Source organism: Acanthochromis polyacanthus, chromosome 13 (genome assembly GCF_021347895.1).
Source record: "Acanthochromis polyacanthus isolate Apoly-LR-REF ecotype Palm Island chromosome 13, KAUST_Apoly_ChrSc, whole genome shotgun sequence".
Lineage (NCBI taxonomy): Eukaryota > Metazoa > Chordata > Actinopteri > Pomacentridae > Acanthochromis > Acanthochromis polyacanthus.
Genome location: NC_067125.1, coordinates 34153103 through 34297281, shown reverse-complemented (window position 1 = coordinate 34297281; position 144179 = coordinate 34153103). Strand labels below are relative to the sequence as shown.

The following is a 144179-nucleotide window of genomic DNA, read 5'->3' as shown; positions in this document are numbered from 1 at the left end:
AATGAATAATAAAGAAGAGAAATACACAATTATTATTTCAGCTGAAAGGGCAGAGCTCTAACACCGGGCTCGTGTTCAGAGGTCTGATCCAAACCAAAACAAAAAGCATAAACTTATAGATGTATGTCCTTCACACAGCTCAACAGATAACACAGACTCTTCAGCCGAGGAGTTATCACGGGTTGAGAAGCCTTTGTGCTTGACGCTGGTCACAACATGATCACATATCACGGAAAACAGAGAGAAAGCTACTCTGAGCGTGGCCTGTTGTGATCTTGAGTAATAGTCGAGGTCCAGACAAATACAATTCCTATTTACAATTGTATGAATTAATTTTTATACAACAAAGGCTAAGTAGGTGTTGTTGGTCAGATCACCCCCCCCCCTCCCCCCAGTAAATGTACTGTGTTTTTTTGTTTTTGCAGAAGCATCATGAGCAAAGTAAGTAGTCAACACCATGATTGAGTATTTCTACCCTGAAACTGCAGAGACTTGTGATGGTCTCAAAAACTCTGTTTCAGAAAGAATGAGTTTTTTATGTAACAAACCCCCCAAACAACTATTTTGTCAACTTGCAGGATGATGGTGTTTTGTGCATCATTATTCTTCTGCAGTATGTTTTTCTTTTCTTTTTTTTTAGTTCTAGCCTATGACTGAATTACTCCGATGTTACAACATGCCACTGAGAAGTTTTACAGTGTCTGAACACAGTTTGCTGGTGAGCTGATGTGCTGCAAAAAAAAATAATAAAAAGGTGCAACAGATTGTAAAGGAAGCAATATGCTAGAGTTACATCTAAGACATGCTGAGGCATGAAGGGGTTTCCGTGATGACTAAAACTCTTCTAAATATGGAATTTTAATGCATGGAATGGGTTTAATCAGTGGTTATACTTTAACACTTGAGTTTATCAACATTGACTTTACTTTCTTATTTGGTATCCCACAGACCGCAATTTTCTATCTGTAGAAATGACAGCAATGGAAAAATAGACAGTTTTCTGTAAATAATTTTTGTTTCTGGTTATACTTTGACCTAAAAGTAGCTGAGGTAATAACCCTTTAAAACTGGACTTGTGCATTTGATGACAGAATATGCAAAAGGCCATAAACCACTGTTAATACAGCAACTTGGGTAATAGTTTATGTGGAAAAAAGTTTTCACACGTAGAAACATACAGTATGTCATTCTCTAATGGCATTTCCAGTGTTTGGGGGTCAGCACTGTTGAACTTTCTGGAAGACGTTTTATGAACTAGCTGTTGTAAAACTCTAATAATATAATAATCTGTTTCCTGGGAGGAGTAGAACGGGAATTTCCGCAGCAGTTATTGATAAAGAGCAAGTGACAATCTCTTGCAGGAAACCAGGTTAATAGTTAACTGGAACAGATTAAAGTTAAGTCTCCAAAAACACAACACATGCAGACTGATTTTCTTGTGCTGAGTTTCAACGTCTTGTTTACAAGTTGTTCTCATGCATTTGGTATCAAGCTGATTAAACACCAGAGCACCTGTGTTTGCTGGGTGCCAAACAAAACATTTGGCTTAAGAATATTTTGTCAAACTGGTATTTCCAAGGTGAAGAATGTACCTTTGTTATTTTTCACTGATGGAATCTGTAAACACAATATGCAGTTCAGGGATTCACCAGGCTTTTAAAGAGGAACAAATAAAAGGAAGCTCTGACTTTTTGCAACTTTTTACAACCTTTAGTCATTGGTTGTAATGAATGGCATTCGAAACTGGTTAAACACAAGTTTCTCTACAGTTAGGCACTCTGGTTTCTGCTAAAACACCTTTTCCAAAATGGTGTCAATTACAGAAACAGAGAAGTATGTGTGTGCTTAACCTAAAGTTAGGATAACTGTCTCCTGTTTCATTTTTTTTTTTATTCAGGCTTTATGGAGTATCTGTGAAGTTTAATCACAAAATGGCTGTGGAGAGCATTACCCCCTGTGTTCTGATGCTGCTTAGATGATGAATGGCCGCCATCTAAATTCATAAATCAAAACACACACAGGTTACCATAGAGGATGAGCGGAAAAAACTAACTATGAAAATAAAGTCATTAATTCAAGGTCAGGAGGGTGTAAACGTGGCATCAGAACCCAGTAATAGCATTTTTCCCTGAGTCTTTCCTCTCTGAAATTACAGCCTGAAACTTGTTGTTTTAAAGGTCTCAGTGGGACGAATACGTTAGAGGAGACTTCTCTGTCATTAATTAGCTCAATGAGCTCACATTTTTTAATTAGTCTGCTGTCATCTCACAGGACCAGGAGTGAGTATTAAAGACCTGTCACTGTACATCTTATTGTGTTGTTGTAGATGTTCGCCTCCTCCTGAATGGATCGCATGAGGGCAGTCCTCTGGCTATTTCAGGCTACTTCAATTAGAGCGCGCTGTGGATGATATGAGATGAAAGTGGTATGAGGTGAGGGGCAATGAGCCCAGGCCTCTTGGTAGAAGTTATAAGGAGCAGTTACAGGAAAAGCTAAGATCTGTGGATGAGGAAAGTTTCAGCATTGCAAACAAGAGAGTAGTTCTCTGTGTTTTCAGCAGCGTTTTTTGCCATTTCCCACATCCCACCTTCTCTTTACAATGACGGTTATCTGGCTCCATAACAGTTACCTCACTCATTTCTTTGTTCCTTCCGTAATTAACACAGACACAAGAGGGTTTTGTCACTTGAAAGTAAAGATATGTCATCTGCTGAGCTCTGCTAGAGGTTGTTTAACTAAAGTAACTATGGGTTGAATGAACTGCTTGCACAGCAAACATAGAGAGTTGAAGTTCCGTCCAGGCTGCATCACTGCTCCACCAGCCGGAGTAAATCAAGGCTGTTTCTCTGTCAGCATTTCACCTCTGTGAAAATCGTGCCTTTACACTGAGATTTTCTTTACGCAACCCACTACAACACTTGTTATAGAAATCTGAAGCTTTTGTTGTTTAAAAAAACTGCAGGCCCCATGAAAGAAAACTACAAGCATAGCAGTGCAGGTACTTGGTGCATATCCATAACACATCAGTGCTCTCTTCTGAAGTCATTTTGCAACTTTCTTGTTGTAATATCTTCAGTCTAACAACTTTTGCAGTGTTCGTTTGCATGCTTTTCCACACTTGCCTAAACTCACCGCAGCCCTTGGGTTCATGTGTGGACTTCCTTCAGGCGTTGACCTTTAGCCTACAAACACTGGGCCAGTTACATAAATATTGCATGAAGGTTGATTTTAAATGCTATTTCTAAAAGCTAGTTTTCTCAACACGTGAAGCAAGCCACAGACAAACTGTTGAGAAAGGCTCTGTTTAAAAGCTGGACTTTTTTTTTCTTAACATGGTTCTCAATTTCAGTGGAATTTTCTTACTTCTGAAACAGTACGTGGAAGTTTCAGTTTCACTTCAGTCCTCTGTGAGGTTGTTTTTGTTAAGGAGAACAGTGTCTAATACTGGAACGTTTAAGTCATCGGTTTGTCTTTGCTTGACTTTATTGTTTAGATGTCAAGAACCACATTCAAAGAATTTGTACACCCTAGACATGCACTGCTGTTACAGATGCTTCAATCAATAATTGATTTAATGTGTACAAATTTGGCTTGCATTTTTTATGTTTATTTCAGTCTCCTTACCCTCAGAGTTGCTTCTAGACAAGCAAAAAAGCTCTTTAAAACCCACTCTACTTGCCTGTCACTAAATATGAAACAGACAATAAATAAATAAATAGATAAATTCTTAGGAGCTGGTGGAGACCAAAAACAGAGCTAAAAGGGGACTGAAGATTGGACTGACAGGGTGCGTGACTTTTTTTTTAGGCAAGTGATTATTTACATCACTTTTATAGGTTATAATACAAAAATACTCCATATTATCTTATATATCATCAATATCAATGCTGTGTTTACATCTTATTTCCACTGCCCTGAACAGGTCAAAAATTGCTGAACACAAATTTAACAGATGGGTTCAGATTTTAATAGAACACTTAGATAATTTGTGTAACAAAACAACCTATCCATTTGAGATCATTCTTCTTCACGCTGTCTGTAAATTGTAGGAGAGAGAGAGAGCAAAAGCCCCAGTTTTAAAATAAGCTAATGTGAAGAATCAGCAGTCAAAGTTAGCCTTAAAAAGAAGATACTTTTGACGCCACTGTAGCTCAACAGATTGAGAGGGTGACCCATAAACAGGGCTATAGTCCCCGATGCAGCGGTCATGGGTTTGAGTCCGATCTATGACCATTTACTGCATGTCTTCTCCCCACATTTCCCGTCTCTCTCTCCCCTGTGCACTATAATAAAGGCAAAAATAAAAAAAGAAGACATTTTCCAAAATTCTGATCTGAAAGTTGCTTAAAAGTCGTAAAAGTCCCTGTTTGGGTTTCACAAGACACTTTGCAGAGTAACCGTCAAAGATCAGTGATTAAGAGTGACCAGTAACTCTTTCAACATGCTTAACTCTGAACTTTTACTAGCTTTTTTATCACTTCTGTTTGCCTCTCAGGTCACTCGTGCAATGCATATTGTATGAAACAGCTGGATTGCTGTGTCATTGTTCTGTTTCTGCTTTTGAATGAAGTGAGTCAAGAATGGCATAAAAAAACTGATTCTTCCTCACCAGTAGCTTCAAGTATGTGTACCTTGTAGAGGTGTTGTGATCAAAACTCTTGAGTATCAAAGTAAAATGCTGTTTTAAAGCAACTTAACTGAAGTGCCATCAGGTTACTCACAAAGCAGACATATTTCTGTATCATTGTGTCTGAGTTTAAGCATTATAGCAGTGAGAAAGCACTGCAAAGTAAAAATGGAAAATATTATATTACCATTTCAATTTTCATCCTGCATACAGTTGTTTATTTTTTAAAAAGTACATTGCTGCAAATTTTGTCTGCTGGTGACCGATGCACCTTTTATATAAAATCATTTTTGGCATTTTGACACCAGTGCTTTGTTAAAGACAAATAGGTTGAGGAAAACAAGGGAGCTGAGTGTTTAAGTAAATGAATCATACAGGGTGTGCAATTAATCGTAGGCATGCATTTGATAAGATACAACTTGGAATTTATCCATTGCAAGTCTTACACTTCACTCTGTGTTTCTTTTTATTTCAATACTTCCTGGAGCCTTTTTTTTTTTACTATCATTGAGCCTTTTATTCAATGTCAAGTATCTGCCGACAAAATGCTGCTTCTTTGTTCCACTGCATCAAGCCAGAAGCTGTACCACCATGGCAACAGTGAGAAAGGCCACGCATCACCATTATCCAGCTTCTTTGATAGTTTGTTGTTTAGAATTCACCTCGGTGTTTGGCAGACCGTTAACTGTTAAAGTGACCGAGTCCATCTAATTATCAGCAGAGTGTGAAAATAAACTGTGGTCTCCTCCGACAGGACGGTCTGGCCCTCACATTCAGGATGATCACTCTCACAGATGTGACAATCCACATCACAAGGCTTCAGGTCACATTAGCTGCAGCTCCCCCACAGGCCAGAGCCTGATCGTCCTCACACAGGCTTTGCTTTGTTGTTTCTTAATGGATTTGGGGAGGAGTTGGCTTCAGGGCACTTTGAAAGCTAATCCACATGTTTCTCATACTGTCACCCAAAACCAAACCTGTGGCAAGAGCCTCTAATCTAATATCTAATGTGTTTGTGTTTGTGTGTGGACTTTATGACATATTGTTTGGGCTTGAGATGCATACTGACTCATAGATTTACTTTTCCATTCACAAGTCTAACAGCACTGCATGGGCGTGTGTTGTGTTGTTGTTGGTGATTTGTGGATGAATTAAACTCCTATTGATCAGCCGGAGCTTTCCCAGCCGGGGTGATGAAGTCACAATTGTGGTTAATCATCTCCGCTCTGAGCCTTCAGACATTAATTGGAAACATTTTACTGTAATGATGAGCAGACAGACAACCACATGCACACCTTTCAACTAATTCTTGACCGTTATTAACTCATTGTGGACACGGTTGTGCCATTTGAAAGATTTTAAACTAATTTTAGACATGTTTAGTCATGTTCTAACCCACATTATGAGTCTTTTTTCCTCAATTTTTTATTAAACTTGACAGTTTTTGTCATGGTTGGACAATTTTTTTTCATTTTGTGCTCAATATCTGAGTCATTTCTGACTGTGTAGGTGCCTTTCGACATTTTTTGAGTTATGGACAAGTTTTTTTTCTATCGTTTTAGGCAACTTTTAAGTATTTTTTGGACAATTTATAGCTCATTCAGACGCCATTTTTGAACAATAAGTAATTTGGATGACTTTAAATTTATTTTAGACAGATTTTTGTCATTGTCTAACTCAAATTATGAATCCTTTTGGAGAAGTTTTTATCAGTTTGAACTATTTGTTGTGGACAAATTTTTGTCACTATTGACATTTTTGAATTGTTTCGGACAAATCTAAATATTTTCAGACATATGTGGGGTATTTTGGGACATATTTTTGTCAGATTTATACAGGTTTTTGTCATTTTCTAATCCAAATCTGAGTCCTTTTGGACATGTTGAAACAGCTGCCTTTGTTTTTACTCAGATTAAATCTTGCACAACAAATCCATCCGATAGTTTTGTATAACTTCCTGATTTGGACACAACCAAAAGTAAAAGCAACATCTTACCTGTTGTCTCTGATTTTGATTCAACTATTGTCTTTAAAACCAATTAAAAGGTACGAGTAACTAGATCAAGCTGATACTGTGTTGCGTCAGGAAAACAAAAGGACAGAGACAAAAGCCTTTTAATGTGTCACATGTGGGGATCACACTTCACAGGAAATGAGATGAGTCACTTCACTGATCTGTCTTGTCACTCTTCTTGTTATGTCACTCTGGTTTGCTGATAAACCACACGTAGACCTCACCGCAACAGGCTGAATAATTAATTTAATTCAAATTAACATTGCAAATTGAAGTAATGCAATTAACAGATTGCAAAGGTTGTGATTTGGGACATTAAGGTGAGAGACTAATGTTGTATTTTAGCTTTGTTTAGCTCAGACAGACTGAAACTTTAAGTGGTTTATGTTTGTCAGTGTTAAGGCATGTGGTTCAGTGGACATAAGTTTGATCTCACTATGTGTGTGACCCAAAGTTTGAGCAGTGAAATGGTTAACAAACTCAGAATCAGCTTTATTGGCCACGTTTCTGCACACACAAGTAATCTGACTTTGCTTACACATCCATTTAAACATGATTGGTAGGGTTAAATCAAAGAAGAATAAGTAGAAATGTGTAAAAGAATGTGTTTAAAGTCAACCAAAGTTTGTTGTAAACTGTACGGATTCTGATGACAGAAATAAGTAGCGTTATTACCAATAAATTCATTTTATGTGACACTTTATATACATGAGTTAGGAGTAAGATGATGCAATGGCGCAGATAGAAATGTTGCTGGAATTAAATATTAGCAGATTTGTGATTAAGTAATTCAGAGTGAGACATTTAAAGAGTTTTATATCATTTTTGTCTAAATTGCAGTGAAAATCTGCATCTTGTGCTCATTTTTATCATGATTTCATACACTTCCTTGGAAATCCAGCTTCACTTATGGAGTGTCTTAGGAAATACTGAAACTCTAAGAGGTGAAATAACACTCATAAGTGCCTTTGAGAGTTATTAAGCAATAAGCTGAGTGGAGAAGTTTCAATAGAGAGGCCTTTCCAGTAAGTTGTAGAGTGTGAGTCAAGCGCTAGTAAGCCAAAGGATCAGCGATGTCGAAACTAAGGTGTGGCAGCTCTGTGTGGGGACTGGGGCCAGCAGCCGCGCTGACTTTGCGATAACAGCCGCACTGCACCTTTAACTAAACACTGGAGAGTATTTCTGGAGTGACGTGGGACGCAGACTGCGTGCTGAGTGTGGGCAGGAAGCGGAGAGCTCGTGGTGTCAAGTTCACAGCAGTCAGCCAGGACTAGACAGGAAGTCCGATAGCTCGACTACAAATCGTTGCAATTATTACAGTGTTTTCTTAAAGTAGTCATGGCTGCCTTTAACGATTAGTTTTTCAATCTATTAATCTATGGACTATTTTACCTATTAAACAATTAATCAAAAATAATTTTCCTCTGCCAATAAAGTTTTGTTCTGGAAATGCAATAGATATCCTTGAATCTTTTAAAAAAAGCTAAATTTCCATTTCATTTCCATTCATTTCATTTTAATAAACTGTATGAAATATAAACAACTGCTTACACATTAAAGTGCAAAATCTTATTGTTAAAAAGGCAACTTCAATATGCAAATCCTTAATTTAAAAAAGCAAACAATAGAGGGTTCATTATTAAAATAAGTGCAGTAAATAGTAAAACAAAATAAAAATCCAAGTTTCTATTAAATCCTGAAACTAAGTGAAGTTGTTGTTGGTTAGTCGCATTTAATCAATACCTGACAAATCATTTTACTGATGTCAATCCAACGTCCAACATTTGCCCTCATCGGCTTAAGAACAATAACTATAGTCATGGCAAGAACAAATCAGCTGAAGAAACTTTGAATTTAACTTCATAGTAGTTTTAATTATTAGTAGATATATACCTGAAATCACTAATTTCTGTGTGCTGAGTTTTCTAAATGACATCATGATTGTAAATTAGAATTTTAGTGCTGTACAACTGCAGCTTTTTTTTTTTTTTTTTTTTTAACACAGAGTCTTAACGTGCTGTGCTTCCATCACTATTTTGTCTTCTCACAATGGAAACAGAAAATGGTGATAAGGAAAACAGCTTTGTTAGGAATTGGGTTGTATTGACATGCAGAATATTTGAGCACAGAGAGCAGGTGTGAACAAACACATGTAAACACATATGCCTCTGTGCTGCCCGGCAGCTGTGTGTTTCTCTTCAGGCATTGTGCCATGCTGAGTGGTGAGAATTCAAAGTATTCTTCTACTTTTGAAGACTTGGGTAGCTTTTACATTTAACTGAGTTGGAGTCTGTCATTCCCATCCTCTGAAACTGTAGCTGACTGCAGCCAACCTATGACTGGAACTGAAAACAACTAGTGTCATTATGCAACAATTGTGTCGTATAGCAGTAGAATAAAATGTGTTATCATGAACTAAGTTTTTCTTTAAAAAAAAAACTTGTGTCGACTAAAAATACGTATTATACAACAAGACATAAGCATGACATATTACTGAAAATAGCAAAAATTAAGCCAAAGTAAGACTAGAATAGAAAAAAATTGATACTTGCAATAATTCTGAGGTAGTACAGTAGTATCACAAAATACTGTACATGAAAACGGACTGCTAGACATAACATTGATATTGGCCATTATTTACGACTGTTTTTGCTTCCGGTTTTTTAATTATTTTTATTTTGTCCTTCTGGATCATTGCTGTTCTGACAATGTGAAAAATACATCAATCTTGATTCTTGACTGACTTTGCTGGACTCAACAGAACATGTAGCTCTTATTTTGAAAGCCCAAACAGGAACCGATTGTCCTCGTTGCGCTTGCCTTGACGCTGCCACAGAGAGCAACGGACGCACGGTGGCTACTTGAACGAAAACGGGGGAAGCTCGCTCAAGAACCGGCTGGGTTGTCGTCGGGAACTCAGCATGCCACAAAACAAATGCTGAGCGCGCCTCCGGAACAACCGAATTCACCTCCCGAGCGGTGATAGTTGACGGCCACGCCCCGTTTCCACCGACCAGAGTCCGTAGATAAAAAACTGCCGGCGGAGGCGCAGCGGAGAAGCGGTTTGAAAAGCCAGCAGGGCGGCTAGCGGGGCTCACAGCGGAGAGGAAGCAGGAGAGCTGTTTTGGGAACCATGAGAGAGTACAAAGTAGTGGTTCTCGGGTCCGGCGGGGTCGGCAAATCCGCATTAACCGTCCAGTTCGTGACGGGCTCCTTCATAGAGAAATACGACCCCACGATAGAGGATTTCTACCGAAAGGAGATCGAGGTGGACTCCTCTCCGTCCGTCCTGGAGATCCTGGACACGGCGGGCACCGAGCAGTTCGCCTCCATGCGAGACCTGTACATCAAAAACGGGCAGGGCTTCATCCTGGTCTACAGCCTGGTCAACCAGCAGAGCTTCCAGGACATCAAGCCCATGAGGGATCAGATCATCCGGGTGAAGAGGTACGAGAGGGTGCCGATGATCCTGGTCGGCAACAAAGTGGACCTGGAGGGGGAGAGGGAGGTCTCGTCCGGAGAGGGCAAGGCTCTGGCGGACGACTGGAACTGCCCGTTCATGGAAACTTCAGCCAAAAATAAAAGCTCGGTGGACGAACTGTTTGCAGAGATAGTCCGACAGATGAACTATGCCTCAACACCAAATGGCGACGACCAGTGCTGCTCGTCTTGTGTTATTCTTTAAGGAAAATTGACAATCATAAAGTTTTATCCTTTGCTCGGTTTTAAGTTTGCAATGGTAAGTTTCTGACATCACACACTTAAAATGCACATTTGACATTCCTCTGTCTGATGCACTTCTTATAAACTTGTTATTATGATCCTGAAGTAGCATGTGCCCATATCAAGCACAGTAAATTGTCACACGTATGCACATTTGGCTTCATTTTAAGCATAAGTCTGTAATTTTTCTTCATATAAGCTCCACATTAGTGTTAACTGTTAACCTACAGTGGGACACTTGCAGTCTATTGTTTTGCTAAGCAGATTGGGGAAGTGTCTGAGTCATTTGCAGAACTGGTGGGGCAAGCTGTGACTGACTTGATCAGGTTTACAAACTTAGCAGTTGAATCTGCACACCTACAGGCTAAAGTTGTAACACAGCTGCCTTTTTTTTTTAAAAAAAAAGGCATTTTCCACAATGAGGTTAACAGGGAGATTCCAGTTTGTTTTGTTTTTTAAATTTTGGCCTACATTCAGTGGATTCTGTTTTTCTTTTAAAGGCTGTTTCTTCAATGCTCTGTCAGAAGTTGCTGTTAAGTTCATTCACGTCTCTGTTTCTTGTGGCAGTGTGTTGCAGCAAGTCTGTACTGTTGAGCTCTTCTTCGTGTCTCACCCCGGCCTTGGAGGAAAATGAAGGGAAGAATGCTGCAAGGGGGGACGACAGGAGGAGGAGGAGGGGAGCAACTGAGACAGAGGGAGGGGTCCACTCTTCAGGAATTCTGCTGGGTTGGAGTATCATCGCTGCACGATCAGTGTCCACCATTGATGTCAACGCAGCGTCAGCTCCAGCAGCGACCACCTTTCCCCTTCTCACCAACCGTACTCCCACCTGGAACTAAACCCCAATGGGAAAAAAAAATGATATGGAGAGTATCACTTAGAGAAACTCATAAATGGATATTTCTGTATAAGAAGAAGACAGGGAGATAGAGTATATTTTGGTAAATAACTGCACAGTCTGAGGCAGGTGAAGATTTCGACTGCCTAAACCCAGTTTGGGGCAAATAATGCTCCGCGACACTCCAAAATCCTTTTTTTTTTTTCTTCTTTTCCAAAGTCCGAAGAAAATTGTCACCACTCATCTGCTGGTGGAGTAAACGTGACGAGTGCCACTTTTTCTTTCTTCGTCGGCGTGCGAGAGGACCCTAACTGAAGTGACATGGGGACGCTGACCCGATCGCGCTTGTGTCGAGTGCCTTTCCAAAAACAAATCAGCTGTTCAGATTTTAGTGCCAACCTATCACCAAAAGAACCCTTCGACATGGCAATCCACAAACTAGTAAAAACTCTTCTTCTGGATAATCTTGTAAGGGTGGAGGCTGAAAAACAAACGACTACAATAGGCTTTTTGTTAATGGAATGGCGGTTTTCTGTATGTTTTACATTGGCCTTTTTGAAGTCTAAAGGTGTTCATTTCCAATGTCTGCTTGGTCTGGCCAAACCGTATATCTTGAAATGCACAGGTACTGGAACCCTTTAGATGTGTGAGAACAACACACATCGCTTACCCTTTTCCAGACCACTTCAAATCAAAGGAATTCTGTTTGTTCTGTTTATTTTGTTGTTTTTAACAGGAAATGTGATGATGTTGACAAATCTAACCTGATTGTAAGTTTAATTTCAGACCGGCCGTTTAACAGGGGAGGCTGTCTGTTTTAAAGAAAGAAAAAAAAAAAAAGAAGACTTTTAATACAAATTGCATTTTTTTAAAAAGAAACCAGGCTGTGTTTGCTTTTTGTTGGCGTCTAATTGTTTCAGCGTTTTGCCACAGTGACCGCTTTGTTGTCAGAAGCAGTTTGGGCAAAGCGTCTTATCGTTTCTTCATTTGTTTGAACACACAGAAGTAATCGGGTTCCTGCAAATACTGAATGCTTCGTTTGCATAATTTACGGTGGCCTGACTTCCCCTGAAAACACAGATTTACACGTGTTGTCTTTTAGCTGAGGACGTGTGGTAGCCCGCATGCTAGCAGGAAACGGGACTGCAGCAGGGAAATGCTGCAGCTTTGTTGGTGTTTGTTGCTTTTTTGTGTTGACAAATTTACCGGGCACCTTCATGCAAGCTCCGTTACTTGTGGTGTTTGTAGACACATGAAAGGCATTTCTCCATTGCCTTCCAAGTCTACCTTAACCTTTCTTCTGCTGCCATAGCCTCGCTTTCGCTTTTTATTTCCGAAACAACACATCTGTTTGTGTGGTTAACATTGACGCCACTGCGATGCAAAATCAGAAACTGAAAAAAAGACAGAGCAGGGTGAATGAAAAAGAGACGAGTACCTCCCTTCTGTTGGTCTGCTGCAGTGTTTACATGATGCTAGTCATGTAAGCATGGTTGTTTTCAGGCCTTTAGAGTCTATCAGCAGGAATTTATGTAAGAATAAGTGGAAGGTGCCCGATGAGGTTTGGTATTCCTGTCTAGTAGGTAAACGTCGGTTGTTTTCAACCACAGAACAGGATCAAAACACCTCAATCTAGTCCGAATCTTCCAATGTGTTATTAGACGAGGCCAGGCAATGCAGCTCCAGAGAAACGACTCTTTTAACTGTGTGGGCGTTGTAGTGTTTCAGCCCAGAGCTTCAGCCTGGCTGCAGCGTGTGTGGGTGCAGCGGTGTGATGTGGAGAGGCGGCTATGACTGAGCAGGGCCACCGTTCTGCTTCTGTTTACCTACGGGGATTACCTAGCCCCCTGGCCGGCTGGTTGACCGCAGTATGGCTTCAGGGGAAGGGAGTAAACAAACGTAAAGACAGTGCAGCCTTTCTGAGACTCGAATCTGCGCCGGTCTTCGAGCTGCACAGTATGGCTGTTGTGGTATGTTTTGTATGCGTCTTAGAGGTCTGAGCATGTGTGTCTGCCTGTCACTGTCCCACACGGGCTCACGCCACTACAGTATGTGGGACGGAGCAGGCCGTGCTATCTGTGCCTGTTAGCCAGTGTAAGCAATGGTATCATATGTATTCTTTGGCTTTGCTTGTACCATGTGACTGCGGGGAGGTCGGGGTAAAGGGTTGTGTGAGGGGGGCAGTTCAGTGTGAATATGACATCCAACAGGTGCAGTCAAACTGCGCGGTGCATTAGAGTTAAGCTGAGATCAATATTGGGATATTAAAGGGAGTAACTTTGTATTGATTTGTAGCACAGTGTAGCATCTGTTTGCCAAACTATGTAGAGTAATCTTTAAATTACTTTTGATAAATGTCCTTGTATACGTTATGTGCTGTCTTTTGAGTTACAACTTGCTTCAACAATACTGTTTGCTCATTCCTTGCGTGCAAATGGAAGCAGCTTTCCATTATTTGTCTGTCAGAGTAGAAGCAGCATGTGCGCACACGTATTTCCCTCATTCCCTGAAGCCTCACGAGACCGTTTCACAGCTTAATGCTCGGTTTCAGCGTTCTGCGCAGAAGACCTTTGTTTCTGCGCGACTCTTGATAGCAGGTCTCACATCTTCTTTGCATCCACCACAAGACATGGTTGCTCTCCAGCTGCCTTATCTACGTGAAGTCGAGGCGAATAGCGTGTTTCCTCTAAGGCCTCGATACAGATTGCGCGATTAGGCAAGAACAGACCTGAAACTGAACTCTGCGTTGAAATAACGGCGGTAGTGGATGAGAGGGAGAAGTTTTTACAGCTATGCCCCAGTTATTGTAAATGTACACCTCCCCTCCTCCTCCTCCACTTCTGCTGCTGCACAGCTTCAATCTCTTGCTGTGGTATAAACATCTGATAGCAGAAGAATTTGCCCTTTGGAGAGAAAGGGGCCTGTCGAGTTCCTGTTTCTTTTAATCTATCTCTTTCTAAGGAGTGAGAAGGTGAAAGTTTCACTTCCTGCCCCCCCCACCTTTTTTTTTTTTTTTTACTTTTTTTGCACTCGTCAGCAGCACCACGTTTTTGTTTTCCTGAGTTTAATTGCTTTCAGTCTTTAAATCATTAAGTGTCCGCGTGTTGTAGCGACATTTTGTGTACTTGCTGTTATTTACGGTGCCTTTTTTTTTTTTTTTTTTTTTTTATAAAGCTATCGGTTTCACTTGCAGCCAACAGGAAATCAGTGGCGTTCAGGTTTTGCAGATGGCCCAGCTTGTCAGTGGTTGCTGGTCATGGGAGATGGTCATGTGATGTGGTTGCCATGGTTAAGGGGGGTTGGGATGTGGTATGGCTGCTCCGGGTGGCCTCGTGACCTATGGGAGTTCAGTCACTGCTGGAATGGTGACTGTAGGCTGAGGAGAGGAGGCTGTTGGTGTGTTTGATCACTGCCAGTCGCCGCAGACATATATTCTGTTCTCATGACAAGAGTGTGATTTTACTTTTGCAGAGTAAAGAGAAAAACAGAGCTCCGGTTACAGTAAACGGGAGTATTGATCTCTTAATAATTAAGATAAAGGTTCACTGTGTTGCTTGTTGCACCGATGCGAGAGCCGTGTTGTGTGTTTTTTTTTTTTTTTTTTTTGCTGTTGGAGGCAATTGCTCCGACAGGAAGTGTTGCAACAGAGCCAGCGAGAGTGGGTGGTGTGTGTTTGCATTTTTTACATGGGACTTAATCACTATATAGGCTCCTTGCTGAATTACAGGCTTCTCTCTCTCTCCCAGCGTCATCATGCTATTTTTGAGGCTCTGTTGTGTTCAAGAGAGTGGTTTTGCCTCTTTCTTTTTTCTTCCCTTGGCAGATGTGCCTGTTATGTACTGTATCTGTCGAAGGCAGCGTGCTCTCTGAAATCCATTCAACTCCATTAGTCTTTCTTTTTCTACATGTTGCTTATTTTGACGTATCACGTGACACCTACCAAAAGATTCATGTGAGTGCCTGTATTTAGTCTGTATGCAGCGGCATTGTTAGTTTTACAGTGTGTGGCACTGTTATTTCCTTTCGTACGAGGCATTACCATAACAACGCAGGAATATCCATTTGCTCCTTGTTTGTCTTCCCCTTGAAGGCTGAATGAGCTTTGTTTTTTCACTCTTTCACTCACACAAACACACTGCAGTTAACCCACATTGTGCTCATTTAAACACAGTGCAGTTCAGATTCCTGCAGCATTCCAGCACCAGAACTTTGTCCAGACACAGGCAGCAGAGGCATCACTCACCTCCTCTGTCCTAGAAGTTATTTTACAGAAACAGTGTGCTGCTTCAGACCTGAGATTTTTTTTATCCATACAGTTTTGTCGGGTATTTTGACACTGAACTGTGATATGTTGTCATGCTATTGTCAATAGATTATGACAGATGTTCAAACATGTAAAGTTTGCTGGAGAAAGTTCTGTGTATTAGAGTAGTTGTGTAGCCCTGTTGTGTGTTTCTCCATAAGTGTGGACTTGAAACTGTATTTTTCAGTCTGTAGGCCGTCTTGTTATAGCAAAGGTCATTTTGGAGTAAGGAGCATCTTGACTGACACCCTGTTAGTTCCTTCATTCGACTCTCTGTGAATCAGGGAGTGGCCTCCTCACTTAGAGCTGACTGTGCCAAGCTGGGAATGCCCCAGAATTCCTCTCATTCCAGTCATTCCTCCAACTGTAATGTCTGGACATGTCTTTAGCCTGCACTGAAGGCGAGATTGGAGAGAGGAGAGAAAGTTGGCATGTGATAAGAAGTGGTATTTATGTGCTCTGTATGGTTAATTTCAGTGCTCTGGCATTGCAATTGCTTTCCCCGATTACCGCTCTGATAGAAGCCGAGAGAGGAATATCACCAAGTAGCAACAACAAGCACAAAGATCGAGAAAGAATGAGCAGCTGTGATGAAGGATAAGTGCAGGGTTTGTCTAAACAGGCCTCCAGACACCGCCCCACTGTGTCACAAGATTGATCCCACTGGGCACACAGTCAAACTGCTCTTTATACCCATCTTTAGATAATCATAGCACAGTTGCCTGGGTTCACACCAGAGCGCAATCTGAAAAGGAAACTAGGCCAAAGAAGCCAGTTAGACAGGACTAGTTACTCGCATCATCCCTTGTGTGGATTAATAGCTTTTGTTCACTGGTGTCAGTGAGGACAAGTAATGCTTAAGGACCTGATTTGTAATTGAGCTCAGTTTCAATCAGTGTTTTAATTATGATGGGGAAAAAAATCAGGTCATGGAGTGTGTGCTGGCACTTGGCATACTGCAGTTTGATCTTTCTCTTCTAACACCTTCAGATATCACAGTGTTACCTTCAGATGCTATCAGTCACTTGTTGTACAGCAGGCTTCAGATGTCGCTCCTGAGGTCTGGGTGTGGTTTCTCACTTTGAATGACAGGCCGGCTTCGCTGTCGGATGACTTGCGTGAACTGAATGGTCTCGACTGTTTACTTGTTTGTCCGTGTCGCTGTTTGATCGCAGGCTTGCGTCAGATGCAGGAAACAGAATTTTGACCCAGTCATGCTATTTGTGTGATTCCGGAAGGTTTGGGTAAAAACCACAGAGGAGCAAAGTTAAAGGTTTAAACTACTAGTTGTGATAATGCCTGGAGAGATTTTTTTTTTCTGTAATATAATAATACCCACACCCCTAAACCACTGCTGGCATGACCACAGAGATGTCTCAGGGCTCAGTCAGCAACAGAACAGCATTTATGGCTCTGGCTTGGGTTGAAGTCCTTCCTCAGTTCTTAAAACCTGCTTGCTGATTTCACACAAGTGACTTCCTAAATTGGGTTTCACAATTAACATTTAAGAAATGTCTTAAATCAGTGTTTTCCTATTCGCTCCACAGAGCCTTGTAGCGTCATTTGGGTAACTGGTGTGGTTTTCAGATCTTCTCTTTTTGCGTCACTTGTTTGTTATGTCATTTTTGGACTTGACCAGACAGCTGTTTTCAGTAAAATCGCTCAAAAACAAAACCCAAAACAGTGCTCTGTCTCCTCAGCCCCAAAATGGCAGACAGACACATTTAGCAACTGTAGTGAAAATAGTGGAACATTTAACAGATAAAGAGTCAAGTATTTACTTCAGGAGTTGGTGGAGACCAAACACAGAGCAAAAACAAAGTGGAGCGCTATACAGAAACAGAACTCAGTGCTAATGTTCCTTCATAGATGTTTAATGTAGAAAAAGACATCTACACACGTGGACAAAATTGTTGGTACCCCTCAGTTAAAGAAGGAAAAACCCACAATTCTCACTGAAATCACTTGAAACTCACAAAAGTAACAATAAATAAAAATTTATTGAAAATTAAATAATCAAAAACAGCCATTACTTTTGAATTGTTGATTAACATAATTATTTAAAAAAACAAACTAATGAAACAGGCCTGGACAAAAATGATGGTACCTCTATAAAAGATTGAAAACTATTTGACCAGAGTGACATGATTAACTCAGGTGTGTCATTTAATTGACATCACAGGTGTTTCCAAACTCATAATCAGTCAGTCTGCCTATTTAAAGGGAGACAAGTAGTCACCCTGCTGTTTGGTGAAAAGGTGTGTACCACACTGAACATGGACAACAGAAAGCGAAGGAGAGAATTGTCCCAGGACATCCGAAAAAAATTATAGACAAACATCTTAAAGGTAAAGGCTATAAGACCATCTCTAAACAGCTTGAAGTTCCTGTGACAACAGTGGCTCATATTATTCAGAAGTTCAAGACCCACGGGACAGTAGCCAACCTCCCTGGACGTGGCCGCAAGAGGAAAATTGATGACAAATTGAAGAGACGGATCGTTGGAATTGTATCCAAAGAGCCCAGAGCAACCTCCAAAGAAATTAAAGGTGAACTCCAAGGCCAAGGTACATCAGTGTCAGATCGCACCATTCGTCGTTGTTTGAGCCAAAGTGGACTTCATGGGAGACGACCAAGGAGGACACCACTGCTGAAAAAAACTCATAAAAAAGCCAGACTGGAATTTGCAAAAATGCATGTTGACAAGCCACAAAGCTTCTGGGAGAATGTCCTTTGGACAGATGAGACCAAACTGGAGCTTTTTGGTAAGGCACATCAACTCTATGTTCATAGACTCAAAAACCAAGCATACGAAGAAAAGAACACTGTCCCTACGGTGAAACATGGAGGAGGCTCAGTAATGTTTTGGGGCTGCTTTGCTGCATCTGGCACAGGGTGTCTTGAAAGTGTGCAAGGTACGATGAAATCTGAAGACTATCAAGGCATTCTGGAGAGAAATGTGCTGCCTAGTGTCAGAAAGCTTGGTCTCAGTCGCAGGTCATGGGTCTTCCAACAGGACAACGATCCAAAACACACAGCCAAAAACACCCAAGAATGGCTGAGAGAAAAGCGTTGGACTATTCTAAAGTGGCCTTCTATAAGCCCAGATCTGAATCCCATTGAACATATGTGGAAGGAGCTGAAACATGCCATTTGGAGAAGACACCCATCAAACCTGAGACAACTGGAGCTGTTTGCTCATGAGGAGTGGGCCAAAATACCTGTTGACAGCTGCAGAACGCTCATTGACAAATACAGAAATCGTTTAATTGCAGTGATTGCCTCAAAAGGTTGTGCAACAAAATATTAAGTTATGGGTACCATCATTTTTGTCCAGCCCTATTTCATTAGTTTGTTTTTTTTAAATAATTATGTTAATCAACAATTCAAAAGTGATGGCTGATTTTGATTATTTAATTTTCAATAAATTTTTATTTATTGTTACTTTTGTGAGTTTCAAGTGATTTCAGTGAGAATTGTGGGTTTTTCCTTCTTTAACTGAGGGGTACCAACAATTTTGTCCACGTGTGTATTTACAAACAGGTTTAAAATATCAACATATGAAGTGATGCTACGCTATGATGTTGTCATGACATCTTTCAGATTGTACATTAAACGTGCAAAAATAATATGTATTGTTCATACAGGTTTAAATAATGGGTAAATTAATTTCTAAGGAATTATTTGTATGACATTGTTACAGTTTGATGTATATTGCATTCATTTGTAGAATGACGTTCAACATATTTATTGGTCATATCATCACATGGTCTGCCAGGCCAGTGTTCCATATTGTTTTACTCTAGAGTCTAAACAGGCAATATATTGGAACCTGCCACCTACTTACTACTTTATAGGATTCTGTCCGTTTTACATTAGGGATGTTTAAACCTCCACTTAGTAAACACTGTGTATTACAACTCATTTGAACTGGTGCAGCTGACTCCTGTTGGGGGTTCGTGTCTCGCTACGTAAACTTCAGCAGGATAGGATGCCTGATGTCAGCGGGGGGTGAACCTTGACCTTCCAGTGAAAGAAACCTGTCCTCACCCATTATATAATCCCGCATCTCAGCGCTGTAAAGCAAACATGGATTTTCGTTCAGAATCTTCACATAAGGAGAACTTGCTATCAGCTCTCAGCCTCATCTTCCTGCCCTCTTTTTCCTTCCATCCCCCCATGTGGTAGAACCGTGGTCGAGGGAAGAGGGTTAGTGGCGTCCTCCTCCGGGGCTTGACGCCGGGCCACGTGACCGCCTCCTACCACCCTGGTGTTGCCCTCCTGTCATCGCTGCAACCTCAGCATTCTGACTAACATGTCGTGACATCCGTGACCTTCCTCCCCCATTTATAATCCCCCCCCTTTTTTTTCCTTTTTCCATCATCTTTACCCCATTTCTCTACCAAGCTCCTCACTGTTTTTATCGTTACTCTGTTGTGTTTTTTCCTGCCACCTGTTTTCTTTTGTTACTGCCTTTGCAGGAGTTTGTGCTTCTTGAATTCAAGGTGTGCATGTTTACTGCTCCTTCTCTGTCTCTATCCATTTGCCTTGTTTCCTTCTTCACACTGTTAGGAGGCCAGATTTATCATCAAACTTTTCTCCTGAGGCAGGTTTATGCAACATCTCTTTTATAACCTGAGCAACCAGGGGGCAGAAAAAGAACATTGTGGGAGAGAGCAACTACAAAAAGATGCGCTGAAGTTTTCATGTATAGCGAAAAGTATATGTCTACATGGGCGCGGACTGTGAAGACCTTTTCTTCCTTTTCACTCTAAAATGTGGTATTAATGGTGGTGACAGCACAAAAATGTGATTTTTTTTTCCACACATTTTCACAGTAATTTGGCTTCCAGTCAGAACCTGTCCTCTTACCTTTCGGAAACATTTTCCAAATTTGGTTCTGGCAGGAAGTTCGCTCAGGCATATCAGTGTGTGGCACAGCTGACTGTTCATTTAGTTTACACTTCAAAATTACACAGCAGCCGCACCCAGAATGCCAGAGAATCCGTCACACACCAACACAGTGCAGCAGGAAGCGAGCGTGACAGCACAGCAGTGATAAACTGATATTCATACCTCTGCCGCCAAATCACTGTTAACACATAACACCAGGTTATTATCACATGAGTCACACAGGAGTCTCTCTTTCGTTTTCGACAAAACCGCTGTGATAGCTCTGTGCTGGCTGAAGACAGCGTGTACTTGCACAGTCGGACGTGTATGTACACTTACTCATTGTTTCTACACGCAAAGGCAGAGTGGTTACACGTTAAACTGCCGTCAGATGTTATCCTAAAGATGCCCTAGATATGACCTGCCGCATTGAATTGATTCTGAGAATTTTGGAGAGACTAGGCTCAGAGGAAGTTGCTCATATCCTGTGTGGAGCTGGGGAAGAGGAAGTCTCCTGTGACACTGGGAATCTCCAGTCTACTGACCCACATCACTGGACTGTAGATCCTGCTGCTCTGTGGATACAAGCACAGTTGTTTTGCAGCGTTACAGAATGTACTTTAGACAGAATGAAAACTCGAGTAGGAAGTCCTTATTCTGATGTCAGTAACAGACAACTGTTTTGCTGGCACTATCACTCTTAAAGGCGCAGGAGCTTTGTGAACAGCCGTTGTTTACATTCAGTGCTTCTTTACAAATCACGTCCTTTGGATATTTGATGCTCATCACACAGTACATTTCCTTGCAAAGTAATTTGGTTTGTAATATTTTGAAACCTGCATTGTTTACTAGACCTGACCAATACATCGGATGATACAGTCAGCTGATATTTGTTGTGTCACAGATATATCAGTATTGACATACACTACCATTCAAAGTTTGGGGTCACCAAGACAATTTCATGTTTTCCATGAAAACTCACCCCTGCACCTCTATGTAGATATTCCATTAAAGATCAGCCGTTTCCAGCTAGAACAGTCATTTACTGCATTAACAATCAACATTAAGGACATTTCTAAATGACCCCAAACTTTTGAATGGTAGTGTACATATTGTTCAACATGCACCAATATAGAATGTTTTTCTTGTTTTCATAAAACATAATGCAGAAAAGCATTCCTTTGGTGATTTAGAAATGTATAAGTGTCAGGCTGTCTGCAGCACATTTAGTGGAGTACAAACAGTATGACAAACAGCTGAGCTGACACAGGGATGTCTTTCAGGTCTTATCTTAAGTTAAGATTCAGATAAGATTCAGCTTTATTGCCGTTGCATAGAGTACAAGAAAATGCAGTTTTTACATTTCCCACCTTGCTAGGAAGCTAAGAGCACAGGGTCAGCCACACTACTGAGCCACTGCTGCTCTCACATTGTTAGCTGCTAACTAGTTTGTGAAATACACAAAGGCAATGTTAACAGTCATGCCTTATAATAATGCCTTCATCAATTTCATTGTCAATAATATTCCATTGTACCTAGCCTCATAGCAAAGTAACACTGGCCCAAAAAATCTAGTATTATTCAGACTCTGTTGTCTACACTGACTTGGTCTTTTTGTTGTTGTTTTTCCTCTGTTTTGTTTGTGCATTTCGATGTTTCTTTGTATTACATGGCCACCATGGAATAGCATGATTCAGGTGATAGACACAGTGTGCACAAACATGGATCCTTGTGTTCATGCTAGTTGTGCACAAGATACAAACAAAGAACCTGCTCCAGACTATAGTGCCTGTAGCGGTCAGAAACTCTGCAGGGTGTATTTAAGGTGCTTAATACCGAATTAATGTAATGTTGGCCCAACAAAAGGAACCAGCTTACCTATTAGCCTCCAAGCTACACCAGGTAGATATCTTTAATTAGCTTTTTTTCCATGTGGTGTTTTGTAAACTGTGTCAAGAAACAAGTAACATACACTCTGTATGACTTAAGTCAGCTGAAATGATTCTATCAGAGTTACTGTCGGGTTTTATGAAGTTGTCACTGCCAGCCTTGGTGGCTTTACAATCATAATTTTTTGTGTGTGCTTCTGTGCAGCTTTTGTGTTAAGTTTGAATTACAGGTCAGATTTGAAGGCTGATGTAACAGGATAGTGGAGCAATGGTAGTGGTGTTATGTGGTATCTAATTTGAGGCCATTGTTGCCCATTTTTTCTCTCCGTTACAGCACATCACACTCTTAGTGGTGTGATCTAACTTAGCCAGTATCTGCCTGTGAAAACTGCATCCAGGCGTCCTCACTCCTTTTAACGAAGGTGATAAAATGATATTTCACAGTCTGTTCATATGCAAATATCTCGCTGGGCTGCAGGCACAATAAGAAAGCTGAAAAGGATGTAAACAAGTGGGAGGTGCACTTCAACCTAGAGTGAAGACAAATTGGCCTTTTTTTTTTTGGCCTTTCGCACCCTGTGCTTGATTACAAAGTAATTTGCTGATCAGTTTGTGTTCAAGTTCATCATCTGCCTGCTGAGATTTCAGTGCGTCTTAATCCTGATGTCGATGGAAAGCTGTGCAGTCTCCCTGAGAAAACTGCACACTGACTGGCTTCATGTGGAGTCTCAGACTTGAGTTTTAATAAATCGGTTACTACGGGCAACACATGGTAGAGTATCACTCCATATAACCCACACACACACACCACTGTAATACTTGTCATGTGTGTCATGTGATGTGAGACTGAATGGTGTCCAGTGTTGGTGATCAGTGCACTGACAGGAAGGAAGGGTGTCTCCATCTAAGACTTCCTGTCCCGCTGTGTGACTCAGTGTCAGTCCTTGTGCTGCTCTTTTCCTTTTCCCTTCTCCCTTCTCTCTTCCTCCCTCCTCCGGGGCATGTCTGAGCCTATCCTCCCCTGATTCTCTCACTCCCGATTTGTCTTCGCTTGCTTTATTAACTATTGTTGGGCCATCTGTTCATTGTGAAAAATTGACTTGATATCGATTGCTGCAGAAGTCATTTTGGTGTTTTGCAGTTTCAGCCTGTTTTGAATTTGAGGTAAATTCGATGCTACATGCAGACGCTGGAAACGGTTAGCTTGGTGCTGTCTGAAGATATAAATCTGTCTATTTCTTGGCTGGGCACATGGTGACGAGACTCTTTAGAAGTTACTGTCACTTGCCAAGAGATAATCCGCCATGTAACCATGTGTAGAACCGCACATTATTGTTTTCACACTTTGGTTTACATACAGGATAAACAAACAAGTCATGATGTGTTAATAATTGAGCTTTGGGCTGTGGTCATTGTTTAAGTCTTTATAATGAGCTAATATGACCAGCTGCAGGCCATTCTGACTCACTGGATGTAGACTGGGGGTATAAGCTTGTTATTGGCTGTGCATTTCACATGTCTTACTCCCCTTTTGCTATCAATGTGCTACAGTTTTTTAAATCCCCTTCACTACAGGAAACGGCAACAACCTCCAGGCTTACAAACAACCACTCCGAAAATTTCTAATTTAGCTTGTGAAATAAAGCAGTCCTGCTTTTTTCCACTTTTTCAGGGGGTAAATTAACCATTTTAATCACAGCGCTCACCTCCCTGGGTGCAAATGTCCCATCAAAACATTTCCACCCGTCACTATTTTGAGGGGGCACCATCACTGCATCATTGGCTTGGCTCTGCTCAACAGGTTTCTGATTGGTTTAAAGAAATACAAACCAGCCAGAGTGTTTTTTCTACATTAAAATGATAACAAGATGAAGCTATGCAAGACTAGCTGCACAGACAGAAGGTGGCATTCTCATTTAATTCTTGGAAAATGGGAAACAATCATATTTCACAAAATGTAACCATTCCTTTAATTTTAACCCTGACCCTGCATTAAGAAATAGGATTCCATATAAGCTTATCCCCATGCAAGTTAATGAGTGTGACATATGAGCCTTTTGATGGTGCTCAGGGATCACTACAGGCCGACGTAGTCCTTCTCAATATGGACTATGGGTTGTTGCCTTTCTTGGCTTTAAAACACAAATGTATTTTTACCCTTTTGTCACATTTTCACTCATTGTTGACTCATTTTCAGTGCAATATAAACTCCTGTACCTCTGTGGAAACACCACAACCAAGGGTAGAATTAGAAATAACTCAAAAATGTTCCTTATGCAGCATGACACAATATTTTATTTCTTTCATTTTTGATTATTTCAATACTTCTGCATACCCAGTTGAGTTGACTTCTCAGTTATGCCAAGCAATGCAGATTTTCTATTTTATTTTTTTCAGAATTTGGTTACTGTAGATGGTATTTGTTGGGCTTATTTTTTAAATACGATACGCAGAATCGTGATTTGATAAAATATGGGGATTTGAAACTTATATTTGGTCAATTGTCCTGACAAAACTGCACATCGAACAAGATTAGTTCAAGAACGTTTGGAAAGTTAAAAATTCGGACATTCTTTCTCTGATAAATGATGTAAATTTGATATTTTTTTAAAGATTGCACGCATTTTAACCTCATGGGTGTGTTTTGTGGTTTAGAGAGTTAATTAAGTTGCTAGAAACAAAATATTGAGAAGCTGGCTCTTTTTGAATGGGGTCAGTTGGAGCAGGCATGGAGTTACCATTGATGGTGTTGCCCTTTAAGGTGAATCTGCTTTGGCTTCAGCCTCGAGCCATGCTAGCTCCTCTTGGGACTGAAATATCAAAAAACAGCCAAGTCCCTGGGAATTTCGTCGCTGAATGGTTGACTCATACCACATAACTGCAATGTCTGTAATTAGATTCCAGGCCAGCTGGACTTTTGTTGAATATCACCCCCAACCCCCCGCTTATCTCCCCACATTTCAAGTATTTATCACCACTAGTGATATAAATGTCTAAAATGCCAGAAAAGGAAAAAACAAAATCCCAGCAAATTCTCAGGATAATTATACATGCATATCTTATCTTTAATAAATTAATTTCCTCCCTTGATCCTCCTTCAGTCTGGCTGTGAATTGACTCCAGTCTTGATAATACTAATATCTGGCGTGTTTATCGCTGAGTGTGTGAACTGTCTGCTGTAATGAGATGTCATCCAATTACGAAAGTGGATAGGCCAAATCATCACAGTTTGTCTGAAACAAGTCAATAAACACGATGTAGGAGATGAAAAGAGCAAAATGAGAGGGAGAAAGTCTTAGAGACAAGTTGGAGATGACAGAGGGAAGGGAAGAAACACGTAGAAGAGGAGGAGAGGGAGTTATAAAACACAGGGCTGTGAGGGATAGGGGAGGTCTCATTCTAATGCCATTAGTGTCACTGTGCAGCAGGATCATATGACACAAAGTCATTACTGCTCTTTATTTATTTACCCTGACACACGCTCGCACATAAATTCCACCATGTCACCGATCCTGTTGAGTTAGTTTGATCACAGAAACATTGCAGAGCCTTGGAGTCAGGCAAACATCAATCCAAACATACATATGCAAATTACATCTTTCCTGTCGAAGAAAACAAATGCTCGGGCTCAACTAGTAGAATTAATCTGCATTAGTCTTTGTGAGTTATGAGAACTTCTAATAACATTATGCTTAACCAACAAACTATGCTGAACTGAGGGGCATTAGGCTTTTACAATCCAAGCTATTTTTAATAAGTACTTCAAATCTGGAAGAATAAGTACATTTTTTAATGTGATGGCATGATTGATGAAGTAGAGGTTTTTGTTTGGTTGTGTTCTTTTTTTTTTTTTTTTTTTTTTTTTTTTTTGCATCCATGCATTTCAGTTGTGAGAATAGCTACTCTGGATTAGCACATCTCTGAATGCTCGTAACATGCTGCCAGTCCAGTCCATGCAGCAGCCTCTGGGTCTGCCTTCTCATGTCATCTCAGGGTGTGTAAGCCTCCAGACCATATGGGCTCTGAGGGGCTTAGCGTACCTCCAGCCAGCCCCCTCGGAGGGCCTACTGTCTGAGGGGAATTCTGGGAGGACATCTCCGTCATCTAGTCAGCTGCCTCAAACTTCCAGTCCGGAGAATAAAACACTCTGAGGTTGTTATCTTTTCCACTTTCCCTTCCCCTCCTCCTCCTTCTTCTTCCCCCTTCTCTCCCCTGTCTGATTTTATTTAAGCCCTGACATTTTGCATATTTCTCAGCAAACATAATTCATTGCTTGTCTCGACACAGTGCGTGCGAGCTTGTTGTGTAATTATTATTTGCTTTGTGATTTGTGGATCTCAGCAATCCAGGATGGGCAGATGGCTCTATCTCGCTCACCAGTGACTCTTCGTCTCTTCCTTTCTCTTCTTCCTCCTGCATGCGTGTGTGCCTGCAAATGTTCATGTGTGAGCCTACATGCCTTTGTGTCTAAGTGTGAGGGGGTTTGTGTGTGTTGTTTTAGGAATATCTACTCTGTGGACCATATGGTACAACACTGCCTGCTGGGCAAAGATAAATCCCGCATGCAAAGGCAGCAGAGACACCAGTGCACACACACACACACACACACACACACAGATACACACACAGGCTTCACACAATTAGCCCAACCTCAGTATCATGTACTTGTATTGTGCATTGTAATTAGTCTGCACCTTCCCTTCTGTTGTTGTATAACAGTGGTACCCAACAGGGCTGTCTTGTGTTCATCTGTCAGTCTCTCTGCTCTCCTCACTGTCTTCCCTCCTCCTCCTCCTCCTCCTATTCTTCCTCTCTGGCTGACTTGCTTTCTACCTGCCTATACTTGTCTGCATCTCATGCTTTCCATCTTTGCTCCAAAGCAACTTGCCTCCCAGCCGACCTTAGTCATCAGGCCTTTCCTGAGCCACAAAGCACAGGTCCACTTCTACCGTCTTCCCACACATCCATATGGAAGTTTGTTTTTTCAATTTGCCGCTTCAGAAAGTCTTTCTGTCTCCCTCTGTCAGTTTCTCTTCCTCCATCTCCATGATTGTTTGTACTTATAAACAGTCAACTCTTGCAAATGTTGGGTCTTTTTTTTCCTAAGATTTAGCCACCACTAACTAAAATTGTATTCATGGAGTGAATTTATACTCAACATGAGCAGTCAGATGAATGTACAGATTTGAAACAAAGCGTTAACGTAGAAAAGAAAAGAAACATAAAAGATAATATTCATATCACATCTGTAAGATTACACTGACTTCTGTTATCTGGCACAATTAGGCATTATCATTCACATTTAGGGGTATTTTTTCTCCAAATACATTCGACGTGTTGCAGTGATACCATGTTCCATATTACAGTGTCCAAAACTATAAAAATAAGTTCAAGTTAATTTGAAAAAAATGCACTCAAAATGTGAAATGCAGACTTGGTGTTCACTATCACTCAAGTTTTCAAGTATCATTTTCATACAAAATGGACTCTAATAGAAAGCATCAGCTGTCTGAAAGTGTAAAACCAAATGGGAAAAAAGAAGTACAACAGAGAATGCATTTTAAAATTGGCAGAAAATTCCCAAATTATTTCTAGTAAAGGAGTTCACTCTTGCAGGGACACTGGTATAATATTTTAACCTGTTTGGTGGTTGCATGTTCCTGTCTGTCTGTCTGTCTGTCTGTCTGTCTGTCTGTCTGTCTGTCTGTCTGTCTGTCTGTCTGTCTGTGCTTTATACCTGCACAGACTTGCTGCAGAGCCAGACTGCATAATAAATAACAAAGGGAAGGCCACTAAAATCAAAATACTCCAAAGCTCCCACGCTTCTCCTCTGGTCGGGCTTTCTCTGTCAGATTAGGCAGATCACATAAAACCATTTACCTCTGTGTCTCTGAACACCAGGGTAAACAATGAAACATGCTGTTTCCTTTAGAAACGTGGGGGGAGACAGACTCCAAACCCCCTTTGGCACAAATCCTCCACCCCCACCGCATCTTGTGCCTCAATGTCTGCTAACTGTCTAACGTGGTAACATGGATGAGGGCACAGCTGGAAGAGAAATGAAAAGAGACGTACAAAGAGGAGGGCGGTGCAGGAGGCGAGGCAGTTAGAAGCTGGTTAACTGGGACTGTTTTTCTGATGTTTTTTGCAGCCAGTCAAACAGATACATTCAGGGGTGAAGTGAGAAACACTGAAGAGGGAGGTTAAGGATAAATAGACGGGCACAGGAACAAAAGCACCGGCATTCGATATGAAACAGAATTTCAGAGGTAGCCCACTAGCTTAGTCACCATGACAACAACACACTTAAACCAGCATTTAATTGGTGCTGTCTGCACTTGTCTGTTGTATCTCAATCCGCTCCCTCTACGTACAATATATAATTACACTGCGATTTGTGGGTATTATGAACCAGCACAGACCTGCTTATGATATGGTATATATCATTGTGTTTGCTCCGTAATGCAATACAGTGATACAGATCAACTTTCTATTACTGCCACATCAGATTAGGCTTGAATTTTTGGATCACAGTAATAACTAACTGTAAAATGCAAAGGTCAGACATGTGATGCCTGTAGTATTAAATATTTCTTTTACCAGGCAGAATGTAAGGATTGAAATGTGAGGATCTTCTTGAGAAAATTTAAGGTGAAAGGTGACATACTTCAACAATTTTGACAAGTCAAACAGGGCAGGGTAAATGTTCTCTTTAATGACAGTTTATTCATGCAGTGGTAGGTACTTTTCTGTATGAGCATGTCTCATGTTTACTCACATCTGATTTTATTCCTAAAATCTGCTCTTACTGGACATAAGTTTAGCTCTCAGCTAATTTTCTGCAAAATTTGATTTCACTGTCTGAACGCTTGGCCTACAGGCAACCATTACGCTGAATTTCCTATTCCTTCTGTCATGCACATAACATTTGCATGACTAGTTTAACAAGCAATGAAGATCCAAGCAATCAAAGATTTTGTTTTTCTTTTGAAGTTTTCAGGTTGAGACTTGCTGGCAGAGTAGGTGATGTGACCGACAGGTCTGGCTTCAGGTTTGTGCACAAAATTCAAGTTTGGCGAGAGTAAAACAGCAAAGGATGTCTTTGGTTCTGATATTTCTCTTCAGTTACAGCCTCATCTTCATCCTCTGGTCGATCATCTTTTGTTTCTGGGTATATTTTTAAGTGTACGCTCTTCACAACGTGAGAAAATTGAGAAGGAGAATTAAAAGCGAGATCGGGCCATGGTAGCATGTTTGGCGAAAGGCAATTTACTGTTTCTCAAGGTGCAGAGCTCTGAATGTGTCTCTCAGGCTCCCTATGGGTTATTTGTCTATTTTCAGAGAACTGTGGGCGGTAAAGAGTAAGTGTTCAAGCCAGGACAAGATGGAGATGTTCTTCTAAGAATGTAACAGCTGCTGCTATCCAGTCGCTGTGCTTTCTCCTCTGGTCTCTTTCATGTATGAAGCAGATTCATGAGGCTGCAGAATTGAAGATGAAGGGTTTTCAACACACTAACTTCCACAGTAGCAAGAAATTAAAGCTCTCTAACTAACCTCACACATAGATTGCTTTGTGAATGGCATATATTTAGTGCAATAATGTGTTTTTTTCCCACATTTTTATATGTTCTATTTTATCAAATCATTGGCTCCATTTGTGGCAACTTTACTTTTTCCATATAAAGTCAGAGGAGACAAAAGAGAACATTTTTGCATAAAAAGGTTTAATTTTAAGGTGTTTGTTAATTTAAAAATGCAACTTTTAGGACTCAAAACAACAAAGAAGAAAACCGGTGTCGACAAGACACAAATGTGAATAGAAAAATTAGGAGAAGGTAGCGAGGTTTTATCAAAAAACATACAGTAGGTGTTTTGATGTAAAAACACCCAGACTCAGCTGTGCATTCCTGTGAAGTGAATTCATTCCCCATGCCTCCTGGGGAACACACACCGACACACACACACTCTCTCTCCCTCTCCCCCACACACACATTCTGCAGAGTTTTGCGGCTGTGTCTGAGCCTGCAGTTGATAAGATAGGGTTGGGTTACACGGCTCGCAGGCAGATACTATTGTAGCCGTTGACAGGAAACTGAAACAGGGTGGGATGGTGCGGCTCCAAATTTGCGTCTCTGTTTGTGTCAACGTGTATGTGATGCTCGTTTGAACGTTTGCCCTCTCCCCTCCTGTCGAACACTGGCCAAATGCTTTCCCAAATTCACTGTTTTCCCCCTTGATGAATGCTTCCAGTCACTCCTGGACTGAGTGGGCTCTTGTGCTCTGTGTGAATGAGTGTGTCTGCCCCCAAAAAAGAGTAAAGAGAGAGGAGCCATACTGTAGGTCAGTCTGCATTCTGCCATTTGGCCACCAGACGGGACAGTGGGGCGACTGTACTGGCTGGCACTATTGTGTTCTGATGAATGAAGGCCCTGTCATGGACCCACAAACACACTGACCTCGCTCTGTTTTCTATTCATGCCTCTGGCTTCAAGAGCTGTGCTGCTTATTATTCAAAATATCTAATTTTCCACATACTTCATATATGAGAAGTCATAAATTGCATGTGATAATAACATTATATTCAATAGGTGAAATTTGCATACAAATCCAAGACAAATAATGTGAAATTAAATTCAGATGTGCTTTTCTTTGTGGAAAAGTGGTTCACAATTACATTCAGTAACTAGTTTTTAGGTCACTGAATTAGTTATTAGGAACTCATTCAGTAATTTAACGTATTAGTGCCTCAGCATACTTCACAAAAGTTGTAATATTCTGTTTCTGTTGAAACAAAAGAGGTGCTGAATATAATGGTAGTTTGTGATGCTCTTAAATTTTTTTTAATACAGTCTTCATGGGGCAGACAATTTATCAGGCACACTTTTTGCTATTTTTTGCCTAATATGCTGACAACTGATGCTAGAACTGCTATGCACACGTCATCAAACAAGCATGGAAAAAATAACAGGAATGAATTTTTTAAAAAGAGCATGATGTATGACATGGTAGTCAGTTAAGTACTTTATTGATCCCAAGAGAAATTCAAGACACCAGCAGCATATTAAACATATAATACAGAAATAAAAAATAAGAGCAGAGCACACAGAGTATAGAGGGATATAATAACATACAATGAAATACGTTATATAAAAGAGCAAACCGTGTATTAGATAACAAAAGCAATAGAATATAAAAGGTAATCACGGCAAAACTTAAAACGTCAGCTATAAACACTCTCAACTCCAAGCAGTTTCTGGGTGTTTTCTTTGCTCTTGTCACATTTATGCTCACTCTAGGCTCTGTTTTCACAGCAATATAAATTTGTGAACATCTATGAGAACAGCATGATCATAGCTGAACTGAAAAGAGCTCAAAAATGTCTTCTGTTTGTGTGATAAACTTATAATTCCATAGATCATATGAAAAGGAAAAATGAAAGCTGAATTTCTTTGGCGATTTATTTTACAAAAAATGAAAGAACCTGGAAACAACACACATAACATTTTTCCACAACTTCTACGAGTATTGGAAAAAGAATATTATGCATATTAGATATATTTTACTTATATTTTTACAACCTTTACAAACTTTACAACTCAATAACGACGTTTTACCATGCTGAAATGTATCGTCTAACAACTTTCTAACAGTTTGTTCTTCTGTATACAGTTAATGGACCTGCTGCATTTATTTATTGATTAGGTATGTTTTGTTTTGCTCTCAGCCTCTCCAATGTGCTTCCAGACTTTTCTCCTCTCTGTGCAAACACAACCTGTAGTTCAGCTGAATAGTCTGTGTTTTTGTCATGTAATTCATAGGTTCTTAGTTGCACCAATGAATGCAGAATTTTGTTAAAAAAAAATGTTTTTACCAAATCCGCTAAGTGCTAATAGTTTATTTTTTGGCAATTTTTCTGAATGCCACATGGAATAAGGAGACATCAGTGAAATATTATGATTTTAGGCTTAGATATGGTTCATTTTACTGATTAAGCCACACGTCACACATGATTGGTTAAGGGTAAAGTGTAAAATCCAAGTATTTGTTTTTGTTTTTGTTGTTACATTTTTTGATTCTGAAAAGTGGTGTCATTTTTGTGTGTGTGTGTGTGTGTTTTAAAGATAGCATGACTTTCAAATGACTAGGTTGGTCTTGGGGTCCTGAGGGTTAAATATAATTGTAGAAAATTAAATATGTAAGTGGAACCTGTCCTAATTTCTTACTATAGTAGTAGAATTCTGATAAATATTATAGTTATTATCTGTGGCGTTGCATAGATTTGTATTGGATAAAAACACATTTTCATTCCAAGAAGTTTGGGTGAAACCAGGATATAAGAAAGAGAGACTGACAGAAATGACAATGTCAGTCTAAGCCACTGAAAACTGTGTGGTAAATATATCCCAGATAGCAAACTATGGGTGAATCAATGTTGAATCTATGTTGAGACCTAAAGTCGAAATTATACAGAAAGCGCAAGGTTGATAAAATGTTGAGTCAGCGTTTGCTTACATAGATTACATGTTTGCAAACATAGATTCAACATTAATTAAACATTGACCTGTCAAACATTTTAATTAAACCAAAATACAACGTAGATTCAATGGTATCTTTTAAACACAAACTTCAATGTTGACAAAATGTTGTTGAATCAACGTTGATCCAACCATCAGTCTTCAACCGTAACCACAATTCAACCTTCTTAACCCTAATTCAACATTGATTTAACATCTTTTGCTATCTGGGTAAAGTGTGATTTATGGTTGAAAAGCAAACGCTGACTCAACATTTTATCAACCTTGCGCTTTCTGTATAATTTCAACGTTAGGTCTCAACATAGATTCAACATTGATTCACCCATAGTTTGCTATCTGGGTAAGTCTATAAATTCCTCATGTTTGACTCAGAATGTAAGCACATCATGTTAAAATGTTGAAAACTGTATGATTTTGTCAGTGTATTGTCCTCAGATACCCACTGTGAGAGTGAGAAGCGTCCTACAGAGGATACATCTAAGCTATGGAAGAATCCACATGACTCAGTGTCAGGTGTTGCTCTAAATCTCCAATGAACACATTGCAAAACATCAGACCACAATTGTTGTGACTCCAGACATGCAAAGAAGACTAGCTCTATCTTTGACTAGGTGTTATGACTCACTTTCCAAATGCAGACAGAGCAAGCACTGAACATCAGACATCTAGAATCAAAGTTTTATTCTTTCTCTTCACCTCATGTGTAACCTGCGATAAATGGAACATTGGTGGCTGATTTTCATGATGAAAAAAGCTGCTATGACTGATCCACGTCAGACCTAGAACTGAGTGTACGACTACCTGCATTCCAGAGAAAATGAACCCTGTGGCCTGTTTTACATGCAGGTTTCAAATACAGGTTGAGGTGTGAAAGGGTGTCATGGTGAAGGGCTCCATTAGTCTGTGGGGCTCGCAGTCAAACAGCTCGTCTGGGAGTGGAGGCTCTCTTCCAATGTGGCATCCTTAGAGAGAGCTAGATAAAGGAGGGGTTAGCGGAGTGTGGATAGATGACTCAGAGTGTGTAGGAGCAGGAAAAATAGATTAGAGTCTGTGGACCCTCAGGCTTTTTATTTGATCTTGTATTGCGAAAGAGTGAACGAACAACACAAAAATGAAGATAATGTTGCTTAAACAACATATCTATCTATCTATCTATCTATCTATCTATCTATCTATCTATCTGTCTGTCTGTCTGTCTCTCTGTCTCTCTCTCTGTCTCTCTCTCTGTCTGTCTGTACTATATGATTTCTGTTTTCCTTCCTCTCCTTCCCTCTGTGCTGCTGTGTGGGTGTTAAGTGTCAGTCAGCAGAGCTTTTACATTGTTTTGAGATGAAGAGCAGGAAACTGCATTATGGCACAACTCATTATACGACCGACATGAAACAAGAGGAGGCATATATGCAAGTTCTTGGATGCCAGTGATAAAGAATGTGATCATCTTTAATATTTTCTCATAGATATTTTCTTTTCTGACTCAGCTTGGATTTTAAGATTACACATCTCAGACAGAACGCCATTTGACGTGGCTCTACCTTCCATCATAGTATTGGAAATACTCATATTTGGAGCTGAATGCATCTCTTTTGACCATTTTTGTCTCTATTATTTATAAAAATGCAGTTCTAGTGTAATTTCCTGAAATGCTGTATGAATGCAAGCTTTATAGTACCATTGTACCTGTTTCACATTTGAGCATGTGTTAACTTACAGTTTAACCCATACTAGTGACTAAAAATCATAAGCTTTATACCTCTGATGCATCAATTTTCAGATTTTTTTTTTCTCAAACACAGGTTCTCCAACAATTTAATATTGCATCCTCAGAAAGTCATGTGCGTGCTATTAATCAAACTGGTACACTTTTCTTGTAGTGGTAGCAGACGCGGATCCAGATTCATTTTAGTGGGGGGGGGCAGTGTTTTCTAGCCTGAAATGAAAACATCGAGTTGTTTCTTCAAACATTTCCTCTTTCTGTGTTCTTGGTTTGACTGTGCACAGATTTACTAAGAGCTCATTTCAGAAAACTGCTTTCCAGATAAAGTCTACCAGTAGTTGAAGGCATCGATCAAACTAATGTTACCTTCTGATCTCCACAAACTTTACTGTTCAGTGAAGAGAATCAAAGTTAGTTCAGGATTTCTAAAGAAGCCACAGGTGATGGTCTGAGAAGAACTCAGATGGATGGTCTAAATGTGAAATCAAGACTCATGGTCACAAGTTTTAAGGCTTCTGTTAACTAGAAAGTTCAAACTAACAGAGGAGTACTGAGAAACTTTTAAAATTTCAGTCCTCAGACTGTCTGAAGGTTAAAAATAACAGAACACTACTCAGGAACTTAGAAGATTTCAGTCCTTGGACTGTCTCAAAGTTCAAACTAACAGGGATCTCCTGTGGGACTTAGAAAATTTCAGCCCTCAGACTGTGTGAAAGCTCAGGTCCTGAGGACTCGGGAGGTCTGGAGGCTTTGGAAAGTCTTGGAACTGAGGGTTCAACCCTCCAGCACAAAGGCTGAAGTCCAACCTCCTGAGAAAAACGGTTGAGTCGAGACTCGAGCTAAAAATAAAAAACTCGAAAATGGCAAAAAATAGATGATAAATGCGCAAAAAAAAGAAGAATAGTATCTGAGTGAGTAGCTCAGGGGGTAAGAAGAGAGACCACCAAGTGGAAGGTAGCAGGTTCAAGATTCACCACTGGCAGTTTTCTTTCTTTGTCTAAGTTTTTCAAAAAATTTAAGAAGGGTCTGGTCTGGAACCTGGAACCAGCAACCTGCAGCTCCATAGGCATATCCTTAACTCACTGAGCTACAGATCAGATATAAAAAAATATATAATTTCGTCGTCCCTTTGACATTGTAGTTTCTGTTCCTAATAAAGTGACCACATGGGTGGAGCCAAGGCAGAGTCTGGGAGGATGGTTCCTCAGCTTCCACTGCACAGACTGACACAGTGAGATGGATGTTCAGGAAACACCAGAGCTTCATTCTGTGGAATTCATGTGCAACTGTATAATTTAATGTCCTCTATGTATTCCCAGTTATCAGTAAAACAGATTTACAAACTGCATTTGCTGAGAAAAATCCAAAAAAACAGATTAGGAGGTCAGATCTGGAAATTGAAATACTGGAGCACAAGTTAGAGGTGGTGATGGTCACAGGTGAATTATGTTAACTACTGGAACATTAACTGAACTATCTCTTTATTTGTAGGAAATAAAGAAGAGCAAATGAAATGTGTATCATGTCTTTATTTGCTGTGGTGGTGATGATGGTGACTTAAACTCTAAAGTGATTATTGCATACGGTGTCTCTGACTGCTCTGCTGTCCTGGATAGCTGCAGGTGGATGGACTCATCATCTGGGTCTTCAGTTTGTAGCGCAGGGTGTTGCTCTCCTCTAATAGTAATATTATAAATAACAACACATGCCACAGTAATATCACAGGCCCTCTCAGGGGTCACCCTGAGGTGATGTAGGCTCTGGAAACGGGCTTTCAGCAGGCCTATGGTCATCTCCTCCCGGGCTCTGGTCCTGCAGTGAGTCCGGTTGAAGTTCTGTTGGGGGCCTGGTTCAGGGTCAGGGTATGAGGTCACCAGCCTGGGTTGGCATGGTAACCCCTGTCACTCAGCAGAAGGCCATCAAACTCTCCTGTAAAGTATAGTGGATACATCAGAGCATATTAAAGGAGAGAGACAAGAGAATTCTATTGTGAAAATCTTTATGCTGCTGACCACGCTGCAGTCTGTTGCTCAGGTTAGACTCTCCATAAATCCTGGAGTCATGAACAGACCCAGACCACTTGGCCTCCACATTAGAAATGATGTATGCAGCATCACATATGATCTGGACAGAGAATGACAGATGTTGAACTATGATGCAGTCTTTAACATTTAGAAACAGTAGTCAGTCTACCTGTAGCCTACCTGCACATTTATGCTGTGAATGGACTTCCTATTCATGATGTGAGGGAGCTGTGATGGGGATGTGTGTGCATCTATGCAGCCAATCACAGCGGGAAATCCTAAAAGAAATTAAAATGACTATTCCCAGTCTGAGGCTGCAGCACAATGTCATTAACAGAATATGATTTAAAATGAATTTAACAGATCTCTACATCATTCACCTGCAATCCTGTGGAACTCCTCCTTGATGTTCTGACAGGTTTATGTCCAGGAAAACAACAATGATGGTAAAAGTCGTTTCAGGGCCAGGAACACTTTTCTGAATGTCCTCCAAACAGTTGCCTTACTCTGCATCTCCAACATTATATAAAAACTTCCATTTGCAAAGAACCGCAGCGCAACACACAATACCTGCTGGATGTGAGAGTATGACTGTGGTTGGTAATGTAAATGTAAGGACGGATTAGGTTGTTTATGTAGATTATGGACTTCAAACGATTACGAAACGGTACCGCTCACGCTCAGTCAAGTTAGTGGAATTACGGATAAACAACGTTTCCAGGTTTCTCTGACAAAATAAAAGCCGTGATTTGTTTTACGGAAAAATTACATGATTTCAAAAATGTGACTTTGAACATGTAAATCAAACTGCAATAAGCATTAGCTAGGTGCTCCACTTGCTCTGAATATTTTTGTTCTTGTCTTTACCAAACCCAAACAAAAAATTAATCCATATTCTGGCTACATGATGGACAACAGCATCCATGGAGTGACCAGAAGTTAGATGACCTAGCGGAAGTGCTAATGAGGTCTGCTCTGGCACGGATTATTACCGTCACACATGTAGCTTTTAAAATAAATTCTGTCCAAGACACAGACCTGTAGTTCCGTTTCAGTGTGCGGTGTAGTGTTTCTCTGTGTGACTGTGTCTGACTTCCTCTAATAAAATCCTTCTATTTACATATCTATGGACACTAGTCTACTCCATACAGTCTATGGTCTGGTCCGATGCAGTCTGAATGATGAAGTTTCACGAGTACATGAGAACGCAAGTACGGACAGTTACATACTGAGAAATGGCCATAGCCTTCTTACCGCAAAGGTAAAAAGCTGCTCTCTTTTCCTCTGGCATCAGGAAACGTCCTCAAAGCTTCTTCAAATCCAAACGAACTACAATCAAATCAAAAGATCAAACTAGCGTCATCAGTGCATTCAGGTGCAGTCGGACAACGAAGTTGCGTTCAGGAGCGTCGGAAATCGGAGCTTCAGTAATGTAAATTTCCGACGAATTTTTATTTAAATTTTTTTTTTTTTTTTGGGGGGGGCACACGGGTTGGCCAATCAGATCACAGGGGGGGCCACTGCCCCTCGTGCCTCCACGGAAGATCCCTCACTGATTGGTAGCCTCTGCAACCCCAAAACAATTCCACAACTAAAACCACACAATGGATTACCTTCGAAAGCTAGTAACTTGCTCAAAATCCTTAGTTTATCTCCAAAAAGCTAGCATCAAGGAACATTTTGGTACAATCACAATGACAGGTCTTTGTGTTATTGTGTACAAAGCATGATGTCAGTTTATTATTGTATTTTCTGATGTAAACAATGGCTAAGGTTTTGATGCCAATGACTGAAAATGCGCAAGGCTGCACTATTTATGTATAGAATATTTTAGTTTCAGCAGTGCAAAGTTACGCATCACTTTATGTGTCAGATTAATGGCGAGAGACAGGATGGGATTCACATTTTTCCCTTTACTGTTTGTACTGCAATTTGTTGACAAGCCATGTCATTGCAATACAGACAAGAAAAAGACAAGACTGTGACAGCACAAAGAGAAAAACATACATCACAGCAGACACCTGCAGGGGCTGAATAAGACATTCCAAAAGATTCTTGCTGTGTTGAGATATCCACTGTGATGTGGATGAGAATCTGTGACCCAAAAGACAGAAACATCAGGAGTTGTAGAAACACAGCCCCACAATTTACCGTACAGCGCTGCATGTACAGCTACGCCTTAGGGGTCTTTCCTATGTCTAGATTATAATTTTGTATTTGTTTTTCTTTGTGCTGTGCAGTGCTGTAAAACCGTCTTTTATTTTTTCTGCATTGCAAAGACCTGGCCATTGCAGGACGCTTTTACAAAATAAAATCTAATTAAATATATGTGCAGAAAATATGCTTGACAGAATACGAAAACTGGTTCCTCTATTATGCATGTAAAGACTTATGCAATAGATTAATGCCTAGATGTTTTGGAGGGTAAGACTGTTCCACAGAGAACCAGTATAATGTATTTTGATCAGCATGACATGAGCAATTGATAATGCAGGAAGCTTGCATGAAAGTGCCCAAGCATTTGCAGAATGTTCAAAAGAATGAGAAACTGGTTTCACGATGCATAATGTGCCAAAATGACTTCATTATGTAGAGCTTGAATAAGTAGTTAGGATCATTTCAATTCTGATCTAAGAAATGTACCAAAATGACTGAGAAAAAAAACAACAACTTCTCTCATTTTTCAGACTTTACACCCCCAGGTGAGAACATTGGGTTTCTGTCTGAAGTCTGGAGCCTAACTCAAGATAACCCTGATGATATCAATAGGATTATTCTCCCAGACTTGAGAGAACTACTCCAGAGCCACAAAAGACATTATGCAATCATTTTCACAGGATCAGTGTAGTAGCATCTCCGTGACGAGTACACTGATCCTCGCTTCTCTTCTCACCCAGTGTTATGTAACAACAAAGTGCTGGAGTAGGCTAATAACAGCACTAGCAGGTGGATCTTCCCAATGAAAATTCATGATCATTCATGTCCATATGATCTGAGAATTTTTTGTAGTACATTTCATGCCTTTCTTTTTAAACAAATAGTGAAAGACTCACTAGCTTACATGTAAGATGATACCCATGTTAAGTGAAGTGTCACAGAAGGAAAATACTATACAATAGCACTGGATGTATGCATATTTTTGGCCATTTTATGGTGTGAAGCACTAAGCCATGGGTCCAAAAACAGCTTTTACTGTCTATGGTAGACTTTATTTTTACTCGACCATTTCTGTGCCCAAAATCTCTGTGTGGATTTTATGCATTATGCTGCTCTTTCTGAAAGAACTACAATGAGACAGACCTGGAGGGCCATTTTTGACCATAGCTGTTCAGCTAGTGTGCAAAAACATAGGCATCTTTCTTGTCCAGGGTGTACCTATTCCATGTTTTTACACAAATAAAGCTACAATATTTTAGGTGCAAAAGAATAAAAGCACTCAGTGAGCCAATCTGTATTACCAGTAAAGGAGAAATTTTCAAGGCAGTGTTGCTACTCCTATAGAGACATATTGTTTTACATTACAATGATTCAGCTTTGATAGATGTAAAACTACACATGTGTGATTCTGCTCTGCTCAGCAATGATGCAAGAATTCATAAGCGCCTGAAATCTTAATCTACTCTTCACTATCGCTCTATCGAGTGTTGATTATTCAGGACTACCGCTTTAATAGTTGAGGCATGAGCTCACTTCTTTCGGTGATGAGCTCATGCTGCAGGGTCTTTTGTTCCGTCATGGCCAAGATTGCTTCTTTTAGAAACCCATCTACCTGTTCCTCACTGGGCTGACTTACGATTTCAACCTCACAGATCCCCCCTCAATCGTTTTAGTCATGCTGCAGTGGAGGGCGTAAATTTGTCAGTGATGTCAGGCTGCGTGGCCCTGATGATATCATTGTTTTCGTGGCGCTTAAACCGTCTTAACTCATCAATTGTAAATGTCTACAGCACCCTGCAGATTTTTGATTATGTGACAGTGACTTCATGCTACTGCCTCAGTCTCAGAGTGTGCACTGTGTCAATATGTCCTGCGGTTTATTTCCAGAAAATCACATTTGGAGAAGGACAGAGAAAATTTCCACTCCGCTGCTTTCATAATGTGTCACGAGAGCTGGAAAGAATTGACAGGGTGGTGAGTGTCGTGTCTCTCCTCAAGCTGTTGATTGTATCCAGTTTTTTGTGTCACAAGGTATGTGACAAAAGATGCGTGGGCTTTTGACCAAGGAAACATGGACCCAAAAAAAGCAGACAACAGTGCCTTTATATTGGAAAATCATACAACTCTGGGGGTTGAAAACTAGTTGAAACACAAGGAATTTAGCCCTGAGAGGAAGATGACGTGAGCAGATGATAGAGAATGGGATGCTGCCAAGTTTGTCAGTGGCAGACGTGGCATGTTGGGCAGAACTGTCATTCAGCGGTATTCTGGGCCGCTCAGGAACAGTGGATCTATGGCAAGCTGAGAGGTGTGGGAGGGAAGGCTGACAAGAGATGGAGAGGAGGGATCTATTCAGAGAGATTCTCTGTGTTATGACTGAGTGACAGCAGAGTGAGGTGCGCGAGATGGCTGTATATTCAAGCGATTTATAAGGATAGTCATGTTGAGCGTGTTGTGTGCTCACGTCAAGCAGATGAGAGTTGTCAAAACTGGATGATTTCTTTTTTGCTTTTTCATGACAATGTGTGTGTGTGTGTGTGTGTGTGTGTGTGTGTGTGTGTGTATAGTATCTGTGTGTGTGTGTGTGTGTGTGTGTGTGTGTGTGTGTGTGTGTGTGTGTGTGTGTGTGCGTGTGTGTGTGTGTGTGTGTGTGTGTGCGTGTTGTGGTTGGAATGAAAAGAGGAATTTTGTCTGACACACAAACTCACAGCTTCTTTAACTGCAGCGAGTTTGTGAGCTCAGATTGGCCCACAGTAACCTCAATAATAATCAGCATCAATGGACTTTGACTCACAACCTTGTCACCAAGAAAAAGAGAGAAAAAAGAGGGTAAAAGAAGAAATGTGGAAGAAGGGAAAAGAACATGCAATGAAGATGCCTGAGGAAACTGGGCTGGAAGAGGCCTGAAATAGCCTTTGGCGCAGTATGACTAAGACTTTAATTGCAGAGGGACTGAGATGTGGCCCTCTTGTGTGTGTGTGTTTGCTTGTCTGCAACGTGTTGCTGCTTCCTTGTTTATTTCTAGTACAAAGATCTCACTTGTTTGGGGGAAAATTAGCGTCATGACTGTGTCCTCCCTCATTTACCTGTCAGCTGGTTCTGAGCTTGTGTGTCTGCATGGTGTCTGCTGTGTGAGAAAACTAAACAAAGATTGTTTGTATGCTATGAGAAGCAAATTGCTGCCGTCGTTTGTTGACCTCCTGCCTGAACACACACAAACACAACCGTTTTACAATACACCGGCATTCCTGCCCCTCTTTCATGCCTTTTATTCCACATGCAGCACTATTTCTGATGCACTGAGCTCCACAAGAGCATCCTATTCTTTCTCCATCCATCTCAGCATCTGACTTTCTGCCACCAGATGAAGCTGCAGGGTAAATGATATGTCTGTTGTTGCTTTATGAGTGTGTGTTTTGTAAAGGTGTGAACCCTGGGAGTTGCGTCTTGGCTCTAGGAAATCCCAAAGGTAAGCAATTATCTCTAATTACCGCCAACATATTGCTAATGAGTCTCAGTTGCTCCAGCAATTTACCCAAAATACAATTATGTATCAGTAGCTGCTGGTAAAGTTCCATTGAAGAGGTATTGCAGAGATATTTGGAATCACAGTTCATCAGTGTTTTCAATGAGCCAATAATAGAGTTTCATTTTGCAGTTTGGTGAAGTTCTGTCGTCCCTCCGGCAGTGCGAGGAAACTTGAGTGGAAAAATGATTCAGACATTTACATTTTCTTTCCCACAGTCACCAGTCCATTATCATGAGGAAGTGATGCTATCGTGCTCCTGATGGCTTTGTTGGTGCCCCTGTTGTGTGCATGTTGAGCATGTGTTTATGCATGCATGCTTATATGGGTGTGTCGCAGTAAATGACATCTGAGTGAAATCCTCTTTATTATAATCTTTGTCAACACGGGAATACTTGTGAACTGATGCATGACAGAGCACAGAATAACAACTTTCTTCATCTTCTCAGTGTGTTTTAGCTCTTTTAACCTATGAATAAGTCAACAGAGTAACTTATTTGACCAAAAAAGAGCCCCAGCACTCTAACCAACATCGCCATCTGTGCAGGCATTCCCAAGACAGACTGAATCTCCGATTACCAGTGGCCCATAAACACACCTGGCGGCAGAGCTTAGCTGAAACAATACCTGATTCAACTGCTCTTACCCTCATTTCTCACAATAGCCTCGTCCTCCTGCAAACTTTGTTCAGACTAGCCCCAGACAGTGTGCTTCTTTCATCTAAAAGGTGTGGGCTGCTGCGCCAATGCAAGGACAGATTTTATTTAATTAAAGGCTTCGTTAAGCAGCTTTTGAGAAGAGTAATTAGTTGACTTGATGGGTTCATTGAAGCAGAGGCAGGGAGTTGGGGGTCGCATGGGGTCATGAGGAGTGGACTGGACGGGGTTGGCGGGGAGGGGGGTCAGGATAAGTCAGGGGGTGTAGGAGGAGGAGGAGGTGAGGTTGCGTGATAAGAAGACAACCAAAGGCCTTTGAATTAAGAAGCTGGGTAAGATGCACAGAAAAACTCATACAGAAGCCAAATCTTTACGTAGATTTGAGAAACCTTTTTGTTTATTATGGTGGGTTGTCATTAGCTTCATTTATCAGCTGAAATATACAGTACAGACCAAATATTTAGTAAGTGTATACATGTTTTTACAATGTGTGTGTGTGTGTGTGTGTGTGTGTGTGTGTGTGTGTGTGTGTGTGTGTGTGTGTGTTCTAGCTTTTGCTACATTGTGGGGGACCAAATGTCCCCACAACTGTAGGAAAACCGAAAACTATGTCACTTGTGGGGACCTCATTTCGGGCCCCACAAGTTTAAACAGTGTTTTCTTGGCCATGTTGTTGTTACTGAAAAAAGTAAAAGTGCAAAAACGTTTCTTTAGGGTTAGCCATTGTTTTGGTTACGGTTAGGGTTAGGGTTAGGGTTAGGGTTTAGATATGAATGGGAGTCAATGGTAAGTCCCCACAATGATAGAAAAACATAATGTGTGTGTGTGTGTGTGTGTGTGTGTGTGTGTGTGTGTGTGTGTGTGTGTGTGTGTGTGTGTGTGTGTGTGTGTGTGTGTGTGTGTGTACTTGTTTCTGCTATACCGGTGGGGACTTTGACCTGACTATTTGCTATAAAGGTGGGGACTTGTCTTACGGTGGGGACCTAAAATGAGGTCCCCACGGGTGGCAACACCGTTTTCTTGGCCATATTGTTGTTAATAAAAATGTAAAAGTGCAAAAACGTTTGTTTAGGGTTAGGCATTGATTTGGTGATGGTTAAGGTTAGGGTTAGGGTAAGGGTTAGGAGTTAGATATGAATGGGAGTCAATGGTAAGTCCCCACCGGTATAGAAAAACAAACATGTGTGTGTGTGTGTGTGTGTGTGTGTGTGTGTGTGTGTGTGTGTGTGTGTGTGTGTGTGTGTGTGTCCAAGTGTTTGTTTAATACACTGGGCTTCAGTTAAAATGAGCATGCTAACACAACAAGGTGTATCATTACACTGGCTTAGCAAAATCACATTAGCTTTGTCATTGTGGACATGTTAGCATGAGCTGCAAACATGACTATTAACTTATACATAGGCATGCAAAATATTACTTACTTTCATATAACATTATTTCTACACTAAAGCCCTTAGTTTCAAGTTATACAAGCATTAAAATAGCAACAGTTGTGTTTCTATAAAAGAGAAAAAAATATGTCATCTCTGCCCATTCAGCTGCATTAAAAAAAATTGTTTCACTGTGTGCTGATCTTTATGTATGTCTTTTGAGTTGCTGACACATTTTTTCATAAATTCCATTGAGTCACTTTATCTTGTTGCTGTCAAAACCTACTTTGCTTCAGATTGCAAAATCTGTGGCAACTTAATAAGCTCCACTGGGGCCTTTGGTAATACCACCTTCAGACTGCCATTCATAAAACAATGGGCTGTACTTCATTTATATTTCTATCTTGTAGAGCTTTTAAGAAAATGCTTGGTTTCTTCTTGTTGATTACATAAACAAGGACTGATCAGCGAGTACAGCTTATTGACTCTAGCAGTTAAATACACTTTCAGACCAGTGAAGCAGCATAATAGATCGATGTGAACACCGAATAGCACAGTTTGTCTTGTAAACACAGTAATTATTTAACCAGACCAGATGGACCAGATGGGCTGAAAAATATAATTTGCTAAAAAAAAAAGTTTTTAATTTGCTGAATATTTATTTGTCATACATCTGACAGTTTGCAGTGACAGGAATATATATTCATATGGACTTCAGGGAGATCAATCAAAAGGGGGGATATGACACAGATCAAATATTTTAAATTGAAAATTCAAGCATCTGCATGTACATTTCCCTCACTTCAGTCTCTTACTTTCTAAATATGCCTTCTACTGATTATAAATGCCATTATTTGACTAGGCTGGGCAGTACTATAATTCGAAACAATGCTGCTAATCTATCAGGAAACAGATCCAAACAAAAACACCATAACAGGACTGTTAGAGCTGCTGTTTATACTTCTAACATGGACATTCATATAGGTGTCACCCCCAGCTTTGATCTAATTCAGCTTTCTCTATCTGTGTCCAGTAGTGCATGTCTCAATGCCACATCTACTGCAACACGCCAAACTTGATGGCATCATCATCCTGGGGCAAACAGCCAATGAGAACCCACGGGGGAGAGTCAATCACGGGTCATTGCAGTAATGTCAGCCAATCAGCACGAACCAAAAGGCCAGTAACCATGGTGATTAGCCTGGGTTCAAGTACTGCATATGTGGCAGATGCCCCCTGTGTTGGTTCCATATGCACTTATGTACATAGATAGGCCTGCTGCATTAATGCTGTGCTGTGGGTGGGTATATGCATGAAGGGGCACAGAGCTGAGCTGTTATCAGCTGAAGTGAACTCACTCACACTACGCACACTGAGCTTTTGTCCCAGTTTCATAACATATGGTTTATGCATACACAATGCAATCAATGCATGTATTAGACAGGCTTTTTCTCCAGTTTCTAAATGCATTTTTCTATTTTCCACACACTGTTTTTCTTTTTGCAGCCATTCTAACTTATAGCTGTGGTAATTACAGTCGTTAGCTCTCCTCAGTATTGTTCTCCGAGAGGATGGATGAGGAGACATGTGGGTGGCATTGAAGGGTGAGGGGAGGGGAAGCAAGGACAGCAAGCAAACAGCACTGCTGAGTAGGAGAACTACAATGGGCTGTGAGTCAGAGGAAAAACAGGAGCGAGGAAAAAGAGAGAGGTATGCTCAGAAAAGGTCACAGTGTGGAGGGCTTTTTTAAAATGCCAGAAGACTGAGAAAGCTCAGAAATGTTGTGTACAATGTGTCTCTCAGTGTGGTGGCTTTAATATTCATATCTGTGGAGAAAGGACTCGAGCAGGTAACTCTGGATGAAGACAGAGCAGAGGGTGTTACTGAATCCAAGGAGAAACACGAAAGCATACTGACACAATTGAAGTGAATTTCTAATCCTAAAAAATACATTCAAACAGGTTGTGTTTGACAGACAGTGGGCAATTTTTGCTAAGTGTTACTCCTTGCAGTTTGCTCCAACAACACAGCTGCACTTCTAGTCTCTCCTACTTAGTCATTCAGTGATTTCTTTGCCACATCGTCATCACAATGAGTTATTATCTGACCCCTGAATTCCTGACTCCTGAAACTAGACACACTGTTGTTACTCCCATTGTCTGTGACAAAATTATCTGAATTATATGCTGTGCTACTTTTTCACATCCAGCAGCACAACAGACACCACAGACATCCAAACTATCCATACGCACAGCTGTGACTTTTGGCTTACTTTCCCATCTTCTGCCAGTGTGTGTTTAGCGGGTGATTCTTGTCTGCACACGGATAGAGTTATGTAGCCCATTCTGGAAAAGAGTGATACTAACACAGTTCTGGTTCATCTAAGTTCTTTTGGATTAGATACTATCATATATCTGGCTTTACCAAGAGCTTTACTGATGTGTATTTGTACACTGAGGTATATTTTTGATGTACATTCTTCTAAAATCCACCTTTAACAGGCCTACCGCAAGTGAAAAATCTCCCACCTTGCAGTTCCTGTAAGTATTCAGATGAAGTCCTGTGTCTTCATTCAAGAAAAGCCCTGATGTTTGCTTTTATTCCAAACAAGTAAGCCGATTTCTCCATGTGTCTGAAATATGATTTCAAAACTTAACATAGCAAACTGTTGCAGAGATTACTTTCCAGCCAAGTCTGACACAGTTTTATGCAAATACACCCGGCAGCAGCGAACACTTCAGGTTAAACCCTGCAGGTTAAGCAGCTTAAATACAAAAGAACGAAGGCTAAGGCAATAATCCTTGACACTTGGTATAACAAGATATTCCTTTATTTCTGTAATGTACACTGCATTTAGGCTATAAGCCTATTAATGCGTTTTTTCTGAGTTTTTCTTTTATTTTATTTTACCGCTTCTTTTCTTTTCTCTAAACAAAGATTGGGATCGGAATTATGGTTTAATATATTTTTGGGGATGAACTTAGTAGCTGCTATGAGGAAACCAACCTGGAGGGAGCAATGGAAAGCATTTTTATTTAAGATCTATTCATAGAGAGAGAGCAAGATAGCTTCTACAAACCTGCAGTATATGTAGGGATTCATTTGTAGAGTTGTAGATAAACTAGACCACTCACATACGTAGAGATAGCTTGCATGACTAAAATGCATTTTTGAGTCAAGAGGAGGAACGCAGTTGTACACAAAGGTAGGTTTTACTGCTCTCTGCTCTTTGCCTTTTAGTCCAGAAACCACCAAATCTGATAAACCAAACAGAAGGACCAAACAGCAGTGACGCTCCTATGAGTCGTTTTCAGACAACAGGGAAAACAGTCTATATGGTAGTTAAGGAGGGAGAACTAAGGCTACTTCTGCATTCAGAAAAATACGTTCCTCCCTCTGATTTGCTCAATCAAAAACTGAGCTATGATCGAAGCACAGACCAACAAACCTCCACCAGAATTCATAAAATGCACAATTTCGTTGTTTCAAGCAGACATTTACATTCTTCAGTGTAATTAATTTCCCCAAAATTACTTTTTTCTCTTATTAATGCAGACAAGGCTACACGGTTCTGGGTCTAAACCTGCTGATCGTCTGTGGCCTTCTTGTGTGAAATCGACATGTTCTTACTTTGCATGTGTGGTTTTCCTCTGGTGCTGTGGTACCCACAGTCCAAAGACATGCATGGCTGATTAACTGATGATACTAAACTGGCTGTAGGATGGTTGTCTGTCTCTTTGTGTTATCTCTGTGATGGACTGGCGACCTGTCCAAAGTGTATCCAGCCTCTAGTCCAAAGTCAGCTGGTACAGCCTCCAACCTTCTCCGACCCTGGACAGAATGAAGTCCTCTACTGCATTTTCACATCGCAATCAGAAAGTTCCCTATGAGTTTACTGCCTTTTCTCAAAACATTTGTGTTCTGTTTATATCAGTCACAAATAGCTTTATTCTCCTGCCAGATAGTCTTTTCATTTTCACTACATTAACCTTAGTTCATTAAAACATTTACAATGAATGGCTGACTTTGTTCAGACAAGAAACAAAAGCCCTCACAGACAGACAGACAAAGCTTTATCAAGCTTGATGTGTAAAAAAAAATAAAAAACTGGAGAAACCAAAGGTTTAAGTGTGTCTGCTCTGTAGACATAAGGGTTTTTTTGCTCTCCATTCCTTTAGCATCCAGTTTTTCTGCTATTTCCCACAATTCTTCCTTGTTCTTCTCGACTGATCCATGAAAAAAAAGTCATATTTTCTTTGACTCCTTATTAAGATTCAAAGTCTTGATTACAGCTACAAAACAGCGTGGATATCTTCATCATTGTGGATTCTCTGGCAGCTCGCACGTTGGTCTCCCAGTCTGAGGTGAGTGTCTTCTCTAATGGTGGAGGAAGCATAACCAAACAACACGAGGAAATATATATAGCTCTTTTAAACAATACAACAGGATAGGCTGCTACACTTCCTCTATAGAGCATAATGAGAAAGGGTCATATGGGGTCTAAAAAACAAATACAAGCATATTGTTGCACAAATGAATGATGATACTTGTGACGATGATGCTATTTTGAACAGGTTTGATGAACATCGCGGTGGTAATGTTTGCGGTGATGACAGTAATATTGCTGTGGATTTATGTGAGTTATTTTGCAACAGCGCACACACAACTGGAAGACATTGATTATTTTTACAAGCCTTTAAACTCTGCAGAACAAAGCAGTGATGAAACCCATTAAATAATCTGTTTGTGGCCTCTGTTTTGAAATGTAACTTTTCCCTCAGTACTGTCAGATGACTGTAGGAACAAACTTCATGAGGTTCTGTGTGATCCCTTTCTGTGTAATAGTGTCTGTAGGGGTGACATGTTGTTTAATCCTGAATATTTTATGACTTTGGCACCATGTCAGCTTGATAGTCGCCTAAAAAAAACATGATACTACTGAGGATTTACAAAATGTTTTGGAAACAGTGAATGTATCTCTTTATCTGTCACTGGACTGCAATCATAGAGAGTGTAGCAGCTGATCAGTGCAAGATACAAATAATCTTCAGGTTATAATAATAGGCTGCCCAGCCCTGAGAAAGATGGCCAACTTCTTAAGCCTCCTGTGAGTCTCATCAGTTGAAAATATGACTGTTAAACACTACAATTGCGCCCCTTAGCGGTCAGATAAGTGAAGTACTGGCGAGCGCAACAGCTCGATTTGTTATTTACAATTTTGTAATGATCACAGAAGTTGGCATCTGCTTCGGAGGTTTCCTGTGAGTGGCTCATTAAATACTTTACTTAATTAGAAAATTCTTGTGTTAAACACACGTTGTGCAATGACAAAAAGTACTGATGCTGGAATTAACCACAACCACAAGTTACACAATCAATTCTATTGGAGCTGGAGTGAAAAACTATAAATCCTTCAAGGTCGTCTGGTTAGTCAATATTCTTTAGAGGCATCAGAAAATATTGTTGCAAAACATCAACAAACATCAGGAATCTAAGGACACTAAAGAAACACTTTCTCTGCACCTGCCAACTCCTTTTACCGAAAAGCACACTCGGACAGTTACAAGTTCACTGTTTATCTAAATCGGTGCAATTGCAAAACAAAACACACGATGGCGCACAACAGCAACAGCTCAATCCAACAACCCAAAGCCTACAGATAGCTTTTGCAGGTGCGTACAAATCTGTATCAATTTTGTAAATTTTATTTATTTATTTTCTTCTTTCTTTCTTTCTTGACTGCCTGGATGAGTCACATGCTACAGAATTTCTAGCGCAGCTACAGCACTCAACAATTTTAGTTTGAGGGACTTTAGATGTTTGGATAACTTATTTACCCCAAATCCATTCTGTTTCAATATCATGGATTCACTTTAGGACTTTACATGAAAAACAAACAAACAAACAAACACACCATTAAACAGCCTAAATCCACAGAAAAAGCCCACCAATGGTTAGTTTTTGACTCCACTTGTATGAAAACGAGTAGAACCTTCAAATTTTTCGACTTTATCTTTACTATGTAAAACTTTTTGACACTAGCATCTGTATGATTTCACAAGAGGGGACAATTAACATGACGCTGATTACTATCCCTTGTTAATTTTAGCGCGTAATTTTTAACCATTTAAAATAAAATGGCACAACCTTTCTTCCCAGAAATCTTCTGTATTCCTGCCCTGAAGTAACAGTATCCTCTACCGGTGGTGGGTTCCTGTGAGTTTTGGAGTGTCGTTGTTTCCCTCTCTCCTCTGTTCTTCTCCCCTCCTTCCCTCCCTCCTTCCCTCCCTCTCTCCTCCTCTTGGTCATAGAAACTCCTCGGCGCTCTCAGTTGCGCCTCAGACGCGTTCACTGCCGCGCACAAGAGTTTCCAGTCCATCCGTAACTTCACTAAATCCTGATCTGCTTCCACAAACTTCATGCGCTGTCGGAACCATGCTGGAATAATACTAATTTTTGCAAATCCGCTGATAAAGAAGTTTATTTTCGGGCACAGCAGGTACAATGGCCGCGTTCTGCAGCGGATAGAGCGATTAGAGGTAAGTTGGAGCCAAAAATTAACCTGCTGGGAAACTGTTTACTTTTCCTGTTGAAGCAGAAACTTTGAAGCACGAGTGTTTATTTTCTGATTTCTGTGGAGATAAACAAAAACAACTTCATATTCTAAGGAGACAAAAAGAAACTCTCTGTTGAGGCGCACCATTGTTTTCTGCTTTTGTAATATTACAGTAATTCTAATTGGGGCATTTCACCACAATGAACATACACAAAAGGACTCTCACTTGTCTTCACTGGCTTCCCTTCTGTTGGCCGTTCACCAGCTTGTCCCCTTGTGCGTTTCTTAAGTTGAGCTGCCAGTATCTGCACTGAATCCCTGTTAATGAGTAAACTTTGGGAATTTGGACACCACACTGCACTGAGCTCTTTGATGCTGATTGTTACTTCTCTGTCTTGTTTGTCTGAAGGGGTGAAACCGGATCTCTTCAGATTGGAGCACAGATAGCGAAGAAGACACATTACAACTATGGATCTTGGCAACGATGTAGATTTGTCCAATAATAACATCACGCCTTTGTGGAGACGGCGCACGGACAACAGTAAAACACCACAGGATTTGAGCAAAGCCAAATCTCGACCCCTCAGTTACCATCTTAATAGGGTCACAACAACGGATTTCCCCGTGGAGGACAACAAATGTTCCTTCACCCTGAGCCAGCCTGCTGAGAGGCTGGTGGTCGCATCCCCGTCTTCAGCCAGGAACACTGTGATGTTAAAGCATGTTCTCCACAAACCCTCAAGGAAAACAAGGGTTGTTCGAAGTATCAGCATCGGGCACCTCTCTAACGGACGCTTCTCGCTGTCCAAATTTAGGTCTGAGGATAACAGATCTGCTTCACTGGACAATAGACACTGTAACGGAGACTGTAATGGAGGGAGAGCTGCTAATGGAGACACAGCGTGGCCTGAAAAACGTCTCCAAGAACCCAAGAAACGCACCTCCAGTCCGTTCAGGCTGAATTTACAAAAAGAGCAGGTGTCATTCGGGACAAATTCATCTTCACCTGAGGAAGTTCTCTTCAAAAATTCATCACCTGTTCTGTCCTCACGTACTCCCAACAACAACAACCACTGTGAACTATCCTCCCTTTCATCCACATCTAGCTCCTCTCCTCCAACCCGCCGCACCCTCACACCCTCCCACAGCTCCACCTCCAGCATCCCCTCGCTGTCTTCCCTAACTTCCTCGGACCCTCCAACCCCACGTTCTCCGTCGCCAGCAGACAGAGGCCAAACGCCGCTCAGACAGTCTCAGACATCCTCACAGGACACCAGACATGCCTCTTCTGCTTCCTCCCTCACCTCCACCTCACCCTCACTTTCCCCATCTATCTCCCCCATTCCCTCCATCGTCCTCAGCACCAACAGCCCGGCTGCCCTGAAGATGGGCACCCAGCAGCTCATTCCCAAGGGTTTGGCATCTGATATTCGGCAGAACAAAACGCCTCCGTCTGGACCACAAGGCCAGAGTTTGGCAGGGCTGCTGGGGTTGGATCATTCCAAGCGAGCGTTGAAAGCCCTGAGCATGGTGGAATCAGGACCATACTTTTCTACAGGAGGGGGCCTTGGTGAGAGAGCGGATGTGGAGAGTGAGAGTCCGGGTACACTGAAGCGAGGCTTGAGGAGTACATCCTACAGGAGGGCAGTTGTAAGTGGAGTGGACTTAGAGGTCCCATCTTTGGATCCCAAGGCCCATCGCCTGTCCCAGCCTGCCATCAAAGGGGAAAGAATGGATAATCAGGATTCACCAGACAGTGCAACAAGTCCTGGTGCTGTAAGCCTCACCGCCAGCCCTGGAGCTGCCAAGCCTGTGAGCCCTGGGATGCCGAAAGCTGTCAGCCCCAGGATTTCAAAACCTGCAAGTCCTGGGATGGAAACGCCTAAAAGCAATGGGATAAACAAGGTGGGTGAATCTGTTTGTCTGCAAGAAACAAAAAAAGACTTGTGGTTTTAAAGGGTTCGTGTGAGGAAACAAGAAACAAACACTGGTGTGCTTTAAGGCAGCAAACATCTGACGTTTACATAAACCAAAGTACAAACACTTTGTACATTTTTATGAAAAGCTGCTATTAGTTTCAGTGCTTTTTTTGTGAGAAAATAAAAATGTTGAAACTCTAATACAATTAATATAGAATATATGGTAATATATTCAGCTGGATTTCGGGAAATGCAAAAATCAATCAATTTAGCATTCATCTGGTTAACAAGTCCCAAGAAAATAAATACCTCCTGCTGAACTAAGTAATCATTGAGGAGCGGCATTAATAGCCTGTGAACTTTGGAATTGCATTTTTTTTTTTTTTTTTTGCTTTAGGAGATTGAGGTTTCTCCACTCAGTTAATCACAATCCCTGTGATGGGTTTATGTTCGACTGTGTGCAAGGATTGCTTCAATATGGACTTTCGGTATCGGTGGAGCAAAGTCTAAATTGTAAAATTGCAACACAGACGGTTTATTGTGGAACAAACTTAGCAGCAGCAGCAGCAGAAGTGGGGACAAGGCCTTACAAGGAAACAATTAATGTAGTTGTTGGAAGACATGACGTAATGTGACACTGTGCCCACACGTCCACTCTTAAACACACAGCAGCTCTGTAATTAGACTGGGGTCAGTGAAGGAGGTCGCCAGAAAGGGTGGGACATGGACAGGTGACAGAAGTGCACAAGACTATTATATTTAAAATTTTGTGTGTCCCATAGAGTTTTGCCAAGTCAATACATCGGTGTGTTGTTTCTCTTTCAGAGTCCAGATAAGAAGAAAGTTCTGACCAGTCAGCGTACATTTGACAGTGAAGGTGAGAATCACCAACATTCTTTATTTTACTCTTTTACTGTCTGTTTATTTTGCAATATCTTCTTTTCTAATGAACAAAACATCAAAATAATGGATCTTTGTGTCTAAAAAATGTGTTTCAGAGGAGGAGCTGTACCAGAACTACCAAGAGAAGGCCTTGCACAATGACTCTGATGAAGATGCCGATTCCCGAAAACCCAAACCTGATAACGGCATCGTGGTGCAGTACAGACCCATACGTACCTCCTGGAGCCAGCTCAGCGTGGTTAGACATAACACACACAAGCATATGGAGAACTGGGGCAGCTTCAGCTCTTCTTATATCACTCTTACCATTTGTCTACATCCTGTAAACAGACGAACTCAGTGCTGTGGCTGTGGAGTCTTGGAATGCAAGTGCTCTGAAGAATGCTGTCATATCCAGTGTGGCTGCATTCCATGCCCATCCTCCCACTGTTCCTGCTTTTCTCTGCCCCTCTCACTGTGTATCAGGGAGTGCAGAAGGAGATTTTCTAGAACTCGGGCAGCAGGCTGGGAGGCAGACAGTCAGCCAGACCCACAGGAAGTCTTGGAAGCACTGCTGGGCTTAATGCCAATGTGTTGGCAAACTCCACACACTCGTCAGACTGCAAATATGCTTAAAATGTTGTCTCTAGGGAGATGTGCGGTGGCTCCGCATTACATAATATAGTTAGGGATTGGAACGGTGGGACAGAGGGATATAGAGGAGGCTAATTTAGTTTTCTACTAAGGCATTCCCATCTGTTTGTTTACTAGTTGAGCATGGAAAGTGTGGGAGCAAAAATCGGCCATCGCTGAGATTGAGCCACTCAGAATTGAATCTGAAATTGCTGTGTATATGCACACAGACTCTAATGAATGGGAAATTACATTGAAAACAGAACTTTGTCTCTGTTTATGTCAGCGAGACACAGAGGTGAATTGGGCACAGTCGGACTTTACCAGGCTGACTGGTGCTCTCCTGGAGGAAGCTTTCTTTTCCATCACAGCTGCTTTACAGCTGTGGATCTGTTTGTGTGTTTGTGTTTTCCCAGACAGCACAAGAGCATCATGAAATCATCCTTGCTTTTCAGATTTCTGTTGAAAAATGATGACACTATTCTGCTGTTGTCCTGGTGTGACAGGAAATTTAGTTTATCCAAGAACCAGATGTACACGTTGTCATCATGTGGGGCTTTCCTTATCAGCATGTCTCCTGTCACTCAGATCCTTCCTTCTCTTACAGGCTGTGTCATCTATCATCACATCCCAGAATTTCATATTTCCAGGAATTAGTAGTTTCAGAAGGTGCAGCTATCCTGGAGCTAACTCCTCCCATGGACCTTGAGTTGGTTTCAGTTTTGTTTATTTAGTTCCTCTTAAACAAAGACAAATATTCAAGCCTCAATAAAGAAACTTAAATTGCTTTTTAATAAGTGGAATAGATTATGATCCAGTTACACCCATTGAAAGTGCAAATCACGGTAAAGTTCTGTGTGCAGGACAGGGTACATTTAAAACTCTCAGGTGTAGATTGACACCTGCCTTATTTTATACAGGTGATACGGTAGAGATTTGGCAGAAGAGAGAGTGAGAGCAATAAATAATACAACAGATGACTGTACGTGTGAAAGGATTTGAGTAGAAGAACCACAAGGGGTGTTTGATCTGCCGCAGGTTTGTTTGTTCTCAGTGTTTACTGAGGACTGCCAGGCAGATACTCCTGCAGAGGTGATACTGCTTCTCCAGGAGCAGTATCACTTCCTTGTCCCTTTATACCAAAACAGGATCAGAAGCTGGTGGAAGTAAGAAAAAAACCCAGCCTGTCAGGATTTCTGCCAGCTTGTGTGAAGTGGTACAGTATGGGAGACGCCAGTGTTTACAAATAGTGACGTCACGAAGTCACGTGATTACGGCGCTGGTTGGCAAGAGGAACCAGAGGAACAATGGCTGATGATAGCAATGCGAACTATCCTTTCCTGAAATTGTCCGATTATGCTCAATCCTTATCACCTGAGGCCCGACAAATATACGTGAGTAAGCTGAGACATCAGGGAAACAGTAAAACCTTGCCAGATCCCTACAATTTGAAGACTGGGCGGGTTGACGATCCTTCATTCTGGCCGGACATTTCCTTCACCGACATTTATTTTTGATTGATTGACACCGCTGGGCAGTTCACCCACCCAAAAATATATAATTATGAATTAAAAATAATATATCTTCTGTTAATCTTCAACAAGATGTCAAAGAAACGTCAAGAAGTTGCTGTATTTTTTGTCTCCAGTATGGCTTCTATGTAACAGTAACAGACGCACAGCATTGGTGATCGAAAATAGGACAATTCTAAAAAACGATCGCTAGACACATACAGAAACACATATGGTTACAAATAGGAGGCTACTGGCTTAAGGAGATGTTATTGAATATGCTTCATTCGACTTTAGTATACTTTCATCGCCTAAAAAGCGATCGGTAACACATGACAACACTGAACCAAACCAAAAGTGTAGAGATCGCTTCACGCGAAGGATGCGACACAAAATCAATATCTTTTGGTAAATACGCTCAAAGTTAGACATACTAAACATGCTAAACTGTTGAATAGTTTACCTGAAGAAAAGTGGGAGCCACAAACACGATCTCTGCTGCTTACTGGGGTACAATTTTTCCTGTTGATGGCTTTAGCCACCGCCATCTTCTCTCTCCTGACATCGGTATTCGGTGAAATTTCAAGCCTGATCCCTTCTCAAAACGCTTCGTACAACCAACAACTACACACGCTATTACCACTGTGGTAAATACATGAGCAATTTCATTCATGAAAAGCGATAACTTTACGTATTTGTTTCAAACCCGATACCGTTCTCGGAGCAAGCCGTTATGTTACTGCCGGTTCTTGCCAACCAGTAGCAGTCTTGTACCACGTGACCATAGCAAATGACGACACGCTGGCGTCTCCCATAATGTGGAAATGCCTCCGGTCATATTTGGTGAAACGTGAGAAGGAAGCTGCATGCTTTCTGCTCAACCCTACATTCAGTCGAACAAAGCTGCAGGCTGATTAATTCAATAGCACTCCACTCCCAGTCCATTCCAAAAGACTGCTTTGTTTCACATATCTCTTGACCAAAACTCAACAGCCACATACCAACATGCACTTTCGCACGCTTTCCTTTGCTTTTGAGCTACATTACACTTTGTGATTGAGCACAAGAGCTCCCAGTTTTACCTTTAGTGTTTTGTAGCTACAACAAATTTCCTGTTTCTACATCCACATCATGCCTCTTTATTCAGCAAAGATCTTTATTTCCCCATTTTGTGCAGCGACTTTATTGGCTTCCCATTCAGTGTGGTATGCAAAGTGCTCCTTTTGTTTGTGCGTGGGGACAACAGTGGCACACAGACAGTAACAGCACACACCCATGCTATAAATGCAAAGCGCCCCTGGCCACTGAATAGGAAAACAAGCACCTCTTTGTATTCTTTCATGACTTTCAAAGTCATTATTCAGATTTTTTTTCCCACAAATTGTGTTTTTCTGTACAGGTGAAGAAAAGTGGCTTGTCTGACCTTATAAGTCAGGAGGAACGCAAAAGACAAGAGGTAGGAATCTTATTTTATCTAGTTTAGTTCAGAGTGAGAACAAGAGTTACCCAACACTAAAGTTGTCCATTTGGTCTCTGCAAACACCTCCACGTCAATAACTAACGTTAAAGGAGCTTGAGAGGAAACCTGCATTATCGGTTATTACGCCATAATGGAAAATTCAGTGTTAAGTGTTTGAGAAAAGGCACATGCCAAATAATTATTGAAGTCATGTTAAGAAAGATGACATGTTGATGACAGAGCCCTCCCCACTGAACATCCTAGTGAATCAAGACTTAGTGGGCTAACTTAACCCCAAATATCTTACATTAATGTTTCTTCCTTTTCTTTCCTCTCTGATCCTTCTTTAGGCCATTTTCGAGGTGATCTCGTCAGAGCATTCTTACCTCCACAGTCTGGACATCCTGATCCGCATGTTCAAAAACTCTGCAGAGCTCAGCGAGGCCATGACCAAGACTGAACACCACCACCTCTTTTCCAACATCACTGATGTCTGTGAAGCTAGTAAAAAGTAAGTGTTGGTGCAATGTGATGCATAGCTTTTGTAGGCAGTATTATAATCTGATGTACCTTGTTATATATTTTCATATTTTATACTTGTAGTAGTTTGTTTATAGAACTTTTTGGTGTTGAGGTCTTATTTGCGTGTGCTGGTTTTTATGGGCTGGTTTGAAACTTTCAGGCTCCACTTAGGTGTCCTCAGTCAGTGTGAGCTGATATCTACTTATGCAACGTTATTTATAGGCTGTATGTTGATATTATTGTTTCTTACTGTTGTGCTATTCTTCTACCTTCAGTTATTTTGAGGGTGAAAATGGTTGTGTGTAGGCAGCGCACATATTTTCTGGATGTGAGTGGATGTGAGGTCACCTGCTGAGAGATAGAAAACAGAGTCAGGGAAAAATTAAGGGGCAAACTGAGTGAAACAACAAAGAACAAAAGAACAATTCCAAGTAATCCTGGTAGTGTTGTTGAAACGAGCAGTCTTCACTGCTGAAGAACACTCAAGCCAGCTGGATACCTGTTTTTTATTGGTATATGAAACGTGCAATAGCCAAAAATTGCTTCTATGAGCCTTCTGAGTTTACCTGTCCATCATGATTTTATAGCACGTGTGTGTAGACTGTTTAAGGAATGACATTCACAGCCAGGTAGCCATGAACCTCCACTGCTCCTGTAAACTGATGGAAACGCATGGCAATTACAGACCATGAAAGCTGACACTGATGAAAACTGAGCTGCCGTAGCAATTGCTGTGCTGGACCAGACTCCATTATTTCTACAAATGATTGACAGAGGAATTACTGGTTACCATTTGTTCTTTGTCAGGTTTATCTGTAGATTCACTTGGAGACGTGACATCATTTCTTAGCTGTTTTCCTCTAAGATCACGGTTTATTTTGATAGTGCTTGCAAGTTCAGCTATGATACAGTTTGTGAATATTGCTTGCTCTGTATTGGTTAACAAACTCGTGCTCTTAAATTGCTGTGTGCACTTGGAGCAGTTTCTTTGCTTCCACTGGTAAGCAACAACTCTACTTTAGGGACTTTTGACTACACTTAGCCCTTAGTTGAGACCACTTTTAGTCCAAGGCTTGCAGTAATTTATTAATGGATTTTCTAAACACTTTAACCATGGGCTCTTACTTTTAAAATGGGAGCCCTTGCAGCAAAATCAGGGTTAATAAATTTAAGCGTGGAATGAGGTTAAGCTTTCTTTTTCCAGTTGCCTAGGGTGTTAGTTTACCGAGGGCTAAAAATGCAAGTGTGAAAAGGCTTTTTAAGAGTTTTTTTAATTGAGTTTTACTTTATTATGGCTCAGTGATGACATGGGTGTGTGTGCATACATGCTTAGTGTTCACTGCCTTTATTGTGCAGTTGTTCGTGACATTTGCTCAAAGATTCCATGTCAGGATTGCAGCTCTCTTCCCAAAGGGAAAGATCTTGAAACGTATACCATCTGCATGTATATTTCAATTATCTGCATTATCAGAAAGGAGAAACAGTTTCTATAAACATTATTCCCCTTACTATCTGCAGCTTTTATTTGTGCGTTTACAGATGTCTCATTACCATTTTGCATAAAAAGTGGTATTTGTAAATTCCTCTAGAATTCCAGCTTGTGTTCAGACATGCTGCAGCCCATCTCATTCCCCTTTCTCATTCCTACACACAGGCCACACACAAAAAAAATTAGAAATTGTACCTTTGTCACTTACAGACACAAGGACAACAGATCTTCCGATGCTATATGACCTGTAGCACTGGTTAAACAACATATTTTACTCTGAACAGATAGTCAGGCTTTGAGTTTAGCCTCTCAAAACAATAAGTGAATATCAGTGTACCTGCAGGCTCCTCTAGTCTCAACATGACAGTAAGTGGGTTTTGAGTATTTTATATGCAGGTGTGCTACTGATTGTATTTCACCTCCTCAGGACATGACATACTTCATTCCCCACATACTTGATAATTCAGGTGACGTACTTCATGGTAAATATGAAAGAGCAAACCCCCGATGTTAACTACATTTTTTATTCTTCAGAACATGCTGGTAGAACGGTTTTTGTTTTCAATTTCATTTTTGGTCAGTAACCTACTTTTAGGGATTTCCTTTTCTTTTCATCGCCCTGATTCAGCTCTCGTACCTTGACCTCTTCTTTCATAACAACATGACTTTATTAGGGTCAATAAGTTTTCCCTCAGGAGGGAGTGCAGTCTGAATTTGTCCCACCTTAACCTGGTAAAGACCAAAAATAGCCTTACTGGGCCAGAGGGCAGGGGCAACTCTCGTGTTATCTTGTGTCCTCATGCCCTTGTTCGTTCACAGAGTAGGAGGTCAGGGATAGACACAAAGCCACATGGTCACCAGAAGCATTGTTTCCGATAGATAGTCAAAGCGCAGTGTGCATATTTGTGTTGAGGTGGTAGGGATGAGGCTCTAGAGGTGCTTTTGCAGATGAGCTCAGACCTGGTCCGACCAGTCAAGGTCAGCATCCTGTGTCTGTGCAACAGTTTCCTGTTTGTCACCTCAATTCACGCACGCAAAAACACTTATTCTCTTGAAGCTGGACATGTGGCGTGCCGTTAAACCGGCCATCTGGTGGTGCGCAGGAAGAGGAAAAGCCTCTGTGTTATGGTTAATGGTAGGCTATGTCTATTTTAAGTTCCTCTTTGTGATCTTGCAGCGGGTTTGGAAGTAAGGTGTTGGCTGAGCTTTTCGCCTTCCGGACTTTATATCTGTCATCCTATGTTCTCATTTTCCTCCATGGGGAATGACTCATGATTTGATGCTTCTTACTCAAGCTGTTGCCATGTACGGTATGAATTCCTGACATACTAACCTTTATTATTTCCCCACCACCTCTGCATTTTAGGTTCTTTAAGGAACTGGAGGAAAGACACCAACAGAGCATAGTGATTGACGACATCAGTGACATCGTTTTCAAGCATGCTCAGTCCAACTTCGATCCTTATGTCACATACTGCTCCAATGAGGTCTACCAGCAGAGAACCCTGCAGAGGCTGGTGTGAGTGACCGAGCAAACACAGACAGAGAGATGTTCCTATCTTATCACTGCTGGTCATGGATTCGGTCCAACATTTCCAGTTGGCTCTTTCAGCCGCTTATTTTTTTTCCACTTTCCTCCCATGCAGGTCCAAGAATCCAGCTTTCAAGGAGGTTCTGACCAGGATAGAGGGCCACCCAGACTGCAGGAACCTCCCCATGATCTCTTTCCTCATCCTGCCCATGCAGAGGATCACTCGGCTGCCCCTGCTCATGGATGTGAGTCAGTTGACGCCATACAGTAGCACAAGCTTTGGAATTACAAGCGTTTGACTCTTACGCAACCGTTTGTTTATTCGTACTGCCCCGATGACACAGGGTGTGTTCTAACCTCAAAGATTCTTGTGTGACCTTACACGATCCCTTCTTAATCCTAACTGATTAAACTCTTCTTTCCAACTTGTGATGTTTTTTTTATTCTTCACCTTCATATGTTTACTTTGGCACTGCATTATTCTGTATCTACCGTGCCTCCCTTTCTCTTCCTTTCTCTTGCTCTGCTTTTATCCCCCTCCGTCCTGCCTTCCGTCACTGTCTCTCGAGGGACTCTGGGGTTTATGCTTGTACACTCAGTGGCTTTTGGATCCTGAGAAAGTTTGCTTTCAATTCATTTCTTCCCACAGCTTCAATATTTTATCAGGCTGCTGATAGAGTGTGGCAATAGGTTGTTGTGGGTTATAGTATTTCAATCTGTTTTATGTATTTTGTGGTATAAATTAGTGTAACTGATTTGTCCTGATTCCTTGTGTTACAGACAATTTGTCAGAAGACACCTAAAGACTCCACACAATATGAAGAGTGTACGAAAGCTTTACAAGCAGTCAGCAAGGTCAGTGGTTGGTTTAGTTAAAGAAGTCTAATATAAATTTTGAGTTAATAATTAATCCATCTGTAATATGATTTTTCTTTTCATTTTTGCATTTGCAGAAAGAATAGTTTCACCATAGAGATAATAATTAGACATTGTTATCTGCAAAAACTGCAGATTTCCAATTTTTTTTTTTTTTTTAATAAACTTAAACTGATCAATCAGGGAGTGCTCTCAGAGTCATCACATTACACTTAATTCTCTGAACACCAAAACCGACAGACAGTTTCAAAAATGTCAAAATTTCCTCATTTATGAGAGCCAGACTGTAAAACGTAAGTCATTGGATTTTCAGCTTAAATTGCCTATAATAAGATTCTGTAAAAGACGAAGAAAATCTGCACAATAATGAAGGCATTAATGAGTCAGCTAGACCATCTGTCATTTATAGCTGAACTTGGCTGAACTGCAGGCTGTGTTTACACAGACCAGGTACTGGAACAAGTACTGGAGAACATAAAAAATCCAAGATGTAAAATACCAATAGTATGCAGAGCCATCATTTCTTTTCTGCTAAAGGTAACGCCACACAGCATTTGGAAAAATATTGTACATATTGATTAAAAAAATAAGTAAACAAAGAAATTCAAGTTTCCTTTTTTGTTGTGATTTATGACAGTATAAGTTTGTGTTCCTGTACAAAATACATTTTCGCTCTTGCTACTGATATCCGCGGTTGTGCTGTTTCCATAGAGATGCAGGACTTTGTACTGCAGTGGTAAATTAACCCACAGTGAGTAAAAATGTGACAGGAAAAATAATGCCCAACAACAGTTTGGAGTTCAGAAGGTTAATTAGCACTAGGTATAAAGCAGTATTACTCTATACATTGTTATTAATGGACACTTTTTGTGTATGAGCAGGTTGTACGAAAGTGTAATGAAGGAGCTCGCACAATGGAGAGAACAGAAATGATGTACACCATCAACTCTCAGCTGGAGTTCAAGATCAAGGTAAGGTCACTGCATTACGTACATCGACCAGATCCACATGAGTAGTATTTCATTTTGTGCATAGAATAATTCTTTTTAAAAACAGGCATAAACAAGCTTAAAGGAATAATTCATGCGCTTTAGGGAATCACATTTGTCCACTTCTTGCCAAGAGTTAGAGGAACCACCAGGATACCACTCTCATGTTTGTTATTTAAGCATTAAGCTAAGAACAGAAGTTCATCGGATTAATTTAGTATAAATTAGAAACTCGACATGTGGAAACAGTTAGCCTGGCTCTGTCCAAAGGTAAATACAAACTCTGCTGAAGATTTGTAAAGCTCATGGACACAGTCATTTTCTGCAATCCATGAAAAAAAAAATCCACTTTTGTACGTTCATATGGAGTTGCATTATTTTTGGAGGCACTGTGCTAAAATTGTCACAGAAATATGCCAGCTGGTTTGCACAATTTTATGCTAAGCTAAGCTAACTGGCTAACTGACCATATTTTTGTATATTTACAAAGTGCTGCTTGATCTTTGCATCTGACTCTCATCTGAAAGCAGACTTCCCTAAATATGATACTATTTTCTTAAAATGTGCATTTGTTTGGATGTAAAATATGTGATCAATGAGTCATATGCTGACATGTCCACACATGCAGACACACAAGGAATACACACCACTGTCACTCAGTTGGCGACTATCTAAACACACAATACACACAAGGCTTGGCAGGCTTAAGTGTGTCTAAGTAGTGTGGGAAAGAACCACTGGCACATTTGGGATTCACAGATGTCTGGTGAACATATTCTCATTCTGCATAGCCAGCTGTTCATGCATGTACTCACACAAACTGTGATTTAGCGTTTCCTGACAACCCCAACACGGTATTTTTACATTTGTTTGTTTGATTGCATCCTCCTGTTGATCGTATCTTCTTCCTTTCTCTATTGCAGCCTTTCCCCCTGGTCTCGTCCTCCAGGTGGATGGTAAAAAGAGGGGAGCTGACTGCATTTGTGGAGGACAACGGGATCTTCCTCAAACGGACGTCACGGCAACAGGTCTACTTCTTCCTCTTCAATGATGTCCTCATCGTCACCAGGAAGAAAAGGTGAGATCACTCTAGATCATAGGTTGGGCTTTGCGTGCGGGCTCTGTGTGTGATTCAGTTGGTGTGAGTGTGGCCTTGGCATGCAGGCTTTTCTCATAACTCGTGTTCTGACATGTCAGGGGTGAGAGTGTAACGGTAAGCCTTTTGGTTTTCACTGTGCATGAACTGCCTATAGCCAAGACCCACTGGGCGTGTAATTTAGCCTTCTCCATCCTCATGTTTAAACTTTTTTGAGGAAATGAACCTGTCCAAAAGTCTTATTTTTGGTGTCCATGGTGAAAAGCTAATAAAAGAAAGCAAGAAAAACAAACAACTGCTTGAGTCGCACTGAGAAGATGTTATCATCAGCATATTTGAGGATTTTTTTAGAAGTCGATAGACATCTGTACAATCAGCCTGATCCTCCTCTCAGCGTCAGTTCTTCATAGGCGTGTTCAGTAAGCTGAACAGGTGTAGTTACCTGAACCTGCTGTGACTTGGCATTATCTATCTGATCCCGTTCTTCTGAAAGTTGTGATGGTTTCAACATGTCATCTTGCCATGAATCACCTCAGAGGAATCAACCTGCTCATCGTCAGGCCTGTCAGCGAGTCTGCTTTCTCCATCCTCCTCTTTCTTCCTCTAGTTTTGCGAAACACCATGAAACAAACTATAAAGAAGACTTCCTTGAAATGATGTGGTTTTCATTTGCATGTGTGCAGCGTGGGAGTGTGTCCATGTATGCCTATTTTTGCCAAAAACAGGCGGAAAAAAGTCTTTCCCGTTCATCTCCCTCAGTGTCTGGAACTGATTGTCCCGCCACTTGCAGCCTGAGAATTCCTGAGAATCATAAAAAAAGAAAAGAAACATTCCATATGATATTATTCCGGGAATCTGATCTGGGACGGCAGACTCCAGCAGTGTGTGGTGTCAGGCCTGTGTTTGGAGGAGAGATTTGGGGAAAAAGGGAGTGCTCCGGAATCGGAGTGTGTATTTGTGTGACTGTGTAAGTTTGAATGGGAGAAGCTGTTATAATATTGGTTTGTGCTGTGGGGAGCGATGGAGCCTTGCTGTGGCACGCTACTCTACTGCACTCCAGCTGCAGGAATCACAACAAAAACACCCTAGAGGTACACAAGGCTAGCCCGGCATCACCAGGTCACAAATGCTCCTAGACATAATGGTGTAATCGCTCGTCTCCTTGTCATTGTGAATTGTAATGCGTATGAGGGGATCACTTACAAGAAGCAAAACGCACTTTATTGCCAAATGCAATGAAGTTGTGTGCTTGAATCCCCTCGGCTTATTCTTGTCTCGCTTTCACCAGCTTGCATTTCTTGGAATGCTGTCACTATCAAAACCAGAAGGAAGGGGTGAAAAGGTCACTGCTGCAGCACTTACACAGTAGAGAAAAAAAGCATACCTTTGACCTAAGAGTGTTCTCAGAGTATAGGACTATATATCGTCATATTCAGCAGACAGACGGCTAAAGTATGCATTGGCCTGTTTCTTATGATTTTGAATCTTTAAATGTTACTAATCACTATCTGCTCTGGTTACTTAATATAAATTTCATTGCTTTTCACTGTTTTATATGTTTGGAAACTAAATCTTTGTTCTGTTTCTTGGACAAGACAACATTTGAAGACTTTACCTTGGACTGGCGAAGCTGGAAAACTGTTAAGGACATTTTTTAAAAAGAAGACTTAAGTTGATGAACCCTCTTAAGTATCTTAGCATTTTCTGCAATGTCACATTTTTACAGTGCAGGCTCACTTATCACTGCAATATTAAATCCTGTACCTCTATTGAAACAACACTTAGACAGAAGTAGACAACTCAATATGTGTTTTGTGCAGTATGCCACAATTACGTACCATAAATCCTACAAAAAAGGAGAATAAAGAAAGCAAAATTTCTTTCATTACTTATGTTACAAAAATGGAAAAAAAATGGAATCAACATGTACATTTTTCCAAGAACCCACTGGTGTTACCAATACTTATTGAAGGGTGACTCTGCAGTCTGTAGGCATTTTGATACTTAAATTTTAAATTTACTTTCTTGCTTTTTTCCTGCCTGTTCTATGTATACACAGCCTGCACTTCAGCCGACAAATCCATATTTTCACATTTTCACTACACCAAGGAAGCGGAGCCTCGATGGAGTTACGTAACGATCTGCGTTGGTTTTTCTGTCTGTCTCGTCGCAACACTACTCAAAAACGGATTAACGGATTTAGATGAAACTTTCAGAGAAGATTAGAAATGGCACAAGGACCAATTGATTAAATTTGTCAGTGATGCAGCTTATAGTCTGGATCCACGAATTTTAAAGATTTCAGCCGTTGGAAATGATACAATGACTTGGCGGATTACTGCTCTCTCTGAGTGCTTTTCTAGTTTTGTCATGTGATTGTTGGTCGCAGCTGAGTCTCTAACAGCTTTTTAGTTGCATTAAGGAGTGCAGAATTTTTACATTTTGTTTAGTCATTTATATAGTCTGCATAGAACTGAAGGTTTATTTTGGTGAATGTTTGAATAAGATGTAAGTCTAGTGATTTTGAAGAAATAGCACAATTTTTAAGCTTACATTATCATCAATATTTACGCCGAACGGTAAAAAATTCATAATCCGAGGATTCTGCACTTTCTGGCTCTGATGAGTGATGTAGTTTTGGCGATGTTGTGAAGACAGAATGCCTTTCAAAACTGCCCACTGGTTTTGGCATTTGGAGAGTTGGTCTAAAGTATAATCATCAGCTAAAAAATAACTGTTAGGTGCAGCCCCATAATGACAACTTAAGTATTAAAATGTTTTTTTGTTTGACATTTAAAGATCTAATTATTAGGTTTTGTTAGTAATGCATTTGGCATTGGTTTGTACATTGTACTTTGCTAATTGTAGAAAGAATAAAACATTAGTCATACAGTAAGGGATTGTTATATTCTTAGATTGACAAATCTGCTTATTTTATTGACTTAGAGTGAAATCCAAACTGGGGCTGGCTATTGGAAACCCACCCCATGTCAGACTGGGCTTCTGTCACGCACCAGGAAAGTGTTGATCTGCTGCACTCTGGATCACAGGAACACTTACATAACACACCAGCTGGCTCCTCTCTCATCTTTGCTTCTCCCTTTTTCCTGTGTGAGTGCAGGGCATCATCTAAACATTCGTTACTGTTGGTGTTTCCCTCTCTCGGTTTTCTTTATGCTCTTTTTTTCTCTCTTTCGTTTCAGTACTCATGAACTTGTGGGGTTTGTTGCCAAGCCTACCATTGTCTAGTCTATGAGTCCATCTTTTTCTGTTCTACTGTTTGTTTGACTGTGCCAGAGTCTCAACACCATCATTATGTGCTGGCTGTATGTACACGTCCATTTGCATGCTTGACCTGCAATCCTATCTCAACATCTCTCTGAGGATTTGTGTTAGTTCTGCTTGTTTGTTGAAGAACTGGTTGTACGTAGTAAGGTTGTGATAAGATGCCTGTGCTATCTCGAACAGCCGAGTGATTTTCATACCATTACAGATCTGTTTGCGTTTGTTTAGAAGGGCAACCACGAGTCTCTTTCTCCGATTATTTCAGTTTTTAGCCCATTTCTCCAACATTTCAACATGAGATATTGCAACTAAATCCCACCTTCATTCCTCTGCTATTAATCAATAGTTTGACATGCTGTTCTCACTCATTCACACACGTAGGGAAAACTCACCCCACAAACACGTAATCACCCCACCCACCCACCCCGCTCACCAGCGTCATGTAAATGGAACTCCAGGAATTTTACCTGGAGGGATGTTAGGAGTCAAAATGCTGATGACTTTAAAATCTACCTTATAAGGTTAATGCATTGAAATAAGGATTCTTACTTTGTCTCTGAGCAGTAACTGAAATTATTCAGTGTAATATTTTGAATATTAGAAGGAACTATACTTATATCCCAACTAGTATGCAGGTATTAACATCTCAAATTCAGATTAATTAGATGGTAAGTTAGGTTGGATTATTTTTAATTTAAGTAAGGTTTTTAATAGATCATATGCAGAGTTAGGGTTTTTCATAATGGTTGTAAAATTTACAAAATTACAAAAAGCTCGTAAGAATACCTGAACTGGCTGTTAGTTTTTTAAAATTTAGATTTAGAAATCAATTTCTTAATCATAAGTATAACAGATAATATAATGAATAGACAAATTAATTCATATATATTGAGATTTTTGAGGGATTAGATGATCTTCATTAAAGAGCGCTGAACTTGCTGCTTGGTAGCATGCAGTTATGCTGACTAAAGTTACTTGGAGGGAATGTAGTTGATACCGAGTGCTAAGAAATGACATTATTTATATATAATCTTGTAATTTCTCAGCTGAAAACAAAAGGCATTGCTAAATACAATTCAAACTTGGAATATTTAGAGAGTTACCCCTTTTCCTTCAGATTCTGTGCTTCAGCTCTTTCTATTAGAAATAGTGGATGCTACACAAAAATGTGAATTGTCTGACTAGTTCCTCCTATGTATGGTATAGTGATGTACATTTCCATAGCAGTAATGTGTTCCTGGTTGAGCTGGAGACTTGAAGGCCAGGCCAATTATCTCCTGTTTCCAGTCGTTTTGCTAAGATAAACGAACTAGACCATAGTTTCATACTGTAACTCTTTAACTCTCTCTTTCTGAGAAAGCAGTTAAAGATGCTGAGCAGCTTAGATTTACAGTTACATCCAGGTTTAGTACTCGAGCATGTTCAATCTCTTCCAAACTGCTCTTGTGTCCTCTTCAGCTATGCTTTATCTGTCTCTCCCTGTGTTCTCTGTCTCCTCTTCCAGGAGTCTAATTGGTTGTGGGCAGCAGGCTCTAACTTGATTGACTGGTGGACAATAGGGGCTGATGGGTAACAGTTGAACCTTGTTGAGAACCTTCCAACCATGACTGGATTCTCCGACCAGTCATGACCCCGCGGTTTAGAGTTTGTGTGTGTGAGTGGAAGAGGGAGAGAGCAGCACATGGACAGATACATGTGTGTTTAACTGCCACCTTTGTCCTCGTTTGTGTTTGTGTGAGCAGCACGGACATGCACTCTAATGCTTACAAGAAACTACTTTCTGTCCACCAGCCTCTCAGCTTGACTGGTGTTTAAGTCTCGGGTTGACAAAACACATGTGAGCTGGACTTGGGCTCCTGTTCTTCAGAGGACTGTGTAAACATACTTCTTCTCCAGGTTCACTGCCGCCTAAGAGGTACCATGTTTCATAGTCGGCTCCAGATGTTTCTGCTAGACACAGGGTCATGTCATGCTCAGGTTAAAGTACTCATGTGCAATGTGCACGTATGGTACAGAAACCAGGATACAGAGACAGAAGCCTGATTGGAGCATAATGTGGGACATGATGTGATATTTGACTATTTTGATCAAAAACTTGATTAAATTCACTCTTTTTTGCTTCTGGTGGGTTGTATAGTCGAGATACTAAGAAACGAATACCAAGTTGTAATTATTTAAGTACGTAGTTTAAGTTTGTATGATTTTTTTAAATGCACGTTATTATATTTGTTTTATTTCCTGTCACTTATTTAGCCAATGAGAAAATATTGTGTAATGCTGCCAGGACAGACGTTCGTGTCATTATCTGCAAACTGTATGCTAACATTTTGATTTAATATAACACTTGAAACACTTGGGGATTGGTGTGCATTACCCATGTTGGGGCAGAAACAAGAAATTGGTTGGGTGCTTTTAAGAGACTTCCTCACATAGGTGCATCTAAAACTTCAAATTGTGACTCAAACTTCTATAATATTATTGTCAATTTTGCAAGTCATGTTTGAACATATACCCGCCAATCATCAATAAGATTTATGTGGAATATAAAAGTAATCCTCTCTCAGTTTTGTCTTAAAATTTTATTTTATTATTTTTTTGTTTTAGTAAAGTATTGTAATTTCTGTTTTGTTTTGGCTTCTGTATGTCATTTTGATGAACAATGGGATACAGTTCCAGTGTTATTCAGCAAATTTAACAGTCAAATTCAGTTCGCCTTTAGTTTTCCACTGAAGTGATAACATTCAATCCGTGTGTAAATACATATCTTATTGAACTACGGAGCTCTGTTTGTATGTGACGCACTGTGTACAGTTCACATTTCCATGTAGCGCGCCTTCCTTGATTGTTGAATGACGGGAAAGTGAACCTGATTTGACTGTAACTGAGGTCACATTAAAGATTCAAAATGGCAACCTTTCCATGACACAAACATATGAAGGCCTGTCACCAAAGCCTCACTTGTGAATGAATCTGACTTAATTATAAGTAGTCATCTTGAATATATTAAAGGATACATTATTTTAAAACTGGCTGTCTTTGTCTTTTTGTCAGTGAGGAGAGCTACACTGTGATCGACTACGCTCTGAGGAATCAGATTTCGGTCAGTTCTTGTCAACCCGAGGACCTGAACCTGTCGCCGGTCAGAAGCACCACCAGCATGCTGAGCTCACGGCAACCCGGCGCCAACCACCTCTTCCGACTGTGTTTCTATAGCAACCACTCTGGGGAGAAGGTGCCTATGATCCTTGGAACGGAGTTGCTGTGAGTGCTTTATTTTGGAACCCTTTTAATTGTTCTGTCTTCCACTTAAGTTTTCTGTTGCAGATTTACAAGGCTCTGTTTTGGGCAGCTGTGAATCATGTCTGCCTCTGACATGACGCGACGACATCAACATGTTTTGACCTACATATTGGTAGCCCCAGACGTTTCATACGGTTTGGGGTTTTATATGTGGGTTTCCACACAGCAAAACAAGTCTCAGTTCCTTATGTTGTAAACTCGACTCTATGAGAAACAGTTTAGTTCTGCTGCCTTATCTTCCCTTTATGTGCTCCAATAGGCCTTTTAGAGAAAATCCATCTCCCCGCTCTCCTAAGCTATTATATCGGCTCTTTTTCCACCATTACAGGTCACAGGGATATTTTGTTACATCTATTCTCAAGACAGACTGTTGTTGTTTATGCGACCGAGGAAGTGAGATCTATTATTCCGTCATGTCTGCAGTCGTACTGTAAAACAGAGCAGCTGCACCAGATAATTGTTTTGTTGACTGAGTGTCTTCCAGCTCAGGCATCTATGCTAATAAAAGGAGCTCCCTTTGTTTAATGTCTGCTGGTTGCAGTGGAAATTTGTTGCATATGCATATCTAGGAAGCTGATTTGAAGATCCTTTAAACTGATGCCTGTAGCCGTGTTGGTAAAGTTCAACCACCCCCCTCCCGCCTCCATCTGTCTTTGTAAAGCAAATAGAGTGAAAAGCGAGGGTGTTCAGATTATATAACCCACACAAACAAAAGGGATCTGCCATATATTGGGCTTCATACAAGGTTTATTTGTTCTAGTTAGTGTCAGAAGTTGGTGCCGGTGCAAACACACACACACACACACACACACACACACACACACACACACACACACACACACACACACACACACACACACACACACACACACACACACACACACACACACACACACACACACACACACACACACACACACACAAAATTAGCTCTAACTGCGGTTGTTTGCTACGGTTCAAAGTTTTGTTAAGGAGTGTTTTCACGTGTACAGGGCCTGTTCCACTCCATTCCTGTGTAGTTAGAGAACCTCCCTCTGTATTCTCATTACAGAAGCTGTGGTTTTTCCACTGAAAGCACAAATTCACTGTAAACGGACATCTACACTGTACAAAACACAGCCTCCGTCTTCTAGCTTTTTTGTGAATCAGACGGATGTTTTATAAGTGTATGTTTTGTTGTTTTTGTGACCGCCATGTAAAGTTACTTTTAAAAAAAAATACTTAAAAAGGTAACACACTTAAAATACCATTTGTTTTTAATCAGCAACTAGAAGGGATTCAGTATAAGCAAAGCAAGGTAGTGGTTCAGAGATTAATGAGGTAGAAAATTTCCCTGACAAAAGCTCAGCACACATGCAGGCTCATCAGAGACGAGAGCAGAACAGTAACAATTAGTTGTTTAATTTGATCTACAGCAAATTAATCTGTATCCATTTTCAGAAACAGACTAATGATTTGAGTTTTACACCAAGATTAGTCTCATCCACTCAAATTTCTGTCATCAAAACTTTTCATAGTCCTATAAGGCTGTAAATGGAAGACTATAAACAGTACTAGAAGTTTTTTTTTAATTTTTACTTTTTTCCCCACATTGATCGATCAAGAAAATAACAGAATTATTGATAATGGAAATTTGTGTAACAGTATCAGCTTATAACATACTGGAACAGTCTTTACATAGAGAATTTGTGGCTGGGCTTCATGCCCGATACCCACGCAACCTGACAGAGCTTGAGCAGTTTTGCAAAGAAGAATGGAACAAAATTGCAGTGGGCAGATGTGCAAGACTGATTGAGACCTATCCACACAGACTCACTGCTGTGATTGCAGCCAAAGGTGCATCTACTAAATACTGACTTGAAGGGGGTGAATAATTATGCAAACACTTATTTTTATTTGTATAATTTTCTTTCATTAACATTACTTTATAGAAATCTATTTTCACTTTGACATTAAAGAGTTTTTCCAATATTTTTTTGTTAAAAAAGCTAAATTTTATTGACCATGATTGATTTATGAAAGCAATAAAAGGATAAACCATCAAAGGGGGTGAATACTTATGATAGGCACTGTATATATCAATATAGGACTTTTTTTACCTTTTAAAACTCTGGATCAGCATCGGCCTCAGAAATCCAGTATCCATCAAGCTTTAATGAAAATTGTTGTCTTTTTTTCCACAGAATTCATAATAAATATTTTTTATTACATTTTTATCCAAATGTATTATTTTTAATCAGTTTAATAGTTGAAATATCATCAGTGTTTCCACATTGCAAAATTCTAACTGTCTTCCTTATTGTATAGCAGTGTGGACCGATGATATGAACCTTTACCCAGTGAAACACCTGACAAAGCGACTGCAGTACAACGTGTTAACTGTGACCGACGTCGGCCTGTGTAGGAGGCAGTTTTAGTAATGTCACTTGAATGCGCTCGCCTGCTGAGTCTCTAACTTCTACTTGTGCATATAAAGTCTGGCATCCCTGTTCAGCTGCCTCTTCTGCAGTGTGAGTTGTTGTGGAAAACCCCCAGATTCCCTCCTTTGATAATCTTCTTTTGGGGCCCTTGGCTGAGATGTAATGATGTGATTAAGCATGTGTGTGTGGAGGGCTCAGCTCTACTCACTGTAGTACTGAATGAACTGAGGACAAGGGGGGACTCTGGCAACTGTCCATTGTTGCAGTGGTTACTAGGCATTGTTTATGTTGTTGCTGGGCAACAGCCCATTGCTAAGTGGGCTGTTTCCCACGACTACCCCTCCCCACGGCTGATACTTCCCTCCCTCGAACCTTTCTCCCATCCCATGTCTCATCTTTTAGACAGTAGTCGGCATCTGCACTTTGTTCTTGATGACCAGAGAATAACTTCCTCTTCCGCCATCCATTCATCCCAATTTAGCGATCTAATAACACAACGTGGCACATGGAAGTGTTGTCACATTAGCAGCCTGTTTAGGAGCTCAATGAACCGAAGCAGACAAATAAGTATTGTGCCTTTCTCAGAAACTGCTGCACTGGTGGGCGGCATCATAATGGATTTTTTTTCTTTTTTCCCAATTATGTCTAGAAAATAAAATTACTACCAGAGGTTTATCAGCTTGCCCAGGTGACTGGATTATTTTGATTACCGGCCAAATAGGACTGCAGTAATCTCCATTATTGATTAATATTTTATATTTTTTAAAATAATTTGACCATTTTGCTGATAAGATGATTACAAAAAACTCCATTCAAATTCAGATAGTTTATGGCATATGTACTAACAGTCATTCATCTCTTATATGTTTGTCATTGTTGTCTCATGTAACACTTCAACACTTTAGTCTAGTAGTTCGTATATAAAATATATTAAAAAAACTCTCAAAATATAACAAAAAGGCAACGATGGCTGAACTCACAACCAGTGAGAAAAGAGGGAGGTAGGCAAGGGGGAAGGCGTGCGCCAGCGCTCGGCACCTTGGGGAGCCCGGCAGCTGCAGCCAGGTCGAAGCCGTGGCCTCTTCAGACAGCGGGCGCGGCCGATTGGAACAGTCGGGGGTGGGGAAGGCTCGCGCCGGCGCTCTTCTCCCGGGGAGCGTGGCTGTGGTGGCCAGAGACGGCTGGGGACCACGTCCACTGTCCGGTGGACGGCGGGGGAAAAGAAGAAGACAGCCCCGTCGGCTCTGTCTTTCAGGAAGACCAAGGAGGGGAATGATCCAGCACCCACAGCAGGCAGTGCTGGCCTTTATGGCAGAGGAACAGTGATGAGCAGCTGCTGCTCATTCTTCAATCAGGACAGGACTGTGACAGCACCCTGTAAACTTTGAGATCATGTGGCAGCTCACCTGTCCCAGGTGAAGAAAAGCAAACAGTTTGACTTGCTGTTAGATCTTGATTGATCCTTTCTCCATGTCAGGGATAATATAGAATCTTAAGGAATTACTGAATTTGTTGTAGTTGTTTTGAGTGTGCATGCACACAACTGTCTCATTTTGGAGATGCTCTTATAGATACTGCTGTTGTTTGATGCTGCATGTATGTAGTTGGGAAGACTCCTGCAAACAGCTTAAAATGCAGTATGTTGCTTGTGCGTGCCCATCTGTAAATACCCACGAAAATCATACTGAAAATGGTGCTCATGTGGACATTCAGATAATGCCAAACCACAGAAACGAGTGTAAATCTAAAAGGAGCAGCTAATTCATTACAATAGAGATTTAGAGGGAATGTAATAACCGTGAAATGTGATTAATGTGTATTACTGCTTTACTTTCATTTGGCTTTTTTTGGTCATATTTATATACAAAACATGTTTCAGTACTAATAAAACAGTGTACCATAAATGATAAAATATAAGACAGATTTTTGAATCAAGAAACCTACTTTTTACTCTACAGCTACATATAGTGTTTATTTTTATCCTCTTAAAGTGGTTCATTTGTGAGGACAGAACATTCAGCTGATTTCTTTTTGCTGTCACAGTCAGAAGGCAAAGAACACAAAAATGCAGGCCTGTGCGTGATTTCTGTTAATGAGTTTTCGAGCAGGTCCGGCATCATTTTGCTTGGAAAGACAAGTATCCTCCACTGAGGAAACAAGTGGCTCTTGTGCATATACTTGACTGTATTGTTCACTTCACTGCCGAATTTAAGTGCAGCTCAAGTCAAGCTCCAATGTGAAATTCCACACATTCCGACCGAAGGGGGTTTTTTCTCTCTTTTTTCTGTGGAATTGAAACTGTTCTGGTGTTGGGCAGGGCTGTGGGTGTTTGTGCTCTCAGTTCCATTTGTTCTTTACCTGCTGACCTTTTAAGCTGATGCCTTCCCAAAGTCTGTGTATCATTATAAAAGCTCTAAGAAGTAGACGTACAGTACAGAAAACCCTGACCTTAGAAAACTGTGTAATACGTCAGGAATTCACCCAGACAGCTGGATCGGAGATGGCACAAGGACTTCTGTGTGGTGCATCTCAGACTGTCTTCAGCATTGTTTGTGATTCTCCTTTTCCTTCCCTGTTCTGTCTATCCTTTTGTTCGGTGTGTTCATGTCAGCTTGCCTTCCCATGACCTTGATGCCGCATCCAGTCCAGAGTCAGTGAATACTGTTTCTCTATTAGTGGAACAGGGCAGCTACAGAGGTCTGCAGCAAAACAGTTCTGTTAGCCAGATATGCAGCGTTATAACACAAAGCAGCTCCGGTTACGTAACAGTCCCAACCAGAAGAGGCAGTCTGTAGTTCTGCTGCACACTTAAGCGTTGTTTTTGAATTTTTCTTGCACTGTCTGCTTTCATTTATGCGATGATGTGAAAGTTGCTGATGGGAATGATTCCATCTGCCTGGGAATTTCCACTTGTTGTTTTGTTTCCGAGCAAAGATGTGCCGTGTTTTTGTCGGAGAAGTAGCAATCGTACCCAGATATCATTATGTGGAAGGAAGGGATTGGGCTGAGAGTAAACAAGTTGAGAGGAGGGAACAGAAAGAGTTAAGAGAGAAGTTAGAGATTAAACTGAAAACAAGATGAAAAGCGGTGGGTGATTTGAAGTCCTCAGAGGAAGGAAGGTTGGAAAGAGGCTGTCATCGCTCTTTATCTGCTCATGCGAAAGAGGTTTTACAGTGCAGCAGCAGGGTCTCTCTGCTTTTTAGAGGTGAAACAAGAACCTCCGACAGTGGATTTATGATTCTTGGCATTCACTTGTTCTTTGTGATGAATAGTTAAAGGCAAAAGGAGCCTTTACCACCATGAATAGGTTGATCTTGCACAGGCTTATAGTCATGTAAAGGGGAAGAGGGCAAGCACCTGCTCAGTGCATATTCATGATTCACATGCCTGCATGTAAACACACTCGTACAGTTTGAGGGTTGTTTTTTTTCCCACATTTTTTGGCACATGCCTCACAGTCCACAGATAAAGTGTTTCTCGCACAAATGTGGTTCTCCTGGTATCTGCATGGTCGATGTATTGAGTCCACGAATGCACACGCAGTACATTCACAGTAAAATACTTCAGCTGTTTCCAGTGTGGGAAGGCGACCTGCCACGCTCTGTATGTGCACATGTATCCGACTGTTGGCATGCATGTCCAGCTGTCAAGAGCAACAACTAAACAGCTGCTTTTTCCCACAGAGCAGCTCGGATGAACGTGAAGAACTTGCACATTTAGCACAGAGACCTCTCACATTGTTTGCCTTATAGTTGTGCCATTGAAATTTACTTCCATTTCAGGCAAACTCGAAAAAAAAATACAGACATCATTAGTGAGTGACTATTTCCCACCTGGACTATGACCTAAAAGGACAGGGATGTTATCATTCGAATACAAGGGGCTCACTTTACGAGTTGCAACCATGAAATGAGGGCTCACTGATGGCTTCCTACCTTAAAGATTTAATTCAAAGTAATGTTTATAAAGGTTTAAAGTGATTTTAAATCATCAAATTAGTTGTTGAGGCGTAGTAATTTGGGGTATTATGTTATAGGCTACATATTACTAGTATTTTGTCTTGTAATTGACAGCCTTTGTGTCCTGATAAAGATCAGAACATTGAGTGTGCAACATGAACACTTTAATGAGCTCTGACTCATGGGCCTTCCCTGTTGAGCTTCATTTGAGGTCCTTGCAAAGACGACTGCCACTCTCAGTCTGCGATTGTGCATTTTATGCTCATGAGTGTGATGCAGTCCAGCAGTGTTTAGTCAAAATGGGCCTCAATAAACCATCTCTGCTTCATTTCCTGAACTCCCCCCTCTTGCTCTTTGTAAATCCCCCAGAACAGGTGAAATTAGAGAGTTTGAGGGAATCTGACCTGTGCAGCTCCACCCACCTTTTTCTTCCCATGAATCACACGAGATATAGAGAGAGGGAGAAAGCAAAAGCAGGTCTGTCCTCTCCTGAGAATAAGCCTTTGTGCGCGTCCTCCTCAGTTCTCTCCGACTGAAAACACACCTCTGTTCTCTCAGTGACACGGGCCAGAAAAGAGGGAGGGAATCCGAAACTTGCTGGGCAACAAAATTATCGCAATCGTCTGTAAGGTTGCGTGAATGCAAACCTGCCCTTTCTTGATGTTAATTGGCTTGAGTGGATTGTGACTGTCATTTGTAGGTGCAAATGTCCTAAACTGGTGTAACCTCTGTTTGCCACACCTACAATAAAGTGTCCCACAGCAATGTCAAGCTTTGGGAGTTGTGAAGTTAACACAACTTCATATTCTAAACTCACATAGTGCCAGAGATTTTTAATAAGTTGCTAATGTGCCATTACATCTGCTCTCAGGAATGAACGTGCTCGATGGATCAGCGCTCTGGGCCAGAATGTCAACAATAAGAAGAGCCAGGATAGAACCAGTAAGTGGTTACTAATACAGATTCACAGACACACTTCTCTCACAAATGCTCCATGACCTTCATTTAGCTGACTGCACCACCTTGTGGTCATCTGATGAAACCATTTTTTCCCCCTCACTGATTTAAAAATAATTTACTTGTTAATTAAATCCCTGAACTTGAATAACTGTCACATTTTTCCTCACTGTGGGCATATTTTAAACTGTAATATAAAATCCTGCTGCTAAGTGGACCATAATGACAGCACATGACTAGAAGTAGAAAGCCAATGTTTTTTTCTTCTGCTGTATACCATAGTTACAATACTGCAAATATAGATCTGTATTTTTTAAAGTAAGTTGAATGTCTTTGCTTGCTTATTTAACAAAAATGGAAAAACAAAGGAATCAGTACATTTTCCAAGCTCCCACAGTTGTTACCAATGCTCACTACAAAATACAAATTGCAAAAATAGTATGTTATTTTTTGCTGCTTAGATTTTTAATTGGCTTCCACACTTTTCCTTTATCTGTTCAGTGTTTGCACAACATGTAGTTCAGCCAAAAAGCCAGATTTTTTTGTGACCTGTTGTTCACTAATGACTATCCAGTTGTTCCAAGGTGTAAAAAAACAAACAAAAAACAGTTTGTTTTTTGTTACAGAATCTGCCTGTAAAAAATTATTTGTTTTTGCCGAATTTCAAATTAAGACATGATGTAGAATAAAGTGATGAAATGTCATTAACTATGGATAGTTGTCCTACAGTGGCATATCTCTCATTAGTATTTCAAAGACCCCCAGAAAGTTCAAAATCCACCAGTAGCCTTGGTTCAGCTGTTTCTGACGCTGATAAATTGTTGCCTCCCAAATCCTCTGGTTGGTTTTAGGGTACAGCGAGTTAGTTGAGAGTTAAACAAATAAGACCAGTGTAAATGACCCGAAATGATTTGTGGATTTGTTTGTGCTCTTCCAGATGTCACGCAGGTGGAGGTGATCAGAACGTACACAGCCAAGCAGCCAGATGAGTTGTCTCTGCAGGTGGCTGATGTGGTTCTGGTCTCACAGACTGTAGAAGACGGTATGTTAGTCCTCACCGCCTCACTCACTCTCTTTAATGTTCCTCTCATTTCCCATCTTCCTGTTTCAACCACTTCCTTTCATCATGCTTCTATACACTCTCTTCCTATTCAGTACTTATCTTTTTCACATAATGGACCTCAACCCTGTTTGAAGATGTGTTTTAAATCTACACAAACACCTGAAAGCCAAAGGTCATTCCCTTTTCGGTGACCATAGCAACTGACTTTCATGTTAAAGAACAGACGCCATCAAAGAGGGGAGACAGTAATAGCATGAAGCAACACACCACACATTCTTTGATTTTCATATAAATGCCGTTCCGCCTCCAGGCTGGTATGAAGGAGAGCGACTGCGTGACGGAGAGAGGGGATGGTTCCTGAGCGAGTGCGCTGAACCAATCACGTGCCAGGCCACCATTGAACGCAACATGCAGAGGATGGACCGCCTGCAGGGGCTGGAGACTAACGTGTGACAGGACGATAAGCTGCCTGCTTAACCCATGGTAGGCTTTCCCCTGCTGACAGCGACCCCCGCGACACACCACCAACCTGCCCTTTTAAGCACTGAACTCAGACAAATGAGTTCACCAACAGCATCAGCGACCTGCCTTCAGGGACCAAGTGGAGCTTTATGGGAGCCGCTTGATCCTTACAGGATAAATACGAAGCCATCATTTAGACTTCTGCTCAGCATCCACTAAATATCAGGCATTCTGAGAAGAAGAAACACAGCAGAAGAACACAGATTGCCTTAATTACTGATTGGTCCCTGTGTGGGTGGGATGGTTTGACAGTGGAATCTGTCACATTGATTAACTCCCTGGCTGGTTAGAAAACTTCACACCCACAGCCAAAGTCACTGCTTTCAACACTCTGCGGCATAAGAGCTGTTGGTGTGAAATTTGTAAATGTTACTTTGCAAGCATATTCTTTGTAAGAGATGTGCAATGTAATAAGAGTGTACAGTACAACTGGAGGAGGTGTAGTAGACCAAATGGTGTGACATCAGCCTGGTTTGTGTTCTGTTAATGAGGCTCAGGCCCTGTGATTAGGAGCTTTGCCAGGGACTATGCTAACTATGAAGATGTTGATTGTGAAAGTGATAAGGCAGGAGGGTGAGATAGTGTTGAAACTCCTGTGAGTGTCCAAGCAGCACAGATAACTATGGTAGTACAGCAAAAATAAAGAAAAAAGCATGAATGCTACTTGTTTGAAGCCTGAGGCACTTTGCGTAAATAGAATAGGTCAGAATTAGTTTGACTATATTAAGAATTATAGTAACCTGGGAGGTTTGAGGTGCTTTTAATTATGCTAACTTATACTTCCTTGCTCCTCCTGTGACACAGAAATCATTCCTCCTCTCCCTTTACGGAGGATTTTCACATGTATTCCTGCATCTCTTCCTCACAGCACTCTCCCATCCACGCTGGGAGGAGCTAAAGAGGGAAGCGAGGAGACGAGTTAGCCTAATAAAAAGTACCCATGACCTCATACATCATCCACGAGTTAAGCAGAAGAGCCAACTAGCTGTCCCCTACCTTTCTGCTTGACACCAGTTAATGTCACCACTATAAATCAGGCTTTACATTTGTGTCACAAATACCATTATTCTCTCCATCCCTTCAATGATTTGGACACGCTGAAAGAGCACACACACACTTGATGCCAAGCCAGAAGTGTGGATGTATAAATACCCCCCTTGGGATTTATATTGCGATATTTATTTATGTTGAAATTAATTTGCGCGTGCTTATGGTGAGACCGGAAGAGACGAGCTGGGCCTGCCTGGCCGTGCTTTTAATGTGATTATCCAGTGTGAGTCATCTTTTTAGTGTTGCCCAGCTAAAGGAAATGAATAGCTTGGTCAGAACATAATGATAACACCATCGATCAACCACCACTGCTCTCAGTCCAGCCCAAACGACAACCACAACTGTTGAGCTGCACAAACAGGAGTACGGCAGTAGGAGGCAGAGCACCCAACAAGAAGGACACGAGTATCCAGACTTGGCTTTGCATTTGCACTCAGGGAAAAATTACCACACATCTTAGCATGAAGTGATCTTGTTTCAATCATTTCCTCTCTTTGTAACTATTGTAAATCATCTCTGTCAATGTAAATATGTACAACAGCTGAAACTGTAACATGTATGTTTTCATAAATACAAATATATATTAAAGAAAGTTGCTTATATTTTAATCAGTTTCTGTTAATAAAAGCTCAGTTACTGGGATCCGGTCATGTATTCTAATTGATCGATTTGATTTGTTTTGCCCCTGATCTTGATGAAAATCATTCCACTTTTTATTCCTACAGTACCATTTGGGACAAGAAATTAGAAATGTGCATAAATCCTCTGGCCAGTAGTGCTTTTTTTCAGGTATTTATGAGATATCACCTGTTAAATCAGGGGTATGCAACAGCTATGCAGGTGTTCATTCCAACCAAATTACCCAGGTGATTTTAGTGATTGCTCTCTCAGCGCTCAGAACAAATTGTGTTCTCCTGTCACAGAATAGCTTATGGTCTCCCATCAAAAAGATGGCAATATTTCAGGGTAACATTTTGTTTTGACTTGCTAAACTCCAGCCTAGTAAGGCATACGAAGCTAAGTGAGGTGATGGTACGTCTTCTTTATTGCACAGGCTATTAACAGGCATTGCTTCAACACAGACTAATTCAAATCAAAAATTTACAAACTAAGCCAAGCAGTTACTGAGTGTATTCAAAGATGGATTGGTCCTTGCAAAATAATAAACCTACCAGGCAAAAGAACAACAATGGTAATCATTCAAGTGCACAGTGTCTTTCAGTGCTCTGGCCTCCTGCGTTTGGCCTTCAAGAGCAGCCAGGGAGCACTAAAATTTCAACCAAGCATAACCATTAAGGAGGCCAGTTACTCTAACCTCTGTGTCCAAAGATGCAGCCAGTCATTTCAGTGGCTCTTCTCTTCATAGCTAGGCAAATCCCTGGCCACCTCTAATCATCATCATCATCGTCATCGTCATTGAAGTAAATGTGTTGTCCTCTTGGGGCAGACGCCCACGTCCTGCCATAGCCCTTACTGCTGCCTGTGGGTTTCTCCTGGGTGGTGATGAGGTCTATGATGGCTGTGATGACAGCACAGTCTTTAGACTGGCGGTTCTGCCAGTCCACAGGAGCTGGATTACGGATTTTCTCCTGCAGCAGAGAATCCAGTTCGTTCTTTAAACTCTGGGGAACAAACAGGAAAAGACAGGTGAGTAAAGAAACCAATCAAGGCAAATTTGTTAATGTGTGTGCGTCGTTTACCTTAACGAGGTGAGCGATGCGAGCTGGAGATCTGAAGACGATCCACTGGTCCACTGCGATGGTGTCCTGGTCTTCGTCTTTCTGGATGGTGATGTCTCCTCCAAAGAACAGCAGTGAGAATGGGGACACCTCGGTACAATCGTACAGGAAGATCTGAGGGGGGACAGAGAGATGTTGCGGACACACAACAACAGGAGTATTACAACAAACACGTTAACACATTCAGTGACAGGGAGCGGCATCATTATGACACACCGTGCCCGACAGCTATTCTGTGGTGTGGGCTGAAAGTGTCCCATTAGTGAGGAGTGGCTGTGCGAGTTTGAAATGTGCTTGTGCCTCCAGTGTTAGGAGAAATGTCATCTTGCCCCATCTGTGAATCTCGCTAATGTGTTACACTCGTCCCCCTCCATTTTTCTTCTCTTCATTTAACTGACAGCTCTTATGGAGAGTAGTTTGACAAATGATGCCCAAAATGAAAAAAAAAACTAAACAGTTTTTCTTTAACGTGCTTTTCACAAGCCAGGAAATAGATGTGATGTAATGTACTCATCTGTATGCACAGACTCACAAAACCTACTTGGCTGTAAGGTCAAAAGCCACAGAGACTGCATAAGCAGCAGACTGAGGTGAAACAAAACCTATTTCAGCTTTGAAGGTAACAGGTGGAAGTGTTGGAAATTAACGTCGGCGGCGGTAGAGAAAGGTGGAGGGGGAGAAAACAAGGTAAAAAGCAAGGAGACAGCAGGGACAACTGCATTTACTCCATGAATGTGTAATGTAATGGACCACTATGGGCAAGTGCGTCAGAAAAGATAAAGTTTAACGTCATCCCTCACTTTCATTCCTTTTATTCTTTCTACGGCCCTGCTCTTCCGCTTCCTCTCTCAGTAAACAAATGACCTTGACAATCTCACACTCTCAAAACACCTTACTTTCAAAGACACAAATGCTCAGCACTGTGCGCAAAATCCCTCACATGCAACGAGGAAAATAACATTGGTGGCAGTAATGACAGTAAAATACAGCACAACACTTTTCTTCCTGAAGACAAAGGCAGCAAAGTGAGAGACAAAGGCAAAGGCAGCAAACAGAGAGGACATGAAAGGTGTTTTTCTGCAGAAAGGAAACATTCACAAAAAGAGACAGCACAGAAAGAACAAAGACCGACAGATGGAAGGGAGAGGAGAATGGGAGTGTGAAGAGGGGCAAAAAAAGGAAGAAGAAAATAAAGGGCGGCAGTCAGGAAACTGCATTGACCATTCCTCCCCCCCTCCTCCAACCTCACCACCTTTTACATTGTGTCTGGGAGCTTTGAAGCACAAGAGCCTTTGAGAGTGAGTTGAAAGGCCGTGTTTTAATCAAATATTCATTAAGTGCAAAGCTGGTGTGGCACCACTGCCAACCTTTAACCACTGGCCCATCTTTCCACTCAAATGCACCCTTCAGAGGGACACATGCTAAATCAAGGAGACACACAGCAACACGCACTCAGACGTAAAAACTCGCAATATCCATACAGCAGTTCTGAAACACTAATAACACACACCACAGTCCCCTCGCTTACTCACACTGCTCGTTCTCATCTTGAGGTGGTAAATAAGCCACGTATAGTTGAACTCCGTCTCCTCAGCGTTGACAGATTTTGGGTGAATACACACCTTTCCATCAGCCTGCGTGTATACCTTAACCCTGAGAACGATAAGATGGTAGAGAGTGTATGCGTGTTGGTTAGGAATAATGGAAATGTCACACTCTGAGCACTTCATAAAAAAACCCAAAAAGCACATTTCTTATTAACATTTTTTCTCAAGTGACAAGAGAACACAAAGGGGAAGCTTTTATCACAGATGAAAGTGGAAATGGAAACCATTACACCTCCAACCATTACAAGAAAGTTTTATGAAAAGAATCTGCCAAGAATACAGTGATCAAATTACAGTTCTGATAATGAATGAACCCTTTAGTGATTCACTGAACAAAATTACAGTCATTAGCTTTCATCTTTTGACACTTTTAATTCTAGGACCGTTGTGATGGGCACTGCATAAATGAACCATTATTGAAAAAGAATAAATGAATCATTAATACAAATAAATATTATTTCAAATCATTAGAATCTGGGATTGTATGAAGACACTTGGCGAACCAGACCTCTGTATCACACCACTCATCTCTGCTACATTAGCTGCAACTTGCATAGTATCCCAAGTCTGTAAAGTCATGTGACAGAGGCTGAAATGTTCGGTGGGTAACATAGATTTGACCTGAAAAAGAAGAACTTTTTTTAGCAACATTGATTGTTATTGGTTGTAACTGTCAGATGTTTTGCATAAGTATAATGCTACATCAGTGGAGTCGCACTGGTTGTTTATTTTGTCGCACTGGATGTTTATTTCGTCACACTGGTTGTTTATTTTGTCGCACTGGATGTTTATTTTGTCTCACTGGATATTTATTTTGTTGCACTGTTTATTTTGTTGTTTATTTTGTTCGCACTGGATGTTTATTTTGTTCGCACTGGATGTTTATTTTGTTCGCACTGGATGTTTATTTTGTCGCACTGGATGTTTATTTTGTCGCACTGGATGTTTATTTTGTCGCACTGTTTATTTTGTTGTTTATTTTGTCGCACTGTTTATTTTGTTGTTTATTTTGTCGCACTGGTTGTTTATTTTGTCGCATTGGATGTTTATTTTGTCGCACTGGATACGTATTTTGTCGCAGTGTTTATTTTGTTGTTTATTTCGTCGCACTGGCTGTTTATTTCGTCGCACTGGCTGTTTATTTCGTCGCACCGGCTGTTTATTGCGTCGCACCGGTTGTTTACTGCGTCGCACCGGATGTTTATTGCGTCGCACCGGATGTTTATTTCGTCGCACCGGATGTTTATTTCGTCGCACCGGATGTTTATTTCGTCGCACCGGATGTTTATTTCGTCGCACCGGATGTTTATTTCGTCGCACCGGATGTTTATTTTGTCGCACTGGATGTTTATTTTGTCGCACTGGATGTTTATTTTGTCGCACTGGATGTTTATTTTGTTGTTTATTTTGTCGCACTGGATGTTTATTTTGTTGCACTGGATGTTTATTTTGTCGCACTGGCTGTTTATTTTGTCGCACTGGCTGTTTATTTTGTCGCACTGGCTGTTTATTTTGTCGCACTGGCCATTTATGTCGTCGCACTGGCTGTTTATTTTGTCTCACTGGCCATTTATGTCGTCGCACTGGCTGTTTATTTTGTCTCACTGGAGGTTTATTTTGTCTCACTGGAGGTTTATTTTGTCTCACTGGATGTTTATTTTGTTGCACTGGTTGTTTATTTTATCATACAGGATGTTCATTTTAGATTAAAAATCTCTCCAGAATGTTTTTTTAAACAATCTCCTTTTGCAACACTTGCAAATTGTTTATTCATCTTTCTGTGTATGAACAAATATAAGCCGCCAATCCATTGGTGATACAAGATTTAGAAACTGATATAATGTAGTTTTCAGCTGACGTAAGAACCGTTATTCACTGAACTTTTAACACTGAACCAATTTCTAACCACACAAAAGGCTTAAAGGCCCACAGGAGTCAAAACAACAGAAATCTATTGCAGAGGCTTGGATATAAACGGTCATAATGCAGATATATGTACTTTCTGAGCATTAGCATTCATTATATATATCCTGGGCAAAATTTTTTTTAAACTGATTCTTTAAGAATATTTAAATGCTTTTCAGAGATTTCCATCATATTTCAGCATTATAATGCATGTTCTTCACAAAATAGGTGTCCTTTTTTTTTTATCTGTGAATGCCTAATGTGTGTGTGTGTGTTTTTTTCCCATTCACAAATTGTCTGCCCAATTGTCACCAGCACCAGAATAAATTTTGCACAGAAAAAAAAGGCTCAGAAAGTTGAGGTTGAGAAACACGCGTAGAATGCTGAAAGTAACACCATGTTCCTAACTCCAGCGTGTCAGCCAGACAACGCTGACCACAGGGAACAAGCTGCTTGTACCAGACAGCAGTCGGACTTAGCAATGACGCAAACAAGAAGTGCTTAATCAAGCAACGAATTCATTTAAAAATTGCAGAGCTGCGGTGCAAACAAGAAAATATACAACTGGCTTAGTGTGGCAACTGCACAGAATTACTTATGCCGTTTAAATGACCCTGGGAAAATCACTGTGCACCTGGTTCTAAAGCTGTCACTGAGACAGACAAACAAAGTGACAGCCCTGCTTTGAGAGAAAGAGAGTCTGCCCCTGTTGCGTGCATCTGTCTTTTGCACACAGGTCACAGCCAGTGTGCATATGACAGCTGCCTTAGGGCAACTTTATGACTGCATTGATCTCAGGCTGCAAAAGTGGCTCTGTTTAGGACAATTTTCCCAACATGGTGTCTGTGCAGTCTCAGATAACCATCACAGGACCCTTACTGAACTCTTACCTGAGAGGTTTGATGAGATATTGTAGTGTGAAGGCTATTTTTCCGTCTAAAGATCAATAAGAATGATTGTGCACTTCTCTATCTTGTACTGCGCAGCCCTTTGTAGTCTGTCATAGCTCATCTTTCTCCTTGGATTAGCAGACTCACCCTGGCCTCTTTTTGCTGTGAGATGGTCTGATCATGGCCACCTTCGGGTACAGACCGGCGACTATCACCGCTTTGATTAATTTCTCATTGTCTGTTGAAAGAAAGACCATTAGAGGACGGATAAACGCCCCACATCATATTTTATACTGCTCCACAGCCTGGTTAACAGATTCATAGGAATGAATGAACACAAAACTTCCTTTTAGTTACCTGAGTTGACGTTAGATTTGGGGTCTTTGGGATCCCTGCTGCTGACGAAACCTGCATGCATGAGATGTTCAGCAAACTGGCCCTTCATGTTGTGCAGCATCTAAATTACAAAAGAACAAATTACTCCTATGAAGACATTCTTAGATGGCAAGACAGAAGTCAAAATATAGTCATGGACCACCTTCATTTGTTTTCCACAAGGCACTTCAGAGTAGAGCTCAGCAACCAGACTCACCTGGAGTGTATTGGCAGAGAGGAAATTGTCCCAGCAGTACTCCCTCTCATACCTGGCACCACGCTGCTTAGCTTCCTCCCAGCCCTGGTCAAATTAATGCATGATAAATGAAGGCAGGATCCAGCAAACAGGGATAAAAGAAAAATCAGGTGTGACAGATGATGTGGCACTTTTTACCTGGAAGGCATTAACAATAGTGAGGTGGTCACTCTTAGAGTTTCTAGACAGGACCTTTCTCCTCATGTCTGCCATCTTCTCTTTGCCCTGAGAGTTACAGATGCATTAAAGAAAGGTTATTCAAAGCTTTCAGTGTAATTAAGAAAGCCAAAGTGTAGAGAGAAGCAGTGTTCTGAAGTATGTGTCACTGCGGACATAAGCTTTTAGTCTGTGAACTCAGAGCCTTACCAGGGGTATGAAGAAAGGGTCTTTGAAGCTGAGTGAAGCCGCGATAGTGAGTACGGGGTGGAGGCAGCCCAACAGTGCTCCAAACAGGATGAGTTTACCGATGTGAGGCTCCACAGGGAGACGAGCCAGGTGGAAACCCAGTGCTGTCAGATTCTCCACTCGGTCCAGGGCGTTCTAACACGACACAGTCACAATATCCAGCAGAAAAGCACTTCTCTTTAGTCATCTACAGCTCAGCATAATGTGCTTTTAACCACATCCACAAAAAAGGAAATGATTTGACAATTCAAGGGCATTAATTAGTTTAAGTGTGTAAGCTTAAGTGATTAATACCCCAGCAAAGGGAAGGCTCTCCCAGAAGACCAGAGTGTAGTTTATATGCATTGCTTGCTTTTAAGATGCTGTAATTAAGGCTTTGTAAAGCTTCCTGGAGCCACTCCTGTAAGTTTTATTGTCAGATGCAAGTGCTGCTTCCTACCTCTATTGATATTCATTGTGTTTTAACCTTGTTAACACCAAATATTGCGTGTTTAAATCTTTCTAACCCTTGTTATAAGTACTAATTTCTCTTTTGGCCCCCTTTTTTCACCCCATCGGCCTCCCTCACTGGATGATAAGCTACAAAGCAGCCTCTCTGTTACTAGCAGATTTGAGGACAATAGAAATAAGACGGGGCACTTTGAAAGCACTTCTCTCTTCCAAAATGCTTGTGTTCCCCAAAGTGCTATTATACTGTTGTTACTGGCACTACAGGCATTAATTGAACCACTTAATTAAAGGTGAAACAATTTAACTTAATTAACTAGGTGATTAGCAGAAAATGAATACATAACTGTTTTTGTATGTACTTATAAATATATTTGACGTTCTTAAGTTTTAGCCTCTCGGTTATGTCGATCTGCTGCTTTTCTCAGTCTTATGCAATAGCAATTATTTTTAGGTTCTGGACTACTGACTGAACAAAGCAGATCTTTGGAAGCAATAAACCTGGGTTTTAGGCAAGCATTTTATACCCCTTTCTGACATCTTATAGAGCAAACACTTAAAGTAATTGGATAAAGTGATTGGTAGATTACTCAATCACTAGTTACAGCCTTATAAATAAATCCTCAACACTTTTTTGAAGGATCTTTACTCATTCTTACCAGGTCTGTGAGGTTCTTGATGGCTAGGTTGACAGCCTTTTCAGTGGGAGGGTCCAGGGCTTTCTCCAGGAATCGACCTATCGACCCGAGCTTCAGAATCTAGACAATGTACATCACATTAAATTTTGATCAGCAAAAATATGTCAGAACTTGTACTTAACTTTTGTTTCACATTATCTAAGTGCTTGTCATTTGTGGCCAACACTAAACTGTGGCCAATGCATAGATATAGTAACATCTGCTGCAATTACTTTAATGTGTGTCTTCTTACTACAAGTACACGGTACAAAGCGTGATAGGATGCATGTGATAGAACAACCAACAGCGCTGGTTAACATTAAGAGTTAACCACATTAGCATATGTCTCTAAATGCCGGCCATAAAATAATGGTGATAAAAGCTTATTCTGTGAATATGCACATTTACTAAATGGATATTCACTTCCACTTTGGAAAGAGACTTTTAAATTTGCTAAACATCTATCTGTGGCAAGCTGCAGAGTAAGGAAGCAGCAACAATTCTATGTTTGACTAATAGGGTGATGTTTTAGTGCGCATTAGAGAGTCCGCTCAGGGTTAGCATGCTGTCAGTGTTTCTCTCACTTTAAGGACAGTCTGATGCATTAGTCCGCCTCTCACCCACTAGTTGCAAAAAACACATTATACACATACTCAGATACATTCAACAGAGCTAGTGAAAGACGCACACTGAAACGTACAAACCAGTAAAGCCACTGGTGAGAACAATCAGGGCCAACACTAGATCTGAGTGAACTTTGGCTTAATGTTCCATTAGCACTGGCTAAAATATGTCTGCGTGGAGAATGAGGATTTAAAAAGAGAAAGAAAAAGAGGGGAGGGGAAAGAGAGAGAGCAACCAAAGGAGAGGCGTCTGTTCGAGTAAGAGAACGAGGTTCCAGAAGAGGAGTGATTATATTGTCGGCAAAAAGAGAGAGAAAGTGTTGGAGAGCAAGGGGCATGAGTCAGCCCAGGATGCTCATCCCTAGTTCTCATTAGGAAGTAGAGGCTGTAATTCAACACAAGACCAAAAACAGCAGCACTGTCCTCATTCCCTCTCTGCACTTACAAAACTCATTCAGAACAATCTTGTCCTCATCTCAACTCCCAAGCCAACACCTATTTATCTCTCTCTGTCAGTCTGTCTCACTCTTTCTCCCCACATCCACAACCTTGATCTGCAAGCAGAGCTCCTCCAGCGGCGTCCTCATAATTTCAGGTAATTGATAGGCATCGAGCAGGCTGGCCCTGAGACCATTGTACAGATGATAGCACTTCCCTGGACACACTCTGGATATATGTCAAGAAGAAGAGAGTTGGAGAGAGAGAGGGGGAAAGGTCACATGTTATATCAGTGCTGTGACAAGGGTTTAATTTAAAATCAGTGGGATGAAACTGCACACAGGAAGCAGCTCCTGCTAATTGGGCCTTGATGCACTTTGATGTCAGAGCTATCTAACAGAACAGACGTCTCAAGTCACAGACTGGAAACAACCTGAGAGTGACAACACTTTGCCTGTCTTGGTGTTTACAGATGGGGGAGCAGGAAGGAGTGGGCTGATGGGGAAGACTGACGGATAGCTCAGATGACAAATGGATGGAAACATAATTCTTCTAGATTAGTATCGCATACCCAGAGGCACTTGCATAACTTATGCCCTCATTATAAATATATCTACCAGTAACCCGGTGTGTAAACAAACACACACACACACACACACACCTGCCGGCGCGTCCTTTCCTCTGTTTGGCATTGGCCAAGCTAACCCACTCAGCTGTCATGGTGCTGATGTTGTTGTTGGTGTCGAAGTTGGTCTCCTTAATCTTGCCTCCATCTATCACATAAACAACGTCATCTATGGTGATGCTGTGAGGAAGAGTGGAGAGAGAGAGAAGGGAAATAATAGAAGTAAGATCAAATAATGCAGAAAAAAAAACACTTCAAAGCAGCCTGTCAAGAATGCTTGGATAAGACTCTTAGACACACACAATCATTCAGAAGTAAAAAATAAAATTCAGCCCTTTGGTAGGTTTATATTTAGCAGAGTGATGTGAGGGGAGTGCGGAGGGGAAGCAGCTTCTCAATTTACTCAGTTAGTGCGAGTGCCAGGCTCTGTGAATGCATTAACAAATTGCCTGTCAGAGGGTTTTCCATCCAAGCCTAATATGACAGCATTTGTAATCTATCCTAGAAATGCATGCTAATTAGCTCCAAATCCACTGTTTCCATTAATGACATGAGACCCACAGCATTATACTTGTAGACAAAAAATAACACATGACTGAATATGACTAAATGTCCTTTTCTTCTAAACCTGCCAGAAAAACAACTGCCAAAAATAAGCTGTAAGTACAAAGGCCAGACAAGCTACTCAACATGCACACATACGCACCTGGTTTCAGCTATATTGGTAGCAATCACAATCTTTCGAACTCCAGGAGGAGGCCTTTTGAATACCTGGGAGAAGTGAGAGAGAGAGAGAGAGAGAGAGAGAGAGAGAGAGAGAGAGAGAGAGAGAGAAAGATGAGACATGACTTCTCTTGTACCGAAAAGGGAATAAAGCAGGACAATCGGCAAGCACAGAGACAGTCGGACAAACAGACAAACACAGAAATAGAAGAATGCTGACCTGTGTCTGATTAACGGTTGGCATGAGGGAGTGCAAAGGGATGATAACAAACCGGTCTGAAACACAACAGGACACAAAACAAAAACAAAGCACCAGTCATCAATATAAGATACAAGTGCTAGAGCTTGAGAAAACACATGTTTTATGATACATCTTAAATAATCTTGAAAATCCTGGTAAAAACACGAGGAACTTAACTGCAGTTAATACTGGTTATTTTAAATACATAGTAAACTGACTTCACCTTGACAGAGTATTTAACTAACCAGCAGATTTTTTAAAAAAAGGATGTCTTCTGCCAGCTAAGCGAAATCTCTGAGGAAATACATTTCATAGTCATTGGAAAAAAAAAAATTTAATCTCCCATAGATGTGTGTGTGTGTGAGGGTCAAGGCCAGAAATGATTTCAAAACAAATTCTTACAGTTCATTCTAATAAAATAGACTCATTTCAAAGATTTAACCTCCTAGGACCTGTGTCCACATATGCGGATACCTTTTTTTTTCAATAAGAAGGTATTGTTCATAATAAAACAACAACAATAATAACTGAATTTTAATATAATAGTAATACAATATAAATAGGATAAAATACAATAAACATAATAATCAGATATCAGATAGTATCTGATTATTATATTTATTGGTTACTCCTCAACTCAAATAACTAGAAGAAATCTAAAAAGCAAGCCCAACCAAAGCTCAGGTCTCAGGAGGTCTTTACTCTGCTTAGAGCGATAATACTTTGCGCTTGATATGGTTTATCTAAAAAGGATCCACAGAGCCATTACCACACACAAATGGACACTGAAAAAGTTTAGATTTCCACACATTTCTAGGACAGCAATCCCACAAAATATTTTCTCGATCTTTTGACTAATTGCTAGGTCTATGAAGTGACCTAAACAGTGAATATTCTTCTCACAGTTTTCTAAAACCCAATAAGCTTTCTGCCAAACAACCAACTGATTAATTATTTTAGCTCTGCACATTTTTCAAGTTGTATATCTGTCCAGAATTGGTATCCAAATTATCACGCTTGAACGTATATCAATCAAAGTTTATTTCTTTACAACAGCCCAAAGGGTGACCAAAGTGCTTCACAGTGAAAAACAAGAGAGTAACTTAAAACAGGACAGACAATCAAACTCGCACCTACGGGAAAATTTAGAATAATCAACTAACCTCAGCTTATTTTTGGACTTGTATATGTACTCCTCTTATACTCAAATTTATGGTGAGCACAAAGAAACTCTTTCCGTTCGGCGGAACAGCATTCACACATACATCATTCTGCATGATAATATCATGACACACTCTATACAAACCTCACTGGCATGCACTTTGATGTGACGCATCCTGGATGTATGTTGCCGTGTGCATACCTGATCTGAACATCTGCTGAGCCATAAGCAGGTCGTTGAGACTGCTGATGTTGTCCCAACCAGGCAGGAAGACCAAGATTGCCCCTTCCTGACAAAGACATGACATTACTGTGAACACAGCCCAAAGATAGAAAAAAAAAAAAACAGCAAGGCTTCAGAGTGGAAAAAAAAAAAAAAACAGCAAGAAACAAACTGCCAACAGAAACAAACAAGCATTACACCGCAACTGAGCCAAGTGAACGAGGTGCCCGTGTCCTCAGAGGAACCGAGCCAGACGAAGATGGCTTGCCCTGAGCTGCCAACCTCCACATTCAGCCATACAATAGGCCTTGGCACTTCAGCCTACATCATTATGACAATAACATCTTTCCACTACAGGGCAGCCTCTACTTCACATTAGCAGAGGGATGCTCTCCATTCTCTCGCAGCAGCAAAGAAAAAAAGCAAAAAAAAGAAAAGCACTTAGCCACTTGGGAGATACACACACACACACACACAAATGTCGACTTACTTAGAAAACAGCAGCAGAATAACAGATTTGTTGGTATTCCAATGTGAGCAAATCTCTGCACATTCAGCCGTTTAGATTCACATTAGAGCTGCAATGATTCAGGGATTAATCAATCAGTTGTCAACCATTCTGGTATTTGACAAATCTGAGTAATTCTTTGAGACAAAATAAAGCCAAACTTCTTGGAATCCAGCCTTCTAAATTTGGTGTTTACCGGTTTATTGAGATCTGACCAAACAGTAAATTAAATCTCTTTCTGTTGGAGGCAAAACAAAACGCCTGAGGAGATCATCTTAGGCTTCAGGAAACCCTGACATTTTCAGAATTTTTTGATATTTTATGGACCAAACAAGGAATAAATGAATCAAGAAACAAACAACAGATTAATCAGCAATAAAAATGATCTTTAGCTACAGCTGTATTGATCACTTATTGTACATTTGGTGTCACCGACAACAAAACCATCAATGCCAGCAACGATGCAATGGTAAAATAAGACAAAGAAACCTTTAATGATTGATCAGGAATAATTCAATTACTGTAGCAAGAAAGCAAATGCAGAAAAAATTAAAGCTATATTTTTTGAAAATTACAGTCACCTACAAAAGCAGAAATTACACACATTATCAGATGAACAAAACATCTGTGGAAATGTAAACCATGTTTTTCTATAAACTTTTCAATTAGGACTTCTTAGTATATCAGTGTATAATGCTGTCACACCACCAGTAGCCATGCAAAAACATGACATGAACAAAATGTTGCGTAAAACGAGCCATGTTTACTCTTTTAGAATTCTGGACAGGAAATGTCTGATTAAAGAAGTAAACAGAAACCAACAAGGATTTTTTTCTTTTTGGAAACGCTCACTCATGGCTATGACTGCTTGCTTTATTCCTAATATGGCTTCTAGCATATAAAAACACCATTCGGACATGTTAAAAATACAAAAACTTGATTTTCATGTGAAAAACAGTTGAGACAAACATGAAGGCTCCACTTTCTGACAGACACACATGTAGATACGTTGGTACAAAGCAACCCATGACAGCATCTAAACAATGCTTTATGCACCAGGCTGGAAAGGAGAGAGATAAATACGCTAAATCTATCTTCAGTGTTGCTACAGAAACAATATATCTACCCTAGACAAATAATAGTTCGGGAAGCTATAAATTTCAGACACCAGGGCAAAGGTTCTGGGAACCATCTCCTCGTATAAAAGACCTAAATTTAACAAAAATTAATCTCAGGATACAATTAAGCTGATATAAAAGAATCCACTCTTTAAAAAGAACTCTTATTTATTTCCTGAGAGACATGAATGTGATATGAATTTCAGAGATAAAAAGTAGGCTCTGGCCCCTGAGAACCTCTGCTTTTTAATTAAAGCCAATTATTATTACCAGTGCTCAACCACTTGGGACCACATACGTGTGTGTTAATGTTTACGCATGTGTGAAAGTGAGGAGAGAGATGCTGACGGTGTGCCTTGTTACAACTTGATAGAAATGCATCATTACACACATGTAGAACAGAGGGAGGCTCTGATTAATTCTAACTGAAAATTAAGTAACAGTACAGAGAGCTCTGTAGTGCTGGCCTCGTATTTGGTAATATACACAACAACCCACACACAGTCAGAGAAGCACCCAGCAGGCGTTAATGAATGCCTACATGTCAACCCCTAGGTGTCTAATCACAGACCCCTGCCACATAATTAACCAATCATCACAGTCGAAAGTCTGGCAGACGGCCCATATCCTCGGTTCAGAACGCCGTCGTGGCGAATCAGCCAGTTCCCTCTCAACCGTTTGACAATGACACGGCAGATCAGCTGGTCGACTGGCTCAGTGTGGCCGTGACTGATGGAGATGCGGCTTCATATGGGAAAGGATAATTATTCTGTCCATCTGCATTAGTCACTCTACATTCTAGGCCTGACTTTTTCCCTCTCCTCCTCTCTTGTGTACATTTTTCACAAACGCAGCCACAAACCATTCTAAATAAATCAAACTTAGTTCCACTTGACTTGGAATTGCACAGTGAGAGCAAATGTGTCAATTTTACTTTCCTCCCATCACTTCTAGCATTTAATTTACTAACTTGTCCTCACCCTGAGCATTTTCCTCTTAATAGTGACAACATGCTGCACTCGCTGGCATTGTTTGTGATATTGTGCTCTATCGTGCCGGTTGTAAATGTCGCCGCTGGTCAACTGAGACTAGAACTGGCAGAAAAATACAAGAAATATCCTGCAAAAACTAAAAGCCGTGGCAATCACACAAAAAAGGATACTTTGATCTTTTATTTGAGTTAGTTGACATTGTAATTAACATGTTCACAGACTGGAATAAGCAGTGAAATGACACAGAAAAGAGGAAACTTAAGAAGAAAAGAAAAAGGGGAATGGATGTGCAGTGAGAGAGCATCTGTTCGATCACTCATTAGCACAGATCTGCTGCCAGGGTGAGTGTTATTTCCTCTGATCTAATGTCACTCTGTGTTTGGAAGCTGGCCCTCCTGTTCCTTCCATCTGCTCTACCTAGGAATGTACTGTAATTCTCTCCTTTTGTCAGCCTAATATTATTCAATCTCAAACTATACTCCCTCTATACTACTCCTTGCTCTCCATGTCTGTGATGACAATTTTAAGATTCTCGTGTCCAAGAACATAAATCACAGAGTCTCTGAGACCAGTTCCAGTGACACAAACCAGATTACCTACAGCACATATTTACTTTATCAAAATACTAATTTAAGACAGAAAACTTTGACAATCTCAGTTGGCTGCACTGACAACAGAGACAGGGCTACACTTACCTCTTCGTTGAGCACAATATAACGGATCAGTGCCAGGATCAGCTCCAGATCAATTTTGTCATCACCGTCTAACATCTCCAGTGCCTCGATGGTGTTGTCAGAGTATCTGTATAAAATGGAGAATACACAATCAATAAATACCCACCATCTCCTATCATTCAAAAAGCTGTTTCTATTCTTACCTTACGTCACGACAAAGGAAGGGAGACCAGTCAGGTTTTCAAATACAAACACAATATTTTAATATATCTTAAGTAATTAAGCACAAAAGGAATGAGGTGTGACAAATGTTTACATCGGGAATGAGTGGAGCGCATGAGCGAGGGAAGATGTGTGTGTTGGTGTTGAGTGCAAAAGGAATCGCCAACCGAACCAAAACTAAACCAAGCTGTGGAGCCAAGGAGAGAGAGACCAGGTGAGCTTTTGCAGCCTCCTAAAGCTCCACCAGGTGCCACATATTAGTCTAATGACCCTCCCTTTCTGCCAGCTCCTGCAGGAGCTGATCACCTGCATGAGCAGAAAGGAAGGGGTTGTAACACTTTACCTGTTGCTTGAGCTGTCACAACTGTGAATTTTATGTATTTACAGACATTTGCTTACCTTTTCTCTACATGTTGTGTAATTCATGCATCTATGAAGTTCAGTATGACACTGAATCTGTATTTTGTACAAAAAATATTAATGCAGTTTTGCCCTATACTTGAAATATTTGTAACAATAATTGCTTTGCTCTTTTTTCTGTGAATAATAGGCGTTCTGGTTGGAAAGCTGGGGTTTGAACTGTTGCAAATTACTCTGTCATAGACATAAAAGTTCTCAAATATCTAAATTCTCCTCCCCAAATGTTACCTTTGAAATAACGGCAGACAGGTGACAATGACGTCAGACTCAAGACATCTGTGTAGTGTTGAACAATTCAAAGACTATCATAGTCCGTGAATTGTTTTTGTCTGTTGAAAATTAATAAGAATGAAAATTTGATATCTACGCTGACCTGCTATAACAAAGGAGCACTGACAGGTGAAGTGTACAACGCTGATCATCTTGTTACAATGTAATGTTCTGCTGGGAAATGTTGGGTCCCGGCAGTTATGTGGTTTTTACTTTGGCATGTACCACCCATCTAAAAATTGCTGCTGACAAAGCTGACCCCTTTACCACATCACTGAGCACTCCCTGACAGCGACAGCCTTCTCTAGCAAGATAATGTGCCTCACAACAACACAAAAACTGCTCAGCAATGGCTTGAGTAACACAACAAAGGACCTAAAGTGTTGATGCGGCCTCCATACTCCCCAGATCTCAGTCTGATCGAGTCCTGGAACAACACTGGTACATGGAAGCTCCATCCTGCATCCTACAAAACCAAAAGGATCTGCTGCCAATATTCAGCTGCCAAACATCACATAACACCCGAAAGGTCCTGCTACCACGGGTTGTCAGGTCAGAGCTATTTTGGCAGTGCAAGGCTGTTTTTGGCCCTAAACAATATTCAGCAGGTGGATTTATTGTTGTTGGCTGATCGGCCGAGGTGCTTTCTGTTGAAACTCTGTGTGTTAAACATAAGCATGTATTGAGTGTTCAGTGCAAACTAAACTTACATTTGTTTACATGCTGGGTAGGATGTAGTGCACAGAAGGTCACAAATATTTTTTCTATATATGATTTTTGTATATTTTTCAAACACAAATGAAAATTTAGCAAGACACGTCAGCATGAATGTCAAAATACATGACACAAAGCTCTAACAACATCAATATAAATCATGCTAAGAAAGCAGAACAAACCAGTCACAACGCAACATTCTTGTACCACTTGAACCTAAATAATACTTAAGCATCAAGAACTTACTTTGCATACAGTGCATCAATGTACAGCTCATCGTCTGGGAATTCAGGCAATGTTGGAGTTCAGCACACTTTCTACAGCTACACCACAGCAGACGCAATCAAGTTTACATTGTCTTGTGTTTGCTCAGTAAGACTGAGCAATAATAATGGCAGTAAAGGAAAGAGACTGCTTTCCAAACAGTAGTACTAAATGAAGAGAAATGTCTGTTGAGAAGAGCATGACATCTCAAGTGGGCTCCTAAAAAATGTAGAGGTCGTTACAAGATGCAAAACTGCACCACACTTTCAGAGGTGGTAAAAGCAAGTCATTTGAGGCTGCAGTTTTCAAAGAGGAGCGTGTAAATAAAACACCTTTCTTCATGCCTTAAGAGACCTTGCAGCTGCCTATGGTGTAGGTACTACTTTCAAATGCAGACGTATGAATCAGTGTTTACGAGACATCTATCAGACAGTCAGGTGCTCCAAAGCACTCTCTCTTTTCTGTAAACACTTTTCCAATCAAAAGAAAAAAAAATAGAACACTCTGTATTCAGTCTTTATACATGCAGGGCTCAACTTCAAGTTGAAATTCAAAAAGACAAGGGTTGTATTTATTTAAAACTATGAATGTCACAAACCCAATTCCTCCCATTTCCCACCTAAACAACACATTTATCAACCTGGCAGCTGCTCTGCCAGTTTAACCACCCCGCGGTTCTCACTAACTCACCTGCCCTTCAGTGTGCGTGCATAACAAGGCCAGCTCTCCTTGTATTCAGCCTCTTTCTCCTCCTTCTCAGGTCTGGAGTGGCGTCCCTGCCAAAAGCCTCTCTTCCATGAAGGCCGACGGTCCTGATTCTGGGGGCGATACCTGGCAGAGAGTGATCAACATCTTACTATAAGACCCCACTAAATCTAAAGTGATGCTGTGAGACCATTTGTATTTGTATCAGTACATGATAGGGGTGTGACAGTCTTTGTACATGTGTGTTTTTGTGTTCTGTCATTCTACCTGGTCATTTCTACTATATCCTCAAGTAGGAACTCCTCCACTGGGAACGTCAAACCAGGGATGTGGATCATTGGACAGTTGTCTACAGGGAAGATGAGATGGAGACAGGAGCAAATTGGAAAGATTCATATCCTTTTAACCACAACCCTTTTGCTAAACACAATTTTGCCATTTGCATACCAAAATATTTGGAAAATTTCTCTGCGTTGAGCGTGGCGCTCATGAGGATGATCTTGAGGTCATCCCGTTTTTTGAGTAAGTCCTTTACAATGATGAGCAAAACATCTGACTGCAGGTTCCTCTCATGGATTTCATCCAACACCAGGTGACTCACACTGGACAACAATCTGACAAGAAAATAACAAAAAACAGTTCAAGGCTGTGGTTGATTGTAGGTGAAGGGGCTGTTTTAACTACTTCCTACCTAAGCAAAGAAGACCAGGTTTTTAGTTTTGTTTGCCAAACAGTTTCTTTTGTTCACAAGTTTTGATTTATAATTCCTAAACCTTTAAATTTAAGTGAAAATTTATTTTACATTACTTGGTTCAAATTGCGGCTACCTGTTTCTGTCTGGAGAGATTTGCCAGAAATTTGAATGATTTGAATATTTGGCATCAACTGCTTTTTTTTCTCTGTTCCTACAAATGTCATCTAAGGTATTTACAAAGTCCTTTAAAAAAAAAAAAAAGAAAGTCCACACAGACTATCAACTTGTACACTAGTTGCTGTGCCAATTTCCTTAATGCCAAAAAGTTGAAGCATTTTGTCAGACAACCGTAGTCCCAAAATGACTCACTGGAGTCGTGCCAATTCTGAAAGACCATGGAAGCAAGACAACAAGGCAAAGCTGGCACTCTCACTTAGTCTGTGGCTTTATTTTTTCCTGAAGACATTCAGAATGCAAGGATGAGCATGCAGGGATGAGTCAACAGAGGCTGTGTATGTGTGTGTATGTGTCTTGATTTTCTGCCTATGAGAATGGCGACCCATACAAATGAATCTTCCTCAGACAGTAGAGTCAACCACAAATCAATCGGGACAAAACAGAGTGACACAAAGGAAGGGCAGCTGCAACGGACAGGGAAAGCAGAGAAGAAATGCACTGAGAAGAAGCGATGAGGATAAGAAAGCAGATATGGGAGCAGACTCACGGATCTGAGCGAAGCCACTGAAGAATAATGCCTGTTGTACAGTACAGGACCGAACCTTGTCTCCGTGGTAACCGGCTGTGAAATAGGAGGAAAGAAAAACTTAGAAAAACGGTCTTTACATTTCTGAAATGACACAAACTAAGACGAGTATAAAGTGGGATTCACTGATAATTTCCCTGCATTCAAACATGTTTTTTTTAGAAGCAATATCTTCTCCGCCTGTACATGAAAGTGCACATAAAGCCGAGACTGATGTTGCTATAAAATACTGCTGATACTGAAGCTGCTAACTAATAAGTAATGCAATGGGCTATAACACGTACATTTGTGCACACTCGCTTTATATCATAATTTGCCTATGTATTAGCCAGTGATAAAAGTGCATTCACTGAAGCATAAAATGGTTTCTCGTTTATTAAAAAAAAGCAGAAACTGCCTTTCACATGACATCTGAAAAATGCATCACTGACAACTGAACCTCATTAAAGGCATTGTTGTATAATTGATGCATGAGTGATATTTCAAAAAGAGCTTACACTAATCTCAGGAGAAATAACACTGAAATAAATTGTGTATGAAGCACAAAGTCCGGAGCAAAATGACAAAGCATTTCACAAAACCAACACACAGTGAAAATTACAAAAGCAGTAAAACAAACAGTGGACTTAATAGATTGCTAAATATGCCAGATAACCAATAGCAATTAACACGGATACTAAATACAACATGCATACAAATCCTCTAAATGGTAAAACATAGAAATGACAAAGTATAGAGATACCAGCATTTCATTTTACCACATATAGCAGGTTTAAAAAATTCCAGTGAACTACTGAAGGACCAGCTTGCCAGAGGCCAGGCCCTGAGTTGCCTCAGGACAAATAGGAGCTGTTGGGCCTCTGTTAACACTCCTGACACTGTCTGCACAGAACCACATACTGATTTCTAAATTGCAATAATATCCAATAACAGGTGGTTATATGACTGTTTACAAACACTCTGTAGTCAGAGCTTTCAGGGTCTACCTGCTTTACTCAGCTGGTAACTCAGCCTCACATATTTCAAGAGGTATCATTTTCATTAACTAACTTGACTGTGACCAGTAATTTTATTAGGCTATGTTAGCTCAGAAGAGAATAAAAGGTGTAATTAGATATCCGTTTAGCACAGCATTTGTGAGTAGTCGATAACACTACAATAACTGTGAAATTCAGCCGGAGTTGAGGAGGCAGAAAGAGGCTACCATGAGATCATGCTCTTCAAATGCAAACAAGTTCTCCATTATATCTGCCAACCTAAGACAGTTTGAAATGTCATTGCTGAGAAAGTCCATGGTAAAAACAAACTGCATATAAAAGGCTGGCGTAGTTTCCAGGTCTGAAAAGCCATTGTGCCTTAAACCTGCATCGTCTCTAACACACAGCAGAGAGCAACACCGCTGGTTGCAAAAAAAAAAAAAAAGAATGCCTGATTGCACTGAAGACTATGAGGAAATGCACAACTTTCTTATTCAATAAACATTTTCCAGTGAGTTCATGGTCTCATTTAGGGCTCAAACGATTCCTCGAGTTATTCGATTACTAAAATTCCTCAAGGCAAAATTCTCTGAATCCAGACTTCGATTAATCCAGTATATGCAAGACCCCAGGTCACTAACTGGTGGACCGCAGTCCGAGTCTGGACCCAGACCGATACACAATAAATTATAAGGGGATTTTAAATTTGACGGGACACATCTGCTCTAACCAGCGCAGCTTTTCTAGTTGCAGCATTTAGCAGATCAGAGGCCGAACTACGGAGGCTGTTTCACATATTCAGCCTCAGTCAGAGTTAACAGCTCTGAAGGTGGTTTTCAATTTTCTTTGTTAACTCAGATTTTCATCTTTAAACTCATCCACACAAGCAGGAGCATTTAATGCTTAATTTGACTCCTTTCCTGCACAAAATGAAATGATCGCAAACAGGTGGTTTTAATGGAGAAAAATCAGGAATATAAAAATTTATGACAGTAAAAAGCTGCGACTGGAAAGGATGCAAGACGGGAATGCTGGTAGAAAACTGTTAAACATATTTGTTAAGTGCATTTATTTTTCCCGCTGGTTTTGATACTGTAATGTGTACGCCAAGCATGGAATCCAATTACTCGATTAATCGCCAGAAAAATCAATAGAATACTCGATTACTAAAATAATCGATAGCTGCAGCCCTAGTCTCAATTTCTAGTTTCAAACCTCATTCGATGCAGCATGATGTCAATTTTTTAAATTATGGTCGCATTTAGGTTAAAACAGATGAGAGAGCAGGGTATGATTACCTTGTGATTAAACTGTCACTACTGTGTGGCCATGTGAAGTGTTGTCGAGTTCTCAGCCAGCTCCACCCCTCGCTTGTTACGTCTGCGTTGGTGAGGGTCAAATTCTAAACTTGAGGCTTCATAATGGTCATTCACAAACCAATAAGTGTCGCCAGTGGCTACATCTTTCATATACAGGCTGTGGTTATGAATGAGATTAACTTTATTTACTCTAAAGAATTCTCTTCCCTGTGTTCATTATAACAACGCTTCAAAAAATAAAGCCCACTAATTCACTTACTGTCTGCATTTACTGAACTGTGAAGATTAATACCCTGGATCCCTGCAAATAAAGCTGAAGATGGCAAAGATTAGATTCGTGCTGGCCAATTTGTACTCAGTTTTTTAGCTGCTATGTGGGGGGAGCTGGTGTATCATTAGTAGTTTAACAAAGCAGCTTTTGCATAAACCCACAGAGACACCCATGGTCTAATCAGTGACAGTAACGGCGGGAAGCAACAGCACGACCGTACGAACAAAGCTCCTTTCCAAATTGTCTAGAATTTATTTAAGTTCTTTGATGCAAAACATTGCTTTAGTTGTTGCTTTATCTCTTTTGAGACTAGCTATGAATCATAACTATGGTAACTTGAAGCAAAAGAAATGAAAGGAAAAAAACAACACCCCATGGAAAGATTTAGAAAATGTGAAAAGTTTTTTAAAATCCATTCTAGCACCTTGTTATCTGTCCCATTTCTTTGACAGTAATTATTTTGTTGCCCATCTTTCTGCTTCTAATCCCCTTCATCTGTCTCCCTGAACATTATGTCTGACTTGCTTATTTTTCTTCTCCCTAACTGCATGTGTCTCATTCTCCCACTTACTCTATATTCTGTTGTATAGAATTCATTTCAGATTGTTGAAGCCTCTGATCTCCTAAAGCTCTCTGCTCGCTCAGTCTGCATATGACTAAAATACTTCTCTCCCATGCTTTGCCTATCTATTAATGCACATTCTATTCTCGCCCTTTCGTTAAGAAAGTCCTTCTGAGAACATAATCACATACAGGCTCAACAGTAATATAGACCCGGCATACACAGTTTATAATAAATCAGTATTAATGTGTATGTGTAAAAAATTATATATAAAAAAACACAAGCTACATGTCACATGGAATATCTGTGTCCATTAACCTTAGCATTTGAACGATTTACATACAACTTAGCTATACCATAAGCATTTATTAGGACCCTGATAAAACTGTTAACTGCAACAAAATCATTGTTTCTCCAAATCTGTCTGAGTCTGACACAACCAGCCGACTTCTTATCGACTGTATTCTAAACCGCAAAGGCTCAGCTGTTTTTTTCCAGCCTTGTAAACACAAAGTCCAGACTGCAAACCAGACTATGAAAGACAAAATTAGGGAAGGAAATGAAATGGTTTCTGTGCCAGCTGCAACAACCTTCCCAGAAACCCAAACAACTGTGACACTACTCTCCACCAAGTCAGTTGTAACATCTCCGATGCTGGAATTTGATTTTCAACTCCAGGCGCTTCCTTTGGTTCCTTAACCACTAAACTGATTGCTGCGTGGTAATTAAACACACAGTACTAACATTTTATGCATCAGCAGATGTTTGAAAAGAGCTCCTTACCTCTGCAGGCGGATTTGGTAACCACAAGAATTTCCATTCCCAACACTTTCTGCTCTCTCTGCTGCTACACGCTCTGCTACCTGGGATAAAGCGCACACATACAAAAAGCATTTAGCAACACAGTCAGTGTTTTGAAATACAGCCAAAAGATGTAAGTGCTGATGCAGATAATATACGTACACACAATATCACAGACCTTAGCAACCACGTCAGTAGGCACACAACAACGTATAACACAGTCGGGCCAGCAGACTACATACCGAGATGGCACTGATGCGACGAGGCTGTGTGCAGACCACACGGCATAACGAGCCCATGCCTCTGTTGATATAGTCATCGAGGATGAACTGAGTGACCTGGGTGGTCTTTCCACACCCGGTCTCCCCACTCACCACAAGAACACGGTTAGAGTTGATCAACTCGACGAGCTCCTGTGGATGGAAGCAAGAGAGAAAAAGAGAAAGGAATAAAAGACGAGTAGGATAAGGGTGGCAGCAAATGATAAGAATGAAAGGTTTCAGGAAATATGCAGAAATTTAGTCTTAACACAAATGGTGTGGTTCATGAGGAGAAGCATATGAAATCACAAACTTGCCTCTTTCTTCCCATAGGATGGTAGTTTTTCCCTGAATTTCTAAAGAAAACAAAAAACACCAAATAAAATCAATAAAATCACAAGCAGTTGCTCTCTTTTCTCACAATTTGATTTCAGGTACAGCTTTTGCACATCCAATGATCTGTGTAATTTAATTAAGCTCAGCAGATTACTGATTCTGCATAGTGGCTTAATAATAACTGTAATTTTCCAATGTTCGCTCAGTGGAATAACAAAACAATAAAACATAACAACAGTGAGACAGCGTGACAGAATAATATGGTCTGTAAAGGATTTTAAATAATATTTCACAATAATTGGCACATCCATTAATTTGTAAATCCCAGAGTAACCGACATAGCAATAAATTCTTGCAAACTAAATTATCAATTATTAACTCAGAAGCACTACACTGAATTGTCTCCAATTATTTGTTTGCTGCAATATATATATATATATATATATATATATATATATATAAAATCAATTCAACAACAGCTGTCTAGTGCACTAGTCAAGTTGACATTTGTAGGCATATAATTTAAATTACTGATTGTCAAGGAAATGCAACCAAATCACTTCTTCAGTAAGCTACCACTGTATATGTCAAGCTTCACACTAATCAAGACACTCACCAACATTTCTCTGTACTTTGTATCTGATGACTTGCTCTGCAGATCTCTCTTCAAGTCATCATCCAGTGACCTATCTCTAACTACTTCTTGAAATAAGTACTCCAGATCCTTGTCTTTCCTTATCGGTTTCTCTTCCTCCTCTTCTTCCTGATCATCTTCATCCCATGCGTCTGGAGGCTCATCTTTAGCTGCTGCTGCAGAGAAGTAACTGCACAAACACATTAAATGGCATAAATATCCATAATACAGTGGACTACCTGGAGCACCCATAAATACCGAATGGTATTTTTGGAGAAAATATATGTTTATTAACTTGTATCTCATTTTCATGCAAAGTTACCGTTGTGATTTCTTCTGGCCTGAACTAACTTCTTCTTCTTCTTCCTCAGTTTTGACTTTCTCCTCTTCAGGCATATCCCCATCAAAGTAACTAACGATCATAAACATGGTAATTAGAATCATGCTGTCAGCAGCTTTCCCATTTTCTCCATCACAAGCAAGAAACTACACTGGGCAAGGTGCAAATGCAAAAGCTTTGCAAGCTGTTCTCACCAGTGACCACTTTTATTGGCAGCTGTCTGCCAGTTGTCAGATGTAGAGGCTTTACTATCCCTGCTGCCTCTGTCCAGACCAGGCTGGTCGTTTTGGACCGAGTTAAGCAGCTTGGTAATGTGCTGCTCTCGGGCCTCATCCATCTGGACCACTGCCCGCTGCACACACAAACAGAAAAAGCAAAGTTTAGCCACGACCCTGCAGTAACTAAACCTTGCAACTTAATGTTACACCAAGGCTTGGAAGGGCTGGACAATTAATTAGGCTGAAATTGCAATTTGAAACAATGCAATTAGCAAATCACAAAGGCTGCAATTTAGTATATAAGTTAAGTGGCATGTTTGACACAAAGTTTAAATGTCTGTATAATTGGTTTTTGAAATTCATGCCATTGTCCTTGTTCAGCACCCACACTTTTGACAGTATCTCATGTGGTAATGCTCCATCATTTGCTTTCTTTTACACATTGAACACTGAACTAAAGCTTGGGTTTAAAAAAATGATATCACAACTAAAATCATACTCACAACATCTGTCAGAAAAATTGCAATTAGACACATTCCCCTTATTGTTCATCCCTAGTATAAAGCATTGAAAAGTTCCACCAAAAACCATTGCGCTTTATCAGGGCGGCAAAATACTTCACCTGAAATAAAGAACATCTCTAACAGCATCATCAAAATGAACAAAGATTTACAAGCAGAACTGAAGAACAAATATTCAAGGAAAGAGTGTGATTGATGAGGCAATTTTCTAGGAGAGCTGCAAGAATCAAGCACTTTATTGACTGCTTGCGAGTTAAAAAAATAAACAGCAACTATTCAGACAATCGATGTATCTTTTCAAGGAAAATGTCTGATTACTCAAGACTGTTAAGGATGTCATTTTGAGGTTTATAAAACACAGATCAGCATTTTTCAGCATGTTCTGACATTTTATTGGCCAAAGAAACTAATAAGTTAAATGAAAAAAAAAATACTGGTAGATTCATCAACAAGAAAAATAATGGTTAGTTGCAGCCCTAATACATGAAACGAAGCCGGACTCTGAGCAAATATATTGCACATCAATCCTAATCGCAATACCTGTCAGAAAAAACACAACTAGACATTTTTTACAAATCAATCAGTGCAACTTTATGCCACTGAAAAATTCCACTGGATCCCAATAGTATCTCTTAACTCTGTGAAATCCAAGTCTCAATAGTATACGTCTAAATTCAATTTTAAAATATGCTATAAAAATAATACTTCTTTACTTGCAGGCTGAAACTAATTCTGCCACCCTTATATTCCCATTCTAAACCAATGAAAGCAGACTGTCTAATTTTGTTTACATGCAAGAGAAATTACTATGCCTGAAATAACAAACACATTTGATAGCAGCACCAAAATTAATACAGTTTTATGAGCAGAACTGAAAAAGTAATACTCTAAGTGTGTCTAACGTTTAGGTAATTGTCTGTTCACCAAATTAATCAAGAGACAAGATTTGTGAAGACCCGGGCAGCTCACCATCTGCAGGATTTTAGCCCACAGATCAGGGTGCACAATCTCTGTGATCTGAACATTTTCCAATTAAATCAACTGATTCTGCACACACTGTAGTTGTCATTCGGGGGGCAGACCTAATGATGGTTAACCTCATTTCTGTACTGAAGACCCTGATCTCTGCTTCCCAAAGACTTATACCTGCAGTTATAAAGGCAAACCTGCCCTGCACATCACACTGTGCAAGAGTATGCACCAATACACAAGTCCTACCGATCTCCGGTCAGCCTGTTTCCTCCTCACGGCTCCGTATCTTGCGTACCACAGACCGATCTCACGGCCCTTCAGGTGTGGAGGAGGACGTGTTCTTTGGCCACCTTCGTCTCGGTCCTGGTCAAAGTCGGAGCTGTGTCCTCTCGAACCTCCTGCACCTCCACCTCCTCTGTCCCATCTCTCTCTGCTGCCATCTCTGTAACCACGACCTCCTCTTCTGCCCCTTCTTCCTCCTCCACCGCCATATCCATAACTCATACTCAGAAACAACCAAAACCAAACGGCTGTCAGAATCTCTGTTAACCGGCTGCGGTTAACAACAGGAACGATGGCTTGTAACGAGTGGCTAACGCTACTTAGCTACAAGCTGTATTTGTGGATTTGTAGATCAGAGACTTAAGTAAAAAAGTACGTGGCTACAAACACAGTCGATTTCTTTAAAGCTACATGTAAAAATTAAATTATGGTCCACAATTTTACTCATTAAACAACAACATGCTGATGTACAACTGTAACGGCTCAAACGCCTGCTGGTTCTTATCCGGCATGTCGCAGAGTATAAACGTCATAATTTTTAGCAGCTGGTTCATGACGTATCGGTCTAGGAGTGGTTGTTCCGCTTCTTGTCGATTTGATGCCCCAAATTAGTGTTGTATATGTAACAATATACAAATATTGGTACTTAAACACATTTATTCAATAATCGCAGTGGATCTTTGTATTTGAAATGACAGATAAACGCTGCAACAAAGTCAACTTTTCTGCAATTGAATTCATAGCAATGTATAATTGCTCCAATTCCATTGTTATTTTGTTGTGTCTGTATTCTTGTAGCTGCTTGATTTCTGTTAATACTATCAGACTAAGAAACAAGGAATAAGAAACAAGAGGATTCTAGCAACAGCAACAACATGTTTGTTACATTGTAATGATACAACAAAATAGACATAAATTCCAAAATGTAAGAAAGGGTATTGCAGTCCCACTGCAGGCTTTGCTAACGATCACAGTGTCATTATGAAAGCACAAAATGAGTCTCTGTCTTTTTCCTTTTGCATGAATAGACCTATACATACATAAATGTTTCTTACTGTTTATGTGGGTTTTGTTTCATTAGTTTGAACAAAGAATTAATAACAACAACAACAACAACCATAATAATAGTAATAATGATGATGATGATGATGATGATTAAGTACTTTTTCATTAACCAGGACCATGCAACAATGATGACTGTTTGCAAGTTTATTGAGGGAAGTTGGTTTTGGGAGATAGGGATGGTGGTAAGGATGATGGTAATGGTGGATAAAGAGGTTGTATGAATGACTGCTCTGGGGTGATGGAACATTGGAGGCTTTGGAGCATGAGGCTCAGCGTAGGGGTTCCATTCTAGGTTGTCGTTTCCCCAAATCTATAAAGAAGCGCCAAAATTTGTGGTTACTTTTGTGATTATACATAACCAAGTTGAGCATGTGTTTGATGGAGAAAGCCAAGGTTACTATAGATGTAAGAGTGGCATGTTTGGGATGAAAAGCAGCCAAGAAATTTTATTATTTGGTTGGAGATGCTGAGCTTGGATCCTGTAGAGGCTGTTCCTATAAAAATAGGAATGGATTGAAGAGTGCTCTGGGAATATACTGGAGAAGCAAAGAAATCATCTGAAATGTTTACTGAACCAAAACCTGATGGTCATTTCACTGGTTTCAGTGAGGAAAAGTGGTTCTCAAAATTAAGTGTTTGCAGTGTTCCTGGAATGAATGCATCTGGTCAGTGGCTCAAACTGGCTGAGATAGGAGTCTATTTGGAAGATGTAGATGGGACAAGATGCTCCATGTTGCTGGGTCTTGCTTCTGCAGAGAGGGAATATAAGAGAGAGAAAAGTGGGTATCCTGAGGTCTGCTAACCTAGGATGGAGTGGCGGGTTGTAAGTGGATGTTGTTGGAGCAAATTCTGAGATGGATGTATATCTATGGGTTTAGGGATGATGAGTAAAGGTGGAGCTGTGGAAGATAGGCAGTAAAGTGTCTGAATATTTTGTAAGGTGGAGGGATGTGATCAGTGAAGCAGTGGTAATGTGTGCTGTGGCTGAATGAAGGGACTCCATATAAGAAAAGAATGGACAGAATGTAGTAGTCATAAAAGCCTGTCTATCTGAAGAACCTGCTCCACCTGCTCAAAAAAACTGAGGTCCTTAGGGGTGCAGGGAGCACTTCTGAAGACCTTTTATGATTCTGTGGTGGCATCAGCCTTCATGTATGGAGTGGTCTGCTGGAACAGCAGCAGCATGGCTGCAGACAGGAGGAGACTAAACAAATTGGTAAAGAAAGCCAGTTCTGTCCTGGGCTTGCCCCTTGATCCTGTGGAGGTGGTGGGAGACAGGAGGATGATGACAAAGCTGGTGTCTATCATGGAGGACACCTCCCACCCCCTGCAGGACACAGTCAGATCACTGGGCAGCTCCTTCAGTGACAGACTGCTTCACCCGCGGTGTCTAAAGGAGAGATACCACAGGTCCTTCCTTCTGGCTGCAGTCAGACTTTACAATCAAGCCTGCTCCCAGTAGTTTCTGTTCACCCATTTACAAACTGTGCAATAGGAAATGCAAATAATGACGCTGTGCAATTCAAAAAGTCTTACTGTAAATACCGCTTCTTTTCTTTTCTTCTTTTGAAGAAAATATTCTTATTTATATATGTATGCACGGTGTGCTTTGTGTGCTGCAATCTCTCTTTTATTCAATGTCCTATCTGCTGCTGTACAATGTAAATTTCCCCGCAGTGGGATTAATAAAGGTTTAATCTATCTATCTATCTATCTATCTATCTATCTATCTATCTATCTATCTATCTATCTATCTATCTATCTATCTATCTATCTATCTATCTATCTCGCGCCATGTCTGTCTCTGGGCTGAGTGATGCTTGTAAGGCATCGCTGGAGGAGCTAGGCTAAATTTACATAGTTATCAGAAATAGCTGCTGTGATCTGAGATGGGCAATGGACTGATGAAGTTGACTGGATTGGTTTAGTTGTAGCTAAGACATGTTAGATGTTGAAAAAAAAAAAACATTGTTGAAGAGGGAGGGGAAGAAGGATAGACAAGTAGGAAGCAAGATAAGCACTCAGAGAGCACAGTAGTCTGTCAAGGCTGCTCAGTCATTGTGTAATTTCTGATGGATAAGTCCCGATAAGACCGCAGCATTCGATTTGTAGTAGGATCGCAACCATGTGATCGTCAGCAGGCAGCAGACTGCTCACTTGTTGTCATAGTTACAGTGACGCTATCTCACAGTGATACAGAAATCTTTAACAAATCTATTGATCCAGACTAAAAGCTGCATCACTGCCAAAATCTAATGAAGTGGTCCTTGTGCCATTTCTGACCTTCCCTGAAGGTTTCATCCAAATCCATTCTTCTGTTTTTGAGTAATGTTGCAGACGAACAGACAGATTCACAGATTGCAGACGAACGTACAACTGTTTCTCCGCCGCATTCCTTGGTGGAGTGAAAACTAGATGGAGGCACCTGAGCAAATGGAGCTTGGTTGGACTGGGGCCCCTTGGGTTGTTGGATAGGGTGGTTGGACTACTACAGATGGTGCTGGAGCAGTATTAGAAGGAACCAAATTACTGTGTATGACTGTAGAAAGAAGGGATGATGGGATGAACAGATGATTTTGTGAAGCCTGATGATGAAAAGAATGATGTGATCATAGACTGTATAATGAGTCTATGGATGTGATGAGATGAGAGAGGTCAGAGACAGTGAGGGATTATAAACTAGCCCCCACTAGAGGGGACTGGCTATGCTGGTTGTGGCTCTGGAGGAGAGGATGACGCTGTGACGTCATAGGTCGCGACCCTGGTGATGGCGGAAGACTCAGGTGAAGATACCGGAAGCGCGGGAGGATCGGAGTTTGTTGTGAGCGGAGTGGATGGTGAATACAGCTGGAACAACCTAATTTTACTGTCGGAATGGCTGAAGGAAATGCCTCTTCTCAAAGCCTTCAGCGGACGAGCCACGGTCCAGTTTCTTATCGCGGTTTCGGGTCTTGGAGAAGCCACATGTGGTGGAGACGCACGTTGGGTGCGCTGTGGCTGGCTGTCGGTAAATGGAGGTGATGGAGCCGTTTGTCGCGTCTGTGATGCCGTCGACTGGTTTGGAGTTGGAGAAATCACGTTTGGATTTTATGGCTTGTGGAGATTTGTTCTTCATTAGATCATTGCCTGAATCGAGCGCATTGATCAGAAGTTTGGGATCATGGTGATAATGGTAGGTTAGTTCTTGCTTTTCTTATGTAGTGTTGAAATGATGCCAGTGGTGACTGAGGGTTTGCCATTATTTTTTAGTGATGAATTTAAACATCAGTGTTATTAAAGTTAAAGTTCTAACTCGTGTCCTCTGCCCAATAATTGAAAATCAATAGCCAATAATCAAACTGTTAAGCAACTGTTATGCAGCAGTTGTGTAGCAGAAGTAAGATCAACATAAAGTAACAATAAAGTTAGTCTGATGACATTTAGATTGTTGACTTACGCAAATATATTTTAAAGGAAAATAGACATTGCTCTTAAGGAGGAAGTTTTACCCTAGTTTACCCTACTGCAGAATGAAGGTTTAGTTGTGGCACCAAGAGGTTCCAAAAGCAGATCCTTCAGCTGTAAGGCTCCTCAGCCGTCCAGTTTGAGTTCAGAAGGCAGACACCCTCTCTTCTTTTAGGATTAGACTCCCTTTGATAAAACTTATAGTTAGGCCTGGTTGGGCAACCTGGAATTCCCTCAGCTGTGCTGCTAGAGGCGCCTCTCCTCTTCACCATCCATAAATTTATGTACCGCTAATTCATGTTGCAAATTTTGTACCTTCTTTCCATCTTAGTTCATGTTTTCTCTTTGCGGTAAACGTTTCTGATCTGCAGTTAGTGTCCTCACCAAACTCCTATCTGCTTGCCTTTTCTGTCTCCTTTTTACCCTCACCCCAACCGGTTGAGGCAGATGGTCACCGTACCTGAACCTGGTTCTACTGGAGGTTTCTTCTCGCTCAGAGGGTGTGTTTTTCCCCCCCCCTGTTGCCAAAGGCTTTCTGAAAGGGAATCTTTGAATTTGTTAGGTTAATATTGCAAGTTCTTCTGATACTCAAGATTCCATCAAAAAATAACAGAACTATATATAAAAAATACAGCCCCAGACTTTTGGCATTTCCGCGTTCTTCATGCTTTGTACACAAACTTTCCACCATCAGACACATTAGGGTTGAATTTGTACTCATATGAAAATAACACATAAATCCAACACTGGCTGTCTGTTTGTATGTGTCCTTATGTAAATGTAGTCCAGCCTGTCCAGCTCTTTGAACTTTAGAAAACTTTCAAATGAATTTTGAATTGTATCCTTTAAACTGAGCTACTTCTTCTAACTGTCTTGCATGATTTCACCCATGGTTTGGCTGATCTCGGTCTGCTTCTGCACCTTCATTTCTCAGTTACAAGGGCTTCATTTTTGAACATTTTGAAATATACTCACCTGTGGAGGATGGTGGTTATTATATATGTGTCTTTTTGTGCCAACAAGTGATGCTTTACTTTGTCTCTGAAATCAGTTCACTTGTATTTGCCACTTTTGTTGTTTCTTTTAAGTAATATCTTGTAATTTATAGTGGCTATATTAGGGAAATTACATGTTCAAATAGGAGCCCTAAACATGGTGTAGTTGATCACATAAAATATAGATATGTGACACTAAATCTGACTTTTTTTTTGCTGTCATGTAGAATGGTATATTCGTGCTTTCTCAAGCGACAACCTGATTTATGCGCTTTAGTTGAAAATATTAGTTGTGCTAAATCCTTTTGTCTATGGATCAGAGTTTAATCTAGAATTTTGTGAAATAACCATATTGCTTGTTTAACCACCTAAATGCTTTCTGGGGCCACTGTGTACGTTCAGACAAAGTCAGACCGTACAGTCGATGTAACTGTTGTAACAGGCTCATCCTGCTCCAGCTCAAAGGAACATTAGGGAATGACCTGTTATCTGGGCCTTAAAGGTTACAGCCAAATGAAAAAGATCTACCATGACTGAGACTGTCACCTTAAAGGTTTTGGCCCTGCAGTATTGCAGCACTGTAGAGAATATACAGTCTGTCAGCACATACAAAGCATTTCCCTCAGATGCTAATCTGTACTAAAACTTGATGTTAATTGATGAAATCATACCGATCTCCCTTTAACTGACAATGCACTTGTATCATTAACATTTAGTTCAGCACTGCCTTTCACTATACATGTAACTAACATTTTTATTATAACCAGGACATGGCATGACTTGCTTCATATGTGATTGAATGTTTTGAATAGATCTAGTCTGAAAACAACATGGAAATTTTTAAATCGGTTATTGATGAACAGATTCTTTTCTATTAGTAATCGATTCTACTTTGTTCTTGTTTCTTGAGGTTTCTTGTGCTTAGTAATTATCCCTTTCCCTCATCTTTATACTTCACCCTCCACTGAATCTATTTGTTTCCGGATCTTCCCACCAAAAGCAAATTGGATTATACTTGACATTCTCTTGTTTTAAATTAGCTGGAATACTAAATGAGTGAAAGATGTGCTTCTTCCTTTTCCTCTCTCTCTCAGTTTACTGATGTCTATCCTTTTGTCTTTGCCTTATAACCCAAAAGCAATAGACACCCAAACAGTGCTGTGAAGCACTTTGCACAGATGAGAGAATTGAAGGAATGGTGTGAAAGGGGGTTTGTGAGAGGTTGCAAAGTAGCTCCCAGCCTTGATCTCTGTGTTGCTGTCACGAAATATCATGCATCACCACTTCTAAATTAACTTCTTCCCTTTTCACACAGTCCATCATCACTTTGACTATCCTTGAACACATCAACTTTCAAAAATGTATATTTCAATTTCCAAAAATGACAGTTGTGCAGTGTCTGCATTCAGCTGTTTTGTAATTAAGAGCAATCATACAGATAGGAGACAATAATTCCCAGAGATTAGAATAGTCCTTTGTCTGGATGAAATTAATTACTGTTGATTTCTGTCAAAGATAAGCCTGATGTATGGATTTTTTTTTCTGTTTGTGTATCACATTAAATCCCAGCTTTAAAGAAAATTCTCTGTGTTCATCTTTGGCAGAAATATATTAAATCGTGTCTTTGAGCACAAACAGTGAACAGTAAACTTTGAGTCAGGAGTGACTCACAGGTTTTTCGCCTCGGCTGCCAATACTTTTATCTCTGTCATTATTTTTGAAATATGTGAACACTATCAATCCCTCAGCTGGCTGCTCTGAAGGGAACAGATGAGGGATTTGAAATGAGCAGGTGTCAGAGAGTAAGCAATGCCGGAAAATGCTGAGAAACTACAGAGGAAAGTGTATAAAGAAAAAAACCCTCGCTGAGAATAAAGTTGAGTGCGTGTGAGGAGAAAGGCTTTTGACTAGTGGAAGGGTCGTGGAAATGAATTGGTAAGAAAGGAGAACAGACTGTCTCATATGCACCTAGCATCCACTCCTCACTTGTAGCAGTACTAAGTGTGAATGTGCACTTCATGTACACACCTCATTTTCATATCCTCAGGGCTACCTGTGATCCACACAAATGATCTCTGACCCTAATGAGTCATTTAACCAATGCATAACTGCAAATGAAAAGCTTCACGTTTGAACAAATGCTGCTTTTTAATGCTATTCTGGGTTTGTCTCACATTTTCAAAAACGCATGCTGTGCTCATTCAGAGTGCATGTGTTGAACTCGAGGTTTCAAGTAGTGCCATGATGCCGCATTGTGATACAGGCTACCTGCATTGTATTGTTTCAACACAATCAGAGGTTGTGAGTGGGAGATGGTGAAAGTCCTTGAATCAGAGAGAAATGATAAAACATTAGCAATAGCTGCTTGTTGAGGCCTTTTAATAATTCCAGTTTTTATACTGTTTTACTTTTTTTTGCTCCCATGTGCCCTTTTTCTTAGTTCTTCTAGTGCTTTTCTCCTCCTCTCACACAAAAAGCCAAAACTCTATTTTCCTGCCGGACAAAATATAGCGAGTAATTTGCGAAACCTTCCTAACTTGATGCCTTTACTGCTGAGAAATGAACATCTTTACTGCTGATTTTCTGTCAGCGCATACAGTGAGCACAATACAACTGCTGTGGATTAGTCACAATAGTTTCATCCTCGGGACACTAGAACCAGTGATGTTACATAGCCCACTATGTAGGTCAGTATCCAGTAGTTAATTACAGCACTTCTTTTGCCTTTTGTTCTGTAACAAAGAACCCCATTTGTGTAGTTTGTGTGTTGTAGAATAATTCAGACGGTTAACATAAATGAGCAAACATGCAAACACTGGCAGAGCTGATGTGAAACTCCTAATTCTTAATAAAAACAAGACAAATAATGGTTAATTGATCGATAGGGTTTATGAGAATGCTTGACCAGAATCTGACGTGTAGTCCCGCTCAACAGTGAGAATAAGCAGATGATGGAATTACTTCCACTCTGCTGTGCTGCAGACATGAAATGCTGCTCAGCTGAAAACCTTTGGCACCATTAACAGCTGGAATGGTTGACACACTGAACACAACTTTACATTCATCATTATTTATATGCCTGTACATTATTTTCTCGCACATTTCGCACAGCGGCACTCCAAATAGGAGTGCGTCGCAATTTCGGCGCAGGCAATTTTCTGGTATGAATCTTTAATGACTACAGTCTTCGGGAAGATGGGAGATGTTGCAGAAGTGGACTCGCTAAAAGGACTATTCAAAAGCCTTCAAATGAAGTCTCGATGTGCTGTCGAGGATCAAGCAACCAAATAGCTGACACACAGAAGACACCACCATAAAACCAACTGAAATACATATATATATATATTCTAAAATTCGTCTAGAATACCTATTTCACTGCTGTTCGTACACACATGTAGAAGTAAATGTGCATATAAGCAATGATGGATACACTGATATTATCTGAGAGAATAAAGATTTCTATGCTTCTGGAAGCTGTTCACAGTCCATGTAACCATTCAAAATGAAATACACGATGCTGTCGAAAATTTTACCACAGCTGTGAAATAATGCATGTATTTGATAGAAGGTGAGAGGTCCCAGTGGCTCGCTGACGGGATGGGAACTGAACTGAGCGGGAGGAGAGAGAGAGAAAGATCATCCCCCGAAGTGGCTCTGGAAACATACATTCACGTGCTGCCTGCTGTAGTAAAATATGCACTCATTTAAATTGAGCTGAACGTGCACGAGGCAGAGAGCTGCTCTACATAAGTACCCCCTTCCCTCGTCTTCAACGGCCACTTGCGCTCTCCCTCAGATGCTTGCCTCTCCTTGTCCTTTTTCTTTCCTCCTGCTTCAGATTTTCAACATGGGTTGTGGTCACTCTCTAATCCGGTAGTAGCAACGTGAACTGTGTAGCACTCGACAGACGTAGCAGCTGAAAGCATACACAATCAAAATAAATATATGTAAAGACATTCTTCTAAGGGGAACATACAGTTAAATAGTTTGGGTAGTTGACTTTACTCTCCTACATATACGCTCATCCTTAAGGGTAAGGCGACTCCTCACACACTAAAATGCACAACACACACTCGGATGAGTCAGAGGCGTGGGTCACGTGACCCCTCTCCTCTCAGTTGAGTCATCGGTGACGTAGTCTACAGAAGATATTTCATATCAGACATGTGATCAGACCTTGGCTCCTCCTTTTCCACGTCGAAGTGTATTTTTCTCTCGCTGTATCTGTTTTATGATGACAGGCTGCCATATGGTGAAAGTCTTTGCAGGAATACAGATGCGCTGCTAAATACTGTTTCTCTGTTGCTTACACTGATTTACTACAATCTGTCCTTTTTACTGGCTACACTATCTCTGTGTACTCTGTAGATAAGTGATACATGTGCTCTCATCATGTTACCTGAAGAGGAAGTACAAGAGTAGGCAAACAGACGATTAGTCGTGAGCTGGTTGACCTGTCAGCTCTGTTAGATCAGAAAGAAGTAAATGTGGAATGACTAGGAAATTTGTCTTGCAGCTGTTACTGTCGGAGATGCTCTTTCACCCTCCTCTAAGAGAGACCTTCTTTTTTTTTCTGTACATATGTCACTCTTCCCTCTCTCCGGCTTGTTTTCTGTAGGCCTCATTGAGCAGCTGTATCTCCTCGCGATACCCCGAACTCTCCTGTGTCTGTCGGCGGCTGTTCTGCCGGTGAGCTTCCACAGTGTCAGGTATAGTGATATTGATGGTCTCTGCTTCGGTGTTGCCGCTGCTGGGGATGAGCAGAGAGTAGGAAGCAGTCTCACCCAGGTCGCAGGAGACAAATCGGTTCTCCCGTCGTGAGTAACGCAGCGAGGGCGAGCGGGCGTGGGTGGAGGACTGACTGATGTTTGAGATGATGGACACACTGTCCATGGCCTCCTCATTGTCACAGATTTCCAGAACCTCGAGGTGAATCTTGACATTGGTGTCCCCGACTCCAGCTCCCATCCCCATGCCCATTCCAATCTCCATGCCCATCCCAACACGGCTGACATTCACGTCTCCAGCTTGGCCTCCTGATGCTGGATCGTCTGCACTGGGCTCGTGCCCAACTGACTTGGAACGATATACTTCCACCTTTAAAGCAGAAAGATTTGTAACACAGGCTAGTTATTAACAGTATAGGATCACTGTAATTTATCACCAGGTACACCTTCTTTGTGATATTTAAATGCTCTATGTAGTTATTTAATACCATCACAGGGATCATTCAAGTCTTATCATGTACTGCGTATACAACATATTTTATTTCACATTATGTATCTCATAATATCATACCGCTGCTTTTTTAGGATTCATTTCCTTTCCTTCACAATGTAGATGTATCTTCCATTGTTGTTAGCCCCCAGATTATAACGGGTAATTTACAGTGCCATTTAATTATTTTAATTGAAAATAACTGTTAAAGGAATTTGTTACATTTTTAAAGGCATCTGAGAAATATATATGTGCTTTTTTGCCAAGAGTAACACAAGAAAATTGATACCAAGTATGTCTGTCTATTAAGTCTGAAGCTGGAGGTAGGAGGCTATTAGTTTAGCCTTGCATAAAGACTAGAAAGACAGGAGCAGACACTTGATTTCCAAGCTCAAGAATCTACCGATTTAGACCACTAAACCTCAGTGATTAAATAGCCACATATTATGTCTTTATTGATAATCAAAAACATATATTTTTCTCCACTTATCCAGAGTAGGCTTCTTGTGGCAGCATTCCAGGTGCTCCTTTCCTTAACACTGTTTTACAACTCCTTTGAAGGCATTCACAGGCCAGTTGAGATGTGTAATCCCTCCAGTGAGTTCTGCGTCTAACCTGAGGTCCCGTCCCAGTTAGCCATGTCTGGAAAGCTTCCAAAGAAATTCACCCTCGAGGCATCCTACTCAGATGGTTAAACCGGTCTCCATTCGATATGAAAGAGCTAAGACTCCTGAGCTCCTCACCGAGTTGAGCCCAGTTTCCCTACAGAGGAGGCTCTGTTCAACCACTTGTATCTGCAATCTCATTCTTTTGGCCTCTCATTTGGAGCTTATGGCCATAAGTGGTTGAAATGTAAATGGACTTTAAAAAAAAAACAAAAAACAAGAACTTTGCCTTCTGGCTTGGCTTCCCCTTCACCACAGCAGCCCAGTCCAGCACCCACATTACTGTTGCACATGCTTGGGTGAGGAAGGTGGCTGGTTTAGGAACCTCAGGCACATATTTGAGGAGATGAGTTTCTACTGGCTTCATGAGACTGTGACCATCAGCTCACACTGGGGTGGTTTGCAGTGTAAATTGGCTAGAATGGGAGCCAGAACCTCCATGCCAGTGTTTTACTGCTGGAAAATGGTGGCTTTCTCTGTGTTGTGGATGAAGTCATGCTCCAAGCAAGGGAGTTTAAGTATCTCAGGATCTTGTTTGTGAGCGACAGTAAAATAGGCCATGAGATGGACGGATTAGTGCAGCGTCAGCACCAACATTTGAAAACAACACTTCTGCTTCCAGTCTTTATGAGCTACACTAAGTGCCTCCTTGCTCTGGCTCAATACTTAAAGCAAAGGCAAGACAGTGATGTTTGTATTTTCTTTGAACTCCCAGTAGGAAATGCTCTTTGGTAATTTGCCTTTAACTGGAATAAAAGCCTGTCTCGTCTATGAAGTTTAGAAGAAGACCCTGCAGTGAGGGACATTACCTTCTTGGCGTTGTTGGGGGAGATTTTGAGGCCATCGCTGCTGACCTCGTAGGTGGAGAGAGAGAGTGTCTTCCCTGTGGGTGCTTGCAGAGATACAGTTCCCTGAAAAGCGCACAGGGGGATCGACAGACCACCCGATGACCGCTGCATGAGAATATAATAGAAAAGAGCAAAGAAAAACCCAAAACGTTCAGTCAACATCTCGCACATCTTCATTCACACAAGAACTTGGCAAGAGCTAATAATTGAAAATACTATCATACCAAATTTCATCTTGGCCACTCATCATCTTATTGCCAATAAATACAAAGCATCTGCTGCTATACATCAATGACGAGGTAAATTTGCAATCAGTCTCCTTGGTTTTGTTTAAACTAATTGCTTTTAGATTGTGCCCATGTTGTCAAGTGCAGGGAGATGAATGTGTTTACCGTCCATTTCTACTGAAAGAGTTAATGAGGCTTACATGCAAGAGCCCTATCAACAGCACGCTGCTGGGATAAATGAGATGTTAGGTCTCCATGCATGTGGAAGCAAACAGACAGCTTGCGGGTTTACAGCAAAAAGAAGGAAGCATGATCGATAAGCCATTAAGCCTTGATCGCAACTTATTTTACTATTAACTAATTGAATTTGTCTAATGTAATTTCTGTGTACAATGCATCAATCCAATTTCCTCTGGGTTTCGTATCAGTTTGCCATCTTTTTCATTACAGGCTCATTCGTACGAGTCACATTTTTAATCACATTTCATGTCTTCCAGTCATATTTTTTTAATTGTTTTGTAGAGATTAAGTCAACAGACAGTACATTAAAGTAAGCCTCTGTTAAGATGATGTGCCGGGGAAAATGCACATTGTTGGCAGGGGAAAGGAGAAGCATCCTGCAGTGCAGCAGTGGGGAGACTGTGGCAGGTCTCATTAAGCCTCTAAATTATTTAGATTAGTTCAATGCAATGATCTGATTGTGACTGTGATACACAATAGAAACAAAGAGGATGTCAATCTCGTATCCTCCCTGGCTCTGCCTGTTTAGCTGTTATTGTATTTGCGTCATTGTGAACGAAGAGAAACACGGGAGGGGAGAGAGCGAGACTGCAACGCTGAGCTGAAAACATATCGTCAAGTAAATTAAATAATGCTCAGAGACCATCAGTGTGGGAAGTGGCTTGATGGATGTCTGTTTGCGTTCTGGGAGTTTTCACATGACGTACTTTTTTAAAATTACACATAATGTAATGTTGCAGTTCTCCAAATTGTTTGGATATAAATCCTGTGTGATGTAAATGTAGATATTATCAGTGCAGTGTGGATTGCTTTTGCAGCCAAACAGTGACTTTTGAATGGATATTCAGAAAGCTTAGAGACATTCGTGCTCCCCAAAGCAGTTGGAAACTTATTGTTTTGGTGAAATAAAACAGCATTGAATGGATTTTCATGATATTTGAAAATGAATATCGATGACGCCCAGAAGATGCATCCTAATAACTTTTGTAGATTTCCGTCTACTGCTACCAATAATTCGCAAGTTTTTTCCAGTGAAATATCTCGACATCTGGGTTGGTGCAGAATTTAGGGATCTATGGTTTGCAGACCATTTCATTTAATGCCACTGTGAGAATAGAATTTGCACTTCAGACTCTGATTGCCATAGAACTTGGTACAGACACTTAGTGATGTTGTTATGGAGCAGTTTGTTGTAATTATAACGTCTTTTCTGTCTTGTCACTTTCCACCGACTCAAAAAATATCTCTGTTTTAACACTTAAATTCAAACATTAACATACAGTATAAATAAATATTCACCAGTTGTGTAAGATGTAAGGTATGGTTGGAGGCTATTGATTCTAGTTGTGTTATTTCCATGTCTATTCAGAATCAATATTCCCCCTCTACATTATGCATTCAAGCCTTATTGGTTCGAATAAAATTTTTGAAAACAGTTTTGGAGGAATTCTCAGAAGAGTAAACGGGTTTCAGTTCCCTGCATCTGAATGCACATTAGATTTCCATTTCCCCCTCAGGGAAAGGGCTTGAGAGTGCAGCCCTCGCTCTGTGCTTGCTCCCAGAGTATAAAGTCACAGGGAGGGTAAAGATGTCTTTAAGCTCTAATTCCACCTCTGCTGAAGGCCAGGAAGACTGACAGTAAGGGGAAAAGATGCTGGGTAATGACATCTAGTCTGCTAATGAGGAACAAAACACAAGGCAGGAAACACTATAAATCACAAACTATTTTGGCTGGGCTTTCATCTGCTCTTTGGCTCTGTATGTCTGTGCAGTAGTATTGGGTGGTGTGTGTTTGTGAGATAATTTTAATCTTTACGTCTTTTGTGTCTGTGTTCGGGGAACGGGAGGGTTGCTGGGATGCGCAGAGCTTTATTTTGTTATTGTTTGTCTTTGCTGGTTGGCTGTGTTTTCATGTTTGTTTGTAAAAGGAGTGTGTTAGTGCACATAGACGCTGTAATTACATTTCTACATCCACAGACCCCAATCAATGAATAAGGCCTAAAGAGACATAATATACAGACTTTGCTACTAAGAAACTGAGAAGTAGGGCACACACACACACACACACACACACACACACACACACACACACACACACACACACACACACACACACACACACACACACACAAAAACCAGCAGTGAGCATCTCAGACTTATACATGATGCAAAGTGAGTGCCACAGCCAAGCTGTAGATGCATGCTCCATGGATTTTCCACCCTCTGGTGATTTTCAAACCAAAACATTTCAAACTTATAAGTAGAGCAGAGAAAATTGAAAGGAAGACACACAGAGATGTTTGTATGTCTTTTTTGCATATGGACATGTATACATGCATGTTTCTGCATCTCCTCGTGTCCTAGTTAGTTTTGTGAGTCTAAAACGAGCTTAAACGGTTAATATTCTACAAGTCGCATTTTCGATTTCAAAGGTAGCGCCTGTGGCTGCTCGGCTGCGTTGCAGGAGCGCAGAGGGGCTGCTCTCTCATCTGTGGCTGGTATCTCCAATGCCAGGATACATTAATCATTAGGCCTTTACTGTTTTGTCCTTGTTTAACAATTCAGCTGGGTCTCACAAAACACAGAGAATTAAGCTTCTGGTATTACGAGAGGACAGGATGTCAGCAGCAAAGAAAGAAATTGATTAAAAATGGATTAGTAGATGGTCTGCGTCCCTGTAACTGACTGTCTTGAACTGTGCTGCACTGCATTTAGTGCTGTTTGACTTTGCAGCTACTGGACAGAGTAAACTGTTGAGCGGCTGACTACATCCAGACTTTATTAACGTTATAGGTCTCCTGAGATGGAAAACACTGCACTGTATATACACTGAACAAATATAATGTGTTGGATTAAAATGGAACCAAAACATTAATAAAAACATTAATCCCTTGATTTTCCCCCCCCCCCCCCCCCCATTCAGTCTTCATTCAAAATTTATACCAGATCACAAGTATGCACAAAAGGGAGCCAACCTTCAGTGGCTAAATCTTATTAATACTGATCTTGAAACTGTAAACACTGCCTTAAACCGCAGACTCACAAGACTAAATCGATGAATAGAGCCGAACTCGGTGAGGTTCTCTGATTTAAGAGTCTGTCTAGCAGCACTGAATGCATATTTGGCTTTGAAAGACAGGCTGACATTTGTTGCTAAAATGGTATGCGTCTGATAGTATCTTGATCAATTGCTCTATTAGTCAGAACCTATTCAGGCTTAGCACAGATAAAGATATGCATGGGGAGGGGGGAAGGGGAGAGAATAGAGAAGAGGGTGAGGGAGAGAAGATTTTAACCATTTTATCTAAATCACATGCACGGCTCCCAGTCTGTCAGCTTGATTATAAAGAGGCATAGTCGCAGATGTGGAAAAAACCCAAAGAGACACGGACCAACAAACAGAAAGTCAGACAGGCATTCAATCCAAACACTACTTTAAACCCTGGCTGCGTGTAAACTACTCTACTCCTGGTCCAGCAGCGTTGTGCCTGTGTTTCTGCACAGGTGCGCTGCCATAAAACTGCATTTAATTTCCTTTCAACAAAATGTAAGCAGAGAAAGGGAGACTGAAAATGAATCAATTTTATGGACCAGAGACACTAATTGCTCCTAAATGATCACCTCTACATGTTGCATGGCAATGCAGCAGTTGTTTGACTACTTTAGGAAAGCAACAGAGTGTGCGGGAAAATCAGTTAATGCCAGCCATGAACCACAGAATGACAGATACAAATGACTCAATTAGATGGTTCACGATCAGTCTAATAAACCAACTGCCGGGGACAGTGGTGTACCTGTCTGGGCGTCCTCTCTGATTTACTCCTGCACCACTCCCAGTCTGTCAGCTCGATTTTGCGGCACTCCTCATGTGACAGCCTCCTCTCTGGGCCCTCGAACACCGACGACGTGTCAGTGAGGTTGTGATCGTCTTCCTGGTGATGTGAAAGCAGCGAAGGGCCACAGCGGAACTCCTCATCCTCTCCGTGGTTCCCGTGGGGAAGTGGAGGACAATCAGCCAGCGCTTCGCCTCCACCGGCCACTGCTTCCAATAGAAGGTCTGCATGAGAGGAGCTGTCCACTGGGCATGTGGTGCTGAAATCAAAACCGGGCCCCAGACTGGAGAACCCACCGCTTTCTAGTGCATCAAGGCGGGCATTAGGGAAGTCACAGTTGAAAAGGCTGTGATAAGCAGGCTTCTCAATAGGAGGACTGCTATGAGACATGGTGGCATGTGACAACTTGTACACACCATAGCCTTGCTGGAAGGAAAGGTTGAACTCAAATCTTCTTTTCATCACTGTGAAAAAGGCAATTGAGAGTAATTTTACTACACCCTCATGCAAAGAAACACATTGGGAAACATGGGATTAATTGTGTAAGAACACCCTTGATTTTGAATCAACTTTGTGTTACATCATCGTCTACCTGAGGCTTCCTGTGCTGGATCCCTTTTGCAGTTAATGAAGCAACCACACGGCATATGGATCCAGCGCTCCGACAGCACGAATAACGGAGTGACCGCAGGGGCAAGCAGCGTGAGGAAGAAACTCAGGGTCTCCAGGGAGGAGCTCCGTGCATTCACTGCATGGCGCACCAGAACCAAAGTCTGTGAACGAAAGGGGAAGGGTAAATTAATTCACGGAGGAGCTGGTGATTCAGTATGCATGAGGAAGTGGTGGGAGGGAGACGCATGAATGAAAAGAAATTGCACAGATCCTTCACCCGTACTGGGCTTTTCATTTTCTCATGTTTGTATTGAAAAGTGAGAATGGTGTTTGAGCCGAGATACAGCATGAATGGATTTCCTCTGTTGTACAGTTAATGACTGCACTTAATTGAAAGCAAGCGCATGAATCTGTTCGTCTTATTGGGCAATTAGAGCGATTCTGTTTAAATAGTGTTTTGTAGTTCAGCAACAGGTGCAACATTCTGGTGATATTCATCGAATAAAAATGCCAAGACGGGTACAAGTGATATGTTTGTTTAGAACAACAAAAATAGTTTACATAAATGTTCATAGAAAGACAACTTATTGTGGTTTTTTAGCAGTTGGGATAGGTTGCACTTTCTGTCTCAATCATTTCCAGTGCTTTTGCTTATTTAAAGGAGGCTAGTTTTGAATTCCACTTCTGTTTGTCCATCAGTGTCTGCATTTATCACCTCTAAGTTCAGTTTTATCTTTGAGTAAGAGCAAGTGTTCAGATGGAGGCACTTTGTGTAGCACCCATTTGAAGTATTTCATAATGCAGACCAATGAATGCTGCCCTGAAGTGTCAACTAAAATGTGCAAAATACTGATCTCAAGCCTTTAGGTAACATTGATTTCATGAAACATTGGTGTTACCTAATAAAAGCTTCTTTAAAGAAAAAAAGGTAAATCTGCTATGCATTTTTTTAAGACAGTGTTTTCAGTTTATTATCAAATTTGAGGTCCAGTACGATTCTGTGGTGTTTCCCAAATGGCCTTATGGAACATGAATGATTTATAAATGGATCTGAAACAAGAAAGAAAAGTTCCATTAATGTTTTTCCATCACAGAAAATGGTTTGAAGCACAATACACTTCCATTTCATTCATCCCTCTTTCTGTTATTTTTGTCTCCATTAATGCTAGTGCACAAATGATGATGCTGTTTTTTTTTTTTTATAAATTTCGTGCTACATTAGAGGTCCAGATAGTTTTTAATTGGCAGTTTTCTGGATTTGCACAGATGGTGCGTGTTTGATATCTCTTTGTTGCTACTATAAAGTAAGAAATGTAGCCTTTTATGGCTGTTTTTGGTCAAATGTACACAGTTGGAAGATAAGAAAAACAGTTGCACGTCTCTTCTCCAAAATCAGATTTTTCTTGAAAATGGCCAGTTTGTTCCAAAAAATTATGTAGCTCTACTTGTTTGGACTACAGTTGAATGAATTTTCTGTGAAAAATAGGGCATTCCAAAGAAAAGAACAAGTTGATCTGCATTGGAAATACATAACTCAGTTCGTTTGTGTTATCACAGAAAAATACATTACTGAGCTGTTATAGTAAATCTTTTTGGGAGGACATTTCCTAAAAGTTATGCTGCTGCCTTTGGCTTCACATACTGTAACATTTCCTTTTATCACGCTACTTACCATCATTGGCATCCACAAAACCACTCGAACCACCGCCAGGATCATGGAGAAGCGCTTTTGCGCAAACACCACTGGAGTGTCCCCCACAGCTGCCGTCCTCGGTCCACTGACGGACACTGGGGACAGACCGCTGCTCTCTTTGTCCCTGAGCTCTGTCCCGCACGAACTTGGGCTCAGCTCGTTGTACGCACCGAAACTTTTGTTCAAGCTGTCCCGGGAGAAGGACTGAAGATCACAGAGGGGCGCGGAGCCACTCAGCCCCCTCGCCATCTCCAGGTAGCTCGGGTACAGCAAAGTCCTCTGGGGCTCTCTGGAGCACAGCAGTTGGTAGGTGAGAGGGATGAAGAAGAACAGCAAGCCGCAAAAGCACAGGAAATACAAAGAGAAGAGCAGCAGGATGTAAAAACTGTCGCTCTCCGGGAAACACCCGAGAGAGGCCGACGTGAAGCTGCCCCATCCGCACAAAGGCAGCACGCTGACGGTCAGGCTGACTGCCCACACACCGGCGATGGCCCACATCACTCTGAGGGGCCGGCGCACGGACTGGAGCACTCCAAACCTCTTGGTGACATAAAAAGTGTAGGCTGCTATGAGGCAAGCCTTCATATTGCTAGAAACACCCTGGAACACGTAGAGAAGTCCGGATAAAGTGCACAGGCTGCCCGACCCCTCACTCCCGTCCGTCTCCCACTGCAGGAGCATGAACAGGGAGAGGGGCACCACGCTGAGGAGGTCGTCCACCGACATGGAAGCCACAATGACACACAGGGAGGTTTTTCTCCTCATCCGGAGGAGAGAGAGCAGCGAATACACCCCTCCGACCAGAGTCACGGCGGCGATGGTTACGCACAAACCGAACAGCATCAGGCGGACTTGCCTCTCCATCTCAGAGGGGTCTGTCGTGTCGTAGGTGGCCGTGGAAAGGTAGCTCTGGTTGGGCGCCGGAGAGCTGTGGTGCGTCGTGGACATTTTCGCTGGATTTCTAATGTCTCTTTTTGGCACTTTAAATCGGACTCATTCGCTTGCAAAGTTACTGCAAAGATGGCACAGTGTGTGCCACATCTTTCTTTAACAAAAAATAAATAAATACTGAAATCACACAGTAGCGACGGTGAGAGAACCAAAGCGCAGCATCCTCCTCTGATCCAACTGGGAACGCACGCGTAACCAAAGCTGTCCTCCTTGGATGCGGAGCTCGCCGGTGCCGTGTTGGCAGGCACTTGTGTTCGCCGCTCAGACCGCGTAACCGGAGCACCTCTCGTCTCCAGCTGCCGATTTTACGCGCTGTCGTCATCACCGGTTCCTCTCACGGCAATCACTTGGGCGGGGGGCTGAGCCAAACACAGCCTACTACTACCACCACCGTGTCTGCCTGTGTGGAGCCGGTCCGATGCTTTTCTCTGGTCATGCCAGTACTAACACCCTTTTCCACTCACTGCTTCTCCTCTGAGTGAAGGGCGTTTAACCACAACTGAATACAAATGTGTGGGGGAAAAGCAGCTAGTATGGATTTCCACCATCTTCCTATAAAGATTTGGTGTGTGAGGGAGGCATTACTTTGTGGTTAAGCCCAAAATGACCATCTACATAGAAACACTGTCTGTGTGAGCAAATTGTAGCAGCTTTGGTTGTCATTGTTCTATTTTTTAAACCTTTTCAGCCTCATTGAGTCAGGAAACTAAATGCCAGGGCTAAAATAATAAAGTAAATGTAAATTAGATAACATCTAGGCGGTATCTTGTGATCACGTGGTGCTTGGGGAAAACAGAGGAAGGCCAGTTTACTGTAAGTGTGCCTGTATTTATTCTACTACTGTCAGAGTAGTGGAGTAATCCACAAGCAAGAGGACAAAGGAGACAGTGAAGGCAATGAAGTTAGTCTATAGAAGAAAATGATTCTTTCTTCATCCATCTAAATGGAAGCTATGTTATAGAAAGAAAGCAGATTAATCTTGTTTTCCTCCAGAAAATGGATGCTTAAAATGATCATTCAATTGCGATTAAGTTGCAGTTAAACGATGTGATCTTTTAATTCAGAGGGAAACCACTGGGAGATGAAGTATATGACCCTTTTGCGCTGTGAAAATGCAGCCTGTGCGTTGCCACATCTGTATGTGATTGTAACTGTATCCCACTGTGGCCTTGTCTCATCCCTCCCAAGGATTTTCAGGCTGAAGGACTCCACAGTTTGTTTAGATGGTTCACGAATGTTCATTTATCCTCCTGGTGCTTCACCGTTAGAAATAATACTGCATGTGTTGCGCTTTGTTTGTCATTTTTAATAGCTTTTTGGACCCGTGCCCTTTATGCAAATGCGCACACAGACGCATGATGACACCTCATGTTCATTTATTTGTGCTGCTCATGTTCTCACTCGCTGTATGATATCATTGTCTGCGGATGCTCGGCTCTTTGGCCGCCGTGCACGTACTGATGCGAATTCAAACATGAGCGTAAGTGCATCTGGCTTCAGGTCTTGTAATTAAATTAGAGTTTGGGCTAAGTGACTTACAGCCAGTCTAATGACTCGACTCTCTCTGGGGCCACGAGGACGCAGAGGGGGAACGTAAGAGGACAAAAACACAATCCAAGGGTGCGTAGACACTAAAACGCGCACACACGGACTCGAGCACACACCGATCTACCAGCTGAGCTCAGCGTCACACATCAAGGTGACCTACTTTGTGTGTATCCGTGTTTGTGCGCGCTGCATGCAATAGTTTGCTCATGTGTGCACAAGGTGAGAGTGCAGCTCTGTGAAGATTCCCATAGATAAATGCAGTGGTGAGAAATGGAGTAAATGTAATGAAACGGGGTCTGTTAGAAAAATATGAAAAGCTAACACTCAGTCAAAACACATCCCATCATCTATTAATGGAACAAAGGCTCAAAATGCATTTTATATCAAAGCAGTTAGATTAAGAGATGGAAAGGGAAAAAATATGTACCATAGGAGATTATAAAAAATAAAGTGTGCAATTTAACATGTCATGTCATTAAAGTCCTCATACATACAGAAAGTCTCAGTCTGGATGTGCACACTGCGTAACAGAACAAAACAGTACAACCTGTTAAATTTTTGAAAATAAATATTAATAATTGAAAGCACAAACAGATTCACATATGAGCATTATGGATTCTACTGAGCTAGGTTTTAAAAAACAAACATTGAATAATGAAAAATTATTTGACCTGAGACATTTTATGGAATAAGGGAGCAAGTGTGAGATTGTTTTGATTAGATGCAGTCTGATAAACACATAGAAGCCCAACTAAATACCTTCACAATAAAATTATTCCATGAATCATGAAGTTGTAGGTGTTAAATGCTTCTTCTAAAATAAATAGAGTGAAGACTACTCTAAAGATGAACAGTGTTTATTCTATGTAAGCTAGTTTAATAATCACTACCAGCAATTTAAACCTTTTGTTCCCCTTGTAGAGTTTATTGTAGTGTTTAAATCTGTGAAATTAGGCCTGTTGTTTCGTTTTTTTTGTCTTAACACAGACAAGGTATTTGCTAAAACCTGACAGTTTCAGTGTCTGCCTTCACTGCTGCGTCTACCCGAAGGAACACTGAGTGAAGTCTCATGATGTCAAACAAAATTACATTAAAATGAATGAAGCAGGTGTTGCATTTGAGAGTTACAACATCTAATAAATCACTCATCCATAATGTTGGCTTGGAAAATGAAAATGAAACCACGGGGATGCTGTGATTTTAAAACCTCAAGGTGTCTCCGCTGCAATTCATCTGGACCATGAAACGGAAGCAGCTAATCAACAATAGATGACTGTAATATGTTGTACAAATGCCCTTCAAGTTCATTAATAATATACCGTGTTGCACATGTACTCATGTGTCTGCATACGTGTTTGCTCAAATCACGCTGCCCTCTACTCTGTTGCTTACTGGCCTCTGGTGGTGCTTCATAAATTCAGCATGGTTTGTAACTTTAAATTGTTGAGCTGCCGGAGTACTCCCCCTCCTGCTAACAAACACAAATACACCTGCATGCAAGCACACACACACACAAACATACACTGATACACAGCAGGCACACAAAGTCTAAGTGCATCATTATCCAAACTCACCTCAAATATTAATGAAGCAGCACTTGACTCAGAGATACAGAAGCAGACGCAGGATGGAAGATTATATTTGCATATAAAAGAGAGGTAACATTGAATGAAGAAAGTCTGGTGAATAGGTAGTGCCATGAATGTGTAATGAATCAACCCTTAAGTCTCCTCTTTGGAGTTATATCATGGAAAATGTAGATGGCACATGTTGGGGTTGTTGAAATGTTATTTTAAGGATTAAATTTGCCTGAGAACTAAAGTGTACTTTGTTGTAATTGATAAAAATGGCAAAGTGTGGGCAAACTAGTGCAAGCAAATACACATGTATACTGTTTCAAGCCTGTTAAAATAATGTGTTAATGCTATCATAATATGTCAAATGACTTGAGCAAGGCATGTTTTCTGATTTGAGCACAGTATGTATTCTAGTAGGTGGAGACCAAAAAAGAGGTTAAATAGAAGTAATACTTGATTTTAATTCATTAGAGGAACATAGACATGATGGATGTTGAAGTAAACAACTGTTTACACAAGTATCAGCTACCTCTTTAAGTCTATAAGCCACGGATATGGTGACTGCCAACTTGTTGCCATTCTGTGTTTTTTTTTTTCTAACTGCACATTGTGTAGTGTATTTGGTCTGCTGAGTCACTGTTAGGCTTTACACTGTATTGTGTGTTATTCTGAGAGAAGCAAAAGGAGGCTTTAATTATTCATAGGAAAAGGTTGTAGGACTTCTCAAAGATTTTTTAAAAATGTGTCAGTAACTTTATTTCTTAAAGACTCGAAGGAAACTTTCAAATATTATGTGCATTCAGTGTGTAACTGCACATATGACGGTTCTGTGTGTAAAAATGAATTTGAAATGGATCAAAGCTTCAAGCAAGCAATGATTTTCCATTAAACAGACAACACTTGTACATCAGTGACAATGTGGCAGTGAAGGACATGATTCATATCAAAAACTGACAGGTTTAATGAACTTTATTTTGTGAATCCACATGTTTCTGAACTAGTCTGAATTATTACTCAGCCAAGAAGGTGGAGCCTCGGCGGAGTTATGTGACGATCGTCTGTTTGTCTGTCCGTTAGCAGCATTACTCAAAAGCGGATCAACGGATTTGGATAAAATTTTCAGACAAGGTCGTAAATGACACATGAACCAATTGATTAGATCTTGTCAGGGATGCAGCTTGTAGTCTGGATCCACAGATGTTTTAAGAATTTCAGCTGTCAGAAATGATACACGGAATGAGCAGCCTTGGCAGAGTACTGCGCTCTCTGAGTGCTTTTCTTGTTTGTATGTGTATTAAACTGGATTTTAGTCTATTTAAATTTTTATATTGTTCAAATTTATTGACTTCATCATTTTCCTATTACAAAAGATAACAGCAGAAAAGCAAGGATTGGGAGAGGAAGTTTGCACAGTTTTGAAGAATGTTGCATTTAAGTATGCATGCAAGTGAATACAAATACAAATGTCAAAACAAACCAAAACATTAAAATGTACAAATGTCCATCCAAATTGTATCATGGTACATGAAGTGCTGCCATCTATCATACATAAAACTGAGCATTGGAAGGCCATAGCGTGAAGAATATTTCCATTACTTTTTGATGTTTTCACTACATGAGAATGAAAACAGTAGGAGCAGCAAAATGATGCTGAGAGTAAAAGTCGCTTTCTTTGTCCTCATTTATTTGTGTATACAGTATGTGTGTGTATATGTGTGTGTGCCATTTCAAGCCAAGTTGACCGTCAGAAATTGTTGTCAGAACACATACGATTCACAGCAGCCGTTTCCACGGAAACAATGACTGCAGCTTATGATCATAAACAAACACCTTTTACTCTCTGGTCTTTCTCTCCCTTTTGTTCTCTCTCTCTCTGTCTCTTTGTCTCTCTCACACACACAATTTCTTTGGCCTCCAGGGGCTTCCTTCATTATAACATGACAAAACATCTCTGTTTTTCATTCCCAATTGAACTTATTATAAGACTTATAAGTCCTTTCAATGTAAATAAAGCAGGTCAGTTTGCATCAACACAAATTGCCTGAGTTTGAATATTTATTTTGTACTTTTCCAAGATTTGTGGAAGTGACTGAGAGGGGTTAAGCGAAGGGGACATCCTCGTCAATGAACCATCGTGTGCTACAGCCCCCTCTAAGTGACGCTGATTATTATTTTTATTATTTTTAAGAGGAACAAGTAGAAAAACATCCAACCATTCTCTGCCTACCTACCACCAGTACTTGAAATTCAAATTTAACTGAGGTGAAGTTAGAACAGCTAACACCTGAAAAGTGAAGAACAACAACCCTTTGAGTTATCCGAAGTTTCACAAAGAGATTTAGTTTACTGCTGAATTAGGCTGATTTGCATTTCCGAAAGCTTTTGCCTCATCGCTGAGGTGAAATAATTTGAATGCAGCTGGTAGAGATAAGCTGGTGAATATGAGGAAGAAATCAACATAAAATTTACAAACCATTGACCCCCCTGGCTAACCACAATATGTTTTAACAGCAAAACTGGTTAAATGAGTGGGACAGTGTGACACATACTGATACATACACATCTGTTATGTCGTCTGGTCTCTGACAATGAATTTTAAAGTCATTTTATTGTATCACTGCTTGTGTTTAGCATTGATTTGTATTAAAATTCTGCATATTACAAAAATATGATTTATAATTGCTACAATCCTGTGTGACTGTGTTGGCTATTAATACATGGTGCATATCTGAGTAAATATGTTGGGCATATGATAATTAAAATACTTTTTTTTTACTCCAGAACTCTGCCTCACTGCCTTGTGGCATTCATTAACTACAGTGCATTCCCAGTTAAACGACAGAGCGAGTGGTCTACCGGCTACTGCAAGGTGACACTAGGAAAGCATAAACATGGTTAATGATGTCAAATTCATCTTGTTACATTCTAAGCAAAATTCAATATGCGCCACTTTACTGGAGGAAGCACAAACATCAGAAGTACAGTTTGTTAAAAGGGAAATAATGAATAAATCAGATTCAGATGTAATCATTAGTAAAGAACTACTATTCAACTGGTCGTTAAATTAGAGGTATTCTAAAATTGTCATGATTTGTCTCTTATCTTTTCCTGGAAACTTGATTTTGTGTGTGTTTTGGGTAGCATTACCTCAATAAGTTCAGTGTGAGGGTCCCTGGAACTATTTACAGAGAATGAAATAAACAAAAAAGAACCTCATGCACCTAAAAGGTACGAACCACTGCTGTTAAAGGATATGATTACAGTCTCTGTCATATGTTCATATATATATATATATATATATATATATATATATATATATATATATATATATATATACACACACGTGGACAAAATTGTTGGTACCCCTCAGTTAAAGAAGGAAAAACCCACAATTCTCACTGAAATCACTTGAAACTCACAAAAGTAACAATAAATAAAAATTATTGAAAATTAAATAATCAAAAACAGCCATTACTTTTGAATTGTTGATTAATATAATTATTTAAAAAAACAAACTAATGAAACAGGCCTGGACAAAAATGATGGTACCTCTATAAAAGATTGAAAACTATTTGACCAGAGTGACATGATTAACTCAGGTGTGTCATTTAATTGACATCACAGGTGTTTCCAAACTCATAATCAGTCAGTCTGCCTATTTAAAGGGAGACAAGTAGTCACCCTGCTGTTTGGTGAAAAGGTGTGTACCACACTGAACATGGACAACAGAAAGCGAAGGAGAGAATTGTCCCAGGACATCCGAAAAAAAAATTATAGACAAACATCTTAAAGGTAAAGGCTATAAGACCATCTCTAAACAGCTTGAAGTTCCTGTGACAACAGTGGCTCATATTATTCAGAAGTTCAAGACCCACGGGACAGTAGCCAACCTCCCTGGACGTGGCCGCAAGAGGAAAATTGATGATAAATTGAAGAGACGGATCGTTGGAATTGTATCCAAAGAGCCCAGAGCAACCTCCAAAGAAATTAAAGGTGAACTCCAAGGCCAAGGTACATCAGTGTCAGATCGCACCGTTCGTCGTTGTTTGAGCCAAAGTGGACTTCATGGGAGACGACCAAGGAGGACACCACTGCTGAAAAAAGCTCATAAAAAAGCGAGACTGGAATTTGCAAAAATGCATGTTGACAAGCCACAAAGCTTCTGGGAGAATGTCCTTTGGACAGATGAGACCAAACTGGAGCTTTTTGGTAAGGCACATCAACTCTATGTTCATAGACTCAAAAACCAAGCATACGAAGAAAAGAACACTGTCCCTACGGTGAAACATGGAGGAGGCTCAGTAATATTTTGGGGCTGCTTTGCTGCATCTGGCACAGGGTGTCTTGAAAGTGTGCAAGGTACGATGAAATCTGAAGACTATCAAGGCATTCTGGAGAGAAATGTGCTGCCTAGTGTCAGAAAGCTTGGTCTCAGTCGCAGGTCATGGGTCTTCCAACAGGACAACGATCCAAAACACACAGCCAAAAACACCCAAGAATGGCTGAGAGAAAAGCGTTGGACTATTCTAAAGTGGCCTTCTATGAGCCCAGATCTGAATCCCATTGAATATATGTGGAAGGAGCTGAAACATGCCATTTGGAGAAGACACCCATCAAACCTGAGACAACTGGAGCTGTTTGCTCATGAGGAGTGGGCCAAAATACCTGTTGACAGCTGCAGAACGCTCATTGACAAATACAGAAATCGTTTAATTGCAGTGATTGCCTCAAAGGTTGTGCAACAAAATATTAAGTTATGGGTACCATCATTTTTGTCCAGCCCTATTCCATTAGTTTGTTTTTTTTAATAATTATGTTAATCAACAATTCAAAAGTGATGGCTGATTTTGATTATTTAATTTTCAATAAATTTTTATTTATTGTTACTTTTGTGAGTTTCAAGTGATTTCAGTGAGAATTGTGGGTTTTCCTTCTTTAACTGAGGGGTACCAACAATTTTGTCCATGTGTGTATATATACACATTTTTCTTTGTGACAGTCAGTTCTTGCTTCCCTGTCTTTTAAAGGATCTATTCACTAACCTTTAGAGGAAGTGAGGGGCCACAAATTGAAATTAATAAAAAGCGTTAAATAATCAGAGTTAATCTCATTCAGAGGATTTTGTATTTCCTGGACAGTGATGGTAAAATAGGGAATATCTTTTAAATTTAAAAGGCTATTTCCTGAAGATGCTTCATTCTCAGCAGCTTATTGTTGAAGTCTTGTTAACCTTAGATAAACTTTGGGCCTTTTTTTTTTTTTTTTTTTAACACTGAACAAGGACTATGAATGTAGCGACAGCAGATCACTACAAGTTTTGGGTTTGACCACTAGATGGACCTATTGCACTGTGGAAAAGCTGATGGATCAGGTTTGCCCTGAGTCAAACATAATTGTAAATCATGGATCACTCAGGAGGAACCAGGCATCCAAAAAATTGCCTAAAGCCAGTATAAGCTGAATAAGGCCTCAGATAGATAACAATGTATTCATCTTCCAAACCCATATTTGCTTTCCTGTGGATTTGTGACCTTGCTGGTGTTATGTGGGGACTCCGGTGCTGCTTTCAGGTGGGTCACTGCTGCAGCCCTACAGGGAGCAAGAGTTATCAAGGCATCTGACTGCGAAGAAATGCGACAAATTAGCTTTCTGTTTCTTTGACCGTTGCTCTGCACGAACTCCTCTCCAACAATCTACACCACACTAATCAGCATAATGAATTCCTCCAGCATGCCTGCCTTAATGGAACCAATTACTTGTAGAAACAGAAAAAAAACACTTTCAGAAAACACAACTAGCTCAGAGTGATCTTCCTGGAAGGAAGCCTATGTTGCCTGTCTGGTGCGCTACTGTTTGTTTGCTTTCCTATTAGACTGATAGACAGCATTAAATGATGGGGGGAGAGAGGAAATAAAAAAGGAAGCATAATAAATAAGGAAGTGGTGTGACAAGGCTGTCTGTCTTTGAGTTCCTGCATGTGTGTTGGCATGAGTGTGCTTCCCTTCTTCCTTGCCCATGTGTGTATAATTCTACATTAATGAGCAGACTGGAGATTTTCATTAGGCCCCATTACTACCTTTTTCCCCCCCTCTGGGTCCCATTTTACTCCTGCACTCTTATTCATTCTTCTGATGCAATAACCACAGAGAGGGAGACAGAGTGGCAGCACACATGCCTCACTGTCACAGGATTTCAGTAAACTGCGCTATATCTGGCGCCACTTTTAGAATAAACTGACTCATTTAAACACCAAAAAAGTAGCATGAAATGAGCAGAAAAGCAAAATGACGGCAAGTAAATTATGAAAATGATTGTTCATTAAGTAAACATCTCTGCTTTAAGTGTTTCAGCATAAGAGCCAAATGTCTCAATTACACAGAGAGAAGAAAAACATCTCATGTGGGACTGAGCCGCAGTCGAAAGGTTTTCTTGACTGACGTCTGTGCACGAGCTCGGCCATCATCCACACACTGCTGACAAGCATGGCTGGGCACTTTTAAAAACCTTTCAAGCAGCCACGCTATCAAACTAGAGCGTTCTTCAAAACACTGTGCAAGGGTAGCGACTCCCCAACAAGTTAACTGGCAGCAGATTTTATCTTGGGAAGTGTGTTTTCAATCTTGGTCTTTCCAATCCACCGCACATCTCAGACAGAGATGAGGAGTCTGAAAATTTGGCTGGGGTAAAAAAAAAAAAAAGAATCTTTCTTTTGAACGTCACTAAAAATAACAAGTATGTTTCACCACAGGGGGCTACAGCTAGGAGAAGATGCTGCTGTGCTTTCATTGCGGAACATTAGAGGGCAGTGGCTTTACATAAAGCACCAAAGCGGATTCTACATCAACCAGAGGCTTTTTAGATACATTGGACAGATGGGCAGAACTCAGTAGTTGGTGTTAACTAGTCTGTCTGTGCAGCCTGCTGTGTCTCTCACCTTCATGCTTTCTTAGTTCTTATTTAAGTTTTAGCATCCATCATATGCTCACTTCTTGCAGGGAAAGATGGAAACTGCAAAGGAAAGATTTGTCCACGTCTGCACTGACTGTTCAAAGTCACATCGAGTAAAACATTTCCTGTCAGAGAATTTAGGACAGAGGGGAAGGACAGGAGAGGGGGAGGAAACCGAGTGTGTAAATCCAAATAGAAGTGTAGGAATGTCAGCGGTGGTCGACAGATCATGTTGGCGTGTTAAGACAAATATTGCTCGAAACAGAACAATGTCCTCTCCCAGAAAACAGAGCGCCACACAAAGGTGACCACATGAACCAGTGTTGTTATTCACAAGGACGCTTGTCACAAAGTACAGTCGCACAAACACCACAGATTCAAATCCCGGTGATTCTCCGGGGACAAAAAAAAGAACTGTCTTGGAATTGGTCTAGACATGCCTTACATTTCGATCAGTGTCTGCATTCAGTCAAATCTCCTTTCAGTGTCAGGATTAGGATAAATCCCACAGTTGTATGTGCATTGTTGTGTGCCCACATTACGCCATGCCCAGATTCTTGCTGGAACATGTGGCGTGTTGACAGAGCAAATATAAAAGCTACAGAAGAGCATAAATCTGTATTCAAATCAATTCATTGCTACTATAAACAAAAAATCCTGTGCATATAGTGAAGTGTCATGTTAAAAATGCACTTTTCGTCGCGGTTACTGAATGGATACTTCATCCCTTGGAGCTTGTTTTGAAATCAGCGATATGCGAGAAGACAAGAAATATGGCACAGTCTATATTTACTGTGCTGCTGTGTCAAAATCAAAGGGTTATTGCACATCAGCATGATTTTGTCGCACTTCAAAAGAGGGTTAAATAAAGAGCGTCTTAACTAGAAAACAGTAATCACTTTTGACAACGCCACTGAATTGGAAAAACACCGGTAATGAAATGAGTCAAGACGTAACGTAGGCCCTGTCACAATGCCTGTCTGTACAGTGCACGTTGATTTCTCAACACGCTTCAATAAATTCCTCTTTTTAAAAGCTTTAAACGAGTTTGTAATTTGTAAGAATTTCACATTCAATAAGTCATTCAGTCATGCTTCTTGTGGAAGGTCAGTGCTTATACAACTGAGTCAATCAGGGATTTTTCTCAATTTGCAGACCCAATATTTCTTCTTTTTAACGCCTTGCTGCTAATCTATAAAGCATTATGAAAAAAAAACATCAGTTACAATAAAAAAGCCCCTTTGTAATAGCTGACTTTTACAGAAGTGGCTTTGTTTCTCGTGTACTTTTAGTTGGGTACTTCTCGGTGCAAGAACTTTAATTAAAAGTCTAGTATCCTTTTCTCCGCTGCTTGTCATACATTTCCATTGGCAGCGTGCTGAGGTCAAAGCCGCCCACGCAAGGTGCACCAACCTCTGTCGGAATATTTGTGCACTAAGAGAAATTGTACAGTAGTGGGACGCTGTGAAGAGGTTTATCAGTTTGCAAGGGGCCTGGCGCAGAGGTGTCAGACGGTAAGAGAACATGCTCAGGAGAAAGCATGCTAAGTGGCCATGACTGATGAGAGCTATCACAGAGAATTCTTCTGGGTCCAGTTCAAAGCAATTCAGAGCAGCCTACACACAAACACACATGAACACACACATAGCTGCACTTCTAAACAAACAAATGAATGCATTTTTGTGAAATAATATATATTTAATTTCTTAACGTGTCCTGTGGAGAACAATTAAGAACAAGAGAGCTATTTATGCTTCTCTACAATTAGGCCAGATTAGAGACCAATTACACACAAACACAACTGGGACTGGCAAGTTCTTCAAAGCAGAGGAGCCTCGTCCCTGGTACGGTGTGGAATTCAATGAGTATCACATACTGTACCGGACCAGTAGAACTTAATCGGGAAAATTATCACACTAAGTCTGAGATCAAAGCTGTTGCAGCAGAAATCAACTTGACCGACTTGACCTCCAGCTGTAAGCATGTGAGAGTCTTTGGAGGGAGAGGAGGATTTGTGTCTATGTGAGCATATGAAAGTCAGAAATACAGTAAATAAGGACACACTGTCATTGTTGGGAAGCACCTGTGATGTTGGACTTGAAATTCCAGCCGAACTAGCACCACCTATTGGACGAGAAAAACAACATCAGTTTAGAAGTGTAGTTTGAGATGTATGGACATAACAGCAGATTCTGTAAACAATCTGTAGCCTATTAAATGTAAATGATTTAATCCTGAGTGAGTATTCTTGGATAGTCAGACCCATCCCCACGGTGTTCTGTCAGCTCTGGAGAATGGTCTGGCTGCACCCATTGTCCTTCTGTTGTGAAGGGGGAAAAAAACACAGACTTTGGGTGGTTTGTCTTTTAGTCTGGCTCATCAAATGTAGATTGCCTACATATGCCTGCTAGTGGCTGATTATCTCAGTCAGCATCCTTTCCCCTTCCGTTATCTGTGTGTTACCGTCGGCTATGGGAAACAACAACAGCCACATCTGGGGAGCAAATGACTGCACTGAAAATGAAACCAAAAGAAAGTTTTGTCAAGTCGTTGTTGTAATTGTGCAGTCAAGCAGCTCCTCTTGGTTCTTGTGGTGGATTATCCATTTTAATCACAGTGCTTGTTTCCATGCATGCAAATGTTGAACCCCAAGAATTCCAGCCGTCACATCCTCTGCTTAGCTCCATCCTCAGGGACCGTGGTTGGTTAAAGAAATACAAACACCCCTACAGAAGAAAGATAGTGATAGTAGCATTATGTGCTACAGAATGGGCTGGAAAAATCAGATTAGTATGTCTTTATAAGAATCCCCGTTGTTTTGGATCAGAGTAAGCCCAGGATGCAGTGATGGTGCCCCATCCAAAGTATGTTGTGGGAAATTTGTTTTGTGGTGGACAAACATGCACAGATGTCCCAGTTAGGCAGAAAATGTTGTTAACACATACATCATAGATCTTATTTTTTTCCTTTCCTTTTTTCCATTTTCAGTGTGTCTGTTGTTATTTCACAAGCTGTTTCCCGTAGCAGAGGGATTTTGAAAATGGTAACAGGCAGAGAGTAAAAGAGGAGGAAAAAGTGCATGTCCAGTGACAAACTTACACCCAAAATGTACATGTGATGAGCTACAAGACAGGTCAATGAGATGCTACTATTGTAAAAAACAAAACAAAAAAACTACATGGAGGATCTCTATGTGAATATCTAATCTTTAAAAAGTGTTTTGATGGGATAAGTGTATGTCTGTCACTTGATACTGCCACCAGCGGCCCGAGGTAAGGAAATTCAACACTGAACGGCCATGTATGAGCAGTCAAACAGCACAAAGGTATCATCACAACGTAAAATTACCAATCTACAGTCAGATTTGCACTACCCCTGTACAAAATCCATCCCTGGTTCATTTGAATAGAACTGCTTTGTTATCGCAGTGGGATGCCAGTCTAGCAATTTGACAAACCACTGAATGGTCATAATGCAAAAAACTTTATCTGCAGCAACGTGACTGAATCTGGCAAAGTGCTGCATTGGCCTTTAAAATATGCACGTGTGAGTACACACTCCTGGTGGATCGCTTTGTAAGCGGAACTGAGTATTGCTACCATTTACATCACAATTGTTGTGAAGAAAAACAAAACCGTTGCCAGTTTTCAAGCTTGCAAAAGCACCTCTGTTGGTATTACAAGCCACTTCGCTGTGTAAACCATTTCATCTGATAAGAATTCTAAACCGTTAGCCAAAATGAATCAGATTTCATCGTCTCTTCAAACCCCTCTGTTATGTTTTATTGCAGGGCTGCTTTTGCTCTGGATCCATCGCCTATTCTAATTCGCTGTTGCTTTTTGTTTTGTTTACTCATCCAGCAGACAAAGTAAAATTGCAATTCATTTGTTGTCACGTTTTTCTTCGCCTGATTAATGTGAGGCCAGTGTTCACTCTTTTAACTTGGTTTTGGTTTTCACCACCCTATGGGAAACACATCTGTCATTTCAGCTGCTTTACACTCCGCTAACTTCACCTATAGTCACTAACCTTTTCAGTCTGCTGTTTCGTGCTGAGCAGACGGCATACAGCAGGATTTGTTTTTTTGTTTTTTTTTCACTGAAAATAGCCACCTGCTGAGACTCAAAATGATGACTAATGACTGTTTAGCTGAAACAGTAAACCCAAAGAAGCAGAAAAAACTGTCTGGAAAGTTGAGCGTACAATAATTCTCTGTACTTTCTTTGCTTCAAGCAACCCCCTTTTCACATTATCACAGTCATATAATCCACTGTTAATCTGAAAAATCTCGATTATTACAGTTGTAAATAAACCTGTGATAAACTGCATTTACTGAGCGGATACACATGAAAGAAGAATTTTACACAATACTGTCCTTGGCACCTGAATGAATTCGACGTGTACTGGCAGGCACAAGATAAAATGAGAGGGCAGCAGAGAGGACTGCGAAGAGATAGACACATCTCAAGTGTGTGACAGTGCAATGAGTATAATAAGAGTGTAGCACTACAGCGGATTTACGTGTTTAGTGTTTGTCAAAAATCTGCCAGTAAGTGTTCCTCTTAAAGAAGGTTTATCTGATCTACATGGGAGGTTTTTCAAGCGAGTGTGTGACATTCCTTTCCACATCAGCAGAATCCTACTGATACCAACTCACTATGGCAAAGCAAGTGCAGACAAGTGAAGAGGGTAATTACTGATGAAAGGAGTGTGTCCTGAATTGCGACTGCGTTTACAACAACCACTGCTAATCATAAAAACAATGAGGCAGGTGAACACTTCGGAGAAAGCAAAAAAAGAAGAAGAGATGTTTGTCCCACTTGTACGATTTGAATGATACTGTACAGATCATGAAGGAATCTCTGCACAAATGATGAATATAGTAAAGACATACAATAGTGTATATGAGGGTGGAATTGTACTAACAAAGTTGTGGAGACAAAGATTCCAAAGCAGTAGACACTATACAGGGACTCGGTATTTGTGGTTGGCATTGGGCAGATAGTTATTATATTTAGGGAAGCATTAATCTTCTGGGAATAAATAAAAGTGACATATACATGTTGTGTTTGGATGTGTGTGTGTTTAAGGATGACATTTTTTCACCCTGGCTTGCTTTGATATTGCGACTGCTTCCCATGTGTGTACTAATGTTTTATCGCACGTTGTATTTTATTGTGAGCCCCATAAATCACTGGAGTGACTGCAAACAGCAGTAATCCCAGTTTCAGTAATATCAGTATCAGTCAAAAAACAAAACAAAACAATGAAAGGCTTTTGTTAGTGCAGCGGAATTCTTTTTCTGGACACAGTGAGAACATTATCTCGCTCCATCCAATTCCTCCTAGATAAGAAAAACAAGCTTAAAAAAAAAAAGCAGAAGGAGCAGTCTGGAAATATTGGGTAACGTTGGCACTTTTAACAATTTTCCTCTTCATATCTCTCCTCTGTTCCTCTTCTCGCTGCCTCATGACCGCCACAAACCATAGCCTGAAAACCCCTCTCTCTGAGTGACAGCGGTGAGATTATAAATGTGTGTGTAGGTATATGTGAGTCCTTGTCTGTGCGGTTGTGCTTCTGTACTTTGGTGTGAGATTGTGTGTGTGTGTTTATGTGCACTGACAGCAGACTTTGAGCCGAACTGGACAGCCCGTCCATCGCTGATAGGAGAGTTACTCCCTTGACAGTTGCTGAAAGAAGGTGCTGATAGAACAAACCCATCTGAGCGACCTTGATCCAAACCGAAGAACCTTCATGTCTCAGCTCGTCCAAAGACGTGCACCTAATACGTCAGTTGAATTTATTGTCGGATTAAAATAGGACTTCTTGAGAATATGACAAACTTGCTGTCCCTTGCTGTGATTCACAGGCATATGTGGACCACATGTAGAAGTGTTTATTAGTCATAGTTTTTGTTTCCAGTTCTCGAGAACGCAATTTTAAACCTAGCAACCACATGGCTGTCACTGAAAACTGTGCCGATTAATCACAACGTAACAATTAAGATTTTTTTAAAGTAAATTCCACCAAGTTGCAATTAAAACCAGATGTGTCATGTAAAAGAGGCATGTTTTTTGTCCAAATGCTACTGGAACAATGTGCAGATGAGCAATTGGTGCATGTGCGTACCTGTGTCATGATTTTTGGCACTTATTGGCTTCATTGAGAAATACAAGACCCAAGAAATACTGTAAAGTGTGTCTGTGCCTGTATGTTTGTGTTTGTGTTTGCACATGTGTGCCTATTTTTGCAACAAAAGACAGTTTAATACCCGTTTCACCTCAGGCACAGTGCAATTAAAATCCAATACTCTCCAGGAGTCCATAACATGCTGGGTTTTACTGACAGTGAACAGGGCTCAAATGGCCAACAGAGATTGGGCGACAGGTTTTATGTGAAGAGTGCAGCAACACAACAATGGAAAATATGATCACAGAGGTTTCACTTCAAGCAAATGAACATCTTTCAGATGCAGTGACAGGCAGCTGCTGTGAAAACTGCTGTCAGTTCAGCTTCACAGATAATTCAAAAGATATACGCACAGATGGAAATTCCTTGGAGGGAACTCATACTGTTCGTGATCAGAAGCAGCGAGACATGAACGTTGGTGCTGGGGTGACACTAAAATAGCTTGCTTAAGCATTTACATATAGATGTGTAGTATGCATAATTGACAGTGGGGCTGTGATGAGAGCACACATTGGAATGAAGGAAAATGCCCCTACATTTGAAAAAAAGGTGGAAAAAAAACACAAAAAATGACCCCATACATCAGTTGTATAAACAGATTTTTATGAGCTATAGTTACTTTTTATAGCAAGAAAAACAGTCCTGGTGGCTACAGAAATCATGATGA

General features: G+C 40.7%; 4 protein-coding genes across 4 annotated transcripts; 2 read left to right on the top strand and 2 right to left on the bottom strand.

Moving 5' to 3' along the window:
• Positions 1-9462: 9462 nt before the first annotated feature.
• On the top strand, positions 9463-12081 carry LOC110955975 (ras-related protein Rap-2b). The gene is made up of 2 exons (XM_022201188.2): positions 9463-10380; positions 10932-12081. The coding sequence occupies exon 1, from the start codon at positions 9775-9777 to the stop codon at positions 10324-10326; it is 552 nt and encodes a 183-aa protein (XP_022056880.1). The 5' UTR covers positions 9463-9774; the 3' UTR covers positions 10327-10380; positions 10932-12081.
• Positions 12082-50384: 38303 nt separating this feature from the next.
• Positions 50385-80930, top strand: LOC110955977 (rho guanine nucleotide exchange factor 26). The gene is made up of 15 exons (XM_022201192.2): positions 50385-50808; positions 51235-52730; positions 53570-53621; positions 53743-53885; positions 57170-57226; positions 57580-57740; positions 60607-60759; positions 60887-61016; positions 61552-61626; positions 62529-62618; positions 63560-63714; positions 70069-70278; positions 77568-77638; positions 78591-78695; positions 79027-80930. The coding sequence occupies exons 2-15, from the start codon at positions 51294-51296 to the stop codon at positions 79167-79169; spliced, it is 2982 nt and encodes a 993-aa protein (XP_022056884.2). The 5' UTR covers positions 50385-50808; positions 51235-51293; the 3' UTR covers positions 79170-80930.
• A 380-nt stretch (positions 80931-81310) lies between these two features.
• On the bottom strand, positions 81311-107982 carry dhx36 (DEAH (Asp-Glu-Ala-His) box polypeptide 36). The gene is made up of 26 exons (XM_022201189.2): positions 107425-107982; positions 105662-105819; positions 105450-105539; positions 105110-105317; positions 104475-104513; positions 104140-104310; positions 103880-103959; positions 99929-100003; positions 98958-99124; positions 98778-98859; positions 98496-98636; positions 95937-96042; positions 92603-92690; positions 91219-91274; positions 90982-91046; positions 90312-90455; positions 89761-89878; positions 88572-88670; positions 87427-87600; positions 87199-87285; positions 87022-87105; positions 86787-86886; positions 86577-86667; positions 83560-83680; positions 81989-82141; positions 81311-81910 (listed from the first exon to the last, which is right to left on the bottom strand). The coding sequence occupies exons 1-26, from the start codon at positions 107680-107682 to the stop codon at positions 81677-81679; spliced, it is 3189 nt and encodes a 1062-aa protein (XP_022056881.2). The 5' UTR covers positions 107683-107982; the 3' UTR covers positions 81311-81676.
• A 7852-nt stretch (positions 107983-115834) lies between these two features.
• On the bottom strand, positions 115835-127738 carry LOC110955978 (probable G-protein coupled receptor 149). The gene is made up of 5 exons (XM_022201193.2): positions 126279-127738; positions 124587-124767; positions 123956-124458; positions 119656-119799; positions 115835-118061 (listed from the first exon to the last, which is right to left on the bottom strand). Exons 1-5 carry the CDS (start codon positions 127245-127247, stop codon positions 117549-117551), a joined length of 2310 nt encoding a protein of 769 aa, XP_022056885.1. The 5' UTR covers positions 127248-127738; the 3' UTR covers positions 115835-117548.
• Positions 127739-144179: the final 16441 nt, after the last annotated feature.

Coding starts and splice junctions, on each gene's coding strand:
- LOC110955975 (XM_022201188.2), top strand. CDS start 9,775: ATGAGAGAGTACAAAGTAGTGGTTCTCGGGTCCGGCGGGGTCGGCAAA.
- LOC110955977 (XM_022201192.2), top strand. CDS start 51,294: ATGGATCTTGGCAACGATGTAGATTTGTCCAATAATAACATCACGCCT. Junction 53,886..57,169: donor CCTGGAGCCAGCTCAGCGTG/GTTAGACATAAC, acceptor TTTTCTGTACAG/GTGAAGAAAAGTGGCTTGTC. Junction 60,760..60,886: donor AGAACCCTGCAGAGGCTGGT/GTGAGTGACCGA, acceptor CCTCCCATGCAG/GTCCAAGAATCCAGCTTTCA.
- dhx36 (XM_022201189.2), bottom strand. CDS start 107,682: ATGAGTTATGGATATGGCGGTGGAGGAGGAAGAAGGGGCAGAAGAGGA. Junction 105,540..105,661: donor GCCAATAAAAGTGGTCACTG/GTGAGAACAGCT, acceptor TATGATCGTTAG/TTACTTTGATGGGGATATGC. Junction 105,318..105,449: donor GGCCAGAAGAAATCACAACG/GTAACTTTGCAT, acceptor GTGTTTGTGCAG/TTACTTCTCTGCAGCAGCAG.
- LOC110955978 (XM_022201193.2), bottom strand. CDS start 127,247: ATGTCCACGACGCACCACAGCTCTCCGGCGCCCAACCAGAGCTACCTT. Junction 124,768..126,278: donor TTTTGTGGATGCCAATGATG/GTAAGTAGCGTG, acceptor TTTCGTTCACAG/ACTTTGGTTCTGGTGCGCCA. Junction 118,062..119,655: donor CCCCCAACAACGCCAAGAAG/GTAATGTCCCTC, acceptor TCTGCTTTAAAG/GTGGAAGTATATCGTTCCAA.